The sequence below is a fragment of the Rhododendron vialii genome, chromosome 10a (assembly GCF_030253575.1).
Source record: "Rhododendron vialii isolate Sample 1 chromosome 10a, ASM3025357v1".
NCBI lineage: Eukaryota > Viridiplantae > Streptophyta > Magnoliopsida > Ericales > Ericaceae > Rhododendron > Rhododendron vialii.
Genome location: NC_080566.1, coordinates 29,782,634 through 29,925,863, shown reverse-complemented (window position 1 = coordinate 29,925,863; position 143,230 = coordinate 29,782,634). Strand labels below are relative to the sequence as shown.

The 143,230-nt window shown below is 37.7% G+C and overlaps 6 protein-coding genes and 1 long non-coding RNA gene across 10 annotated transcripts; 4 read left to right on the top strand and 3 right to left on the bottom strand.

Annotated features, from left to right (window-relative positions):
* Nucleotides 1–4,359: 4,359 nt before the first annotated feature.
* Nucleotides 4,360–11,744, bottom strand: LOC131303241 (ribonucleoside-diphosphate reductase large subunit). Its single transcript, XM_058330018.1, has 17 exons — nt 11,054–11,744; nt 9,846–9,907; nt 9,658–9,745; nt 8,621–8,884; nt 8,190–8,430; nt 8,028–8,104; nt 7,751–7,921; nt 7,575–7,667; nt 7,327–7,476; nt 7,162–7,248; nt 6,879–7,043; nt 6,673–6,792; nt 5,865–6,067; nt 5,596–5,745; nt 5,364–5,511; nt 4,885–4,968; nt 4,360–4,793 (listed from the first exon to the last, which is right to left on the bottom strand). The coding sequence occupies exons 1-17, from the start codon at nt 11,279–11,281 to the stop codon at nt 4,698–4,700; spliced, it is 2,427 nt and encodes an 808-aa protein (XP_058186001.1). The 5' UTR covers nt 11,282–11,744; the 3' UTR covers nt 4,360–4,697.
* A 4,563-nt stretch (nt 11,745–16,307) lies between these two features.
* On the bottom strand, nt 16,308–16,667 carry LOC131303105 (uncharacterized). Its single transcript, XM_058329897.1, has one exon. The coding sequence runs from the start codon at nt 16,665–16,667 to the stop codon at nt 16,308–16,310; it is 360 nt and encodes a 119-aa protein (XP_058185880.1).
* A 33,237-nt stretch (nt 16,668–49,904) lies between these two features.
* Nucleotides 49,905–63,507, top strand: LOC131303238 (protein LIKE COV 2-like). The gene is made up of 7 exons (XM_058330017.1): nt 49,905–50,472; nt 54,305–54,357; nt 54,452–54,561; nt 56,515–56,682; nt 59,783–59,880; nt 62,361–62,487; nt 63,195–63,507. Exons 1-7 carry the CDS (start codon nt 50,365–50,367, stop codon nt 63,293–63,295), a joined length of 765 nt encoding a protein of 254 aa, XP_058186000.1. The 5' UTR covers nt 49,905–50,364; the 3' UTR covers nt 63,296–63,507.
* LOC131303239 (uncharacterized) lies at nt 59,073–59,557 on the top strand. Its single transcript, XR_009191925.1, has 2 exons — nt 59,073–59,371; nt 59,411–59,557. It is a non-coding gene; the product is annotated as an uncharacterized LOC131303239 (long non-coding RNA).
* Nucleotides 63,508–76,728: 13,221 nt separating the features above from the next.
* Nucleotides 76,729–94,830, top strand: LOC131303237 (uncharacterized). Of its 3 annotated transcripts, none has more exons than XR_009191924.1 (13): nt 76,729–77,527; nt 80,264–80,357; nt 80,461–80,517; nt 80,929–80,984; nt 82,249–82,474; nt 84,019–84,105; nt 84,210–84,284; nt 84,471–84,554; nt 87,007–87,071; nt 87,157–87,352; nt 87,448–87,536; nt 90,471–90,609; nt 90,701–90,808. XR_009191924.1 is itself a non-coding variant. In XM_058330016.1 (13 exons), exons 1-13 carry the CDS (start codon nt 76,950–76,952, stop codon nt 94,504–94,506), a joined length of 1,749 nt encoding a protein of 582 aa, XP_058185999.1. In that variant the 5' UTR covers nt 76,729–76,949; the 3' UTR covers nt 94,507–94,830. The 3 variants fall into 3 exon arrangements, 2 of the variants coding, with proteins under 2 accessions (XP_058185999.1, XP_058185998.1); XM_058330016.1 differs by lacking the exon at nt 90,471–90,609 and adding an exon at nt 94,465–94,830 and having other exon boundaries at nt 80,279–80,357; nt 90,701–90,815; XM_058330015.1 differs by lacking the exon at nt 90,471–90,609 and adding an exon at nt 94,465–94,830 and having other exon boundaries at nt 90,701–90,815.
* Nucleotides 94,831–106,603: 11,773 nt separating this feature from the next.
* LOC131303473 (uncharacterized) lies at nt 106,604–109,351 on the bottom strand. Of its 2 annotated transcripts, none has more exons than XM_058330351.1 (2): nt 107,250–109,351; nt 106,604–107,014 (listed from the first exon to the last, which is right to left on the bottom strand). In XM_058330351.1, the coding sequence occupies exons 1-2, from the start codon at nt 107,659–107,661 to the stop codon at nt 106,977–106,979; spliced, it is 450 nt and encodes a 149-aa protein (XP_058186334.1). In that variant the 5' UTR covers nt 107,662–109,351; the 3' UTR covers nt 106,604–106,976. The 2 variants fall into 2 exon arrangements, with proteins under 2 accessions (XP_058186334.1, XP_058186333.1); XM_058330350.1 differs by having other exon boundaries at nt 106,604–107,931; nt 108,063–109,351.
* A 3,833-nt stretch (nt 109,352–113,184) lies between these two features.
* LOC131303472 (pentatricopeptide repeat-containing protein At4g19191, mitochondrial) lies at nt 113,185–115,352 on the top strand. The gene has a single exon (XM_058330349.1). The coding sequence runs from the start codon at nt 113,338–113,340 to the stop codon at nt 115,291–115,293; it is 1,956 nt and encodes a 651-aa protein (XP_058186332.1). The 5' UTR covers nt 113,185–113,337; the 3' UTR covers nt 115,294–115,352.
* The last annotated feature ends 27,878 nt before the right edge of the window (nt 115,353–143,230 follow it).

Below are 143,230 nucleotides of genomic sequence, written 5' to 3'. Positions count from 1 at the left end.
TTGTTCATCTCTTAGGGTTCCACCAAGGGTTTGTGTCTCCCTTTTGGGTTTCACCAAAGATTTGTCCCTAGATATCTGTTTGGTGCTTCAAGTAGAGTTACGGGTATAGCCGGCTCTTTGTTTCTCTTTCCGTTTATAGTGAATCATCTTGCTCTTTTCCCCATAGAGTACATTCTTACTTTGTGCTTGAGCGGAACCACGTATATCTTTGTGTTCTTGTTCATCGCTTGTTGATTTGTTATATTCTCAATTCCTTGTTCGGCACAACAAATACCACTCTGCAAAATTCATTCTGTGATTTCAGCCTTACGTTGTCTCTATTTAACCATTTGATTATTTCCTTTTAGTTTTTTGTATCTTGGACAAATATTTATTTGTAAATTTATTTCTCTATTCGTTGTCGTTAAATAATACCACTATGCGAAATTCAATCTGTGATTTCAACTTTACATTATCTATTTAACCATTTGATTAATTATTATTTTTTATTTTTTATTTTTGATCAGTAAAGAAAGGATTTCCATACCATTTGATTATTTCCTTTTAGTTTTTGGTATCTTGGACAAATATTTATTTGTAGATAATTAAATTTAGCATCAGGAATTTGAATTCAGTTTTGTGAACTCAGGTTCACAAAAATGTAGATTTTATGAAGATATTAGATTCGATTCATGTGCATGGGACCGCACCCGGCCCGTTGCGCATTATGTGACTTAGCCAAGTAGTTACATAGAACAAATTTCAGGCTGCAGGGGGAGGGGGTATTGCCAGAGAAACAAATACCAGACTTTTCGAGGTTAATAGATTTCCCCAACGCTAGCCTATAAATATTGAGGATGTCATTAAATTTAGCATCAGGTACTGGAATTCATTCTGTGAACTCAGTTTTGCAAAATGTAGATTTTATGAAGATATTAAATTCTATTCGTGTCCGGTGTAATCCAACCAACAATTGAAACTCGTATCCAATCACACGTACGTGTATAGAATTCAAGTGCGACTTGTTGATTGAATACGCGCATAACCTAGATGTTTACGCTGCACCCGCGTACAATTTAATTCTCTTTTACGAATTGCTCTTCTTATTAGTAGGTTTTAGAAGATATATTTGCATTGGTGTTGAGCCATCCGTACGTTCCCCACCACAAGTCAACCCTATATACGTACGCAACTCAAAGATATTGAGCCACAAGCAATCCCCTAATTACATTTCAACAAATTAATTAATGCTAAACTATATATGTTTTAATTAACTAAACAAGTCATTTGCTTTTGACTTTTCTCCTAAACCCTATCATTATCTTAATCTCTTGTTCCTCATTTGGCCAAGTAGTCCCAACAACCTAACTTTATCCAGTAGAGCCGTTATATTACGACCGTTCTTTAACTTCCTCTGCTTTGATCTTTTAGATTATTCTTGTGCTATAAAGTTGTTTTATTAGTCAGAGTTAGTAAAATAATTCATGAGATGGGCTCGCGCTGAAGGAAAAAAAAAAGTGTCACGTGTTTAAATATGTGCAATAATAATCTACAACCAACGCAATCCATCGACAAAGCTATCAGAAAAATTTGTAGGACTTGAAATCCGCAATAGCAGCTACAAAACCATATTTTTTAAATTAAAAGTGATGTATTATAAGAGAATGATTTGTCTCGGAAAGCAGAAAATAAGTACTTAAAAAATGAGAACTTTAGCGGAATGAGGCCTACGCTCCGCAAATTTAGAGCTTGAATTTTAAGGTTGGAACATCTAATTAACTTTTCGACTCCCAATGATTTTAGGTCATTTTGCAGATAATTTTCTCTGCTCATTATTCAATATTTTTACACCTTCAACTTTTTGTTTTTTGAGCTCAGGTTTTCAAAATGTGAATATTCCTGTTTGCAGTCCCTACAAGTTACAAGAATTTTTGCATGGTTTTGAGCTAGCCTCCCTTCCACACAAGGATTACTCAAAAGTTGACCCAATTTTGAAATTAAGTTGCGCCCAATCCATTAACACTTCATGTAATGCTATAAGGTCTCAAGTTCGATTCTCATTGCCAACAATTTGTGGGGTCATCTCACCACACGCATAAGCATGTGAAACGGCTATGAGAGGGGTCGTAGGGATTAGTCTGAGATGCGCGTAAGCTAGTCCGGACACCCTGCATTACCAAAAAATATATATACTCCTATATGTTTCAATTTTCAAACAAGACATTTGCTTTTGACTTTTTACTTAATCCATCATTACTACTTAATCCATCATTACTTGATACTCTTATTCGTCGTTTGGCCGAGTCTTTAAATAACTGAATTTTGTCAACTAGAGCCATTAGAGGACCGTTTCTTTTCCCCTGTTTTCTCGCAACCAAATACGTTTAAAATCAAAGTACGACTGCTAAAGCAGAGGTTACGTCAACTCCAAGGAATTAGTCCCGTGAGGGCATGACAACGAGTAAAGAAACGTATATTTCTAAATTTGCAGGTTCGACTCATACCGTAGGTAAAAACTTTTGAAGTCCCTAAACGGTTGCATGGTTGTTAACTCCAGCTAGGCCTGCGAACAAACCGAGTCGGGCTTTGTTGTGTTCAAGTTTGGCTTGAGCCCTTAACAAGCCGAGCCGAGCCTGATTCATTTGCCCGACAAGCCTCTATAAACGAGCCAAGTCTACTTTTTTTAGCCGAGCTTTGGAGTGTTATGCTCCACTCATTTACTAAACGAGCTCAAAACTCGAGCTCGGCTCGATTCCTAAATGAGCCAAACCGAGCTATCCTAACGAGCCAAGTCTCGAGTTGTTGGCGAGCAGCTATGTTCGTTTGCATCCCAAACTCTGCTCGAGTAGATGTGCGTAAACTGACCCGAACATCTACTTATAAGACCATTGATTAGGTTTTGTCCTAATTAACCATGTTTCTTTAGATTTTTCAAGTATAAAGTTTATCCATGTATGAATTTTCAAGTATATGTTTCTTTAATTTTCAAGTCTCCAATAAAAAAAGTCGTACGTTTCTTTTTTCTTTTTTACTGTTTTATTATTTGCTTTTTGTAGTCTATCTTGCCATTTCAGTCAAATATTGCCATGCATTGACTGTATTTATAGCAAGAAAATTCTACAAAATTTGTACTTGCTATAGAAGTTTCAATGTTGTTTTTCAATATGTAAGAAAATTGAGACAGCGGATAGATATAGGTCTCAATCTCTAGTGTCATCCCAAATGATTTTAGGGTTTGTAACTCAGGCATGTCCAAGCACGGCAATGGATCCTCTCTAGTCCAAAGGTCTGGGGTGAACGAGACAGCCCATATGTGCACCGTTCATTTGCTGCAATGAATGATTTAGATTTTTTTCAAAACTCTTCCATGTAAGAGTTAACTCTTACCTAGAAGAGTTTTTGAACAAATTTCACCCCGTTAACTTTGACTATATCAATAGACGATCCCGATCTAGACTGTCTCGTTTGGTCCAAAATTTGGAGTGAAGAGGATCCGGACCCTAACTTGTTTAACGTGTGTTAGAGTCAATTGGGAGGGCTTAGGTTATCTGAGAAAATCAACACAGAATTGTTTGACATGGGTTTTCAAGATTGATTATGCATGTTCGCGCGGTGGTATATAGAGAGACATAGTGTTCACAACTAAAAACCAATTCACAGTTGAGAAAGAGAATGGTCAAATTAGGAAGGGAGTTTAGTTTATTTGGTACATGGTCTATAATTACTCGCATAAATTTACTTTTACCTATGAAAATACTACTTCCGTCCCAAAATATTTGTTTGATCTGCAAAACGAAGACCTAAAAATCTAACATTTCTTTGAAGAACATTGAGATCTTTCTCGTGAATAAAAGGAACTCATGGATATCTAGGAGTAAATTGTTGGAAAATTTTAAATCTTTCTTGAAGAAATTGTATTATTTTTCAAGTTATCTTTTTGCCGTCTGGACCAATATTTTGGGATATAATTGGGGTTAGAGACCAGTAGCCCTAATTACATAGGAGTACATGACTTGAAATAATATACCCTGCCCATTTTCAACTAGGGTCGTACAATTCTTGTCTGGGCTTAGACTTGTGTTTGTCAATGTTTGAATTTGTCCAATCCACTTTTCTAAGCTAAACTCGAGTTGTTTTGGGTTGGTCCCGCCCAATTTGCATCCCTACTTGGGCTCAAATGTACTTTACCCATAAGCGAGAAATATACTCCCTCATCCCTATCTTTTTGTCCGGTTATATTGTTCAATTGGCAGTAATTTTTGTACTTACAAAATATAAATCTTTTCTCAGTTGGTAGTATACATGGATTTTGCTCTAACGGATCATCCCTATTGTTCAATTGGTAGTATACATGAGTTATAGTATGGAATGAGAGCCAAATTATCACTCAACGGCACCAAAAAAAAAAATTGATTACAATCAACTCAAAATTACCATGATATTAGAGCAAAATCCATCAATCCTACCAACAGTTCAACCAATACACATGAAACTAAAGATACCAAGTTGAACATATACATTTTTTTGTTGATCCCAATCCGACTTTATATTACAATATTCATCACATTCAAACCCCAAATCTGAGAAAGCTTGGAAAAGTACTTCCATTGCCAACCTCTATTGTAAGAAAGAGGCCCAGGCCCCAGCCATGCCGAATCTGGTTGCCTCTCGATGTCAGAAGGAAATGCAACAAAAGCAACTTTTGGTGACGAACTCTTTCAACTGCCACACGCCATGCACTCATCGCGGTTTGTCAAAGAACATACCATCTGTGACATTTTTGCGCTGTCATCGTCTTCGATCTTGGGTTTTTCCTGCATCGCAAGTAAATGCCGTTTATATCAATCAACTAGGAAAATTTCTTGATCAACTGATGAGGATTAAGGTAATCAATCAGGCTATTACCTTAAGCATAGATGTGTCCACTGTGAACTTGATGGCATCGGCTGCAGCACGTGATCTTAGGTAGTACATCCCAGTTTTCAAACCCTTTTTATCAACGAACAAAAATGAAAACAACGGATCAGAAGATAATGCAGAATATTCCTCTGCTAATCACAAATTAATCCATGCCAAAAATATTGCAAGCATTAATTCCCATAAAGGGCAACTATCCAACTACTGTGTTTTTCTGACCATGGGCATTTGCACAATCAAAAGAGGAATTTTGGAAAGCCAAATATGAAAATCCATATACCCTAAGAAGCCCTTATCTTCAACTTAAAAAGCATCAAAATGACTACCTAACTTTGACCGAGGATATAAGGCAAACTCAATCATCAAAAAATTGGTTTGATGTGCAGACTTTCGATTCTATTAGATATATTCAAATTTAAGGCTCAAAAAATTTTAACCAATTTAAAACTAATCAGACTAGTTCTTACATTGGACCATGCATGAAAGTGCAAGGAAGTAAGTTTTCCAAAATTAGGCTGATCCATGTGTATGTTTAGGCTCTGACTCTGGTCTATATAGCATCCACGATCAACCGCCATATTAACCAATGTCCTCTGTTTGATCTCCCAAACAGTCCTGAAGCAGCAAAACATTTAGTCCAGCAGGAGAATAAACATAAAGACAGAAAAAGAACACCCCACAAAACAGAGAAATTCATACTTATAAATAAATTTCAGATCATCAGGAATTCCTGATATCTGCAGAACGGATCCATCCTCGTGAATTATCTGGTTCTTAACTGTAGGTGACCAAAGTCCCATCTCGGTTAGGTCATGAAGAAGGTGTTTATTCACCACAACAAACTCACCACTGTTAAGAGAAATAGAGAAAATGCATTAGATGGAAAAAGTTTAGAAAAACAAAAAGAAAATCAACCTTAGAACTCAGAAGTAACTTATTCGTTATTACAATATGAAGGCAATACAAACCTCAGAACTCTTCGACTATAGATGTTGGAGGTATACGGTTCAAAGCACTCATTATTTCCTAGAATCTGGCTAGTTGAAGCGGTGGGCATAGGTGCTACAAGAAGTGAATTTCTTACTCCATTCTTTGCTATCATACCCCGAAGATCATCCCAGTCCCATCGACTCGAAGGTTTAACATTCCACATGTCCGGTTGAAGAATTCCCTGAACAGCAGAGTACCATACAAGCATTTATAAGCATTGACGAAACATTTAGGTGACCAAATATATTACTAGTATTCGATTGTAACTTTGAAATATTATGGTAAGACAAAAAAAAAAAAAAATTACAGAAGACTTGGAATAAGAACTATCCAAAGCACTGGCAGTCGCTGGTAGCCTCACATGGAGCTGAGGGTGGTCAATTGAACTTCCTCACACGGCAAATGAAAAAATATAATGTAAAAAGGATTCTTTGGTTTAGTAGCAATCTGGTACACAGAAAAATTTAAAATTGTACACCCTAACAGGGCTTTCTGGATCAAAACCAAAGAAATTGAGATCCGAATCCACTTCATAACTCCAATACCAACTTAATCTTAACCCAGCCCAATTTTGTGGCCAAACGGACTTACCTACAACATTGATAGTTATACAATTCGCCTTTATTAATCTTGCTGATCAAGTGAGAATGAATTTTAGATGCCTACAAGAATTGTCGGTTCTAAAATTCAAAATTTTCAGAACTATAAATTTTTTGTCTGCCCTGATGTAAATTCCTAGAGCCGCCATCGGAGCATTGAGCACTGAAAAAACACTGGAAAGCATACCTTGCTCACAGGACTTCCACTATATGTCTCATAGGGACCTTCTTTTGCAGCCAACTCAGAAGAAGCTTTTAGAGCATGGAAGTATATGGTCTCAAATATATCTTTGTTCAACTTTTGAGCCTACAATCCAAATCCAACAAATCACATACTTGAGTGATCCAAATAGAAACTGAAAAAGAGTAGCACAATGAGAAGTTAGCTTTTACCTCTGGTGAATCAAATGGCATGCCAAGTAATATGAAGGCATCAGCAAGTCCCTGAACTCCAATACCGATGGGCCTGTGTCGAAAATTCGACCTTCTTGCAGTTTCCACCGGGTAGTGGTTGACATCAATTATTTTGTTAAGATTCACAGTGACAATTGCAGTAACCTGCCCAAACCACATAGAAACTAAAGTTCAGGCTTGACTTCGAAATAATGTGTCTTCACAGAACAAAAAGATGGATGTCCAATGACATGGGACAAAAGGCAGATACAATAGAGCAGACCTCAGCTAATTTGTCAAAATCAAAATATCGACTTTTAGACCCTCTGCTGCCAACAATTTTAGATGGATGTGATTCTAATGGAACACCCTGCAATAGTAAAAAGAGTCATGCCAAATAAAAAACAACAAAAACCAAACATATTTATTCCACGTGAACAGTCTATACCTTCTCTCTTACAAATCGTGGTAGGGCAATTGACGCCAGGTTACATACAGCAGTTTCTGATGGACTTGAGTACTCAACTATCTCAGTGCACAAGTTTGATGATTTGATAGTGCCCAGATTCTGCTGATTGCTTTTTCTATTGCAAGAATCCTGAAAAGATAAGAGATCTGTCAGAAAAAAACACAACACTAAGATTCAAACCAGAAAGCAACATGAAAACTGAAAGCTCATTTCCCCTATTAGATCACCTTAAATAGCATGTATGGAGTTCCAGTTTCTATCTGGGATTTCAAAATCTCAAACCAGAGGTTCTGCGCTGGGACAACTTTCTTTGCCTTGCCCTAAATTCATTATATGAGTCCTGTTAAGTAAACTGCTCTGGATACAAGAGCAAAAAAAGTCAAACAAGTAACAAAAAAATTACCTGTCTTTCATATTGAGTGTAAAGGTTCTCAAATTCTTCACCCCAACAATCAGCCAAACCTGGAGCCTCATTTGGACAAAACAAAGACCATTGATCATTACTCTGGACTCTCTGCATAAACAGATCAGGTATCCAGAGAGCATAAAATAGATCCCGTGCTCTGTGCTCTTCCTGCAGTCAGACATTGTACTGTCAGTGATGTTCAGGTGTAAAAGAAATCATAAAAAGTGATTTAAAAGAATTTATCCCATCAAACCCATGAATAAAGCCAATCTACCTTGCCATGGTTTTTCCTCAAATCCAAAAATTCAAATACATCAGCATGCCATGGCTCCAGGTAAACCGCAAAGGCCCCTAAATGCAACAAAAACCGAATTTCAGATGTGATCATGAGGTCATGACAAAAATAAAAACAAAAACAAAACTATGATTAGCATACCCTTCCTCTTGCCACCTCCTTGATCAACATAACGGGCAGTGTCATTAAAAACTCGTAGCATTGGAACTACACCATTTGAAGTACCATTTGTTCCACGGATATAACTCCCTGTTGCACGGATGTTATGGACAGAGACTCCAATTCCTCCAGCAGACTTGCTGATAACAGCACACTCCTTCAAAGTATCATAGATTCCTTCAATACTATCATCTTTCATGCACACCAAGAAGCAGCTACTCAGCTGCCAACAAACATCAGCAGGGCAACTTGAGTGAGGAAAGAGATATAGATGCATAACTACTAGGAATGCCCTAAAATCCTAATATCCACCAACAAATTGGCCAAAAATCTCCTATGTAGCAAATAAGGAAAAGAATTAGATGTTCTGGCATAACAGCAATGGTACATAATAGATTTCACAATTAGCATACTTGGGGCCTTGGTGTCCCGGCATTGAAAAGGGTAGGCGATGCATGAGTGAACCATCTCTGAGACATCAAATGATATGTCTTGATAGCAGAATCAATATCATCTTTATGGATCCCAACAGCAACCCTCATCAACATGTGTTGAGGCCTTTCAACAACTTTTCCTTGGACCTTCAACAGGTAGGATCTCTCAAGGGTTTTGAAACCAAAGTAATCATAGTCAAAGTCACGATCATATATAATCTCACTGTCCAATCGAGCAGCATTCTGTAACAACCAAAAATGTTCATAAGAAATGGATGAACTCGGTATGCATTTGATTTAAAATATAAACATTGGTTTAAGACTTGAGAAGGGAAATGAAAACACAAAATCAATTCTACTTCTTAAAGCCTGAAGGAAAATGAAGCTACCTCCTCACAAATAACTTTTGGAGGAGATGATTAAACATTTATACATTCCAAGACATTCAACATTTAGCTTTTTCTCTTGAGGTTGTAATGACCCAGGACGTTATCTTCTTCAGCAAACCCGATGGGTGAAGTTTGAGAAATCATTTCATCACGTCCTAATATTCATTGATTTTTAAGTAACATTCTGCACACTTAAAGCATTTCCTGCCCTTACTTCTACTTTTAGGGCATCTCCAACCCATTCTCTATTCCTTCAAAATTTTTGTCCATTTCTTCATTTTGGAGTAAAACCCAATTCCAACCCATCCTCCTAGAGGTGTTTTGAAATCAATTCCTCCATTTTGCAGAAAATAGTGCTCAACCCATCCTCCATTTGAGAGGAATCGTACTTTCATCCTCTCTATATTTGATGTCTGCTAGTGCATATGCCATGAAAATAAGACCGTAGCAAGTAAAGGACTACAAACATGTTCTCTAACACAGACTTTTGCACGACCAAGTTTGACAAACATCAGGTAAGGATGAAGTGTTTCACAAATCTTAACATTCAAACTGGAAACTAAGATCTTTATATTCTGTGATATGTCCATACTGAAACTCACAAGCATAAGTGACTCCTGAAAATACCTTCATGATTATTTCATAAACATCATCAGCTATCAAAGAAGAATTCTGTCCGGATCTCTCATTGACATGGTTGTACATATCCTTGATCCTACAATAACCACACAGATCAGGAAAACATTATATATTTTCATCACATTACTTACAATGAAAACCAGGGTTTTCCAACCTGAAAAATTGAAAGCACTTACGTCTCAGAAAATGACTTCTTGGTGTTCTTGTGCAGATTTGAAACAACAATTCTAGCAGCCAACTGAGCCAAAATATGTTCAAACACGTCACAAATTTACCACAAAAATTATTTTATCTCTAACTATCAACTTCCCTCGATTTAAAATAACATTTAGCCTCAAAAAGAATTTTATGTTACCAACCAACATACAGAACAAAGAATACAAGCCGCTAACAAAAAAAAAACTTCTCCACACACGTGCACAACCATAGAACCAGGCCAAAAGTCAAACATAATTGCTAAAGAAAATGAAAAGTACAAGAACATAACCAAACCCGTGTCTGAAATCAGCAGAAGAACATAATGGATTGGACACCGGCTCCATTTGAATATGTTCATTTACTATTAAATTTCTCTCAATACAAAAGGCTCAACTACATGTGACTTATGAAACCAGTAGCAGATGCGCAAGAGGTAAAAGAAACTCATTGTGTTGGGATCCTTGTACAACTAAACTCATTAACATGAGGACATCGAACCACTCCTATTTACAGATCTTTAATCCATCATCACAGTGCTCCCGACACCAAAATCCACAATCCAACAAGTAGACCTAAATTTGACCATGTCCAATTGAAATATGGGAGTCAAATACTTCAACTAAAATCCACATCTACGAATATAATGAACTTGATAGAATAATTAACTGAATCAAAGAACCCAAATAACCAATAAGCGTTGAGAACACAGAGCAAATCCAGAACAAGAAACCATTTATTTGGAAATGGGGCAGACCATGGGGGTGCAAGCGGGGGCTTGGGTCCTCATACACCTCCCAATTATATCATTATTTTACTTCATTTTAGGTTTTGTTTGTAAAAATTATGAAGAGAGGTTCTCTCAAAATTGTGTTCGTAAAAATTTTGAAGAGAGTTTCTCTAAAATTGTGATTTGGTCCTCTGCAATAAGAACCCTACGTCCGCCGCTTACCAAAAAAAAACCCTACGTCCGTCAGTTGTAAACTCCATCACCCATATCCGCATTCACCACCTTCATACGGAATATCTTATTTGTTACTTTGACATCTCCAAAGAACAAAACGCATTTTCGTGAAACAAGATAAAAAAAGGGAGCACAATTAGAAATGAAAAATGACAAAATAAATGAAGGAAAACAAACTAGCCCATAAAACATTAGTAGCGGGAGATGGAAAAAAAAAATACTCACGGAAGCATAATCGGGGTGATTGGCGGTCATTGCGGCAGCAGTTTCGGCGGCCAATTCATCGAGTTGACTGGTGGTGACGCCCTTGTAGACGCCCGCGCACACCTTCTGAGACACGAGGACCGGATCGCAGTGGTCGATGCTGAGCCCGTAACTCAGCTTCTTGAGGCGGGCCGTGATCTTGTCGAAGTGCACGGCTTCCTGGCGCCCATCTCTCTTCACCACATACATTTTCTCGCTAAATCGACGAAACTGGGAGAAGTTCTCAGCGAGGACTTTCGTCGAACAGGTTTAGCGCACTTGAAAAGAGGACAGAAGGAGCAGTTATATATAGAACAAGAAGCGTGCAGGGGAAGAGAGAGAGGGAGAGGAGGTTTGAAATTTGGAATTGGGGTTTTTCCCTCGTTCCGTGTGTTGTTTGGGAGGGTTTGAAGTTTTCCCGCCAATGGTGATGGGTTTTTAGGTTGGAATGGTGGCGCGGGTAACTGTGAAGGGGAGGAGCTGGGTTTGAGGGAGTGGGGACCGCCCTGTTGGTCTTTCTTTTTTGAAAGAGAGAGAGAGTAAAAAAAGTGGTTGGATCATGTGCTGATTCTTGGATTACGGAATGGACAGTTGGACGCAATGAAATGGAATTTTTCTATCATAGTGTGATGTTGGGGCGTTAATGCCTCACTAAATTTCGTCCATTTTAGATGAAAGATGGGTGAAACTCAGCTATTGGATCAAAATCGCACACAAAAATTAAGCTGAAATTATTAAAAACAAGGTGATTTTGTGATTTTTTCTCAAAAAAATGTACTTTCACTTACCATGAAAAATGATTGTACATGCTATATGTTTTATGATCACACTTATTATAAAATATGGCCAATTAATTAGTCTGGTAGCAGGTCAATTAAATTTAGGCAAAAAATAGCTTACTTTTGGGATTTTTTAAAACCACACCATTCTATCCTCTCCAAATTTTTTTCATTTAGCTAAGTTATTGTCTAGTGGCCAATAATAAAAATGGGGTGAACATGTAAACCTAGACTAAATGCTTAATTTGTATATAGAATATTTTTTTGAAAACAATAAATATAAACCGTATAATTGTAATACCTTTTAAATTATATTAAAATATATTTACATAATTTATTTTTAAAAAATTATAAACTTTATGATGCCCATGTGAAAAGGGTATTCATTTATTATTGTTGATACCTTACAAATATATTTTATATTCCGATTATAAACACAAACAACTATATTATTGTAATAATAATATTAAATGAGAAATGTTAAACAAATAAGTAATAAAAATTAAATAGTAATGATCAATCGTTGTAATTGACATTAGACTATTCAATTAGTGCCAGAGTGACGATTAATTGCAATTTAGGATTATTGGATTAAAATCGCGCACAAAAATTAAGCTGGAATTATTAAAAATGAGGTGGTTTTGCGATTTTTCCTCAAAAAAATGTAAATAGCACACGTTCAAACGGATAGAGAGAGAGAGAGAGAGAGAGAGAGAGAGAGAAGAAGAACACCGCACCCGACTGCTTTGATCGAGACACACATATCAAAGAAAACTCTTGATATCTCTCTCTCTCTCTCTCTCTCTCTCTCTCTCTCTCTCTCTCTCTCTCTCTCTCTCTCTCTCTCTCTCTCTCTCTCTCTCTCTCTCTCTCTCTTTGAACGATCTATATATCCTAGGGTTTTGTTTGGAAACCCACACAATCGAGCACGACGACGATTACTCACAACAACGAAGACCCTCGACAAACAAGGTATCTCTTTCTCTCTTATTCGCTTACTCTCTAAGGTGAAACCCAAAAATGATGAAAATTTTGATTTTTTTATTGAATGAGATGAACAAGGACGAAAGTTAGATGTAGGAAAAACGTATAATACAAAAAATTGTAGATCTTGAAAAGTTATGCGACTTTGATATAAAATTTGTTAAAATCCAAGTTTGATAGAATTAGTTATGAATTTTTGAAGTTGCTGTCTCGGTGCAATTTCGAGACAGATTAGCAAAATAATTTCAAGCCCGTTTTTACCGAGTTAGATGATGGAATTGGATTTCGAGTAAAACACGAAAGTTGTAGATAATCAAATTCTAAGCGACTTTCATACAGAAATTGTCATAAATGGGGATTAGGGGAATTTGTTACGATTTTTGGAAGTGACGGCGCTGTACAAAATTTAGACAGCTTACTGTTCTGACTAAAAACTTAAGTTGACCTGTTAATATTCTAAGTGACTTTCGATACAAAATGTCCCGTCAATATTCCATAGAATTGCATATAGGGTAAAACAGTGGAATATGTTTCGAGTGTACTCTAAAAATAAATGATTAGACAAGTAATACATATTTTAACTAAAAATCTCCAAAAAATAATTAAAATGGATTAGACATCCCGAGTTCTCTTTAGATAAAACAAAATTGCTCTTCAAGAAGGGGTTTCTTAAAAATGTCCGCTTATTGCTTGTCGGTACTGACAAAATCAAGAACAATATCCTTTTTTGAACATTATCATGTATAAAATAATGTTTAATTTCAATATGCTTTACTCGAGAATGTTGAATGATATTTTTTTAAAATTGATTGCATTTGTATTATCACATCTAATTGGAATATGATCATAATGTAAATCAAAATCCTCCATTTGTTGTTTGATCCACAATAATTAAGCACAAACAAGTACCGGCAACTATGTATTCAACTTCAACAGTCGATAAAATAACTGAATTTTGCTTTTTACTGAACCATGATACCAATGAGTTTCCAAAAAATTAACAAATACCACTAGTGTTCTTACGATCAGTTTTACTACCGGCATAATCAGCATTAGAAAATGAAATTAAGTTGAAAGAAGTATTTCTAAAATAAAATAACCCTAAATTTTGAGTTCCTGCAACATATCTAAAAATACATTTGACAGCTTCTAAATGTGACTCCTTTGAAGTAGATTGAAAATAGCATATAAGCACACACTAAATATGATATCGGGTCTACTAATAGTAAGATAAAGAAGTGAACCGATTATATTCGATACATTTTTGTTTCTTTTGATTTATCATTTTCATCTTTGTCGAGTTTAGTGGGTGAACTCATTGGAGTCTTCATGATTTTGAAATCTTTCATCTTTTGAAAAGTTCTCTCGTATACTTTGCTTGATTTATAAAAATTCAATCCTTTGATTGCTTGATTTAGAGTCCAAGAAAAAAATTGAGTTCTCTCATCACATTCATTTCAAACTCCCCTTACATGCACTTAGCAAATTCTTTGCATAATTTTTTTATTAGTAGCACCGAAAATGATATCATCAACATAAATTTAAATAGTAAGAATGTCATGATTTTTGGTTTTTATGAAAAAGAGTAGTATCTAATTTTCCTCTAGAAAAACCATTTTCAAGCAAAAATGAGCAAGGTCCATCATACAATGCATGAGTTGCTTGTTTCAAACCATAAAGCGCTTTTGAAAGTTTCAATACATGATTAGGAAATTCATGATTTTCAAAACCAGGAGATTGTGTTACATAAGCTTCTTATGCTATAAAACCGTTAAGAAATACACTTTTCACATCCATTTGAAAATGTTTAAAATCTTTGAAACATGCAAATGCAAGTAGCATTATTATGACTGTGTTCGGGAACCCATTCTGAGATTTTATTTCAGGAAGTTGTTTTTGAATGCTAAAAAAGTGTGGGGCCAGAAGAGCTTTCCAAGGCCGGCAAGGACATACTTGTTTGACTTTAAAATTTGACTGTTGAACCTAGTGGTGTACAGTAACATGGGCCCCACCACTCCCACCCCTCATATTGAATTGGGAGGCTTTTAGTCCTTCAAAAAGTAAACTGTTTTGAGGTTTCCAAATAAAACTAGTAACTGGATTTCCCCAGGTTTTCCCCTGTTACTCGAAAACATTGAAAAAAATCTGAGTCTAATAAAAATTGCCATTTGAAAATTCAATTTCGAAAAATGGATTCCATTGAAAAAAATGCAATATCAATTTCAAGCTTGCCTTCCCACCCTTCTACTCCGGTAGAACAGACATGTGAAAAGGGAAAAATAAGTTTGTTCAGAACAGACATTTTTGAATCCCACAGTTCGATTCTTGAGAGAGGGAGAGAAGTCGCACTATTGGTACCGACGGGGGAAGGTGCTCGGTTGAAACACCACATTTTCGTATGCCCAACGAGGCCCCAATACAAGTGAAAATTGAAATTGATACTTTGTAAAAGTAATTTTGATCCCAATAGTAGAACCTGTCTCAAATTCCATAAGCGTACATCTCAAAACATCAACCATTAATAATTAAAGTTACAACAGACAGCCACAGAGTACATAACAAACCACATTTGGCCAAGTACCAAAATAGGTAAAAGATAACAGTAGCAACAACCACAATGAAACAAAATATCATAGCAAGAATAAGCCACAGCGGAAAGGAAACTCTGGCCGGAGGAGTGTATTCCGATGACGACCCAGCCGCATCATCTAAGGACGAGAGAACAGGAGGTGGGACGATCTGCTCTACTTGGCCGGTGTAAGCCAACCAAGCATTGTATGCCTCATCCCGTGAGGCAAGTTTGTTATGCACAGCACCTGGGAACCGAATAACTAGATCACTACAAGCTGCCCAAGAATCGTAGATGCCTGGATTCCTCCCCACGAACACAACATAGAATTTTTTCCCTCTCATTCCTATATCATTACGACGATAAATATGAATATGAGTACAGTGTGTCAACGAAAGTGCACTACAAGTGTACTAGAAATTGCAGATTTGAAGCCCAGATTAGAACAACAAATGAATGTTTATGTTGAGCCAAAGTGTTGATTTTTGTGCATCATAACATGGACTCAGTATGCAGCAAGTGTGTCAAACAAAATGAAGCAACATGGTACATTATGCAAGCGTCCAAAACCACCAAAGCAGAACTGGGTATATACAGAAGTAGAGCTGGCCACAACTTGCACTAGATTTGCATACAACTTTGGAAAACAAACCCCTGCACCAGTGTAGCTTAATAGGATTCATTGTTCAAGTTTCACAACTGCAATAGCTTAATAGATTTCCCAAATACACAATAAAACAAACCAACATAGATTTGATTTTGGTAACCGTTCCAACATAAACACAAATATAACACAGTTTTTCAACCATAGTACACTAAAAAAGCAGCAGATTCACCATGAATCTAATCACCTCACATAAATTGGAAATAAAATTGTCTCATAGTAAAACTAGTTTAATTAAGATCAATCATCATAAGACTCCCACATCCATTGAGCCAATTCAGTCCGCCTTTGAGCCATCAATTGTGTGTTATGTGGCAACATGTTAAAGGGCTCAACCGGACCCACATTTGCCGCATTCCCTTCCTCGTTCTCTCCACCCTCCCATTGTCCGTCGTCCTCAAAGTCATCACAAAATTCATCCCTCCCCCTGTTCATTATTATCCAATTGTGAATAACACAACATGCTGTTTTAGTTCCAGGTTGACGGGCTTCATTATAACTCGGCATGTGCTTAAGGATGGGGAACCTTGCTTTCAGGACTTCAAAGCATCGCTCTATCACATTCCTCAACGACGAATGCTTGTAATTGAACAACTCCATGGGCGTGTGGAACTCTGTATTATGCCTATTATATTCCTCTCTGTGATAATGTCTTCCGATAAGGAGCTAAATACCCCGGCATGTTTGAATATCCAGCATCCACCAAATAGTACTTATCTAAAATGGCACATGTTAGATTTAATAGGGTGCGATATTGATTGATTATAATTGAAAAGCTAATTACTGTTACGTACTGAGTGGGGGGTGCGGAAAGTTATAGCCTGGGGTCGTTACTACTGATTGGAATACACGTTCATCATGGGCGCTTCCTTCCGAACCAGGCAACACAAAAGTGAACTTCATATCGAAAGAACAAGCAGCCATAACATTCTGTGTTATTGTGGACTTCCTCTCTCAATATGCTACTTGTCTATGTCGGGGTACCCAAGCTTCTATGTGGGTTCCATCTATAGCTCCAACACAATCCTTAACAAAATTCCAAATACAAAATAAGGCCTCATTTGGTCACGGGAATTATTGGCGAAGGAAGTAATTGAAGTATATTTGTTTAACTAACCTGGAACCACGGGTAATATCTACCGTCATTTAATATTTCGGGCGGCGTGACATCAAGGTTAGGTGGTTGAATTATGTGTGGTGCCAAGTTGCAAAGAGCACGACGCATCCACTTGAAGTGGTCGCTAATGGTCGACGTGGATCGTTGGAACCGATCAGCAGCCACTCGATGGCGTTGGGAATGGCCACATATGTATAAGAAAATAGCCAACGACTCCTCTACACAAACACGTTTATGATCCCATTGTAGTTGGCCTCTAGCAACAAGTTCAACCACCAATCCTCTAAATGTATGAGCATCAACACGGAGAATGTCTTTTATGGTTTGAGGGTGTCTTTCCAACAAAAAATTTGTGTATGCTTGACTGGTTAATTCACAGGTCCGTTGTGGCATTTTTTTTTCTTCTTCCATTAAGTCCAAAAATTCGAGATCAAGTAAGTCGTCGTTATCGCTACTAACAGCTTCATCCTCATTATGCCATGGATGAGTGCTGGATGACATGGCTGTAGGCTGGATGTGTACAACAGTTAGATAAATGTAATTCTAAAGCTGAGGGCATGGAGTAAGAATTCAACAAACTAAAGTGTTCCATAACACAAAAATTAGAATTTACAAAAAAAAAAAAATGGCTATCATATATAAAGTTAGATGCACTCCAACTTGTTCACGAGGAAAAGGAAACAACGGGTGACTGTTCAGAAAACAAAATCCTAACATCTCACCCATAGGTATCGCAAAATTCATCTGAACAAAATTCCAAGTATCGCAAGAGATATTACCAGAAAGGTGTGGAATTCAAGCTGCCACGTGCATTACAAATATCTCAACTACTTATCAATTAACCTCAAGCTACTACACAGCCATAAGTTATCAATTACCAGTTTATGTCGACTCAACATTTTAGACAGTACATGCTGACAGAAACTGAATCCCCCGAATGCAAAAAAAGAAAGGTTACCATATCGAACAAGAACTGTCCTCAACATGAAGAGGTAAATAATGTTCAGGACACAAAGGTCTCTTTTGTGCCACAAAGAAACGTAAATCGTATTGTACGAGGTTAAAACATGGTAACATCTGTATTGGAGACAATCATACACCTAAAACTTCATATCCTAAAGTGTGACGAGGACAAACTGGAAACTGTTATAATGAATTCGAGAATTGGAGATTGGAGCACTTACACCTTACAAGGTATAGGTACAACTCGTTGTTATCTACTCCTATGAAAGTGCAAATAGAATGTGATGCTTTAAAATTTTAATTCTAAGTTATATAAGTTCAAAATTATTCTTTATTGTATCAGAATCCCAGTTCGATATTCCAAATACAAAGGTAGATAAATACATAGCAAAAAATCAAAAAAAAAATTCCAGTATCCTTCACGACCGCAAAGGCTGCAACATTTACACCTAAAAGCTAATATGAGAATTACACCTGCATATATTTCTGATCCATAGATATCTCAAATTTGAGACCTGCTAATATGAGAGTTTATGTTCAGCCTAGGTCGTATTTGAGTAATTCGACTAATGGGCAGCCAATGTGTTTCCCCTTTATAGTTTTATTATTTATGCTTCCTATGCTTTCCATTATGTTAATTTCAATCAATTGTACCAAAAATTTAGGTAGTTGAAACTTCAAAGAAACAAATGAGAGTATAGGGACCACTTTAATGTGTCGAGTCTCGGGGCAGCCAAAAGGTTAGCACATACCTGTTTAATTTATTTGTAGGTTACAATTTTATGTTGCTTTTGTGGTAGTAACTTGCAGTATATAGACTTGATGTTGTTGAATTTTAATCTGGTGTAATTCGACTAATCAATTCTAGGTGGGAGATTATGTTTATTTCAAGAGCTTAGTCAAGCTAGTAGAAATCCTTAGGAAAAGATGGCTTACTTGTATGGATCATCTGTTAGTAGGTGGAGTAGATCTCATATTTAATTGGTGTTAGATTCTTGTTCTAGTCCCTATACAATAGGATGAGCATTTGATGAGACCTTAAGGAGGTCTTAAGATTTTTTTTTTCTCAGCAGGTCTCAAGACTGTTGGACATGCCATTAGTACATACATAGCATGGCCTTTATCTTTGGTACGTTGAATCCTCACATTATATGTACTTTGCTCTTAGTACAGAAAACCAAAAGTTTTGTTTTGAAGTAACAGGAAACACAAAGCATATGAAGCAGCTACAAAAGGTGCCTTTACCAGAAAGGAGTGATGAGATTCGAGCTGCCACGTGCATTCCAAATGTCTCAACTACTTATCAATGAACTTTAAGCTACTACACAGGCAAATGGAGTTTGAAGTAGCAGGAAACACAAAGCATATGAAGCACGAAGCATATGATCATGACTCAACATTTGCAAAAATCAACAAACTAAAGAGTCGCATAACATGAAATTAGAAGTTCAACAAAAAAAACAAAAAAAACAATGGCCACTAATGGCCTTCTTACACAACCACCTAATTGTCTAGCCTTCCTAATTGGTCAATCCAGCTGTGAGACCCAACCAATCCTGTTATGCGACTGGTGATTCATGAACCCTTCCCTCCAAGAATGTCCTTCAGGACCTATCATAAGGGCATATGCCTTCTAGTATTGTGTATCCCTAACAATCCCCTGAATGTCATCCAGGGCAACAATGGTTTCTTTTATGGTAAATTGTGGGATTATAGATTGTTGACGGTTGATAGTTAAAGCCTCTTAGTACCCTGCCTTTCTTTCATTAGCAAGTGCAACGCTTTCATAAGCATGTATTTGCCCACCCCTAACTTGTTTCATAACACTCCCACCAATCCCGTCAGATTTTCGCTTTCACGAGTCAGTATACATGCTATCGCCCCCCCGAATGGACTTTGGCGGACCAAACATGGCTCGTTCTTCATCGGAAGTGGCTGCACCATGGGTACCGGGTTGTGCGAAGGCACCGGTCGCCATAAAGTTGTGGAAAAGCTCATCCAACAACTCAAAATGGTCAATGCCTTTATTGTGAAGTTTCTCATACTTACTGTTGGCCTACATGGAATATAAGTAATAGGAAATGTTTGTTAGTATATCGGGGCAAAAGAGGATTTATCTAATATTAGTAACCATTAAATAAAACACTTAGGTTTTGATACCTTAATTATTTCATCCCATACTCCATCAGGAGCTGTGACAGTTTGAAGCTCTGCATCCCAACCCAATCTGGTATGAACTTTTTTTAACTGACAGAATAACCTGTAAGGTGCTTTGAGGCGTTCAAACTTTTATTGCATTTTGGTGATGCTGTACCCGACCCGAGGAACCTGGCGTGTGAATTCTTTGTGGATAGAAGTCCATTGGTGTTGATTGAATGTTTTTGTCTTACGTGTGTTCACACTTTGTTCTTTGCTTGATTCGTCAAGGAGTATTTTGAGAAATATCTCCTCATTGGCATAACTTCACATGTCTACATCAATTTTTGTGGGGTCCATGGTGGCCTAACAGGTGGGACAAATGATTTGCAACGTAAACAACTGCAAAACATATATTACGGGAACAAAATATGCTACCTAGGGCCATACACACAGGGGACTGATCGCGGCCCATTCGGTAGTTGTTGAAGTTTACCAAACGGCCGTCAAATTCAATTATTTATTAACCGAACTACAACTAAAGATTTGCATAGTATAGCGAGAAAGTCCGAGTCGATCCACAGCGAGCTCGAATATAGCTTGTTCGGATTAGATGTAAGGGTTTCCGGCGTTTAGGCGGCCAACTTTTAGTTTTCCTTTGAAAGGTGAGAATTGCCCTTATGAAAATGACTAGAAAAAGAGTTTGAACTAAGAATTAAAAACGGCAAGGCAATGGAGTTACTAACGCCCGTAACTTAGGCCATCCAACAATTCTCAACGAAAACACGGTTGAATCGCACGGCATAGGCTATCAACCGGAAGATTTTGCTAATGAAAATGGTTAGACTTGATAAGAGTTTGAACAACAAGCTTAACACAAGATGTGACATAGCTCCCGGAACCATGTGAGCGAGCACATGATCACCGGAGATTAACAACGCCAAGACTTGTATTCAAACTAAATATCAAGGTCAAGAACTAGAAGTATGGTTTGGAAAGCGAGCAAGTTCTTTGGTTCTTCTGGCAAACACGAGTCGAGACATAGCTCACGGAACCATATGAGCGAGTATATGATCACCGGAGGTTAACATCGACAAGTTTTGTTACATAAAAGGCGAACCACTCACATTTCCAAACCAAACCTCAAGTCTTAAGTTGAGAAAGGCAAGATTAACCAAAGTCACAAGGCGTTATTCACCCCATGGCCAAGCCTAAATGACTACTCACACCTAAGGAAAAGACTAGAAAGCATGCTAGAATTGGAAAACATGTTAAACCGATAGAACCGAAAATAAACTTGATTTATACAAAGATCCAAAGCTTAGCTACAACATTAATACACGACAAATTAAACGAAACCAAATACTTACTTGAGTTCTTGACAAATTAAAGACAAAAGCTTGAAAGCACAACAATGGAGAAAGACTATCCTAAGCTAACTACAAGCTAACTACTCTTTCCTATGAGAGAGGAGAGGGATATTTATACAAAAATCAACTTCCTCTCTCAAAATATCTTAAAAGGATACTACAAGTAGCAAGTTTCCAAATATGGAAGGTTGAAAAACTGTGAAAAGCTGTCAGTAAGCAATCTGTATCCATACAACCAAAACGGTTGTATGGATACCGTGCTGTTACGCCTGTGTTGGAAATGCTCCATAGAGGAGCTGTATGGATACAACCAAAACGGTGTATGGATACGCAGAAATCTGTCCAAAATATAAGGCCACCGTATGGATACAACCAAAACGGTTGTATGGATACCGCCTTGTTAACTGCAGAAATGGCCTCTAGCTTCAAAACTTGGCACCCGACGCTTCTGAACTTCACCCGATGCTTCGTATCTTGCTCATTAGAGAATGTCGGCACTTCGCCACTTGGTCTTGGAAGCTTGGACTCCCTCGAGGCATGTCCATGGTGTTCAAACGCGCCTTATTTATACGAATTACCTGAAATACACAAAAACCTACCTTACGTGCAGTATCAAATAAAAGCTAGATAAATGCAAGTTAAAACAACATAAAATGGGACTAGTCGTACCAAATATCTACAATATTGGGTGCTCATCAGGGACAGAGATTTGTAAATCCTTTACCAATTGAACGTTGTTCTCACCGGTACAAGAGTTGGCTGAAGAAATAGGAGAGGGGGAACTTCGCTTCCTATTCAATGGTTGGCTCCCAGGTGGTTTACCTTCAGAGGGCTTGTCCCCTAAAATGAACAAATGAAACACCAATATTAAATCAATCAAAATTGGATACCTCATCCAACCAATTTACAACAAAGTTAATAAGAAAAATAAGAACTGCAAAAAAAAAACAGCCTATTGAAAAATTTCTGGTGTAATAACAGCCGAAGGGGATTTTTGAAACCCCAAGATTGTGCATTTGGGCGAAGGCCGTAGGAGATCTTTCACATGATTTTGGGACTTTAAAAAAAAAATTCTGGTGCAAGCCGATTGGAAAACAACCTATTGAAAAATTTCTGGTGTAAAATTTTCGGTGTAAATCGATTGAAAACTTTTTAGTTAATCACACATTCCATTGGAGTTCCATTTACTTCAGCTCTGTACGAGTATCGACAATACTACAGAAAAAATAAATATGTAAATATGAAAATTTCTGCGTGTTTTTGAACTTTTTTGTTCCGGCGCTTCACTTAAACCCTCCCACGTAGTAGTGCGGCAGCCGGCCTGCATATAAACATTTTTTTCACAACGCAACAGCCTACGGGGAAGAAAGTGTTTTGAGGAGCAGGGGATCTACAGGGAAGAAAGTGGGAGTGAGGAAAGATAAATTTCTACCAAATGATTTTGGGACTTCACAAAAAAAATAACTCGTGTAAATCGATTGAAGAATTTCTGGTGTAAACCGATTCAAATATTTCTGCTGTAAACTGATTGACAAATTTCTGCCGTAAACTGATTCAAATATGTCTGATTTTGGGATGAAAACAGCCGATTGGAAACCCTAACCTAGGGTTTTCGACCCCATCAAAACAACCAAAATTGGAAAAACTGTTTGATTTTCTGGTGTATTTACCTCTAGATCTTCAAATCTTTGTTGACCGGAGAAGCCATTTGCCACATCTCAAAGAGGAATTCGTCGGGTCTTCCGTGGTGGCTGGATTTGGTGTTGGTTTGGGCTCCCCTTGGAATGCAGTCCACCTCCTCATTTATACAACCAAACCCTTCAAATTAGGTCTTCCAGCTGGTTTGAGAAGATGTTTGAGAAGATGGGTCTTCAATTTTACAGCTACAGACTCGCAGCTTCGAGACCTGGGAAGAGGTGTACGCGTGAGATTCATTCTCTGCGCCAGATTCGTTCTCTGTAGACTTTACAAAATAGGCTTGTGGAGGTTGGGATGAATTAACGTTGGAGACAGAAGGGTTGGGAAGACGTAATTGAAGAGAGAGAGAGAGAGAGAGAGAGAGAGAGAGAGGAAATGCAGAGATTCTTCTCTGTATCCCCAGCTAGAAACAAGAAGCTGTACATGGAGGGGATGACTTTTGCAGAGAGTGATGAGTGGTTGGGAGTAATGAGAAGTGTCCAACTTGCCAAGTCTTTAACCGTCCCTTTTTTCTTTTTTTCTTTTCTAGCTACAGTTTTAGTCAGGGGTCCCACTCATTTTCAAAATAACTCATCCAATCACATATTTTTACATTTTAACTCAAAATTTTCAATTTAAAAACGTAAACCAAATAGAGTGTATAGCTTCTAGTCTAGCAACAGGTGCAAATATCTCATTAAAATCAATGCCTTCTTCTTGATTATAGCCTTGTGCAACTAATCTAGCTTTATTTCTAACAATATTTTCTGATTCATCCAATTTATTTCTATAAACCCATTTAGTACCAATAATAGTATGATCACGAGGTCTAGCATTGTTTAAGTTTGCTATCTGCAATTTGGTTATCAATGTTTGTGTCTGGATTGTGTAATCTGTAGTTTGATTATGCTATTAAGGAGTTTAATTAGCATAAATGTGCTTGTATCTTCTTTCCAACTTCAACTCTCTATTGTTTGGTTATGCTATTGATAGCAAGATGATATATACCTCCCCAAGTGATGGTTAAAGTGTAGATGCTTAAAGAAGTATTGAATGCTTGTCAATACTAGTGAGAAGTCTGTGAATGCATGCTTGTCAATACTAGTGAGAAGTCTGTGAATGCATAAATGCAACCAGTTGATCACGTTGGTACCTGTGATCAGTTTGCTTTTTCTATTGATTTCATCAGATGTGGGGCACAATATCTACTGTTATATATTTTTGGTGCTACAAAGTCATTCGAACAGTCTTTCTACACCACTTGTACTTGATGTCAACTTGGTTCACTTGTTTTTTTTTGTTTTCTTCTTATAACAATGAAGCTATTTCCATAATTGTTCACAGTGAGTTATTGCTTGTTTTGGCTTGTATAGCACATTCACAGCTTTGCACACCAGTAAAACTGTCCCATATCACTTTACTTTCTTCTTTAGGGCTTGAGTCTGTGTCTATATATGCAGTATAGGATTAACCAAAAATAGATACCGTAACTCGAACCATTTCTAAAACTAGTCCATCCATTGTCTATCACCCCATTTTCATTCTCTATTTTTTCCATTTTACTCAAATGGACGAAGGCGAAGAATACGACTATGATATATATATATATATATATATATATATATATATATATATATATATATATATAGACACACACACACACACACACACACATACATACACACACACACTGAAGAAGACCCGTACAATGTGGATTAATACGGTTGGGATCCATACTCTAGCGGAAAAGGATCGACTGATCCCATGGGTAGTCATCGATCAGGTCAGCAGAGGAGAATAGAAGTTGCACTACGCATTATAAACATCCACAATGATGCGTACATGGCAAAGAACCTTGTCGTACCTCTATGTTGACCGGTGCAACATGGGTCGTTGAGTTGAATGTTGGTCACTGTAAACGTATGTACATAAGCCGACCTACGTATGGGCAAGGGTGGTCTATTGACCTCACTAAGGGTGGAAAATCCCAGGGATATACATAATATTAAGGAAATTTTGGTGGTTTTTGCCCCATAAATTTAGATCCTTTGGTTCTTGCCAGAAAAAAAATATAATTGCCCCATATATATATTTTACACGTTGGTTCTTATCCGAAAAGTAATATACTTGTCCCCATGTCTCTTTGCTAACTTCTCTAACCATTCATATCTCTTTTTCGGGTAATTTTGCCAACAATAATACTCTTTTGTGTTAAAAAGAGTATTGAAAATGGGCAAACAAAATGGAAGGAAGAAGTATTTATTAGATTGTTTAATATTTACTATTCACGTTGGTCAATTCTAATTTAGGACTTTGAATTTTGTGTACTAAGTTAAGCTCTATCATTAATCCAACCTAACTACCTCAGCAAACTATGTTCATTGTTTTGCTCACCAAATATGAAAAATCTTTGGGGTTCAATTGTAAGTAAAATGATGTGTAATGAATTAACAAATCGCTTTTTGTTTGCGTATTATAAATAGCTCTTTTTTGTGTAGTATTATATGGAATATTTTTTTCCTTTATCATGTGTTAATACAAAATTATATATGCTATAGATACTTAACCTCAGTAATGATAAATCTTGGGTCTGCCCTTGCATATGTATCAATCATTTCATATGAGCAAGACCAATTTTTTTGCACTATATGACTTGCAAGAGAGTAGGTATAGGGAAGTGGGGGAAAGAATTTTGGTGCAAATGCATATGGCTATCTTTTTATGGATTGTGGGCCAACAAGCCAATAATAATAATGTCCAAGAGCGTTTCCAACATTCGAGGGATATGATATCTAGGCATTTCCATAATGTGCTACATTCCATTAACGCCATGGCTATCGATTGGATTAAACCTTGGCCATGGCCTCGCAAATAAGTGCATCTAAAAATACTAGGGAACAACAGATATTATCCACACTTTGAGGTATTTTTCTGCCTTTTTTTTTTCATATTCCAATTTTTTATGTAATTTTTTCATAAGTTGTATTGTTCAAATTTATGCTTTTATTGATAGACATCAATAGAATTGTGGCTTAATACATAACCCTGTGGCTGAATCTGGAGATGAACCTCTAGAGTTTGATCCATATTGTTGTAACATACACACTTGCAACATCAACGGATGCCAATTTTAAACCAACCAAATTTTGCATTAATACATGATTGTACATTGTAGAATTAATTGCATTGGAGCAATGGATGACACTCACATAAAGACCCATCCTCGTCTCGATCATTTATTACGATGGATTGGTCGAAAGAGATATCCAACACAAAATATTATGGCGGCATGTGATTTTGATATGTGTTTTATTTTTGCTTTAACGGGATAAAAGAAAGGTATGCACGATACAAGAATATTTTATGATTGCTTAAGGAACCCAATAAACAATTTTCCATTTACACGAGGAGGTTAGTCCAACAATTATTGCGTCCCGTATCATAGAATTTTTTAAATTTATTTTCATAGATGGTTTTAACAAAATCAACAATAATTGTAGATGAGTTTCATTTGGTAGACACTAGTTATCCAAATACTCAAGATTTTCTAGCACCATACAAAAGTTCTATATATCATACTCCCGAATGGTGTAATGGAGTCATACCAAGGAATGCATATAAAAAATTCAATAAAATACACTCATCCCTTACGTGCACCATAGAAAGGACCTTTGAAGTATCGAAAGCTCGTTGGCCCTTGGTATGCGACATTCCCCTTGGATACTCAATGAAAATGCAGAAATTCTTGTAACTACAACAATGACCATCCATAATTTCATAAAAAGGAATAACATGCCCAAAATTCATTTTGGCTTCTATGATTGGCGACATAATTTCTTGCCTTCAGATGCTGGCGGGGAAACTATGACACCTAATGATCAACATGGAAATGCGTTACTTGGCGGTGATCAAGACATGAAAAATGTAAGGGCTTCAATTCGAGATTAGATTGTCGCTAAACGTATACGTTAGCTGAGTTCTTTGGTGATGTAATATGTTCTTTTTGGTTTTTAAATTTCTAGATTTAATTTGTGTAATATTTAAGTTGTCTGTTTAGTTTTTCTTTTAGTTTCTATGTTTTTTTTTTTGAACTGATAATAGTCCTAAGTGTTCTTGTTTTTTTGCAATTACTTCGATTTAACTTAATTGTTATTTTAATTGAAAAATCAAAACATTATTTGAGGAAAGTAAGAGCAAAGAATACTTGAAACAATAAAAACATAATTAAAAAATAGTTCGAAACTTTTAATTAATAAAGAATAAAGCAATTTCAAAAGAAAATTTTAAAAAATTGATTAAAATATTATTTATACACCATTATTAATAATTAGGGACAACATAGTAAAAAAATAACCCATAATTCATTTTCATCCCATATCTCTTATACACCACTCTTGCTGCAAAATGCATTATACACATATCATCCAAATACTCTACCATATTCAAAATACATTCTGACCATAATCAAAAAAGCCAAAAAGTTAAAAATAATGCCAAAAAGATTGATTCAAGGGTGGAACTAAAGAGAGGCTGCCATAGGCTGTAGCTCAGGTGTACTAAAAAATATATATATATAGAATTTCAGTTAAGATAATTTTAGCCCAGCCAATCTTGTTTTCAGCCCAAGTCCATCACACCATCCCATTGAAGCGCAACCGGCAGCTCCTAAGCCCTCTTAGTCCTCTATCTCGGTCTTTTCGGTTTGTTCCAACCATTTTTGGATCTCGTTTGGTACCAACAAACTGAGATATTTTGGGATTTTTGAACAGATAATGCAGATCTTTCTCGACTTGAAACATGGAAAGTGCAAATTTTATATTTTTAGACTGATAAATAGCGATTGAACTTCAAAGGGTAAAGACGGTGGGGGGACTTCACCGGTAAAAATGGTGTTTTTCAAAAGAAAAAATAGAGGAAAGAGAAGATGGAAGTGGGAGGTGGGAACGAAGGGGCTGTGATCACTATTCCTATTCTTCTTTCGTATTTTGTACAACCAAAATAAAGTAAAAGGGGTGGTTTGAGTGAGTTTTTATTTTGCCAATCTATACATTTTCATGAAACTATTTGGCAAAGTATACGTATATTGAAATAACTTTTAAAAATAGTGCAAAACGCAATCCTGTGGGCAGCGTGCCTGGAAAAAGGGGCGGATCGATGAGCGCGCATTTTTGACAGACGAGCGCTCAATTCAGAGTCGTCACTTGGGTTTGAAGGTCCAACACCCAAGGAACCGAACTTGAAACACTCGCTGCGCTGTTTATTTGAAAAAGGGTGAAGGCACCAGTCCGTCATAACCATATCTGGGTTCGGAAGTCAGGTTACGAGAGGGGAAGGGTTTTAAGGCACCCCTCTCGCCCAATCTGGAGATCGGTCTCTACTTAGGCATTTGCGAAAACATTTGCGATTCTGTTTGATTAATCAATTCATTAGCCATTTAGGGCGGGAGAACAGTTTAATGGGAATTAAAACTGTAACAGTTTTGCAGGATGTGAATGATAGCATGAATGCAGTTAGTATAGGATAAGAACAGACTACTGTGGGAGTTTAAACAAACTAGGAAGCCCCCTGTTTTGGAGTGATGTGCGTAGGAAGAAACCAGCATGCACTGAACAAGTCATTGCATGTTGTTTACTCCTGCGCGCGCAACTCCAAGATACGCGCGTGCCAGTGAGCTCAAACCCACAGCTCTTATTCTCAAACCCTCTGGGCTCTGGAAAGACTAGTGCACACCCAGGACAAACCAAGCAGTTATAAGCAGTTGATAGGCAGTTTTAAGCAGTTTAAAGGCTGAAAAGCCCTACAAATTAACAAAACACCCCATAAACAGTGTGGGGACAAAATAATGGCCTAAAACCTAGTTACCCATGCAAGGCCAGCCACTAGTCAGGGGCAGACCATCGCTCGATTGTGGCGCTCTGGCGTGCGAGGGATGCGCCCTAGCGCATTTGTCTGAGCCTTTTAACCAGTGTCTGGTTTACATATTTCTGGGTTCTGCTACGTGTCCAGAATGATTCCAGGGGTACTCCATAACAACAGAAATATGTATTGAACTACAACTTACATTTCTAACAAAGGAAAGCAGTAAACTGGTTGTTAACATACTTAACAGTGATCTATATGCAAATATGTAAATAAACACAAAAACAGCAAGACACCCATCCCCACGAGGACCGTCGCTCGCAGACTGGGACAGTCGCGCACGTGAGTGGCTCCATCGCGCGCAGGTTCTTGCATCGACGGTTTTTGAAACCTTGCCAGCTTTAGGATCAGGACTAGTATTGATTACCAGCCTTGGCCCTGCCAGCCCCTATTAGGGATCAGAACAGAAAACAGTAGGTATGCTATACCTAGATTGAGTTTGAAACGTGTTTGAGCTTTGATGTTTGAAGGCTTGATTGATGTGTTTGAAAAGGCGGAGATGGAAGAACAAGCTTTGTTCTTGGATGAGGTGTGAGAATGAAGGATATTGTGTGTAACTCTTCTTCAAATTTTTTAAACCCTTTGAAAGAGTTACAAAGGGGGATATATATAGGAGGAGATGGAGGTAAATCTGGTTGGTGTAAGGAGAGGAGCTCAGCCAGTCCACAAGGCTAGCTGAGGTTACTTGGTGGTTAAGCTTACCAGCCCATAAAGGTGATGGGGACAGGTTGGACTGTTGCGTGCTGGAGTCGGCCTGGCGGGCGATGGTGCGCCCCGGCGCGCGATGGTCAACGGTCAAGCTTTGACTGTTGACCACCACCTAGCAGTTTGACCGTCGCGTGCGGGAGTCAGTCCGTCACACGATGGTGCCCCCCGGCGCAAGATGGTTGCACCCTGGCGCGCGTGTACCACCTACTCACGCGTTGGTCAACGGTCAAGCTTTTACCATTGACCAACACTTGTCAAGTTGATCTACGCGCGCAGACTTCAAATCAGCGCGCGCCAGTAGGATTTTTGGCTATTTTGAAGTGGCTTAGGCTTGGTTAGGTTCAAAAGGGGTGTCAAACACTCAAAGCTCAAACACTTATCATTCCCGAGTGTTCTTGATCTGTTTTATCATTGGGGAATCAAATACCGTAAGTAAACCAATCTGGAAGCCCAGATTGGGGTGTCTACACATCCCATATGCATTATCCATGCTGACATATGCTTATTATCTATGTTGTATCTCGCATATCCAGTATGCGTGATGCATATACATTAAGCGTCATGCATATTGAATGTGCCTGACGCACAACTTATATACTAAAGGGGATAAATATGTTGAGTCATAATTGCAAAGAGGATCCTTTATATATGACAGTTGCATCACGCACATACGATATATGTGACGCATATGGTATATGGGTGATGCAATAATCTTATTCAAATCCAGTCTATCGTTCATGACACAATAACAAATATCCAATATGCATGAAGTGTTCTGCATATGCTTCACGCTTTTGGGCATATATAGTTGATGTACTTATACTTACAGTTTAAACAAAAAAACTCAAAGTTTTGTCAATAAAAATGGTAAAAGCAAAAAAAATAAATCGTAAAAGTGCAATTCACAATTTGGGGAAGCGAAAATCACCACCTTGTTTTTTTAGCTTTTACGCTAGAGAAAACTTTAATTTTTTTTTTTAAACAGAGCCAAATAGAACTAGAAGCTTTGTAGGTGAATTTTTTTTTTAAAAACTCGTCCAATACGGGTTTTGTGTTTAGTAATAAAATTAGTGAAACATAGTTTTTTGCTTTGGAATTACTTCATGGCGGAGCGGCGGAGCCTATTCTTTTTCTAGCAACTACCATGCACAAAAAGATAAGTTGACCTTGTCGAAATTTAAACGACTATTCTAACATTCGCCCAAAGTGATAGGATAATATGTAAAAAGATGTATAGACATCCGAGAAAGGTGTATTGATATTTGTGAAAGTGTATTAATATTCGTGAGATATACATTGATATCCGAACTTGTTTGGAATTACGTGTATATTATCCTCCGCCTAGTGGACGGAGGTTAGCAAAATCGAAATTTAAAAAATATGTAGGACTTCAATTGGCAGACTATGTTATGAAGGGTTAACCACGAAGGTGTATTTAGCAGGCCGCAACTTCCACCCGGAATTCTAAAAGAGGCGCGACCAGATTTGACACATAGTCGGAGATATTGGCTACATGATGGGTTCGGTCGCACGTCTATTGGAGTTCTAGGGTGGAAGTTGCGGCCGTTGAATATGCCTCTGTGATTAACCCTTGATAATGGAGTTTGTCACGGAGGCTTATTCAACGGGCCGCAACTTCCACCCCGGAACTTCAAAAGAGGCACGACTAGATCTGACGTGCAGCCAGTATGTCCGACTATGCGACAGATTTGGCCACACCTCTTTTTAAGTTCCAAGATAGAAGTTGCGGCCAATTGAATATGCTTTCGTGATTAACCCTTGATAATGGAGTTTGTCATGGAGGCATATTCATTCCGACTATGCGACGGATCTGGCCACGCCTCTTTTGGAGTTTCAGGGTGGAAGTTGTGGCCCATTGAATATGCCTCTGTAATTAACCCTTGATAACGAAGTTTGATACGGAAATGTATTCAGCGGGCCATAACTTTAATCCCTGAACTCCACAATTTTCATCATCGGATCCATCGCGTAGTCACTAACACAAATCACTGATGTGATATTTTAATGTACTCGCAAGCGCACGAATCGTACCGAAGTATAGTAATGCAAGAGCGAGGTCGAACCCACAGGAACTTATGATTCTTCTAGGAAAAATAAATAACTTAAACTGATTAAACCCTAACCTAGTTGACAAAAGTTGTGATTGATTTTTTAAACTAAAAGTAAAAAGTAAAAACAATAAACTAAATTATCAAAGACGAGAAAATTAAAGCTACTTTTTAACCAAAGGAGAAAATACTAAGGTTTCGGAATCCACACCCATTAACTAGTATCATTATATATTCATGATCATTAACTTTACCCAAAATTTCTTCATGATAATCTGAAAGCTAATTCTGTTACCATGGAAAATATCATCGTGAAAATTCATAAAAAAGTCTAATGTTTGTTCCTCTCCGCTCGCAAGTATAAAACCAAATCATTAATTGTATCCGCTTTTAACAAATCACAATAAATATCCAGTTTTATAGTTAACAATGAAAATCCAGCGTTCAATGTTAAAGACAATTCCAAATCATGAGAAAAACATGATTGAACTCATATCCAGAATCTATCCCTAACAATTAATTTGGAGTAAGAACAATTTAATCATAATCGAAATCACATATTTGGGTAAAATCAAATCTCATTAATATATAAGTAATAATCGTTAATGGGGCTTCATCCTTAACCCTAGTTAAAGAGTTTAGCCACTCATGAAGTCAAAACACATAATCATATCATAAAAGAACTCCATGAAAGCTTACAAAATTAAAATAGTTATTTTTTTCTTCCCTAGACTTTTCTCTGCCGCTGCTCCTGTATGTGCCGAAGCTGCTGCCTTGCAATCTGCAAAAGCCCAATTCTCTGATTCGTGGTGCCTCTGTTCAAAGCCGAACCCTTTTGTTTGCTTTATATATATAATGTGTCCGAGTAATTCTGTTAATGGAAAGAGAATCATTTTTTTGGTTTTCAAACTTTCCTAATACACTGAGGCCTTGATTTCTTCCCACGTTGCTAGACCTTGGCCTCTTGTAATGCTTACCAAAAAAGTTGTATGGTGACAAATAGGAAATGTACAATAGCAAATTAATTTTCTTGTTTGCTCTTGATCTCGGACCCACCAGTTAAAATAACTCAGCCGGCACCATGAGATTGTTTGAATCCAACGGCCGAAATATAAGTTGTATATCATTTTTTTCTCTGCAAGTTAATAAATCAATATAAGTTTCCAAAAGGAGAATAATAATAACCAATTAAGCATAATTAAGAACTAACATGATATGATATAGGGCTTCTATGTGTCGATATTTTATGCTCATCAATCACTTCAAAAGTAAATACATTTATATGAGAGAGAGAAAGAGGACCATTAATAATATTACATAAGAAACATTCAGCATTTTCATATTGCATTCATCAACAATGACACTTCTACGAGAACTCTCTTTATGTTATTGTCTTTTTTTTGAACGAAATCTTCAATCCATTTCGTTATATACTTCAATGACTCAACATATTACACCATATATATAACAAACATAAAGTATATAGTTGTGCGTCACACACATTCAATATGCATGACGCATATCCTACATGCATCACGCATATTAGATATGCTAGCATAGATAACGCACATCGCATATGCGTGATGCACGTTTTTGCACTATTTTTAAAAATTGTTTCAAAAAACGTATATTTTGCCAAATAGTTTCGTGAAAACATATAGATCGGCAAAAAACTCTAAGCGAGCTGTTGGGTCTCTTGAGACAATAAATATGGAATTATGCAGTATGCATACACACATATACTCCATAGGGTTTTTTTTACCAGAAAATATATGCAAGATATAGTATTTTTTAATTAATAGGGAAAACTACATCTATAGCGTATTACTGGGTAAAATTTTTGGACTGCTGCGCAGCCTCCGGTGAGGCTTTTCTGACATCGGTCCGAAGATCGGAGACGTTCACCGCGTAGAGCTCATCGAGTTCTACATGTGCACCAAAAATCAGCTCGATCAAATATCGTTAAGTGCCTAATCGGAACATATATAACTTTAAAAAAAATGAATCCTAATGGATATGAAACATTGGATCAAAACCACTAATCCATTTTTTTTGCAAGTTATATATGTTCCGATGAGGCATTTAACGATATTTGATCGAGCTGATTTTTGGTGCACATGTAGAACTTGACGAGCTCTATGCGGTGAACGTCTCCGATTGTCGAACCGATGCAGGAAAAGCCTCGCCGAAGGCTGCACAGCACAGTCCTCCGGTCCAAAATTTCTATAGATTAAAAATAGATACTATTTATAGGGATCAATTCGAAACACTACACCGGAATAAAAAAATGGCACGACATTGATGTACTATTTTTTTTTGAATGGCATGACATTGATGTACTCGACATGAGTGCCCGTTACAAAAATCTACGGGTCATTCTTGTCAGCAAAAGAATGTCCTTGCAATTAAGCATCATTGTCACATTGATATCCATCCTCCTAAATAATAAGAATAGGTTTGAGGGATGGTTTTTGGCTTGATTTTTCCAATTAAGTCCCTCAATTGGGCAGCCTCAAGGCTGGAGGCTGAGGGTAATTGGGTCCATTTGCTTGCTTCTATTTTGGTAATTACGTGTGTTTTGGAGGGCAATGGAAAATGTGCCATTTCTGTGGGAGTGCACGTGTTCTTCTCACGTCCAAGTATTCCTCGCCAACTTTACTCTCTATCCCTTCTCGAAGTTCCACACCGCTGCAACATTTCTCTCATCCCCCCCTGTCTCTCTCTCTCTCCGGAAGCTTCAGAGACCATCTACGAATTAGTGATCCAACTGGGCGTATGAATTCGTGCTCCGGTTTCTTGCCCTGTCTCCATAAAGGAAGAAGATCTCATCCCCTCCGTGCGTTGAACTTTGAAGAACGAAGATCGTCAACGCTTTGATCACTGATTCATGGGTAATCTCTCTCGGCCTTTCGACCTCCTGTTCAAAGTGTTTTTTAGGGTTATCTCTCTTAATCACTGAAAGTAATTGATTGTGTAAGCATTTTTTGTGCGATTGAGTTAGCAATGCAAGTGCAGAAAATTTCAAGTTTGTTGTCGCTCAGAATTACTTTCTTCGAGCAACAGAGGTTGATTTACAGAGGCAGGATTTTGAAGGACGACCAAACCCTAGATAGCTAAGGACTACGGTACGGCTTGATTTAATTTTAAAGCATTTTGCCACTATGTGTTTGTTAGGATTTTGTGCTTTTGTTTTTTTTTTTTTTGCTGTTTGTGGTGAATTTGTCCTTTTGTGTATATGATGTGTGTTTTTTTTAAAGGAAGGGAAAATATGGCTTCAATCTACTGGAGATGGCTTTGATTGTGCATAGTTTTGGGGTGTTTTGATGTTCCTAACATTTGGAAGAAAAAGGAGTTTGTGGTTGTGTGCATGTGTTTGGATCTTATATATAAATGCGAGTACATTCTTTCCCTTGCGCTATTCTGGATCGTTGGGTTTTTCTGATCTTCTGGAGATGGTTTTGTATATGGTGTGTAATTTTTTTTTTTGGAGGAAGGAAAAATATGGCTTTCACAACACATGGAGCTCAATATCACACGATAAGACCAAAAAATGGTTTTGAAAATTGATTGGGATATCAAGAGATTAATGATAAAAATTATTGGAAAGTACTGTTTAGGTAAGTAGTAGTATTATTATTGGTCTGTTGTAATAAATGCTAGCAGGAAAGAAAATGTAAAGTTGTATGTGTAATAAATGTATGTAGAAGACTTTGGTCTGTAACGAATATAATTGGTGGCAAACCAATTATATGTTTATATTGTTTGTGTAGGTAATCAGTGATGTAAGCGTCGCCTCCTTACGCCTATAAAAGGAGGGCTTCCCCCATTGTAAAGCACCAAGTTAGAAAGCCAGTCAGTGTTTGCAATAATATTCCAGTCTCTTGTTCTTATAATTCCTTATTGTGTTCTCTCTGCGATCCTAACCTACTTAGTGTTTGTACCCACTTTGTGTCTATAAATTTGGTATCAGAGCCATGTTTTCCATTTTAGCTTAAATCCTCTTCTGGGAACTTCTTTTCCAAAACTACTTCAAATCTTTTCTAAAATAAAAAATTGAAGCGTATGCTCTGTGGTTGCCTTTTAAGGATCCTCCACATCAAAAACTTCATCAACTATTTTGGTTAAAAGAATTTTGTATCAGTGGGTTAAATTACCTTGAGACTTTTGGCTATTGAGTGGTGTGTCTCGGTTTATCTACCCTAGTATACAGAATTTTATTAATCAAAATTGGTTGAAGATTTTAAGTTGAAAAAAAAAAAAAGGTTTTGAAGTACGAGGGAAAGAAGAACCCAGAACTTTAAGAAAAATGAATCATCTTTTTTTCACCCACTCCTCTGCTACGTCATCTTTGGTTCCTTCACGTTCCTCCACCAGTAGAAATTCCTCCACCTCTTCTTCTAACCTTGAGTACTTGCATGAGTTTGAATACTTTCCTGATGATAGTAAGGTTCCTCTTACTGATCTCCCTTTTCTAAATCCCTATAATGCTTTTGTCAGACCACAAACTTCTGTAAAAAAGACCGTCACCCAACTTTTCTCCACAAAACGCCCAACGTCCGTAAAAGTATATGTTCAAGCCTCTAAGTTTGATCAATGCTTCATAGCAGCTACAGAAGCTGAACAACTTTTACCTTTGGAAATCCCGGTTGATTTGCCTCGCCTTTGGCAACAACAAGGATTTACCCATCTTCACTTTGGAGCAATCAGATTGGCTGTCACTTTCCATGGTAGGAAATGTTTACCTGTGACTTCCAGACTTGCGTAGACACCAGGTTTATCCAGTACCAGCATGTATGTATTGCTACAGTCCAAACCGCTTTAAATGCTGGAACTGTGATTTTTACCTTCTACCCCAATTTCAACATGCCATTAGCAGATCCTCATCTGCTATCCGCCTTGAAGATCCAAGTTCAAATTGGTGGTGCCTCCCAAATCTCCTCCACATATGCAGCAACCATTCACTACCAAATGGCCTATCGCCTCCAAAACCATGCCTTTGACATGTCCTTACCGTCCTCCACAGATGAAGCCCTTTTTCTAACTGTTAACACACCTCACCAAGCTTCTTATGTCCATGTACCATGACAGATTTTCCGTCCTGGGCTTCTCAAGCTTCTCCCAGAGTCTTGGGCTACAGCTTATGAAAAAAATCAAAACAAGCCCATACCTGTCCAATCCTCAAATCCAACTTTTATTTCAAAACCTGATGGTACAGTGGAGATTTCTTTTCCAAAAGAAACCTCTGCCTCATCCTCCACCCATCCTGTCATTTTTCCCTCAAGAATTAACATGTTTGTGGATGGTTCTAGGCTTGGCCCTCCAATTAAATATTTTGATCCCAGTGGCCTTCCAGTCTTCTATTTCAAAAATCCAAAAACAGGTCATTGTTATTTTGATGCCTGTGACTGTGATGAGTGTCTAGAAGACAGTCTCCTAGAAGATGATGAGGACTTTGAAGATCTATGTCCATGTTCCATATGTCCTTCGTCACCTCCCACTCCTTGTAAATCTCCACCTCCTCCTCAACCCCCATCTAATGATGGTTCGTCAAGTCAACAGAGTGGATGTTTTATGTTCACCTCATCTTCTTCCTGGACTGAAGCAGATTTTCCTCCTTTGGAATTTCATAATTCCCAAGAAAGGACGACCCATCGGCATAAAATTCCAGACTCTACTACCATTCTCCCTGATGGTAGTACCAAAGCCGTTTCAGCAGCAGAGGCAACAATAAATTGGCAGTCAACAAATTTTCTAGCTCAAAACAAAATTCTTCAGAGAATTGCTAACTCCCAACAAAATTTGGAGAATGTTGTCCATAAGAAGTTATCAACTTTGAACTTCTTATTAGAGATTTGCAGCAGAAAATTCAAAATGTTCACCAAGAATTTCTCCAGATGGCATATGCCAACCAAGCATTTTCAGCAGTTTTTTCTCAAAATGATGCTGAAATGAAGCACCTAAAAAACCAGCTTCACTCACTTCAAGCTCAGCAGTATTCTCAGCAAAAAAGCCCATTTGACATGTTCCCTTCTTCCTCTCAAGAATGTTTTTCTGGGTATCCTCAAATGTCTAAACCCTTACCTATAAATCCTTCTTCAGGATTTCGTGAGTCTAATATCTTTGGGAGCTCATCAGCTTTTCTTCCTCCACCAAAAAGACCATCTCCACCAAAACTTCCTTTCCCAAAGCCCCAGATAAAACCTATCCAGCCTCCAACAATTCCGTCTCCACCATCTACATCTACCTCTACTCCAACTACCTCTACTCCTTCCAAACCATCTGATCCAAATTCAAAGTCACCCCAGTTAATGGTTCAGCCAGCTCCTAACCCTTCCAAAAATCCAATCTCCACTCTTCTACATAGCTTAGCCACTATACGAGAAGCCCCATCTCCTGAACCAACCATTGAGTCTGAATCGGATACTGAATCCATTAACTCGATGCCCATTCCTCATGTTTTCATGATGAATCCAGAAAATACTCCAGAGGAACATGTTGATGATCCTATTATTGAAGAAGGTCCTGAGTTTGATACACCTTCACCTCCAGAAATCCCAACCTTTGATTCCTTCTCACATTCCAATCCATACCCAAGGTTTCTCCTTTGATAACATTCCCCCATCAAAATGGTTAGATAAGCTTTATGAGATTCATGCTTGGTGTACTGCTGCTATGCTCTCTCCCAACGCTACACTAAGTATCATCATTACTAAGTGTACGGCGAAATTCCTTGGCCGTCTTCGTCAATGGTACTTGGCTCTTGGTGAATACAGACAGCTACAGCTCAAACAATTGCCAACCCTTGATCAATTCATCTCAGTCCTGCATACTGAGTTTCTTGGTGATCACAACAACACAAAAGAGTTTGTTCGAGAAGAATATCTCAGCATGAAGTGTTGTTCATTCAAACGAAAAGATCTGGAGATTCATTATGACCGTATGTCTCAGAGATTTTATCTTCTCAACGATATGGATGATGTCAATCTCAAGCAAGCCTTTCTCAATTCCCTTCCTGAACCATTGGGAAATGAGACAACAAGATTACTTCAGACAAAAGGATTGACGTTGAATGCAACATCTCTTGGTGGTATTTACCAGCACTCTTTGATTGCCTTGGAAAAATTGTGCAATCACCAGAAATTCCTCAGACAGGAAAAACTTCTTGGTAAAGCATGTGACCGACCAGACTTATCTATAAAGTGCAAAGACAAGAAATGCACTTGCCGCCCTTCATATCGAAAGTCCAAACACTTTCAAAAAATGGAAGTTCAAGTCTCCTAGCAAGTTTTCAAAGTTTCCAAAATCTGGCAAGTTCTCACGCCGGAAAAAATGGAATTTTTTTAAAAAGAAGAAGTTCAGAGGGCAACGAAAGTCTGATCGTTGCTATATATGCGGAAAGAAAAGGCACTATGCAAAACAGTGTCCAAATAAGGCAGCAAGAGACAAAATGGTGAGCTCTTTGGCTCTCATTGATGATGATCTTGAAGATGCTGATGTTGAATCTTTGTTTTCTATCGACGGTGAAGCAACAGATGAAGCGGTCCTAGCATTTACCTTTGATGATTCAGACGATTCATCAGAATCAGGTGACTCTTCTGATGATCCTGACTCATTCCCCTATGAAGTCCAAACAATTGGGTTCTCCAACATCATGTTGGCTCAACCTTTAGCCAAGGTCAAAATCTTGCTTGGAAAATATGAGAAACCCATACCAGTCATCGCCTTCTTTGATACTGGTGCAGCAGCCTCCATTCTCAAACCAGCAATCCTTCCCAGGTCCTTTTAGCAATCATATTTTAGACCCTTTACAGCAGCCAATGGAGAAACATTTGTCATCACTCTGATAAGTAAGCCTATTTCCATTCAACTTTTCCCAGGATATACCATAAAACACCAAGTCTATGGTTCTGATCTCCCAAGAAAAGATTTATTGTTAGGCTTTGATATTCTCCAAAATCTCAGCAAAGTTTCCTGGCTCAAAAAAGGTTTAAAATACAAAAATTACTTGTTACCCTGGACCACCCAACCAAATCTCTTTTCATAAAAAATTTCTCCTCCATCAAAGAAGCCATAATCCAAACTTCCTGTGCTGAATCCCATTCCCAGTTCCTCACCAAATGCTCTAACCCACTTTGGAAAAATTCAGATTTCTTCATTTCTCTTCCCTTTAAGAAAAATGAAGACATTAATCCCACCAAAGCCACCCATTATGGAATGAACCCAGAACACTACCAGCTTGCTCTTCAAGAACTCCAGCAACTTCAATCAGAAGGTTTGATTGAGCCCACAACCTCTCAGTGGGCATGTGAAGCGTTTTATGTGAACAAAAGAATAGAGCAGATAAGAGGAAAGCTTCGCCTGGTTATCAACTACTAACCTCTTAATCATTTTCTGCAGGATAACAAGTTCCCTCTTCATCGGAGAAGTGTTCTTTTTGCAAACTTGCCTAAAGCTCAAATTTTCTCAAAGTTTGACCTAAAAGTAGGTTTTTGGCAATTGGGCATCCATCCAGATGATCGTCCCAAAACTGGTTTTTGCATTCCAAACCACCAGAAGTGGTGGTCAGTCATGCCTTTTGGATTGAAAACAGCTCCATCTTTATTTTAAAAGGCCATGATTCGGGTATTTGCTCCTATTCTATCCTCAGCCCTTGTCTACATTGATGACATCCTACTTTTTTCTCCAGACATTGAGTCTCATGTTGTCCTACTACAAATTTTTCATTCCCTAGTCCAAACCCATGGTATCATGCTCTCAGAGAAAAAGATGCTTCTTGCCCAACCAGAAATTGATTTTTTAGGGATGCATATCTCTAAAGGTCAATATACCCTCCAACCTCATATAGCCTCCCAATTTGACCATTTTCCAGATGAAAATCTCACAGTCAAACAAGTTCAACAGTTCCTTGGAATTGTTAACTATATGGCTGATTTTATTCCCAACCTTGCCCAATACCGAACTTCTCTCTCAGCTCTACTAAAGAAAATTCCTCTTTCTTGGTCAGCCCTTTGTACCAAAGCTGTAAAAGACCTCAAAACCATAGCCAAAACTCTTCCTCCATTAACCATACCTTCAGATGGAAAGAGAGTCCTTCAGACAGATGCCTCTGATCTATATTGGGGAGCAGTTCTTTTGGAAGAAAATTCAGAACAAAAGCGCAGAATTTGTGGATACAAGAGTGGCGCTTTCTCTCCAGCAGAACTTCATTACCACTCTACCTACAAAGAAATTCTGGCAATTAAAATGAGCATTGAAAAGTTTGAATTTCATCTAATCGGTCATCATTTCCTAATTGAGACTGATATGATGAGTTTCCCCAGCATGCTCAAGTTCAAACAGAAGCACCTCCCAAAAGCACAATTACTCAGATGGGCAAATTGGTTTTCCAATTGGAGTTTTGATGCTGTTCACATAAAAGGAAAAACAAATGTCCTCCCTAATTTTTTGTCAAGGCTCAAAAAAGAAATCAATCAGTTTTCAAAAACAAAACCACATTCCTGTGTTCCTGGTTGCTTTCCCATGATTTTCTGTTTCCATCCAGTCAATTTTCCTGTCCACCTTCAGTGTCATATTTTAGAGTTAACCATTCTTTCTAGGTGTGTTCAAATGTGTCAAAACTTTTAACATCTCTGTATTTTCAAGTATGGTCTTGATGAAGGTCCCATAAAAGGTTTACCTTTCCATCTTGTCTATCCCTTTCTCACCTAGTTTGAAGTGTCTTACCATAATGTCTTTTATTTCAAAAAAGAAGGTTATCTCCTCTTATGGTATTTAGTCGATGTGTATACTACAAGTGTCAGTTTTAATAAATCAGCAGTGTTGGTTTATCTAGCACATGCAGCGTTCAATCAAGTCCAACCTCCAGAAGATTTCTTTTTGAAATTTCTCCTGCTTTTTGGAAGCATACCTTACTGGCAACAGAAGATCAGACAAGTTCCCACAGGTCCAGACGAAGACCTCCAATTTGCTTTTTGGACAACTCGCAACAACAAATGTCTTCCTAATCCTGATTGTTCTATCACTTGGAGAAATGAGTATCACCCTATATTCCTTTCAGCATATCAAGAGTCTCTGAGCATTGAGATCCACAATGGAAATTATCTAGTCATGACTCAAACACTGTGTTCACTCAATGGATTGACACATGCAGATGTTCCCTCATCTCTTGTAACGCCCCGACTTTTCAGAAGCAATATAAAATAAAATCTTAGGAAAATTTGCTAAATAAATATAATTTTTCAAAATAAAGTTTAGCTATTACAGTCATAAGATAAATTTACTGATTCAAAATACATTAATTTCAGAGCTGACTCTAGGCTTTGATACAAATTCGAAACATACTCGATCTTCGTTCTTGATATTCTTTCCATGTTGAACTGCAACATCTTTAAATTCTCTCCATTGAATCCTGCGCCCACTGGCAAATTGATCGCCGAAGCAAACGATTTGCCAGGATACAGATGTATCCGTGAGTGATAAATCACCCAGTAGAATAATCCAACCCAACCACCCCTCTTACTTTACAATTAGCAGGTAACAAGATAATATTGAATTGAAGAAGCCAAACAAATATTCTCCACATAAGCCAGTTCATTACTATCCATAACCTAATGTGAAATCTAAGATCTCTCCGCGAGATCTTTCCTCCCCAACCGCTAGCTATGCCCTGTCCCATGAGCTCACTTTCTTTTGTTGTCGCGGATTGCACTTCAGTTATGTACCTAGCGTGTATCCCTCTCATTACAACAAAAGAAAGCTTATCATACCCGAATCATAACTAGAATTCGCTTATCTTATATACCACTTCACAATCATCACTGGGCTTACTTTGCCAGTATCAATACATCATTCATCATTGGGCTTACTTTGCCAATCATCATTCATCAATCAACACTGGGCTTACTTTGCCAGTTTCAAACCATCACATTCAACTCATCACATCTCAAAATCCCGCCTGCAAGCAATCTAAAAATAAAACTTTCCAACTTATCCATTATCTAGCATCGTCTAGATGAGTTCTATTTCACAACACCACCCCATGTCTCTAGGGTCCAATCTAGCATTCAAATCAAGTATTGATGCAATATACAACAAATCAATAATAATTAAAACAATTAATAAACAATGTAATCATGCAACTTATTATGAACGGGCCGTTGCCCTTAATCTTGTATGGTCACGATGTCAATAATAAAGTAAGAGTTTTTAAAAGAAATTAAAAGGAAAATTTTCTAGGCTTTTATTAATTAATTCTAAGATAATAGATTAATTAAAAATCAATAAAATACATTAATTAGATAAAAATATTAAAATATTTATCATGACCTAAATAAGAGTCCTAAAGATCCTACGCAACCAGTGGAGTGTCAAAAGTTGGGTTCGGAGGGTCACGGGATTATTTTAGATAAAGACGCTAAATAAAGTGGCCGAAAGTGAAGTAAATAGATAATAAATAATTTACAAATTAAAATATATTGAGGTTAACAAAGTTTCATCTTCGGAATATAGAGAATCGAAATAAAATTATTCGGGCATTTATAATAACGTTTATAAGGTCGCAAAGAATTTTTGATCAAAAACACTATAGAAATAACAATAAATAGTAAATTAAATTAAAAAAATATCAATTTAACAAGATTTCATCTTTGAGATGCAAGAAGTCTAGAAAAAATTAGTTTGGGTGTTAAAACGTTGTTTGGAAGGTCGCAAAGATTTTTCGTTAGTAAACTTGATAGATAACTAATAAATAATTCAATAAATAGATAATTAAATAAAAAAAATATGATCTTAACAAGTTATGATCTTTCAGGTGTGAAAAGTCTAGAAAAAATATTTTAGGTGTCAAAAATGATGTTCGGAAGGTCGCAAAGTTGTTTCGAAACATTTAAAACCAACTCAATCTACCAGATAAATTAAACTGATATAATTAATACGTTTTATACTAACATGATATTATATTGTAAGAAAATAATATCATATCAGTAGTTTTTCATAATATTAATATCAGTCAGATTGTAAAATAAATATCAAAAAGGTCATCTTCTTCGTAAATAATTTCAAATAAAGTGTCAAGTTCAAAAATAATATCAAATTGATAAATACGGCAGAAAACGCGCATTGAACTATATTTTTTTCGTTCGGGACATAGGGTTAAGCATATAAACACTTAATATACTTGGAGAAGAGGTTGGATAGAATTATAATACCTTTAATTGGATCGAATTGATTTAAAAACGAATCTTGAATTTTGGGGAAGAAAACTTCGGGTTCTTTGATCGGAAAACTTTGGGATCGGATTGAGGCTTGTTTGGGGATGCTCTGGGTTGTGGGAAGAGTTTGGAACGATCGAATTGGATTTCGGTCGGGTCTTGGTATAAAATCCACGTTTCTCTCTCTTTCTTTCTCTCTCTAAAACTCCATTGATTGGAGCTTGGGTTTCTTTTGTTTTTCTCTTTTTTTTTTCTGGTCGGCGCGTGGGGAATATTGTGGTGTAAATTTCGTGGGTCAATGGGGTGGGGTATTTATAGGAGAATTTTGGTGAAAGAGAATAAGAGTGAATTTAATGGGGTTGGGTTCATGGGATTTGGAATGGACGAATTTGGCTTGGTTTTAGGGTTAGGGAGGAAGTAGAGACTGAGTAGGAGACGGAGAGACGGAAGGAGTTTGTATTTGTGCATGCATGTAATTTGTGTGTAGGAAAATTTTAAAAAGAATACATGTATATATATTACATGTATAATTGTATTTAAAAAAAAATTGCATTAAGGAAAATAATTCTAAATAATATTATATTTAGGAAAAAAATTGGGTCAAAAATTCGGGTCGTTACATCTCTCCTCCATTATGAATTTACAAACTGGAAATTCAATGATACTTATCCGGAAGAATGGCGCCAAAATATTCGCTATCTTTTGACCCAGTATCACTTGACTGAAAAAAATGAAGAAAGTAGTTCAGATGATCCAGAGTGACAATCACGTGCTCATACCAGCTGTCTCTTTTGTGTGGTGTATATTTACTTTTGTGTACTGTAATATAAAGTGTAGTAGTGTTGTCCTCTTTTCCGGAGAGGGTGAAATTATTGAAAAGTACTGTTTAGGTAAGTAGTAGTAGTATTATTGGTCTGTTGTAATAAATGCTAGCAGGAAAGAAAATGTAAAGTTGTATGTGTAATAAATGTATGTAGAAGACTTTGGTCTGTAACGAATATAATTGGTGGCAAACCAATTATATGTTTATACTGTTTGTGTAGGTAATCAGTGATGTAAGCGTCCCCTCCTTACGCCTATAAAAGGAGGGCTTCCCCCATTGTAAAGCACCAAGTTAGAAAGCCAGTCAGTGTTTGCAATAATATTCCAGTCTCTTGTTCTTATAATTTCTTATTGTGTTCTCTCTACGATCCTAACCTACTTAGTGTTTGTACCCACTTCGTGTCTGTAAATTTAGCTAGCTTGTGTTTATCCAAGGGACATTTTTAAGCTGCACCTCAGATGATACTATCATTATTGCTTTTGAAATATAGAAAAGACGATAGTATGTCTTCTAGAGATTAAATGTATATCCTATCAAAAACTACATGAAATTCATTAACTGAATGGGGTTTTTTTTTGTTTCCTGTGATTTTTTAAGTTTTAGGCGGACATGATGAAGATTCTGATTTCATCGAGTTGCTCGAGAGTGAGCTCAGAAGTTCAAAAGGATTTTTAGTAGAGAAAGAGGAATAGTACATCATCGCCAACGTCATGCTGCATTAAGTTTTGGGCCTAGGTACCTATGGTATTGTTTATCTTTATTGCTATAGAAACTATAGAAATTCTAATACTTTTCAGAATCATTAGGAGGCTCTCTTTTCTAACATCCAAAATTTTTGTAGTTGCCAACCGATTTGGACGCAAATAGCCATCAGTCTTCAAGTGAATAAGTCTTGACTTTCCAGATCACCCTTTGCTAGGTGGAACCATCAATTTGGTTAACACAACTCATCAACACTTGCCACATGCATGGCCCAACCGTGGGTTGAATAGCTCATGTGTCCTGTGATGCTCTCGACTAATTTTTAACGGTGTCCAATCGGGGCTCTAAAAGCTCATCACTCTTGCACTGTTTTGTTTTACAGTTACATCATTCGTCGCGGGATTAAATGTCAAATCATCTACATATTCACTCCGTCGTTTTGATGAACTCCAAGAGCCTATGAGTTATGACTACGATTAACTCCAAATCCATTACAGTAGCAGTTGAATATCTACAACTTTAAAGAACACATACTTGCTTTAAAAAATTAAAAACTAGAATGACAAACACGAGGCAACATAGTACCGTGCAATGGAGAGTAATAATTCTTTTTTTTTTGACCACTTTATTCTATTTGAGTAATGATTTAGCAACTAAAGTGATATCCCCTCCCTCCTCTCTTTTTTTTCATTTTGCCATTTCCAATTTTTTAAGGGGACACACATTACTTATGTTTCCTTTGAAAGGTAGATTTGATTCCCAACATTGCCCCTTAATCGCATTGATCAGTTTGTCACACAAGTTTAGTTTATGCATATTTAACTTGACTATCAGGTTTAACTCTGCCACGAAATACATGCACCTGCTGTGTTTTTAATGGTAATCTATTTTTTTACTCTTGTTATCTCATAAGTTCAGTTTGTGTCTATGGCCTTTGTTTCGAGCTTGCATGTTTATTCGCTGCTCTGTTCAGAGCATGCATAATCAGATAACTCCGTCACTATCCACTCCTATTTCAATTTGTGGGAACTCTAGGGCTTCTATCCTCTCCTTTATTTGTGTTTATGGATTTTGGCTACAGATATTTGGGTTTGAGCAGATAGGGTTTTGTGTTTGTGAAATTTTTAGATCAAGGATTCAGATATTCTAAAGGTAATTTTCTGAGTTCTTTTTCCAAGATTTAGGTTGGATTTGAGTTGTGATTCGGGTGAATTTTGTGTCCTGACTTTATTCCAGTAGTATTGGATTCACCTTCAAAAAATAAGGTCTGCGAGTTCTCATATAAATTTACTCTCTTTTATGCAAAATCAATAGTCAATTTTATAGCAAGAATGAGTGGTTGTGTTGAAGGACCAGGAATGGTATAGAATGTTGCTGAGTCATGTGCTATATTGATTAGCTTTGGGCGTGGTTGCCACTTAATTTTCTCAATTCTGCCTTTAATTTCTAAGTGGGTTCCCTACTTTTGACTTTATCTTAGTCTAGCTGATTGCAATCCGTTAGCGTGATGTGGAATAAATGCATGTGATTTCGTTTAGTACGTATTTCATGGTTTTGGACAGTTCAGTCCTTTCAAATTACTATGCAGTGTATGGATATCTGTGGCTGCTCATGTGAATTTAGTCTGTCCTGCATGAAAATAGTAATGAATTGAACAGAAAAAGTTTGTTGTTCAGCTGAAGGATGAGGAATGGGTTACAGTGTTGGATACTGTTTGCAATCTAATTTTTTTCTTCCTTTTTTTGCATTCTTTACATTGTAATATCTAGCTTTGTTGTGAAGCTACCTAATAAGATAGCATGGGATTTACGATAATTGTCCAGAGGCTAAAGCGAGAAAAGACAAGAAGAGGCACCTTGAAGACACTGAATCTTTTCTTCTTAAGAAGAGGAAGGTAATGACAAAACTTTGACAAGAAATACATTGACTAGCATAATTGCCCTTTAACAAGGATATATGAACCTTTTTATAAGTTCTTGCGAAAAAGTTAACATGGACATTGATTTTAGATGGTAATTACCTCTGTAGTTAAACTTATTTGCAGTAATAGCAGCTTAAAGAAGAGATTGAAAGGTCTATGTCACACAATTGGCTTTGCTCTTGCCTAAGTATAACCTGAGGGCCAAGTTTCATGTAGAATGTCTGATGAGTTTGAACAAATTTCTTGCTGTTTTGTGGGCGGTTTCGTCTTTCTAAGGCATTTATTGAGTTTAACTAGCAGAGAAAGAAAAAGGAAGAGGGGCAAGGCGACATATGGTGCAGATACACACCGCTACAGATTCCATTTCTTAATTGAGGGCCTAAGGTGTATTTCTTTTTTATGCTCCAGTTTGGAAGTTGAAATGGGCCATCTGTTTGCCTTGTTTGGTCTATGTTTTGGACATAAACTCTTTCCGACAATTAGATATGGAGTATTTTTTTGTACTCTTAGCGTTCATGATAATACTGAATTTAAATCTTTTGCTCTTCATTGCAATGCCAGCATGCCCAAATTGGTACCTTGGCCAATCAAAAACTTGATGAAGAGGAGCTATCCAAAGAACTTATAATCCAAAGACTTCTTCGGCATATCTATTTAAAAACGTGAACGATATTAAGCCTCATCTCCCCCTCTCCTTTCCTTCGCCTGGTTCACAGAGAGAGAGAGAGAGAGAGAGAGAGAGAGAGAGAGAGAGTTTTGGGGGTTCCTTCCGTTCCTCTGCGCTGCTTGCAGCCACTGGACAAAAGCCAGAGAAACTTCCATAGAAAATGTTTTGCTATGCATAATTTCCTTTCTCAGTACTTTTGGACCATCTATCTATTACTACCACAAACTTTACTGCAATTATGTTACTCCAGCATCTATAAATAGACTACGCAATATATAAATTGTATGTAAATCATCTAATGCCTTTGCTACTTTAATCAATCCGTATAATGTACCTTTATAGCTATTTTCGTGTTCTCTCAATTCCAACTTTACCATTAGAAGCAAGACTAATCTGCCCTAAATCAAAACTTATTCCCTTCAACGAGCATGACATTCAAGCTTTACTGTGTTATGCTTCTTCAGCGTCTGTAAATAGACTACACACTATGTCGCCCGTATGTAAATCATCTAATGCTTTTGCTATTTTGATCAATCTATGTAATATATCTTTCTACCTATTTCCATACTTTTCTATTGCATCTGACTCTAAATTACAAACAAGACATATCTACCCTATATCAAAATTTGTTCCCTTCAACGGGCATGCATTCGTGCCGTGCACGAAGGTGCACCTAGTTTATATATATTCAAGGCCACATTCGATTTTTTGTTGGTGGGGTTGAATTATAGATTCAACTCTCCTTATCCTTAGCTCAATTTTAGCCCAGGGCAGAAATAATTCATGATTCCGATCCTGTAGACTCCCAAACACCAGTGTGTGGATATGCTAGCTAAATAGTTTTTCATTTTGAAACAATTACTTGATGATGCTGTAAAGACTAAAGTACCACAGGCTTTGTTATGATTCGTTTCGAATGAATTCTCCTATTTTAACCAAAAAAGAAGAAGAAATAGGGCACGTTAGGTCACATTATATTTAATTGTGCATGCAATTCTTCTACGACCACAATTACAAATATTTACACAAAAATACATTCACATACACATTAGGACCGGCACATATTGCACCTCTAGCGTGTGCGGAACCCCCAAATAAATAAATGTGAATGCATGTATAAAGTTTCGTGTGCATTCAACAATTACCTTGTTCTGCTAAGTTTTTGGGGATTTTTTGTTGTTGTCTTTATTCAATTTTTTTCGGAGTTTATTAGTTTTGCGCCTAAATTTTTTGGATTATTGATTCGTGTCGTCAAGTTGAATCAGAAAAAATAAAAAATTATGACTTTTACTCAAATATTTTTGAAAATATCAAAGATAAAATCCAAAAAGTACAAAAACCCGATTTTCGGGTCATTTTCTTGAATATTTGGTTAAAAATAATTTTTTTTAACTTTTTCAATTTCTCTCGACGAGACGAATCAATAATTCACGAAAGTTAAGTTAGGCGTAAAACTAAGAAACGCAAAAGAAATTGAATATGAACAAAATAAGAAAAAGTCAAAAAAAAAAAAAACCCTTTAATTAGTGAAGCAATGTCTACGATTATGTTCTGATAATCACATGCGAAAGAGGGAAACTGCACATGGGCATACGCACAACCAGAGGTCAAAATGTTTTTTTCCCCAAATTTTTTTCCCTCGTGACAGAGGTGTGTGTTAGTAACCCGGAAGGGGGTCAACTTTAACCACGTTTTACGCGATACAAAAACAAATCTTTAGATCTACTTACAACTGTAGAAGCAACTCACTCCGAAGGGTCGAACTTCATATTGGTTTTTAGCGCACCAACATTTTCCTTGAGTTGCTTATCGAACAGAAAAAGAAAAATAGTCTACCATTTTACTTGGGTTTCAAGTTTGTATCATTTGTGGATAGACCCATCTTGCCAATCGCAGCATCTCTCCACAGAAACCATTCAAAAATTAAAAACCCTATAGATTTGCAGTCAAGTGTGAGACTGTTTTGGGTTTTAGATTTGGTGTCAAGATCTGGGTTTTGGATTTTAGTCTCCAAAAATGGCGGAAGAGAAGGAATCCACGTCAGTTCCGTTGAGTCAGAGCGTGGCCGATGCAGAAGATCCGGTCAAGTCTCCCCCAAACTCGCCCAATTCTTCCACTCGCAAGGTCAGATTTTCGTTATTTTTTTACTTGCCCATATTTCCTCCAAAAAAATCTGATTTCATTTTATTCGTAATTTTTCATTTGTTGATAATATTATTACTCACGGATCCAGGCTTTGTACTAGGAACTTTGTATATTTATTGGCTGAGACATGCGAGCACTTGAATGTGATTACTGTCGTGCGACTTGTGTAATTGAGTAATTCTTCTAAGTTGGACCTGTTGTTTCGTTAAGAATAGCAAAAGAGAAATGGCTTTGCTCTGGGCCTCTGGCGTTAATTGGGCTCCCCACAAATGGGCGGTGGGATTGGGCTCCCAGGTGCGTGTAAGCTACGTATAAGCCGGCGAAGACACTTGAGTTATCAAAAAGAACAGGAAAAGAGAAAAATAGTTTTGGGTATTCTGTTTTATTTTCGGACATTTTTTTTTCTCACGAACCACGAAGTGTTAATTAAGATAAGGGATTGGGACTATCATTGCAAGAGAGGCTCGGGGATGGTTTTGTTTGTCTGGGTATTCTGTTATGATTTCTTCTCACATCTTTCCCCAAGAACCTCAAAGGGTTAATTAAGGTCATGATAAGGGATTGGGACTGTCATTGGTAGAGGCTTGGGATTGGTTACCCGAGAGACAAGGAATATGTTGAAGGATAATGTACCCTATCCCGTATTAGGTTTTGCTGATATCAAATTAGTATCATTATTCAGCACTTGGTACTTTCTGTACAACTCGAGGATGGGAGCATGAGATGCGTGTGCAAGTCAGATTTAATAATATGCCTAAAAATAACATCATTCTTTACATGCTATTATGTTTCGTTATGTACTTAACAAAGCATAATATAACAACAAAGTAAAGTGGGAAAAGGATGCAACATGATCAAAGAAAGCCCATAGTAGTTTGTAAAAAACTTGTATGCACAGGTAGCTTCACTTTATTATGTTGTAATGCACATTGATGAGTTCTCGAAATCCTTCGTTGGCAATCAGTGGACAATTACGCACTGAATGGTCTTGTTCGTGTTCTTACTCTTTCCAACCGCAAGTGGGGCTACTGCTTAGAATGAAGGGGCAACAACTGAAATACACAAAGGAGTTGGAGAGGCGCAGTGTTTGCGAGAATCACTCCAGGATTTGATAATCTGTGACCCCGAAATTGTTTTTGGTGGGAGTTAGAACTCCTGAAGAAGTTGAAAATGTGGGGTCGGGGGAAAACTACATATTTGGGCAAGACATAACTGCCCATGATAGGTTATTAAGATTGACATTAGTGATTTTTGTGAGGGCAATATTGGATTAGGTGAAAATCTTCACATCTTCAATTTGAGGGTCACATCAACTTGCTTCTACCTCTGTATATTAGCATAGATTTTATCTCCTATCCCACTGAGCACTGTCATGGAATATATGGTGTCCTACCCGCCACAGTATCCCATTCCCATGGTGAAACTGCATAACCAAAAGTAGGATAAACAAGCCCACGAATGACCAATCCAACCCACCTTTTTCCTCGGGCAAGCAAATGTGCCCTGTGACTCTAGCATAGTAACCACTTGGGCGATGATTGAGAAAATGATATATAGTGATATCAAACTTGCAAAATGATGAATAAAGAATGCGTAACTTTTTTTGCTAAAATTTTTGTTTTCCAGACATCATACATAAAACTACCGATAACCTTTGCTATGTCGATGGCTTAAATGGTGCTGAAAGTGACTGTATTTGGAATTAGCGGCAAGATGACTTTTTTGGTTGGCCAGTGGCCCGCTGCATAATAAGGAGCATCTAAGCTATACAAAACAGAAGGAGAAAGTAGGTTTTCAAAATTTGAATTTCTACATGGTATGTTTAATGGCATTCCTGGTACATTTCGAATTTTGTGGTCTACGCGTAATTGCCGTTTTGACAAAAAAGTGCAATGTCAGTATGTCACTGTTGTCTAGTACCAAGAGGCCACTGGTTCAGTAGGTAAAACTCGGCATGCTAACCTTGAGGTTATAGGAGCCACTTTGTGCTATAACGATGCCTACGGTTTTGGTCTTACCAAATCGACCTCTCTCATACCCTCATTAGTGGGGATTAAACTGGGTGTATTTAGTCACTGTTTGTCTGTAAGAATTCTACACCCGTTGTTTTGATATGATGGTTAGAAGCGAGTACATGTAGAGGCAGTGGTGTAGCCAGGAATGAAGACCTTTTGGGGCACTACAGAAACGCCACCTTTAAAGAAAATCTGAAACAAAATGATACGACAATATGTACAACCTTTCTTCGCTAAAAATACTAGTAAAAACCAACATATTCACCAACCCACATAAGAGTTAATAACCTGTCCACAAATACTAACAAAAACTATTGTAGTCAAACAAAAGTTAGGTCTCTGAGTCCCCTCCCTATAGCTCAAGGAACGAAGACACAAAGGTATACCTTCTAACCTATCCCTTTGACCTCTTCTTACCTGGAATGATGTAGACCAGAAGGAATCCCGTCCGTTCGGTGCTAGAAGGTTTTAGAACAAAGGTTATAAGACAATCAAGTGGCCTAATTCGAAAGCTTTGCATGATAGTTTCATTGTCAATGCATATGTTTCATCGGCAGAGGGGATCATTTTGATGGTAGTGGGCGTTACTGATTATTTTGTTTACTAGGTAGTGTAGACTTATTTTATTCCCCTTGTTCTCTATTATTCTATAGGTATATGTATATTATCATTTGTCAGATTCACCTCCCCAGTTCCCCTTGTTTTCTTCCCCACAAGGCCACGAAGCAGTCAAGCAATCAAAATACAATTCATACGAACATAGATTTACAGTATACGAACATAGATTCACAGAAAAGGAAGGAGAAACAACCCTAGTTTTTCTAGTAAAGGGAGGAGAGACAAAACGAAGAAAGAAAAATACCCAACTGTCCGACAATCTCCGGCGATCGGCGTTGCAGCTGGTCCGACGAGCTTCGACGTTAACGATAGGCTCTCTGGTTCTCTGCTCTTGCTGGCGATTTCAGTCGGTTTTGGGAAGAGAGAGAAACAGACGTGGGTCAGTGGGTGGGTGAGTCTTGGAAATTGGAAAGAGGACAAAAAGGTAGGAGCAATTTTTTTTTTAAAGTTAAAAGTCAGAATTTAAAAAAAAAAATCCGGAATGTTGCAGCAGTGGGGGCATGTGCCCCCACTCGTCTCTTCATAAATCTGCCTCTATGTAGAGGCCCAACCCAAGAAGAACCTCATAATGCCTTTGGAATGGTGATAAGCCTAGATCATTCAAGTGTTGGCATAAATCTAACAAAATCTCTAGATAAAGCACACCAATAGAATAAAACGGAGTTGGCTCGAATTCTAGATTGTAAAGTATAGAAGTTGTTGTCTTTTTTTTTTCTTCTGATAAGTTAAGTATAGAAGTTAAAAAGTTGTTATCAAAGCGCTCACATTCTATGAACCAACATCTTTTATGCTAAGATAGTTTTTAAGTTGAGATTGGGTTGAGATCCTTTGTACAATCTTTTAGGTTGTCTATAGTTTCTTGCTCAAGGCTCAGTTAGACCTAGATGTAGTTAAGAGAGTGGGGCAATTAAACTGTTGTGCTCAAGGCACAGAGGCACACAAATAAACATGTGCTTGCTCTTGTGAGCAATACGTAACATTCAGCTGTCAATGAAAAACATTCTACGCTCATATGTGTAGGCCTTATCCTATTCTTGCTAGCAGTAGGGTCAATTTCTCAAGTGTATTTGTTGTTGCAAAGTTTAATTTTAATTATCCATGAAATGCTGTTCATTTTACTTTTTATCGGTTGATGTCAACATTCTCGGTCTTGTTTTTTTCTTCCTTCCATTATTCAGGCTTGCTGTTATGTCCTTCAAAGTTGGGTTTCAAAGAAATTCATGACCGGATGGTAATTAACTTCACTATTGCCAGTGATCACTTGAAGTTTTACTGGCTTCGGTCAATCTTCAAAGCCTGACAATGTGTTCAATATTGAATTGCAGTATCGTTCTCTTCCCTGTTGCAGTTACATTTTTCGTGACCTGGTGGTTTGTTGAGTTTGTTGATGGCTTCTTCAGTCCATTATATGAGCAGCTAGGAATTGACATATTCGGTAAGCTCCAAATTCATCATTAGATCTATTTGTTGCATGCTCCCTGTAGTGATTTGTAGTGATGGTAAATCTGTTACTTTTCATTTGCTGTGCAGCATTGGAGTTGGACATGCATTACAAAGGGTTTAACTTTCCCCTGCTTTTTGGCAAGAGAAATGCCTATATGAGTGAGGAATGTGCAAAAAATGATATAAAATTATAAAGGTGAAAACATAAGGAAGTTAAAATTGCAAATTGCACGGCTTTTTGTAGGAGACACTAAAAGGGACACGGGGGGGGGGGGGGGGGGGGGGGATTAAATAAGAGAAACAAGCTAAAATTACTGTTTCATCTTTGTAAATGGCAATGAGATACGCAGCTGTTGCAAGCGAAGGAGATCATATGTGTTACAGTGTTACTCTTGAATAAACAAAAGCTCTAGTTTCTTTACTCGGCATTTTATGAATTCTGCTGCTTTTGTAGCCCTGTACTGTGGCTTTTCTAGATCACATTGTTCAAAGCCACTTGCTGCTAACTATTGAAATTCCTATTTTGCTACCCAATCAATCAATAAGCAAGTATCGAAGAACAATGCAGAACATAAGATATACGTGGAAAAACCCTAAATGGGCAAAAACCATGGGAAGGAATCAAACACCTAGTGTTTGATTGCTGATATACAAATCCTCAAGCCTTCCGAAATACTTTCAGAAATCCACTGAAAGTTGACTCAAGTAGTTGAATCTAAGTTTGTGTTAACCTCTCGGAGTTGTATTTGATACTCAACGATCCTATGATCTTATTCACACTCCAAGATTCAACCCATAGAACCTCTTCAAGGTTTCTCCTCAGAAAACCGTATAAAACGGACTGAACACGAGTATTTATAGAACCTGTTTTTCAGCAATAGTCGATAGACCGACTTTCGAAAAATTCGCATGAACCAAACAGAATAGGACCTGTCGATGGATTGCAGATCGATTGTTCGGTCAACTGACTTTACAAAAATCCACATCAAGAGTGTTCTAATAGGCGCTTGGCGCTAGTCGGGCGGCAACCCACCACCCGCCTTTGGCTTCTTCTTTTTTTATAAATATTTTTGTTAGAAACATAATCCATCACACTACATTCCATGTACCCATAATGCAAAGTTCAATGTTCAAACTTCAAAGTACAAACCCTGCTCATCCTTTGTGATTCCATGACAAAAAGGGGAGCAGGATTATAATTATCTAATCCTTCGCCTTATTAGAGTTTTGTTTTTCAGCATGACGGATTTAGTTAGGGATAATCTTTTCTTGGTAGTGTATTTTGTCATGGAAGTGCCAAAGGGGGAGCGCGGCTATTTGGAGCTTACAACTACTTTTCAAAAGATCACTCTGGAATGTTGTGAACCTTTATTTCATTCTTCTCCCTTGCTGAAGGCGTTACCCATCAATTCTGCGTGGGTTACACTCTTGCTTAACTACACTGAATTGATGATAATCTGAGGCAAAAAGGCTAGCAAATGGAGTCACCATTCACCAAGTTTGCTGCAGTTCTTAGATAGGCCGACATTGTGAAAACGCTATTAAGTTTTGAATTAGTTCAGTTAAAGCCGGAAGTTCTATTACTTAAGTGCTCACTGGGTTACAGAAAGGAACTAAGGATCTTTCAACAACTGCTATCTTCACTAACATTGTTCTTTCGTTTTGCTTGAATATTTAGCAAAGGGTGTTAGTTATTACAGGGGAAATGCTTGGACAGCTTTTGACAGTTTTGTGCATGCTTTGTTCCCTTTTTAGCTTACTTATATTGGGCTTTAATCCTTCAGGAGATTACCAGGTCTTGCTACAGTAAAAAATTTCCAGTTTCTGGTTCTTGTGCTTGTAATTGAGTTCTTTCATTATTTGTTACGGTCAATTTCATATCTATCGATCTTGGGCTCCTTTTATGTTCATGGTAATGTTTCTTAATAGATATTTTATGATGCAGGACTTGGATTTGTCACATCTTTACTCTTTGTCTTCTTTGTTGGTGTTTTCGTCTCATCGTGGATTGGAGGAACCGTTTTCTGGATTGGAGAATGGATTATAAAACGAATGCCCTTTGTTAGGCATATATATTCTGCTTCCAAACAAATTAGTGCCGCAATTTCTCCAGGTAAGAACAACTTGTATCACCTTTCCTTGGTGTCTGCTTAAGTATCACGTTCTTGAAAAATCTGGAAATCCATAGCTGCATGCATGTTAGGCGTTTTCAATGGATAACTTGTTTTCCCCTGAAAATATGGGTCCAAACTTCGAGGGCATTCTGGTGAAATTTCTGCAAAGTATGGTGAATCTAGCAAATATCTATGTGATTCCTGCTGCATGGTAAAATATGAATATGGATGGAGTTGTCGACAATCATTAAGATCCCATTGTGGAGAGATCCAATTCTGGAGAATATGTGTGGAACGTAATGCATAAACAGAAAAATTCCAAAAAATCAATTCAAGAGGCTCTGATAACATTCTAACAAGCCACAAGTCTATGAGCTTAAGTTGATAGAAATTGATGCTACTTATTTTCCATCAAGTGTGCTATAGAAGTCTAGCGGGGCTCTGCCTATTGCCCTCGTAGGACCACTTTTAATTAGTTATTGTGCAGATACAAGGATCATGTTTACAAAATAATTCTAGAAGAAGATTTTGGGATTTTAGCTTTCAAAATTCTATTGTTGTGTTTGTAAAAAACTTGTATCAATAGATTTCGGGATTCTAGTGATTAAAAGCTGAAGAAGGGTGTAAAATCTGATTCTAGAGAAGCTAGGTTTTGGGGTGTATTTCGAATCAAATTTTAGATTCCAAAGTATTGTGGAAGCTGATTTTCAGCCTTTTGCATCAAACACTGTTGGCTTTTACTGCAACTTAGCCATTATTTCAGAGCTAGAGTAAACAAGTTTGTCTGCTTCTACAAGAATCTAAAATCTATAAGCTAAAGATATAATCTAAAATTCGTTCCCACAGCAAACCCCCCCAATACAGACAGATTCACTGTGATTGTCTGGTACTACATTTTGGAAATCTGGGAGTCGTAAAAATTTCTTGATGGGGGTGGAAAACAAAACAAAACAGGATGGAGATGGAAATAATACAAAAACAGAAAGGAGACCAATTTCTTTTTCAAACAAAGTCTTTCATTTCTGGGATGAGGTTGGTGAGAATCTTCCTTGATCGAAATTTCAGACAACGAATGCAAAATTGGAGCTAGAACCAATGTGATTGCATAAATATACGCAAATGCACCTTGCTCTGAGTATGGGCACTGTGGGGATAGTTTTTAGAGGTGGCACATTGCGAGAAGCCGCCAACAGTAGAAAGGGTAATATTCGGTGGCAGATTATTGGTGGGTCAGCTGGGGAGAAATGTTGCATGAAGAATTTATATTAAACAGAAGGAAGCTTCTTAACAAATGTGCCTGATTATGCCCCTAATTCCATTGCTTACTTAAGCATATGTGATGGTATCATGCATGGCCTATAATCACGCTGAAGTCCATAAAATGACAGAAACTACTCAGTTTGCAATTTTAATTAAGGTTGGTTCTATTTGCAACCCACAATTTTCTCCATACAACCCATTAAAAACTAGGCAAGTTTAAGACAAAAATACCCTAATGTGTAAAGACTAATTTATCCCTACACCTTTTAAACAAAACCCGTCGTCTCATCTTCCTCCGTGGTCATCTCCATCTTCCTCCTCCATGGGGGCATAAGCGTGATGGTGATCGGAACTTGAATCGGAAAACAGAGCCAGAGCAAAATGGGTTCTCATCTACCACGAATCTGAAATCAAATGTGGGAGAGAATGGAACAAAAATTGCAGAGCACTTCACTCCAGTCAATTGAAGAAAAATGAGCGGTTCATCCGATTTACTCCTCAACAGAATTCGTTCCCCTTTAATTCCAATTATAATCTACCCAATATTCAGATTACAAAACAATACCTCTTTGAAAGGGGAGTGAGGTCTCTTACACCAGGAAAACGGAAGGTATCGCCGGTGGTGAGTTAGCATACAGAGATCAATGAGACTGCAGCAAGCCCAACAGAAATTTCAGAAATTAATTTCCGAGAAACACCCAATAACTCAGAAGTTAACTCCCAATTTCAGCCCTATACTTTCGGAACTTAACATCCAAACAAGTTTCGGAACTCAACTTCCGCATTATTTGGATTATTTCGACCTTTAACTTCCGAGATTTTGGCAGCAGTTTTCGGAATTGGATATCCAATTTAAGGTTCCAAATGTAGAACTCGAAGTTGTCTTTGAAGTCGAAGGACTCTGGATTTAAGATCCCTTGCCTGTTCGAGATGGGTTGAGACAGTGTTCTAAATGGCCGCCTAGGCGGCGCCTTGGTGCTCGGCAGTAGTTCGGCGCCATGATTTCCTCCTCGGCGGCTCATTCGGCAGATAGGGAGATTTGGTGGAGCTTGGCGGCTAGGTGGCTAAGGGAGATTTGGTGGAGCTAGGCGGCCGTCTTGGCGGGGCTTGGTGGAGCTTTTTTTTGGTGGAGCTTGATTGCCTTAAAAATATTTTAAAATATATATTTTGGAAAAAAACGCCGAATCACTCATCGGCTGCCCGACTAGTGCCGAGTGCCATTTAGAACATTGGGTTGAGACGATCGGAAAGATATTAGCTCGCAAGTTTTGGGAAGGGTATGTTGGGAAGTTTCAGGTTTTTTTGGCGGTTGCATGGAGTAATTTGTTAAAAGTACAATCATAGGATTGGGTTGTACGTAGAAATGGGTTGTATGGAGAAAATAATGGGTTGCAAATAGAACCACCCTTAATTAATATTAAGTGTTGAGTATTCTTTTATCTTGTCCCCACTCTGTACCTAGTTTAGATGAAGACCCTTGCTAAGATTGTTTCTCATACCACAAATCAGATGTGGCCTTATAGGTTATATACCTGTGTAATGTCATTTTCTTATTACTTATAATTTTTTTCAGTTGCATGTACAATTGAATGTTTTTTAATCTCTCTCTCTCTCTCTCTCTCTCTCTCTCTCATGTGGGGTTAGGTGGGTATGCACCCTTTGACTCGCAAATCTCTACGCATTATTGCACTGTTCCTTCACTTTGAACAATCGTAGTTGAAATTGATCAAAGTTTACTCACTATCGTTTCTGTTTTTGGTAAATGCTAATTGGTTTGTGATTTTTAGATCATCTAAAGTGTCAGTATGATTGTGGAACCATACATATACTCTTTTGCAGACCAAAATACAACTGCATTCAAGGAGGTGGCAATTATTCGTCATCCACGTGTTGGTGAATACGCATTTGGTTTTATCACATCATCTGTCACCCTTCAGGTAGTTTTTGGTAATTATGGAGCATCTCCTTCTTCAGAATACATCTGTAATCAGTTTTCTTTTGGGCACCAAGAGAACTTGTGGAGCATACTTAAAGCAACTGAATTTGGGATGATAATGTAGCCCTAGCTGCCTAGAGAAGACTATATACAACTACGAGGCTCCAATTGTCCAAGCCATAAAGGAGCATTAATGGGCACAAACACTCTCTCTCTCTCTCTCTCTCTCTCTCTCTCTCTCTCTCTCTCTATATATATATATATATATATATATATATATATATATATATATATATTTATGTGTGTGTGTGTGTGTGTGAATATCCTTACACAGTTCTGTCTTTTGCCCTTCTACAATGGTCTCTTTCAACAATTTCTGTCTTTTGTCTTGTATTTGCTAAATTTAAGTTTTATGATTCTACGGTCAGCACAAATAGTTTTTCAGAAAGTTACCTATCAGGAGACAAGTTGAATTACAGTTCCATGAGCTATTCATAATTATTCAACAGGTTACGCTATCCTGCCGCCTTAATTTCCTGGTGCGATAGCCAAATAAACGAAATCTAGGATATCAAGGTTCCACAGAGTTTAATTGGACCTTAAGCATTTTGACAAAAATGGAACTGAAATTGACAACAGTGATGGACCCAAATAATCGTTCCCTTTGGGTCACTGGGAATTCTATCCCCACAAAATTTGGAACAAGCATGGCGCAAGTCTGTTGGGCGAAAAGTAATTCGATCCCCTTTCATCTCCCAGTTAAAGGCAATACATTTTGCTAATATGTCCATTGTCCATGAACAAATTGTAACTCATGTGAACGATATTGATTGTTGAACTATTTGTAACATTACTTGAGAATTTAGAGGCATTAACTCTGGTAGAGAAATTGGAGCACGGCAACCAATGTACTAAATCTTCAGATATTTGTTTTACTAAGTCATGAGATGTGTATAGGAACTGAACGTTTCCATTTACCATGTAAACTCTTCTCTTTTTGTTCTTTCCAGTTTGCCTTTTTAGGTTTAGGTAGGGGGTGGGTGGGATGACAGCTTTAGGTTCTTGAGAACTGTTGGCTTCGGTCTTCAGGTCTCTGATGGAGCTGAAATGTAAAAAATTTCTGGTGTCTGTATCATCTTGATTCTTGACATTTTCATTTCAGTTAGGTTCTCGGGGCTATTTATGGAGCAGCCACATTGGGGAAGGGGTGGAGATTGAGAAGGTTACACCTTCGAAATTTGAGATATTCATTGAATTACATACTATTCAAACCAAACCAAACCGAGTCTTGCATCCCAATCACTTGGGGTTGGCTACATGAATCCGTTTCCTCCATTGAGCTCTGTCAAGGCCTCAAGGGCCACTTGTTCACACAAACCCATTATACTCATATCTTTGCGCACAACATCTAATGTTAATTTAGGTGTACTCCTCCCTGTAGCATTGCTACCTAGAGCTATCATATCCGCTCTCTTAACTACTGCATCTTCTGGTCTACGGTAGACATGCCCAAACCACCTTAGCCTATTTTCCCACAACTTCTCCTCTATAGGTGCTACACCTACTATCTCACGAACTGTTTCATTTCTAATCCTGTCTGGTCTAGTCTTACCACGCATCCACCTCAACATTCTCATTTCCGCTACACTCATCTTGTTCACATGTTTTTTCTTAATAGGCCAACATTCTATCCCATAAAGCATCGCTGGTCTTATGGCAGTTCCATAGAATTTTCCTTTCAATTTTGTGGGTACCCTTTTGTCATATAGTACACCAGTAGCGCTTCTCTACTTGAGCCACCCCATTTGGATCCTATGGGTCACATCATCATCAATCTCTCCATCTCTAATAATTGAGCCTAAATACGTAAAATGATTACTCTTTGGTATCTCTTGGTCTTGGATCATCACTCTTTCTTTATGCGCACTACTGGTACTACTAAACTTGCACACCATATTCTCAGTTTTACTCCTACTTATCCGAAAACCCTTTGACTCTAATGCTTCCCTTCAAATTTCTAGTTTTATATTAACACTTTTAGCGGTTTCATCTACGAGGACAATGTTATCTGCAAACATCATACTCTATGGAATATCTTCTTGAAATTGTCTAGTCAATTCATCCATAACTAAGGCAAAGAGGTACGGGCTCAGGGCTGACCCTTGATGCAATCCTATGGTGATTGGAAAAATTACATACTATTCAGTGCATCCAATTGGATAAGGATTTACTACGATGAGTCTGCAATAAGTTCTGACATTTCCCACATCCAGCGATGAACCATTTTGTTAAATTTCTGAACGATTTTTATTGAGCTCTGTAATTTAAGCAGTTGTAACTTGCAGCTGAAGATGAACGCGTGAGTTCTATTCCAAGTGACCTCCTTGGCTAGTTTTCAACATCGTTTGCACATGATACATCGAGTCCGTAATATTTTCACCAGATTTATTCTGTTTGGTTTCCTTCTGTTTTGGAATGCAGACAGATGATGGAGATGAAGAGTTATGCAGTGTTTTTGTCCCAACAAATCACTTATACATTGGCGATATACTATTGGTCAACTCCAAGGATGTCATCAGACCAAACCTATCTATTCGCGAAGGCATAGGTATATTATCTGTGTTTTGATGTTTGCTGAAATCGTGAATTGTGGCCTTGTGGGAAACTTATCAGTTATAAAAAGTGACTGGTGCATGACATCCTTGATTGCATGCAGCATGCATTGTTTGAATCCCTCATTCCACTCCCACCCTTAATTATCATTGCAAGAATTTGTGCATATTTACGTATTTATGCATCCTTTGGGTAAGACATGCATCTTGTATGTTTACTTGCAACAAAAGTGAGACTTATGACTTCAAAGAGCCGAGATTTCATGTTGCTTGGTTAGAACTCAACCTTTTCCCAGCATTCCTTCAGATTTCAGAGATGAGAGGACTTTTTTACACTTTTCACGAAACTTGACAGTAAGCCTATGGTTTGGTTGGTGTTAACCTAAAATTCAAACATGCGGTATTTTGCCTCTCCATATATTTAGTCGGTGTTAGCCTAAAATTGAAACGTGTGGTATTTTGCCTCTCTCTCTATATTTAGTTTTAATTTCATGTTGCAGAACTTTAATTTGCTTGGTATATCAGGAATCATGCTTAAAGTTAACAGCATGATCAGAAAAACCTGGGTTGTGCGACTTGAACTGTACAGAATGGAGTTTCAAAATCCATTTTCAGCATTCTGAAATCTGAGCTATTTTTGTTCCAACTTTTTCTAAACTTGAGCTTCTGCCATTTCTCACATTATTTTTGTATACCACAACAGAGATCATTGTTTCTGGGGGAATGACAATGCCGCAGAGGATCTCTCCTGCAGACAGAGGTGCGCGGCAGGGTGAAAGAATTCCTCTCAACCGACTAGTTTAACAATATTGGCTTTAAAGGCTTGTTCATGTGTAATCAATGTTGAAGTTTCTATTTACTTGCAATTACTCTCCGTTGATGACCCGAACAGAATTAAGTGTGTTAGTCATAGCTGACGATAGATGTTGCGAAAGTGTTGTAAAATAATGAGTGAATTTGAGCGATGGGTTTGATTTTCCCTCTTAATAGTATCATCACCGGTAATTTTCCTTTTATGATTGGTGCTATCGGTTTTACTTGCACTCGAACCCAAAACCTCTGAGAACTGCTGGTACAGGATCATATTATGGGTCCTTTTAGTTCGCTTTATCACCGATATCCGGATTACACGAGCTTTTCCATGCCTTCGTCAATATGCACTGGAAAAGCTTGAACCACGGTCTTTGCCGTGTGTTTTCTTGGGATACAGTGAAAAATATAAAGGTTATCAATGTCTCTATCTTCCAACAGGTCGTGTTTTCACATCTCGCCATGTTTTTCATGAAAATTTATTTCCATTCAAGAGACCTGCAGATTTATTTGTTACTCAATCTGATGGTGAAGTGGCTACTTTCAATGATTGGGGAGAGACTTCTGAACCTACTGATACTTCCTCTTCATGCGCTTATCCACTTCCTAGTGCACCACCAGAAGCACCGACAGTAGCTGAATATGTTCCTCAACCTGTAGCTCATGATCTTGAGGCAACACTACCCAGAGAGAATAGTTCCACGACCACTGGTCTTTTAGAGGATCTAACTCCTGTTCAAGAACATCTCTCTCCTCCAACCATGGACTTCAGCTCGGGTGTTGTTCCTTTTGAACACGCCACTCTTGCAAACGCAAATTCACAACATGCACCTAATTCTACTGAAGTAGGCTCCAATCCTCATCCCATGATCACTCGCTCTAAAACTGGTATTTTCAAACCCAATCCAAAATATGTGCTCCTCACGACTACTTCCATTCCTAGTGAACCAAAGTGGTTTCGCTCTGCCTTAAAACACTCCGGTTGGTATTCGGCTATGGTTGACGAACTTAAAGCTTTGGAAGCTAATCATACTTGGGATTGGTGCCTCTCGTACCACTGTTATGAATATTGTCGGAAGCTTCGGTCCGATGGTAGTTTAGAACGATTAAAGGCTCGTCTTGTTGCTAAGGGCCGGATATGCTCAAGAAGAGGGCGTGGATTTCGTTGAAACATTCAGTCCTGTCATTAAACTTGCTAGTATTAGACTGGTTCTTACGCTTGCTACTGTTCACAAATGGGTTATCAAACAGCTTCATATTAAAAATGCCTTTTTGCATGGAGATCTTCAAGAATCTGTTTTTATGGAACCACCACCAGGTTTTGTTGATGATACTAAGCCCACTCATGTCTGTCGCCTAAATTGAGCTTTATATGGCCTTAAACAAGCCCCTAGGGCTTGGTTTGACAAATTTAGCTCCTTTTTACTTAGCTTGAGTTTCATATGTAGCATGGCTGATCCCTCTTTATTTACCTGCAAATCTACCCACGGTTTTCTTATCTTACTACTCTATGTAGATGACTTCATTCTCACATGCGATGATCTCAACTTGGTTGATTCTCTTATCGGTATTCTTAGTTAGAAGTTTGCAATGAAAGACTTAGGCCCTCTTCACTACTTTTTGGGTGTTGAAGTTCGGTCTTTCTCTAGTAGTCTTTTCCTTTGTCAAACAAAATATGCCCAAGAATTGCTTCAATGTGTTGCCATGGCCCATGGATGCTTGTACCCCATCTACTACACCTATGTCATCCAAAGCATCATGTTTATCTGATGAGACTTTATATCATGATCCTACTCATTATAGAAGTGTGGCGGGGGCTCTCCAATATTTGACGATGAGTGATGACACATCCGGACATCTCGTACTCTGTTAACACCATATGTCAGCATATGCGCACAAACCTACAATTGCTCATTTTCAAGCTATATATCAAGTGTATCCTTTGCTATGTGAAAAGGACATTGGATTTTGGTCTCCGTAATGTAAGTCAAAGTTCTCTTAATCTCTATGCCTTTTTCGACGCCGATTGGGCCGGTTGTCCAATCACCCGCCGCTCAACTACCGGCTTTTGTACATTTCTTGGATCCAATTGCATCTCTTGGAGTGCAAAAAAACAATCCACCATCACTCGTTCTAGCACGGAAGCAAAATATCGTGCCATGGCCTCCACCGCAGCTGAGTTGATGTGGCTCTCTTATTTGATGCGTGATCTTGGGGTTCCCATGTTTCCGCCACCTACTTTGTTCTGTGATAATATCAGTGCTTTGCACATGTCTATAAATCCTGTCTTTCATGTTCGCACAAAATATATCGAACTAGACTATCACTTTGTTCGGGAAAAGGTCGCTCTTGGTTCTCTCCTTACACGGTTTGTCCCATCCAAAAGCCAACTAGCATATATTTTTACCAAGCCGCTTTCGAAATCTGGGTTTCGCGATTTGAGGACCCAAACTTGGTCTATGGTGTTACCCGCATTCCAGTTTGAGGGAGGGTATTAAAGTAGTGCCAGTACATTATGAGAATGTAAAGTCAAAAAGAGAGGAAATGAATAGTATTAATGAGCCACCAAACCAACTAGCCAGTAGCCACCAACAACTCCCATCAAAAGAGGAAAGGAACGTTGAGCCTCCAACCCAGCAACAACCGAACAACGGCTGGTGCTCTCGTATTAATTAATTGCACATTTGTGTCGATAGAGTAGCTTTTACATTGTCTATATACAATACAAAACAAGACCAGTTGTATCGAAATTTTTTAATCAAGAGCCCTTTTTCAGTTATTTATCTCTACTTCTTTGGACAGAAGCAGAGGTCGAGTTTTTCATGTGCAAACGTCATGTTTATCGATACTTTTTGGAGTGTGGTGTGAGGCAGTTGAGCTCTTGCTGTGGAAAACACCATTCAAAGCCGTCTCCATGACTCCATGGAGGCTCTACTCCCAAGTTAAAGTAGTCAAACGAACGGCTTGCACTCTTCAAAAAATTTGGTCATATCATTGTTGCTTCATCTAAAAACAATTTGAGCTCCCTAAATCTTTCTGAATATTTAAACGGTTCCGTCTAACCACCGCATCTTTGCACCCGTTTAGGAAAGAAAAAACTCTAGATTCCATGCAAAATCTTGTAATGACTCTAATTTTTCCACTAATTTTTTTTTTTGAATAAAAATTTATATTTTGTATTTTTAAACTAACTAGTATCTGTCAATATATATATATTTTTTACCCGTATGTTATGATGATCCAAAAATTTAAATAAGTTAAATTATAATCTTATACAAAAAAATTATTTCCTTATAAAGTTAGTTAGATAATTATAGATTATACTCTATATTAGTTTAAATTGAATTATCAAAATTTCCTTATATGAGTGTGGTGTGCCACATGTACCATAGTATTTTTCCATCACCCCTTTATCAAAAAAAATATCTCGTCTCTCTCCCTCTCCAGCCGTCTCTCTCTCTCTCTCTATCCAATAATTCTTTTCCTTTCTCCCCAAGGAAACCATCCCCCTATTTCTATTTTTTAGGCTAAACTTTTTATCTTTTCCAAATCATTAAATTCGACCTTATCCCCTTCCTCCTTGAACCCCACTCCACCCCACCCCACCTCTATAAATACCTCTCTCCCCTCTCGCAATACAACACTCCTAGTCCACTGCAAAAACAAAAAAAAACAAGAAAAGAGGGATCACACCCTTTCGTTTTTCGTCCATATCAAGTCCCTCTATTTACAGCCTGTTTCCTCCTAGTTTCTGTCATTTTTAGGCCTAAGTTTCTTCACGAAAGTTGTAGAGGGCGTCGAGAGCTTCAATTTCGACCCAAGAATCACCCAAAACAGTCAAGGATTGAAAGAGTTATCGCTGTCCAAAGTTCAGTGAAATTTTCGGATTTCTGTTTCCAGACAGGAAACAAGACTTATGAAAACTCCCACTTTTCTCCTAGTTCGAATGGTTTTCGGGCTTCGACTTCTTCACAAAAGTTGTAGAGCGTTTCAAGATTTTCGCGTTAAACACAAGAATCGTCCAAAACGGCTGGTCAAGTTATTCCAGTCCAAAGTTACTGTTAGAATACCGATCTTTCGTCGTCAAACGAAAACCCACCGAACTCCACCGAATCGTTTTGTCTAGATTAAAGGTATTATAATCCCTCTCCTACCTTCTCTTAAGTATATTGAGTGATTACGTACGAATTTTATGTTCTGGAATGAAAGAAATCGACCCCGACGTTGTGTGGCCGGAACCGGCCATCTTCCTCTGTTTTGCTGATTGTATTCTGTAAACCCACGTAGTGGGATTTGAAAATTTGGTTGAAAATTACCCTTTAGCCCTTTTAGTTTGATATGTGTGTTAAGTTTGGCCCTTATGCATGTATAAGTTGTTAAAATTGACCACTGAAGTTATTAAGTTTGTACTTAGGTCCTGAATGTTAATAATACGGGTTTTATATATTATATAATCAATACCCGGAGGTGATTAACTGTAATGTTCGGCCCCATAGTTGGTATAAAATATATATATATATATATATATATATATATATATATTTATTATGATTGTATTGTTTTAGCTAATATTTTATAGGTAAATAATAATAATGTTTATTAAATAAAGATTTCTTGTAATAATTAACTTATTGGCCATACAAGATTAAGGACAACGGTCCATTCATAAAAAGTTACGTGATTCTCTAGCTTATTGTTTATTTCAATTATCGTTGTAATTATTTGTATATTACTCAAACTCTTGATTTGAATGCTCGATTGGACCCTAGAGACATGGGGTGGTATGCGAAATAGAGTTCATCTAGACGATGCTAGATAATGGATAAACTGGAAAGTTTTTATTTTTAGATTGCCTGTAGGCAGATTTTGAGATTGTGATGAGATTTGCGATGAGAATTAAAACTGGCGGGTGTCCAGTGATGAATTGATACTGGCGGGTGTCCAGTGGTGATTGTGATGTGGTACATAAGATAAGCGAACCCTAGGCATGATTCAGGCATGATAAGCTTTCCCCTTGTTGTAGTTATTGGGATGCACACTCGGTACATAACTTAGGGGTATCTGCGACAACAAAGGGAAGTGATCTCATGGGACCGAGCATGACTAGCGGTTGGGGAGGAAAGATCTCGCGGAGGGATCTTAGATTTCACATTAGAATAATGAATAGTAATAAACTGATGTTTGTGAATCTCTGTTCTACTTTTCGTATCTTTATTATCCTGTTACTTGCTAACTGTAAGGTAAGAGGGGTAGTTGGGTTGGATTATTCTACTGAGTGATTTATCACTCACGGATACGTCTGTATCCTAGTAAATCGATTGCTTCGGCGATCAATTTGCCAGAGGGTGCATGATTCAATGGAGGAGCAGTCGGACACAAGAGGAATACTAGGGACAAAGATCGAGATTGTAATAATTAAACCTTTATTTTGAAAAATTATATTTATATAGAAAAAATTTCGTAAGAAAGTACTCCTTCCGTCCCATATTATTTGGACTTTTTCGATATTTGTGTCAGTTTTCAATCGTTTGTATCTTCCAATATGAATCTCCAACAGTATGCAATATGGATCTTGTTTGATAGTTCTCGATTACATCTATAATACAAAGTTTTCAAAATTATAAAAAATATCATAAATTGGGAGATATAAGAGTTTAAAGAACGGCGCGAATATCGAAAAATACCAAATATTTTGGGACGGAGGAAGTATTTTATTTTGCTCCCGAAAAGCCGGGGCGTTACAAATCTCGCTTGCATTTATGCACTGACTGTACAGACATTCTCAGAGCATCTCCAATCCAATACTTCATTTTTGCTTTCATTTCTTCATTTGAGAGTATCAAAATAATATATTTTTATTGCAAAAGTGATTTTGGAGGAAATCTAACTCCAACCCAATACTCTATTTTTACTTCTATTTCTTTAAAAACTCATCCCAAATCTCAAACTTCCCCACTTTCCCTTCAAAACTCAAATTTTCATTTTTCTAACTTCATTAAAAAAATACTTAATATGGGTCTTATTTTGAAGATATTGTACGTATCTTTTGATTGGTACCAATTTTATAAAGGATTACTGTATCAAAACTAATTTAATGAACAAAATGGGATTTAGCGAGGGTGAATAGTGAAATGGAGGACATCCTCCATTTTTTTCTCCATCCTCCATATTTGGAGTACCAAACTTGATCCTCTCAAATGGAGGAGAAAATAGAGGATGGGTTGGAATGGTATTTCCTCCAAAAATGATCCTCTCAAATGGAGAAATAGAGGAATGGAGGGTGCATTGGAGATGCTCTCAGTGCACCTGTACAGACCTTTTCAGTGGACATTATTGTCCCCCACTCAACCATCAATACTACCCCTCAAAAGTATGATAGGTTTCCAGCAAACATACGATGAACCAACGAGAGAATCTTATTCAATGAGCAACTTATTCACAGAGTTGCTGTAAATAGATTATTTACAGAGCCGTCCAATCTCATTTGTTTGTTTTGACAATCAATAGTTGAGATAAGTTTTTAAATTTTGACGGGTAATAGATATTTCAGAGCGATAATAATTTGTTTTTAATCCGGACCATCCAAAAGTCCGCGATTGGCTCCGTAAAAACTTATCTACGGAACCCTCCGTAAATAAGTTTTTTTTGAACCAATACATCCCTTTTCTTCTTCCTAAATTTTTGCTCTGATTATTCTGGTATTTCAATTTTTTGTGTAATTTTGTTGAAATTTTTATGATTAATTATTTGTCTTGATGAGATTGTCCGGAGTACCCTCATGAATTTGGTTACACAATACTATCCCTGCAACCGCTCTAAAAGTATATTTGCGGGTGCAACGTCGAATACACTATAAACAAACTTGGGTACACCAAATGTACACCAAATTGTGTGCGATTCATTTTGAGGTCTCACACAAATGCTCCGAGCCGTTTAGTTTGTTTAAATGTGTTAATGAATTTATTACAAAATCAACTCAAATAAATATTGGTAAGAGCTGATCAATTCATTTGATTTTAGTAGGGGCAAAAAAATCGAAAGAATTGATATTGCCATTTTTTATATTCCTTCCGCCCAAAAAGAATGTTCATATCGAATATATATATATATATATATATATATATATATTTTGGTAATGTAGGGTGTTCTGAGGCAGCTTACACGCATTGCAGACTAATTCATACAGTTTTTCACATGTTTACGCATAGGATGATGTGGCCCCAAAAAATGATGGTAAAGAGAATTGAACATGAGACCTTGAAAGAGAATAAACCCTTGAGTCCCTAAGCCAAGACCACTTGGCTAATCCCTAGAGGTTTTATATGCAATTTATGTCTGATTTGATAGATCTTACTTAAATATTATTTGATACAAATTTTAAAATTATAAAAATTATTATATATTACAACATTAAATTTTTTTTAAAAATCACCATGTACTTTTAGGCTATGTTTGGAACTTAAGAAAAAGAAAAGAAAATGAGAGGAAAAATTTACTATTCACTAAATTTGAAATTTTTATTTTCTTCTCTCTTTCTCTTCCAACCAAACAATAGAAGGGATTTTTTTTTAATTTTCCTTTCTTTTCCTTAAGTTCCAAACAGAACCTTAGTTTCACTATCTAAAGAGTTTCTAGATGTTGAAAAGAACACAAGTACACTATGTTCGTTTCGGTTCTGTAGACCCAAACTTTTTTTCTTTGCGCACGACCCTTAATAAATTTTTACATCTATTTCTCTATCTCTCTCTCTTCACTCATTACTCCGAAAAACTATCTCAAAATCCAAAACGAACCTCCAACCCTTTTCTTTATTTTACCTAGTAAAAAGTACCCCAAAAAATTACAATTTTTATTTTGCCTATTTACTTTTTCATTTATGTATTCCATCTTTATTCTCTATTCTTGCTCTCTATCCAACTAAATAATTATTTTTTGGGCCAAAATGTAAATAAAAAATGTGAGAGAGAGAGAGAGAGAGAGAGAGAGAGAGAGAGAGAGAGAGTCATTCTCTAGCTACTTGTAGCTAATGAAAATTATAAAAGGATGAACCTGGTAAAGTAAAGAGGCCCTTGGATAACTCAAAATGAATTTTGGGTAGCAACTACAGTCAAGAGGTCTCAAGTTAAGAGTCATCTCCGGCGCATCTTTATTTGTTCGAAATAGAGAATAGAGGTGACATATTGAGAGAAGATTTCATAATTTATCCCTTCTTTTTTTACTTTTTGTATTTTTTTTGGAGAATCTTGATGGGATCTATTGTCCTTTTTAGAGATTTGGTCTCCAAAATGAAAGTGTGGTCTTCATATTTGGAGACCTAAAAGTAAATTTGGTGACCAAATCTCTAAAAAAGACAATGGGTCTCTCCAAAATTCTTCCAAAAAGTACAAAAAGTGAAGACAAAATGAGATAAATTACAAAATCTTCCCTCAATTTATATGTTACATTCATTCTCGAGATGTAGTGATGCTCTCCAACCCAACATCCTCTATTGCTCCATTTGAGAGGATTGAATTAATAATTTTCAATCAAAAATGAATATAGAGAAGTTTACTTTACATATAAACTCCAATCACAAACCTCTATATCTCTATATTCGTCTCTAGTTCAAAAAACTTTCTCACTTTTCCTCCAATCATTATTCAATCTCAATGCAAATCTAATACTTTTTGCATTTTATATTCAAAAAGTAGTTTTAGAGGATCTTCTATTTTTTTTCCCATACTCTATATCAGGAGTATCAAATTTTATCCTAAAAAATAGAAGAGGAAATAGAGGATGGATTGGAATGAGGATTTCCTCAAGAATAAAGAAATAAAGGAAGAAATGAAGGATTAGAGGAAGGATGGGTTTGAACGAGGATTTCCTTTGGAATAAAGAAATAGAGAAAGAAATGAATGGTACTACTGTTAGATTTTTTGGAGGGTTCCAACCTAAAATCAATTGGCAATAGGTGGAGTAGCCTCTAGAATTTATTAACCAAACTTAGGTGGCTTAGATGAGCGATGTGTGATAAGTCTAACAATCCCCCTCACGTGCAGCCTGGATGCACGTGGAGGTGACAAACCAGGAGCTGACCGACTGACTCGGGCGACAGAGATGACAAAGACTTTTCCACGAGAGGTGAGGCCACCCAAGACCTAGCTCTGATACCATATTAGATTTTTTGAATGGTTCCAACCCAAAACCAATTGGCAATATGTAGAGTAGCATCTAGAATATATTACTCAAGTTTGGATGGCTTAGATAGCGATTTAGGATAAGTCTAACAACTACACGCCCTATTTATGAGGTCTTCTTGGATGTACTTCGAACTGTTAGACGTTGTAGGACACGTTAGCCATGCCAAATTTCAGGTTGACGCGCTATTGTTGCTGTGTTTTTTAAACAATTCGTCTCTAAGAAATGGGTTCTCTTTTTTTAACGTAAATGTGTTTGGAGAATATATCAATCGACTCCCAATCGATAAGATTTTTTCCTTTTGATGTTTGCAGTTTTAGATAACATTGACGCTAGTTTTTTTTGGCAAATCATGTCCAAAATCGATGAGACATAGACAAGACATGAGAGACATAAACAAGACATGAGAGATTGGATAACAAAATTAAGCCAAAAAAACGATACATTGACTTGAAGGCGATATAGTGGGTGTTTACAAAAAATTAATTTTGCTCATATTGAGATTCTAGTTTTTTAAAATCTAGAGTGTTTACCAAAAATTCTTGATAATATTTTCTCAGATTCTACAAATTTGAAAACCTAAAAAAGGAATAAAATTTTAAAAATTCTAAAGCTGGGGTTGGGTAGCTTATGAAGTTTTTCGGATAAAATTTTAGGTTTATGTTATATAAAAGTTTATTTTTAGCTTTTAGACTTAAACAGTACTAGTTTTTGCTGTAACTTAATTATAATTTCACAGTTATTGTAAACATGTTTATCTGTTTCTAATAGAATCTAAAATATGTTACAAAATCTGAAGCTAGAATCTAAAATTTATATCTACAGCTATCGCAAACGCACTCATATTGACGCGCACTAGGGCTGCCCCAACAGATCAACCGAACCGTTGAAACCGAAGAAATCCGCCCAAATCGATCCGTCCGTGAACCAAATCAAGGTATGTGACGGATGAAAGTGGATGAAAAAACAACAATCCGCCGTTAGCAGATCGGACCCGCCTAATCCGCCAAAAGTAGAAATTTTAAAAATGTGAGAAAGAGTTAAGCCCTTTACAATAAATTATTGGCCCCACCAAAATAGTACTGTATTAGTAAGTTCAACAGTACTCCATGTACCATGCTGCTTGTTATTGACATAGAAATTTCAACATTATGTCAAATACGATAAATTATTGCTAGTCTTGGGGCAATAAGGAGTGGTATGATGTTTTATTGTGATATTATTTTTTAAATTTTTGGTATTTATAAAAAATAAATTGCATGCGCTTAAATCTACCCGAACCAATTTGACCAAACAACGCTCATAGACGGATAATGGATGAGGTAAGTTTGAATGTGTGTGTTTTGCTATCTGATTTTTGGGTTTCAATGAGCGTTTTAGAGCAGATATGAACATGCTTTATTTTAAGAAATGTTACTTGAGTAATTTAACATTTTTATATATGCAAAGTTTTGGAAGCTTTTTAAATTTTTTTGAAGTGTTTAGGCTATTTCAATCCCGCCCAAAATCGACCAAGCTGAACCGCCTAAACCGCAAACCAAACCGACTGAACCGTGAAACACTCACGAACGGTTGCGGATAGAGAAAATTATAATTTGGCGGATGTAAATCTGCCTAGGAATTGAACTGATCTGTCCAAAACCGAACCACGAACAGCCCTAAGTCGCGCGCAGTGTGCACAATACACAAAATGACCTACCTTCCTATTCCTCTTGTGTGGAAAGCGAAAAAAAAATTAGGAGAGAAGTGTTTGCCATGAATTTGGTCTACTGTAAGAGAAAATTCATGGTGGTTATCCCCTCTCTCTTAGGTAAATGAGAGGCGGGGGCTGCTGTCCCGGGTTTTCGGGTTCACTCCGGTCTCGCTCCGATGATTGGAAACGTTCATTTTGTAGAGCTCGTCGAATAGAATAACTATGCAAAAAATCAGCTTAATTGGATATCATTAAGTACCTGATCGGTACCTTTTTATCTTAAAAAGAATGGATCCGAAACACTGGATCAAATCTACTGTAACCCATGGACTGAGAGTTATATGGGCTCCGATCAGACACTTAATGATATCCAATTAAGCTAATTTTTTGCATAGTTATTCTACTCGACGAACTCTACAAAGTGAACGTTTCCGATTATCTGAGCGAGACCGGAGTGGGCCCGAAACCCGAGACAGCAGCACTCTGCTGCCCCCTTAGGGCGGCAGCATCCCCCCAGGTAAATGACACTATTTTCGCTTGCTTTGATTTGGTTTGGTTGGATTTAAAGTATTAGAAGAATAAATATTTAGTATTATTTTTGTGAAGAATTAACATTTAAGAATGAGTTCTTCTAAATTCAACTTATTTCTTTATTTTGTGTGTTTTGTTCATTATTTTTGAATTTTTTTCAGATTCGCGTGATTTTTTTTTGGATTAATCATCCATCTCGACGAGAGGAGTCTAAAAAGTACAAAATTATGACCAAAAGAAAAAAGAAGTTCACTAAAGACGAAAAAAATATCAAACAGTTATCTTTTAAAGCTTAAGTGCCGTCTTATTTGAATTTTTTCAATATCGGTCCATATTTTTTATAATTTTCTGATTCGTCTTGTCGAGACGAACGATTAACCCCTAAAATTTCATCTAAAAATTAAAAAATTATGAAAAATAAAAAATACCGAAGGCTCCATTTGTTTCGATATAAAAGTGTTGTATAATGTAAAATATTTTCCATGTAAAATGTTTTTACAGAAAACAAACTTCAAATTTTATTTTTCGGTGTTTGGTTAGTACTTTAAAATATTTTCAGAAATTAACAAAATAATGTAGAGAGATCTAGAGGTGGGCTTAAACGGTGGAGAGATATAAGAATATTAGAATTGAATGTGGGTCAGGACTGACGATCGAGGAAACTGAGCAGTTAAAATTGCAGTTAATATTTTACATGTAAAATATTTTTCTCATTTTTTATATAATCAAACACTGAAAAATAGGTAAAACATTTTACCGATAAATATTTTACGCCCAAACAAATGGAGCTTAATAAATTCCAAACTTAGGACCTATTTGATAAAATTAAAAACCGAAACTGAATGCTGAAAAATTAAGTACGGAAAACTGAATTTTTTAAGCTGAAAAGCTATTTGGTAAACATATTAAGTACTGAATTAAAAAAATAATAAATTAATTTTAGTTCCAATTCTCTATTAATTTACTAATGGTCACAATTTACTTATAGTATTGGTAGAATGGTGATTGTGGTGGTATTGGAGTGGTGGCGATAGTGGTGTAGGTGGTGGTGGTGTAATGGTGGCAATGAATGGTAGTGGTGGTGGCAGTGGAGTGATGGTAGTGTAATGGTGGCAATGAGTTGTGTCGGTAGAGTGATAGTTGTGCAATGGTGGCAGGGGTGACCAATGTGGTAGTGGTGGTGGCAGGGTGGTAATGGTGGTGGTGGTGGAGTGATAGGGGTGTGGTGGTGATGGTGGCGGTAATGGTGTAGTTGTGGTGGTGAAGTGGTAGAGGTGGTGGTGTTGGTGGCGGTGGCGAAGTAGTGGTGGTGGTGGAGTGGTTGTAGGAGTGAGAATAGTTGTGGTGGTATGATGATTAAATGCAAGTACACAAAAATTCAGCCAAAATAAAGTAGCTCAAAATTAATTTTTTTCAACTTTTTAGCCTACATTTTAAGTAGTACTTAATTTGTTAAGCAATGTAAAATATCGTTATCAAACCTACTGAATCACTTATTACTTAATTGATTCAGTTTTAAGTGCTGAATTTGGGTTATCAAACAAGCCCTTAATATACTAGTGACTCCGTCCCGAACGCTAAATAAATATTTATTTTTTAAGAAGGTAATTTCAAGCTACAAATAATGGGCTTATTGAAATATAAAAATATGTAATGTGGATCTTGTTTGAAAGATCTTATTTTTAATACGGTGCAGAAAAAATTCAAAAAAATATTTTTTTATTTATATTATTTTTGAGTTTGAAAATGTGAAATAAATACTTATTTTTTAAAAAAGTGTTCTGGGACGCGCTCTAGATTTGAAATATGGCAAAATCTGGGAAAATCCAAAGAGGGCCAAATATGGCAAAATCCAACGAGGGCCATCAAGAGCCGGATTGTGAGGCGCACGCGCGCTTTATTAACCTGATGATGCATAGCCTTTTCAATCAAAAACGAAAAGTAAAATGTCCATCATCTATGAAATTACAAAATTAACCCTACGTGCCTACATATAGAACCACCGGTTTGGCGGTTTCCTTGAAAGCAAGGGTGTATAGTGGAATTTCCACAACATTTCTGGGGAGAAAAACCCCTAGCGAGGTGTTTGTACTTCATCCGTTTCAATCACTACACGTTCAGTTTTCCTTTCTGATTTCTTCTCAAAACCTTCGCTAGGGTTTCGCCAATTCGATCCAGCACCAAATCCAGGGGCTCTGATAAAGCTCAATTGTTCGACCTTACAGAGAGAGAGAGAGTTGAAAAGATATGGACTTCGACGAGTACGATTATCTGGAGAAGACCGTGGAGGAGACCGAGATAGACGGCTCGGCGTCGAAGAAGAGCAGCAAGGACGGCGAAGATAAGACGGAGAGAGGTTCCAGGAGGAGAGAGGACGACAGCGGCGACGAGGATCGGAAGAGCAAGAAATCTCGAGGAGGCGACGGAGAGAGCGGCGGAAAGAGGGACCGGGACCGGGACGAGAGGGAACGGTCGTCGAGGCATAGGAGCAGTAGGGATGGGGATAGGGAGTTGGACAGAGAGAGGGATAGGGATAGGGATAGGGATAGGCATAGGAGTAGTAGAGAGAGAGAAAGGGATAGGGAGAAAGAGAGGGACAGGGGGTCGAGGGAGAGGGAGAAGGAGAGGGATAGAGAGAAGGAGAGAGAGAGGGAGAGGAGGGAGAAAGAGAAGGAGAGGGAGGGGAGAGAGAGGGACAAGGAGAAGGAAAGGGAGAGGGAGAGCTCGAGGTCACGGAGAAGTAGATCGAGGTCGTCGAGGAGGCAAGATAGCGACTGGGAAATTCTGAGAGAGAGGGAACGGGAGCTTGAAATGAGTGAAAGCAGGTGTTTTCTCACTCTTCTCTCTCCACATTGTGTAATTTTGTTTGTTTGTTTGTTTTGCTTGCTTATGTATTTGGTCCATTTTGTGCTTGATATGTTTGTATTGTAGAATCTTTCTTGCATATCTATCGAAAATGACCATGAAGTTAAAATTTTAGCCAAGGAACGATAAACTCACATCCATGTGAAATAAAAGTCGTGACCTATGGAATTTAGTGAATTATGTCGGGATAGACTAACCCCTGCCTTTGAAAGGTTCCGTGAATGGAGTTTGACAAGGTCAAAAGGCTGGCTGAAGTTCGTTTTGCCTTTGAGTTGAAGAGCAAATGCATTTAGCAGATTTAACGATTAATAAGCTGGTGGTTGTGGAATATGGATGCCAATAAGCATTTCAGTTATTTAGTGTTGATTACATTACCTTTTCTTCCCTCCACGTCTTTCATGCACCTCTTGCGTGTTTGCATGTTTTCTGTAATGTTAGTCATTGTGGATCCATTGTGTGGGGAGATTGTGTCTGTATTGATCCCTTTGTAAACACATCGTACATATATTTACATGGTTGATTTGAAAACGACTTTCAAAAGGATTAAGGATTACTCACTAAAAATAATAATCATCCGTTTAAGTGTATAAGTTCTAACTTGAGTTGAAATCGTAGATGGATTGTTTGCACATTCTAATGGGCTAAAACAATGCGGAAAGTTCTTGAAGGCTACACTGAAGTAAGTGGCTTTTTCACAAATTGAGTTTGATGTGGTCTGTTGTTTCTTTTTTGGCATTTAAGGTATGGCATGACTAAATAGAAGATTGTCTTACGAACAGATTTATGATGCTACTTATGAGTTTGTGTTCTTCAATCTCCCGATATAATTGCTGAAGTCAATTTGAGAGAGGTCTGAAGCGGTACTAAGTAGAGGTGGAGGGCCCCATCTTGTGATCAATTTTTTAATCATCTCATAGTTGTACAATTGGTAGTCCCAAGTTTTGTATAACATGTGACATTTGGTTGAAGAATTTATATGGGCTTTAGGGTGACTCTTGGAAATGCTTTTCATAATGCTTTGCTGTGTTTTCCATAGCAGAGATGACAATGCTTTGACCTCATATTATAAGTGCTCTCTCTGAACTCCTGTTACTTGAGTTTATGGTACTTCTCTTTATGTACAATTATGGCTCAAATCTGAAAGCGATTGGATTGAAATGATATATATCAATGGCAATTGATTGGATGTTTTACTACAGCTTTTCTGAACCTCAATGCAACCCACAGAGTAGAATTCTTTTCCAGAATTTCTAGAGTAGAATATCGAAACTGGAGTACACTGAGGCTCTTTAAGCAATTCTTAAGTCACCCCAATTAAGTACAGAAGTGAACACTTGTACCTTCTGAACTTCCATATGGAGTTTTCCCTCAAAACTAAGGGGAAAAAGTAGGTTTGGCGTCTTCTACGTAATTTTTCCCTAAATGCCCAAAGAGCTATTAAACAACCTTCTAAATATATTTTCAATATGGAAATCTCTATTTGGTTGAACAAACTTATTAGATGATTATATGATTTGTTCAAAGTTTTGGGAGCAAAAATTGCATTTTGGGATCAAAGGAGATGAGCCTTTCCCTCTTTCCCAAAACCCATCTTTATCATTTCACCAATATATTACCAATAATATATATCGTCTACATACATTTACGTATACTTACGTGTATGTATCATCCATCTTTCCTTCGTTAAAAATTAGGACTATGCGTATGACAAAATCCGAAACCACTATTTCTAATTATAAAGCCATGAATCATGTCCCCAATTGCCGTCCTATTAACCATGTCCCAAAGTGTCAGATGACCTTCCTGCTATGCTAATCTATTGCCGAAACCTTCAATTTATATTTGAACTAAACTTGACTTCTTGCCCCAATTTGATTCCTGCTCAAATTGGTGATTGAACTGAAAATACTGTGTAGTTAGTAATTACCAAAGATGGGGTTTTAGGAATGACGGGATAGACCAACATCCTTTGATCCCAAATTTCAATTTTGCTGAATATAATCATACTAACCTCATAAGTTTGTTCAATCTAAATAACATTCAATATTGAAACTCTATTTACAAGAATCTTATGTATAGCCTCCTGGGGTATTGTAGGCATTTGACTTGACAGAAATACTAACAGTTACATTTTACATGATAGTTAAGCAGTGCGGGTGTCCACTTTTGTTAGTCGAGGGATGTCTTAAAAAATATCTCATAGTACTGGAGTCTAAGTGTAATTTGCCTTTTCCTTAATGCCTTTTGCTTGAAGGTTTGTTTGAAACTTGGGGAAAAGAAGGGCAGGAAAGGGGAAATTTAAGAAATTTCTCTTCTCTTGTCTGGTTTGAGAAGAAAGAGAGAAAAATAATAAAACATCGTATTAAGCACAGTAAATTTTTCTCTGCCCTTTCCTTCTTAATTATTTTCTCTTCCGTTACTTTGCCTCTCCACGTGTTCCAAATAGACTGCAAGTCTACATTAAAACCGACTCTGAAGTTCTTTCCAGAGTGTAAGCCCAAAAACGAAAGCCTTGTTAAACGCTTAACTGGCCAGCCAATTGTCTATATATTATTTGTTCTTAACTTCTTATGTTTTCACTTGGCTTGTTAGTTCTTATTGCCTGTTTGTGTTACCTCTACAAAAGGTCATACAAATCAATGTATCGAAATGCTTTTAGCCTTTTACAGTATGATATCTTCTTATCATGTTTAAAGTCATTTTGGTGACAGGAGATTTAAAGAAAAGAAAGAAGTGGTGGAGCCTGAAGCTGATCCAGAAAGGGACCAAAGAACTGTTTTTGCATACCAGGTAGCAGATATTCTTCAGTCTTCATAATTCATTTACTTCACATGATTGTCTTTACTCTTGCTTTTACTAATTCACTTTACTGGCATGGATGCATTGTTGGCAGATGCCTCTGAAGGCAACCGAGAGAGATGTTTACGAGTTCTTTTCCAAGGCTGGCAAGGTTAGTGGACTGACGGTAGTCATGCTCTGTAGACTGACAAAATGATTTTGTTTCAACATTTAATAAGTAATATTGCCTTACATCATGCATGTCTTCATGTCTAGGACCCCTTCATGTTATTGGTATTTGGAACACCACTTCCAACATTTATGCATGTTGTATATATCTCCTAGCCACAGTGAATGCTCCTCTGCATTCAGTTGTGATGAGTGGTATAATGAAATTCTTGTGTAAGCATTGTGTTATTAAACTAATGATATGATGACGCCCCCACTCCCCCTAGTTGGTGTTGTAGTGCGTAAAAAAATGTAAAAATTGGTGATTTAATTTTTGTTTTTGTTTTTGTTTTTGGATTTGGTTGAAGTTTTGTTTTGTTTTTGTATTTACACCAGTTGATTTTTTTATCTCCAGGTGAGGGATGTTCGACTCATCATGGACCGAAATTCAAGACGGTCAAAAGGAGTTGGGTATGACTTTATGCTTGCAAGTATCATACCTAGGCGCAATAGATGGAATGTAGCTGCTGCTTTTTTTTTCAAAATTAAGTTTAACTGTATTCTTAAATTCACTAGCAATGCGATAAAGAAATCTTGATGGGGGATGATGGGGTTACCTTGCACTCATGTTTAAACAATTCATGCTGCGTTCTCAAGGTAGATGACATGGATCTGAGTTTCTTTTTTCCTGTTTTATGCTATGTCTGTTCTCAGTCAATGAGAGAACCAGATTACTTATACTCTCCTCTTATAGCAATTTTTTTCTTCCCTGCTCTGCCCTCATTAGATTTAGTTAATTATATCAGTTGTAATAATTCTTTAAAGTTGGACTTCGCGCAGGTCGGGGGAGTATGTCTTCACCCATGAACCCATGACTTGTCTTTGTTCTGGCATGTGGCATCATATAGCTTGTGGTTGTGGGACTTATATTTTATGTACTATTGTACATGTGATGGTGTGAGCCTTGACATGGATCATCTACCAGTCACATTTCTGCTGGCAGTTTCTTAATGTTACAACCCCTTGTTTCGTTCATTGTTTAAGTGCGTTTGTTGCCTGTTATGACAGGCTATATCAAAGGAAAAAAAGTCGGCTTTATCATATTTTCCAGGTTTACCTTCATTGTTGCATCTTAGTGGGGCTGGAAGATTTGATGGCATATTCAATCTTTGTCTGGTTGAAGGGAAATTCCTAGAGAATGCATCTTGTTAGGTCAATTTAAGGGCATTTTTTTGTCGCTGTTGATGAAGAATTTGGCCAGGCTCTTCCCCTGCCCTATGCCCTATGTGGACTCAATCTTCAGAGATGCTTCTATGTCCCAACTGTCCTTGTTAACTTTTTTTGCAGGCTCTTTAATTGTCGGCAATCTGTACAAAATGCTGACTGCTGACATGCTTATCAATTAAGAAGAAAAAGTTACCTTTCGAAGTGGCCTAACGCCGATTTCCAAGTGGAACCCTCCTGTTTTGTCCATCTATTCTGTGCGAATAATCTACATCTAGTTGTACTTTTTATCATCCTGACATGTAGTATTCCCAATTTGCATTTTGCCATGATGAACTGATGTTGTCTTTTTTGGTTGAGGTTTAGAGACATCAGAAGAAACTCAGCTTGGGATATAGCACTTAATTGTCCTTGTTTTTTTCACCTCCTTAGGAAAATGCCTTGTAAGTTTTTGTTTGTTTTACCTTGTATGCATTGGCAAGCTTATTGTGAGCCATCTGTGACACTGCAGGTATATCGAATTTTATGATGCGATGTCAGTCCCAATGGCTATAGCTCTTTCTGGCCACTTACTTCTTGGACAACCTGTGATGGTGAAACCATCAGAGGCTGAAAAGAACCTTGTTCAAACTAATGCTTCAGGTGGCAGTTCAGCTGTGGGCCCGTATGGTGCAGGCGATAGAAAACTGTATGTGGGGAATCTTCACTTCAACATGACAGAATTTCAGCTTAAACAGGTAATATGGTTATGTTATTGATTACGTGTTGAAGAAGGTGAAGGAATTGCAGGAAGGAGAATATTTTCTGGAATCAAAAGTCACGCAGAATAAACCTAAAAATGGAAGAAAAAGAGTGAGTTGCGTGCTCAGAGAAAATACTCTACAATGATGCTCTGCACATTTGGTGCTCTAACCTTGATAGAATGTACATCTAGTCGTCTACCCTACCTTGCTTTACCCTAGTTTCAAGGTGAGAGTTCTCATTGAAATTGGATCCCCACTTGGAAAAGCACTTGCCTTTCTTTGGTTCTTAGTGACATCCTGAAAATGTCCAGGACTCCAGGTCGATATCTGCCTTTCATATGGAAACCGATTACTAATCCAAGTCCAAAATGGTTGGAGGACTCTTCTGACTAAACAAAAACATTTGTTATTGTCTTCAAAGTTGTTTCTTCTCTCCTTTTCTTTTTGGCCTTTCAAAAAAAAAGTTGTTTCTTTTTGTCTTGCAATCGAACTAGTTCTTTTTAGTTTACTAGTCATGGAAACAAGTTTTCCATGCCTCATGCCGATTTGATGTTGTAGGAGTATGTATGCAAATGACTTACGATGAAGAACTGTAACGGCGTGACCCGCATACTAGAAACATTTCGTTTTCTTAGAAACTCTCAACAGGATCTGCATGCTCGATATGACAGTTCACTAACAAATAAACTTTGTTTACTAAGTCAAATATACAATGAATCTTGGTAGATACAGGCAGCATACCTTTTGACAATAACTTTGTTTACCAAGTTAAATTCCGTAGATGAGTATAGAGAAGGATCTTAGGGTGGGGTGCTAATCTTGTCCCCTCTTTGGCTTCGATAGCTTATATGCCTGCTTTCAACTTTGATTAGGGTTAAATGAGTGCTACATCGTTCTCTTGGCAAAGGAAACCTTGTTTGGGGGCTTTGAGCTGATAATGGTGTTAAGGACTTAATTAGATATTGGTGGTGACGTTTGTGATGTTGGCAGCGTAGGTTAATTAGTGTTGGTTGATGTTTGGAGAGCAACCAATTTCCTCCTCAAAGCTGGTAGAAATTGGGTACTCAATAGGAAAGCAGAGACGACAATTTCTTCAAGAAGCCTCTTTGCGGAATCTACTATTGATTAATCGAGCATGCATTAAACTCTAAAGGTTGTGATTGTGTGGGTGAGTTCTTGGATAATTGGGTTCTGGCAATGTTTGTAGTGCAGCAGCAAAATATTTGGCAAGTTGAAATTGCTTTCCTAGGTTCTTGAGTGAGGGTATCACTTAGCTAAGCTATTGTTCTTTGATCTTCCTCTGGTTTTTGGGGTGGGGGGTGAAGGGGTGGTCTTGTTGGGTCAATTGCTACCTTCTCCTTGCACTTGGCTCTTTCGTATCTTCCACCAGTGAAGGATTACAGTCATGTCTCCTATTGATTCTCTCCCTTCCTTGTGCACTTGATTCATGAATAGGTTTATCATTGCTTATCTAATAATTCGGTATCCTAAATGGCTGCTTTGCTAACAATTGGGCTTTATTTGTCGGGACTTGTCAGATTTTTGAAGCTTTTGGGCCTGTGGAGATTGTGCAACTGCCTACCGACCCTGAGACGGGACACTGTAAAGGTTTCGGATTCATTCAGGTTAGTGTTAAATTGATACTGCATCAAGAACTATGATTATCGGTTATGTAAGTTTATTTATTAATGTTTTTGACAAGATCTAATACTTCACCATTCTCTTGTAGTTTGCTCAACTTGAACACGCGAAGGCAGCTCAAAGTTTGAATGGAAAATTGGAGATTGCAGGTCGAATTATCAAGGTACATCTACTCTTTTTTCACTCTTCTTTAAATTAGGTAGTCTTCCTTCTTTTTGATGTGGTAGGTTTCTTCTTATCAGAATATGACTTGTAAAAAAAAATGAATCCACTGTTTGTCCTTTCTTTTTAATTTGAAAGGATATCTTAATGAGGACAAAATCTCGACATTTTCGACATTCATATGCAGGTTTCCTCGGTAACCGATCATATTGGAGTGCAAGATACAGGAGCCAAAGCAGCTGACTTTGATGATGATGATGGAGGAGGTTTGGTGAGTTATATTCATCATTTCACCCTAAGAAATTGAGTCTTGTAGCGTGAGAAAGATGTCATTGATAAGTGTGTACCTGAGAGCTAGTGTACCCTAAGCAGGAGTTTTCCTCCTGAAATTTGCTTCCATATTTCACCTTTCATTTCCGCTAATTCCATCACACTCGCTTTTATAACAATACATTCAATAAGTTGATTGGGCAAATTAATGATAAACAAGAGTTTTCACGTAAATTAGTAACTACAATTTAGTCCATTGTAAGACGTCCTTAGGCTAGGATGCTTGTTGACACCATTCTGCCTTGTGATCATCTCAAAAAGCAGCTGCCAAAAGCCTGCTGTATGGATTCTTATCTTTTTGTTATGTATGTACACCACAGAAGATTATAGTTGCCTGTCAATTGAATAAAAAAAATGTTGGTACTATTAGATGGTGATGGAGCCAGAGTCTCGATTTCTACTATTCGAAAAGCCCAACAATAAGTAGTCCAAAATAGTGACTAATGATCGATCTGTATTATATTATTATTATTAGCGCTCCAGAATGGAAGTCAATTTGCAACCATTCTGGTCCTCCTTTATCTAGAATTTCGTTTGTAAGATTGATATCATTGACTACTGATCGATATTCCGCGACTATTTTGGAATACATTCATATGTGTACCATACTACCATGTTATATGATATCTTCTTATTACATCTTTGTTAGCTAGAAAATGCCATTCATGACTATTTTTATCTTCGGAGACTCGGTTGTGATTATTTATACCAGCTGAACTCTTGTCATGAGGCTCATAACCATTTTACTGACAGTGTTCATGCCTCTTTCATCATTATTGAAAAAACAATTATATGGAGTAGGTTAATGGGTCCTGCACGATGCACTAGTATTCACTGGTATTTTCTTGTTTTTGTACGAATGCTTAGGCCCTATGCGTGCTGTGTATGTCTTCCTTCCGTGCTAATGAGTTTCACGGGTTCTAAACAAATTCTCTTGCACATTAGTCGGATTTTTCATTGTTTATAAAAGCATGATAATTATTTCCCTCTCTCCCCCATAGTCTAAGAAAATTAAAAAAAAAAAAAAAAACTATGAAAGAGGAATTTTGTATAATTTTATATTATTTTCAAAACTCAAGGGTTACAAGCGTAATTATCCTATATATATATATATATATATATATATATATATTAATATACTACTACTGCTACATCTCGAGTCAGCCGTAAATTACTTTACGATCAGAATTCCTCTGCGTCTCTCTTTCTCAGTCTCAGCCCTATATGACAAACACTACCTCTCCAGCAATCGAAGCCTCTAGATCTGGCAGCTCCGGCGATGACTGACAGCTGTTCGTCTCTCTCCCCCTCTCTCTCTCTACAGTTACTGTTTGACTCTCTCTCTCCCAATTTGCTGACTTGCCAAGGAATTGCGACTCGCCGACTACTCGCTACTCGCCGATTAGTCAGCTACTAATTACCGATAAGTTGGCCGGCTGACTAATCTCACCGACTAGCCCTAAAATGCCTCGGCCAGGTGCCGACTAGCGATTACTCACCTAGTGAAACACTGAGTTATTCTCTGGACTTATTTATAGAATTATCTGATGTCTTAGCTCTAAGAAGCATGGACAAGTCTTTACTGGCCTCGTTTGTCTGCAACATGTTTTCGTCATGGACACAGCACTCCCTAGACATGGGTCAGACATGTTAAAATATGTGTCTGGCCTTTTTAGTATATTTTTTTTAACTCAAATGCATAGCAGATACTCTAGGACATGACGTGGATATACCCTTGGGACATGCTAAGGATATATTAGGAGGTTAAAATGTAATTTTGAAAACTTGATCCGGAGTGAACTTCCACAGATGTATAGTTAATGCATACTAATGTAGGAGTGGTGATTTGTATCTTCATTGAATTGATCTTAAACTCTTAATATGATTGATAATGTTTTGACTTTTATATTAATCCATAAGATGCATCTATAACAGAAATATAATTGATGTGTCCCCAACGTGTCCGTGTCTTAATTTTTGAAGAAATAACGTGTCCGTGTCATGTCTGTATTCTGTGTCCGTGTATGTGCTTCTTGGTTTTAGCTCTATGCAAGTAGTAACTGTATAACCATCAGTCCGCCATGTACCATTCCAACCAAACCAAACCAAACCAAACCAAACCGAGCCTTACGTCCCAATCACTTGGGGTCGGCTAATGCACCATTCCAACCAAATAAAATAAATTCTCCCTCCACCTCCCCATTCCCCCCAATAAAAAAGTTAAAAAACTAACCACCACACCACCCGCCCAAACCATTAGGAAAAAACATATATGTTTTCTGAGTTGTGGAGGAAAAAAGTAAATTTATGACTACAGGCATTCAAATATTCACTTTTCTTATGCAATATGTTTTACGGTTACGACTACACTGACGTCTTATTCATTTTTACAGTCTCTGAATGCTCAATCAAGGGCTTTGCTTATGCAGAAGCTGGACCGCAGCGGTATTGCCACAAGGTATGTGTAGTACCTCAGTCTATCTTTTGGGTTTACTGCTATACATGGCATGGAGAATTAGACTCAGAAGTTTATTCTTTTGCAGCGTTGTGGGGTCTCTTGGAGTTCCAATGCTTAATGGTGCTGCTTCAAATCAACAAGCCGTCGCCTTGCCTTTCAATGGGCAAACTGTAGTTGCTGCCCCAGCTCTTCCTGCACTAGTGACATCTGTGGCCTTGGAGCCTATTGGGAAGCCCAGCGAGTGTTTACTTTTGAAGAATATGTTTGATCCAACAATAGAAGTGTGTAATCTAGTTGTTTGATATATTTTCTTACAACTTATACTTGTGGGCTACCTGTTGTATGGATAGTACTTATCCTTGATACTTTTTTACAGGCAGATCTGGAGTTCGATCTGGACATCAAAGAGGACGTGGAGGAAGAATGTTCGAATTATGGTAGAGTAAAGCATATCTATGTTGACAAGTAAGTCTGATGATTTAGTTCATTGTTGCATTACGCGTTATCAGTAGCTTACAATGTTTTACACAAAAATTTGGTTATCTGTTCTCATGTGTATATTGCCTCGAGGCTCAATTTGGATGACAGGAATCTTGAGGAGGAATGGGGATATGATGCTATACCTCCATGATTCCTACGTTTGGAACAGATGAGAACAGGAATGTGATTTCTGATTGACATATTCGACCAGGAATCACATTCCTGAACTAAGTGGGAATCTTTTTTTTTTTTGATAAGTAACGGAGTAATTAATTATATTAGAGATAAGGCATCAAGGGAATGCCACCCGTATACAAAAGAAGGCAACAGAATAAAAAGGCCCTATACATTGCCACCGGAATGAAAAAGCTCAAACCAATCTAAAAATTGGTCAAGGGAAGGAAAACAATCTCCCTTGTCCCAACTGTACAAGCTATTCACCAAGAAAGATTTTATCCTAGCTAGAGGTTTTTCCACCCCATCAAAAACTCTCGAATTTCTCTCGCACCATAAGTCAAACAAAGCGGGATCATGGGCCACCAACTCTTCCTTCTCCTACCCATACTAACACACCTTCCATGACATTTCTCGACACAATCCATTGTATTCCAAACCAAGAAAGCACCAAAATCCAAAGCTCCCACCCCACCGGACAATGAACAAGCAGATGATGAACCGTCTCCACATCCCGTTTACACAAACAACACCAATTGACAATGATTTTCCGCCTTCTAATCGAATTGTCAATCATAAGTATTTTGCCTGGGGCTGCACATCACACAAAAAACTCACCTTCAACGGTGTCTTAGTATTCCAAATCGCACGCCACGGAAAAGAAGAATCGCTACCTCCACTAAGTGCTTGATAAAAGGATTTCACCCAGAAGGATCCTGATTTAGATAAAACCCAGCGCAGCTCATAACCCCCTTCTCTTATCCCTTGGATACTATATACAGTAGATAGCAAGACCATCAAATCATCCTCCTCCCAATCGTGCACATCCCTGCGAAGACGAATATCCCATACTATCACTCCCTCGTATAGGTGAAAACACGCAGAAACGGGTACATTCCTGTCACGAGCCAACAAATAAATACTCGGAAAAGCATTCCGAAAGCTCACATCTCCGCACCGCACATGCTCCTAGAACTTCACCCTTCTCCCATCTCCAACCGCCAAATGAATATTCTTTGCAAAAACATCCCACCCATTCATGATACCTTTCTAGAGCCCCACCCCATAAAGCAAGCTAGTGTTAAGAGAGGACCAATCTCCCCATCCGCATCCATACTTAGCTACCACTACCTTTCTCCACCATCTTTCCCTTTCACATGCAAATCTCCACAACCACTTACGTAAGTGGGAATCATCCCACCCTCCCCGTAGAAATTAGATTCTTGGCTCAATCCATAAACAAGAAAACATTGACTCTAATATATGTTGCAAAATAAATGGTTTGTTGACATAATTACCGGATTAATTCAAATATTGGAATGCAATTAATTCATGTATCGAATTGCTAGGAATTTAATTCCTTGTAATCAATTGCCTGTTCCTACCCAAAATTACGGGCATCACAGCTAAAGGTCTTGTTTCAGCATGAATGTCAGGATCTCGGCCTCCTTTTTTTTTGGTTTGTTTGCAGGAGGGTTCTTGTGCAAGCTACTTGGAGATATTGAGTAGATGTTAATAGTCAAATAATAGATAAATAAATCAATGAATATTGTGGACTTCATGGCTGTGAGAAAATATAATGTCAAGATATTTTGTTCCCTTCCCAATGTTTGGGAGTAAGTATATCTACATTTAGGTGCTTTTATATGAGAATTATTGTCGGAGGTTTGTTTAAAATTTTGAAATAAGAGCGACTAATTATAAGTTCTTGGATAGGTAATAAAGAGCAGCTAATTATCGACATGATATTGCAGTAGGTGTTGAATAGCTTTGAGACCCTACAATGTCGATTCACATATACCATGAAGAAAGGATAAAAATTGTGCGTAATAATGACTGCAAGAAATATGTGGTTTGACAGTGTGCCTACTTTCACGACAGAAAGCGAGAACAAGTTCACTAGTGAGGATTGCATCGTCGATATCTCTAATGCAATCTCTTTTCTACTGCTATCTCTATTACTGAAATCCTTCTACAACTATATACTGTAATAGATAGGTCCCAAACCATGTGCCCTCTACCTTTCGGCCTCAACCCTCCGCCTTCGTAAAAGGCCCGAGTTGCCCTACATAGTCTCTTCGAGAGTAAAGTCCAATACATCTCACAAACAGGTGTGCATGTGTACCTTACTCACATACATTGCCATATGTCCCTAATTTCTATCAACACCCCCGTGCACTGCTGCCAAACAGGCTACTTATAAGACCCATCTTCATCTCTCTTCCTCCCTCAGCAACCTGGTCATCGTCTTCACCAGATTCTCACAGCCGGAAATTTTATTGCCTTGAGATCCATAGAGGAAACTAATAATACATTACAGAGAATGATGGACCTACCCTCTCTTTCAGCCCTGCTGAGATGGAAATGTTAGGTTTGTGTGCGGTCAAGAAAGTGGGAAAGGTGAGAGGTATTACTTATTAGAGGTAATGATGGTGGTTGAGGGATTCCGGTAGTGGTGGTGGTGCCACCAACAGTGGTTAATAATCTTTCTTAAGGAAGTAGTTATGAGATTTCTTAACTCATCTTTTTAGATTTGTGGGTGAAACCCTGATAATCTCGTGGTTGAAAATATCCACACGTTTCACCTGGCACTTGACTTCAATCTCAATCTCTCTCTATGAAGTCCGAACTATCTTTTGTTTTGTTATTTCTTTTATCTTATATCTAGAATTTTGGTTTATAGAGGTGTTAGAGATTTTTTATCCAAGCAAATCGACAGGATTTTTGATTCAAGCAAATCAACAGGGTACACCCTCAGGGCCTCAACTCTTGCCTTGATTAAAGTGATGTAACTTGAACTACGTCCTCTATTTTGACCAAAAAAGAATTACATCCTCTACTTCCAATATGTAGTGCAAATTATGTACAGATGCACTGCTATGGGGTAATATGTCCATAAAACCTCTTATTTCCTGAGCCAATGAAATTGAAATGTTGTTTCAAAAGTAGTAAATCCAGGTTTATCAAACTTACAGGAGCAGTGCTGGTAATGTGTATTTGCGGTTCGAAACTGTTGAAGCCGCAGCAGGTGCCCAACGAGCAATGCATAATAGATGGTTTGCACGCCGGTTGATCTCAGCTGTGTTTTTGGTATGTATTTTGATCTTTACAAGGCTCCTCTTTCTCCATTTTGGAATCTTCCCCTGTATTATGAAATCTGTTGTTGGAACATGTACGTTGGTTTTTTAGGTCCATCCATCTCAGTAAGAATGTTAAGCATGACTCTAGTTACATTGAGTGCAACTGTTAAAAAACCCGACATGGTGTCGCCATCGAATTATGACTTGGTGGGGCACCCCCATCACCCCTTAACTATTCATGAAATGGTCCCTACCGCTATATGAGATTTCCCCATTGGATGGTAACACTGTCATGTGGTATTCCCTTTTTGTCGTGTGGTATCCCTTTTTGTCGTGTGGGTGAGGTTGGGTGGAGACTATGAAGCACGAGTGCTCTAAAAACGTGTCTTAGATGGTACGGATATACCTCAGATTGGGCAAAATACGCATCCTGTACAGTGTATGCCAAAAAAAATATTGGGTATGTATCTGGGTACGGCATCGATACGCGCCATGTGTACGGGATGGATACTTCGTGGGTATGACTCCGCTATGCTTTTATTTAATGTTCTAGATGCTTGATATGAAAAACTAATGCTTTGTTTTCGTCCTGACAATTTCTAGTTCTTTTTTTAATTTATTCTTTTGATTTTATGATTTTTTCCCCTTCCAATCTTAAAGTACTATATTTTCTTATTTGCAAAAGAATCCATTTGAAGGACCCACAAGCAAAAAAGAAAAAGAACTGAGTATGGGAGGTTTAAGTTTAATAGACATCCGCAAAGGAAGAAGACCATGTTTGTTTTAAGAGTTTAAGTTGTGAATATTTAAAAAAAAGAAAGAACGAGGGTTGATTATGTAGATAACAATAAAACATATTAAGAAGGATTCCTGAACTACCAAATTCAAACAGAGAAGATGACATCTGGTATACAGTTAACGGCAACTGGCATTTGTTTGAACTTATCAGAGAATAGATCAAACCATGCCTAAGAGAGTAGATGGTCGCTAGAGGCTATGTAGCATGGATATGAATACGGATACGGGGGCACAAGATTTCTGAAAAATGTGGAGTGGACACGTTCACGGCAAAAATAAATAAATAAATGGTACTTATTTTAAACCAGTTGAAGCATAGTTATTTAAAGAAGCATGAAGCATCAATCTGTATGGACAAGGATTGTATACACTTTTGACCCATTTTTTTTTGAAGTATTTCACATTTACCCTCAAAATATTAGGAAATTTGCACATTTAACCCTTGTTGTGTTCCCGCGTGTCCAATATGTATTTTGCCGTGTCCTCAGTGTGACCCGGCGTGTTGGATACATACACTGATGCGGCTGGCTAGAGGTTTTGACTTTACCTAGATCAAGATGAAGTACTCTTAACTTCGCTGCTATTCTTCTTTGAGAGAGATATAAAACACGATATTCAAGTATTACATATACAAATTAAAGATGTCCCTCAGCTGTGCGGCCTTACCCATGCCATGAATTTTTAGGTTTTTCCATATCATTGTATACCCATATTGTACCGTTCCATGCTGTACCTGTACTGGTTCATTTAGGGTGGAGTTTCAGTTGATTTTGAATTTCATGGAATCCAGATTTCTAGTGAAAACGTGTGGCGGGAAATCTTTTATCCACTTCTTGTCTTGTAATTTCTGTTTCAGCTGGTTGGACATGATCATTTGCCGAGCAATGTTCTAAAAGTCGCTAAGCGCTAGTCGGGCGGTCGGCCACCTTTGAGCGATTAATCAGATTAATCGGCGAGTAACCGGTGCATATTAATTAGTAATTGGCGATTAATCGTTAGTTGAACCTAATCAGATAAGCCCCACCAGCGATTAATTCCTTGTCTTAGAACACTGTTGCCGAGTTGCTCGAACTGTTATTGATCTCTTTCGTAGCAAATTTTGGTTCCTTAGAATGTGTTTTCCCAGACCAGACATCTATGGCCCTAGATGTGTCTTGGGTCTCTGTTAAACATAAATTATTCTCTCCCAATGCAAAGATCAAATTAGCTGTTCCAGGTGCTTCTTTTACATTTTTTAAGTGTGGTACTCTTACTTCTTTTACATTTTTAAGTGACCAACTCATTGTAAGTTGCATGTTTCCACGTTTGGTGACTTCTGTAGAAGCTATTTACTTCGTAGGGAAGTCCACTAATGCTGTATCCAATAGCGCTTTTGGTCAGGTAGGCTAGAGGGTACTATGTTGATGAGTTTTTGAGCTAGAACTGCTAGATTACTACTAGGAGTGCCAATGTTTTTCCATCAGGTCAAATTCTAGATTTGTGCTGTTATTTGGCCAGCTGATGGAATCTCTTCTACATAGATGGGATGATGTGTAATTGAGAATAAATTCTACACGTAGGGTCCGTGTAGAATGAAGTGTCTGGAAAGCCAATGAAAACAGGACAACACACAATTCACTCCACACGTGGAGTTACCAATCCTTGGAAAATGATTATTTCGAACCCTATGGAGCAGAAGCTTGCTTATGAGAGCCCTAGAGACAAAATTTAATTATGACCCTTTAGAATAAAATGACCAAAAAAATAAGATCTTCGCACCGGTTTAAACGGATTGAAAATTAGAGCACTTAATTTTTTAACAATGTTTATATATATTAAAAATTTAGTTAAAAAATTAAGTGCTCCAATTCTCAATCTGTTTGAATCGGTGTGGAGATCTATTTTTCTGATCATTTTGTCCTAAAAGAGTCATAATTAAATTTTGTTTCTAGGATAAATTTCTTCTCTTTGTTTGGCCCTATGGAGCAGAAACTTGATTATAAGAGCCCTAAAGACAAATTTTGATCTTTCAGAATAAAATGATCAGAAAAATAAGATCTTCGCACCGATTCAAATGGATTGAAAATTGGAGCACTTAATTTTTTTTAACCATATTTTTTAATATATAAACAGTCTCAAAAAAATTAAGTGTTCTAATTTTTAATCCGTTCGAATTAGTGCGAAGATGATTATGAAAAAAAAAAAAATCAGTGCGAAGATCTTATTTTTCTGGTCATTTTATTCTAAAGGGTAATGATTAAATTTTGTCTCTAGGGCTATAATAATCAAGTTTTTACTCCATAGGGTCCCAAATAATCATTTTCCAACATTAGTTGCACGTGTGGAGTGAATTGCTTAGTTGTCCTATTTTCATTGTCTTGCCGGACACTTCATTTTACACGGTGTAGAATTTATTCTCTTTGTAATTTTATATTCTAGGAGGGTTATTTTTGTAAAGTTTCGGTTTAGGGTTTTCAGAAGTCTTTATATAGGGCTTACGTTGTTTCACTTGAGAGGGAATTCAAAATGTAGAGCTTGCGGGTTTGCTAGATCATCCCCCCTCCTCTATCTGTCTGCTTGTGGATTCAAACTGCCTAGGTATTGCTTGTGGATTCAAACTGCCTAAGTGTTCTACAGTCTTCCCTTGTGGTTTCAAGGCCCCGGGTTTTCTCCCCCTTGTCCTTTTCTCCTCCCTTCAATCTTGTACAGTATGTAGTGTGAGTGCTTAATGAAATATAAGAACTGCAATTGTATTCTTTTGCTTGAAATTCCAGGTAACATCATTTAGGCTATAGCTTCTCTTTTCTTGTGAATTCTTGTTTTGTTTGCAATGCTTGTCTCTGCAATAACGGGCTGTTATGAAAATGTTGTTTTTGTTGCAGCAACCCTATGAATACGATGCCAAGTTTAAAGGTGCAGCATGAGAGTTCTGAAGGTCAAATGGTCTCTGAATTTCTGGATGTGTCATGATTGCGCTGTGATTATATATATATATTTTTTATGTTCAGACGAGACATTTTAATCTCCTCGAATTGCATCACATATAAAGATAAAAGATCTGTCTCTCCCCTTCGTTGGGTTGGTTTCCATAGTACTTGATACTAAATTCTGTGTAATTTTGAAAAGTTGTAACTTAGTTAATTCTCCTGATCCTATTTTCTTGGTTTGTGATTTGGTTCGGTGTAGTCGACAACTTTAGTTGATTCTTCTGTTTTGGTTCATTAATAAGATGCTGTTCTTTTTAGGTATTGGATTTAGTAAGATTCTTATCCTCTTTTGGATCTTCCTTGCATTTAGCTCGGCAATAGTATCCGATTGCGATTCTGCTTGTTGAACCACCGATGGCACCTTTCTCCCTTTATTCTTGCCTCTCTTTTTTACTCCTGTCTTCAGTTTTGTTTAGGTTTGATGCGTTCGTAGTTATAAGCATTTTCTTTGTTAAAACCATTTTTTGTTTTCTTGTTTTGTACTTTTAGAGGCTTTTTCACTTAAACTTGCTTAACACTGAAAAATGAAGGCGGATGATAAGCTGGCCTGAAATGTGGATCTGTGCTGGTTCATTTCCTGTCTTACTCCATTCTGGAATAATTAAAATTAGGATTCAAAATTTGGTTTTCGGGACATTAGAGTAAGTAATACTCTCTCTGTCCCAAAATAAGTGTTTGATCTGCAAAATTAGGCCTTTAAAAAGATACATTTTTTCGTTCAAAAATTCTAATTTTTTTCACAACTTTAAAGAATTCATTGATATCTATTGATTTGTGAAAAAAAAAAATTTTAAGCAAAAAATGCATCTTTTTAAAGGTTTAGGTTTGTGAGTAGAACATTTATTTAGGGACAGATGGAGTAACCGTAAAATGTCAAACACACGTACAACTAATAAGAGAGCTTTTGCTCACGTCAGGTGGTTGATGTAGTTGCTTGTACCAACCTACTGACTTGAAGACTCCGGGCATCACTCACTCAATGGCTATGCCTCTTCTCATGCTCGCCGTAAAGCCCACGATTTTAGACATAAATATTGATAACTTTTCATAAATGATATACTCGCAATATATTCAGCAATATTATCCAAAAGAGTATTTCTTGCCAACCTTCTCATCATGGTTCCGGATATTACAACTTGAAGCACTACGGCCCAATACTTCGTAAATACAAAAGTTAAAAGGATTAATAGGAGTTTACAACGATTCGAAGTCAAAAGTATGTAAATGAAGTTACATTACACCTTCAAAAAATTTGATAAGTGTCTTCACTTTCTCTATTTTTAAAAGAATACACTTGTATGCATGCACACCACTCCATGCTACTGCTCCAGATTTATACTTGAAAAATGAAGGGTTGAGCAATACTAGCTCAATAGAGAATGAATAACATGAGCTAAAATTATGGTAGTGTGAAACAAAACGTGAAGAGTAGATCTTCCATCATCGATTAGGGAAGTAAAAATATAATGATCATGCACCGAGATTCTAGTCTAACCATGAGGACTTACTATCCCTACGATTTACTCACTACTACCATGGCATCTTTATCCGAGTAACTAATCCGACATCTTCATATTAGACATCCGAGACTCGATATTGTCCAAGAGCTGGAAAATGCAGCTTGGAGAGAAGAATGGGAAGAAATACAAGCGGACCATTTTGATGGGTACTCACTTTTCGCACTGTTTTTGGAGCCAGAACCGACTGAGGACGAAGATGATTGGGAATGGGAAGCAGAACCCGCTGTATGGCACCGGATGAATGATGAGGACCCCTTGGATGATACAATTCTGTGCCTCCTATTTCAAGAAGAAGAAATGCAGCAAGGTCCCAATCTGTTGAATCCTCGAATACTCTTTGCACAGTTCCATGAAGAGACGATCGACACTATAGCAGGAGACCTGGATGTCTTCCTTTGTCTAATCTAGTCTTTTCCAGCGTCTCGTTGAGAAGTTCCATCTCCAAAGAATTCCACAGGTTTTCTTCTTCCAAGGAGTCCCAGAAATTGACACTTTTGATCAGGCCTTCATCGACCATTGCTTTGTTGATCGTCAACTCCTCTCCGTTGACCCAAATGCTGACCTTCTGTTACCGATAGCTCTAATTGCTGCAGGAATCTCATCATGACCCCCTACAAAGCATCTAGTTGACTTTAAGTCTGCATAGACGCTCCTCCTCCGTTTTTCCTTATAAATAGAGGTGGTTAGAGCCATACACACACACAAGGAGAGACAAGATACACTCCCCTCCTCTTGAAAACTTTCTCTCAACATTGAATCTCCTTTCTCTCTCTAGAATATATACATTTTGGATTTCCTTCATATATACTTGAAGAAAAATCTGAAATGTCTTATATTTGAAGAGAAAAGTCTCACTTTCACCCCAAGAACCTCTATTTCCTCAATACTCTACCATAAAAGAAGCTCTTTCATTGGTCCACAACCCAAAACAATCACCAAATCGTTCAAACCGAAGCTCAAAGTATTGATCAGACACTCGAAAGGTAGTAAACTACCTACCTACACTTTTGGTTTCTGTTCATCTGAGAAAACCAGGAGCCCAAAGTGGGGATGCAAGCAGGCCAATACAATTGCGGGCTCTTGTTACAAAAAAATGTGATCACATGTGCTTTGCGCTGGGCATTCACTTCCCAGCGCAAAGCACCGGTTCCTGGGCTCACTGGTTGCTTTGTGCAGGGCATTCACTCCCCAGCACAAAGTACTCGTTCTTGGGCTTGCTGATCATTCCAAATATCAGCAAAGTCCAGGAGCTTTTATGTCTATTTCAAGTGTTCATTGCTCATTTTCAATAATTTTTAGCACCGTCTTTTGTTACTTCATCTAGAAACACCTCAAAATACTTTCAAAAAGCTAATATCCATGCATTGTACCAATTAATCCACTGTTTAGATAAAAAGAAAATATTTTCAGAAACCAACCTGAATAAGTGCTTTGTGCTGGGAACAAGAACCCCAACGCAAAGGAGTTGTCTCCACTTCCTACAGTTATGACTTTTCTGTTTTGTTCCATTTCTGTATAGACTGGAAGTTCATCCTGTCTTTCTCATTGTCAAGACCATCCAGCATGTTCACTTTCCAATGCATAATGGATCGAAGGCTCTGAGGATAAACGCCGAAATTAAGCTCACTTCCAAACCAAACTGCATGAGTCCATTCACACCCAAACATGTGCTCAGTAGCAAATCTGACGCACCTACGATACTTGTGGCAAATTGGACATTCCTGAAAGTCTACGATGAAGATTATGATTATCCTTTGTGGCTGAGAGATTATGCCACACCATCCAACAACAATGTCTAGGCAATGTTCGGTTTGGGTCTAGAGACCCAAACCTTCTCTCTGCGCACGGTCTCCTCAAAAACTTTTCTCCCTAATTATTACTCTCATTTTTCTTTCTATCTCTCTCCTCCCAAATCCAAAATCCCGAACCAAACAAGGTCTAAGGTATGTGGTGCTATTAATCATGTCACGAAATCATGTTAATTTAGAATTGCTTGATGCTTGTTGTACTCTACAGGAAGTAAATTCCACCTTCGAGGTTCTAATTGCTTTTGAAGATCGTGCTGATGAGCTAGTGTGGCACTTCTCCTCCAAGGGGAAATACCTAGTGAAATCTTGTTATAGTGTGGATTGGAACTTGATTCATGATGCTTGTTGTACTCTACAGGGTGTTTTGTTAACGCCTCTAACGATATCGAACGAAGCTTATTTTTTCAAAGACCTTAAACGACATATTTTTGAACAAAATGAGCGGCTCCGATCATTTTTGTACGACCCGAGACGGGAGAAAAAGGGCTCCGTGCACAACTGCTGTGCACAGCTCCTGAAAATGTCCACATTTGGCGACACTGTTTGCATCGACAAAAGATAAATTATTTTGGGCGGGCTTTACCTTTTATTTCGTGCCTGTTTGGAAAGTTTTAGCGGTAGAGGTTATGTATCGGCGTATGTTGAAGTTTAAAATTTTGTGTCACAAGTCTCTTTGCCTAATAGAGTTCCAGCCTCCAGGGTATAACATCGACTTTGCCCCACCTCTCTCTCTCCAATGTTGAACACTACAGGTTCAGGCGTTCGACCACCGATCCTCGTTCCTGTTCGACCATTACTGAAGCAATCATCCATCTCCACCAACTACTGGTTGCTTGTGGCTGCCTCCTTCGTAAACACGGCCAAGGTACCCTAAATTTCTACTATCTCCCTCTTTCTAGCCCTAGCCCTAATCTTTTGTAGTCAAAACCTAAATGGCTAAATCTGCTCTCTCGTAAATCTTATTCCTCAATTTTTTTTTGTTAAAAATGAAAACTGAACCTTATTTGTTTAATTTTTGTTTTGTATTGTTTTGGGATTGGTGTACGGTTGTTGAGGCGTTCAACCATGCTCAGCTCAGCTGAAATCGCTCATGACCACTGCTTTGCCCCAATCTAAGGCTGTTGTGCCCATTCTAGGTACAATAAATCCCAAAAGGTTCTCATCAGGTTAGTCCTCTTTACCTCTCTGTTCGTAGTAATTTTAAACCCTCAATCTCTTCTAAACTGGCCAATTTTATAAGCCAGAATCCATCCATTTGGTGGCTTGATGCTTTGTGTCCGTTCATGGTAAGTTACGATTAATGCATTCTGGGCAAAATCATGATGCTATTTGAGATTCCTCGAGATTTTATATATACTTGAGTTCAGAATTGTTTGCTGTAAGTCAGTACACTTAGGTATACATACTATTCTTTGCCCTTCCCTTTCTTTTCCCTTAATAAGAAGGGGCCTAGGTGTTTGCAAAAGAAAGTTTTTAAAGGGGAGTATCTGTAACGACCCGCTCCATCTTTGTACAATATTGTCCGCTTTAGACGCCCAAAGCCCATAGACTTCCCAGTAGGTCACCCATCCCTGGACTACTCCAGGATGAGCACGCTTAACTGTGAAGTTCCTATGCGCTTTGGCCGGCCCTCACGGCTTTAAAAGGCCTTGTACAAGTAGGAGGGATCTTTCCTTATAAACCATGACTTGCCTCCTCCCGTCCGGACGGAGCCTGCTTCCTGCAGTACCGCCGGCCACCGGAAAGCGAGGTGTCACAGTATCTGTAGGGAAAATTTTATAATGTTTAACCCAATCATCCAATGAACAAGAAAAAATGGAAAAAAAGCTTCACAGATTCAGATCCAACTATATCCACAACCAATTTGTCTTTTTAATTAAATGGTTTGAACCTGCGGGTATCCACAATGCTTTCCCTTTATGGGTGCAAAGAAGTGATCTGGTTGTAGTGCCATGCCTTGTATTGAAAAGAGCACACAAGGCCAAGCGTTGAGGGAATGAGAATGGCTGCTCGAAGTAGAGTTTAATCCCCTTGAAATATTGATGAACTTTGCTAGCTTAGGAGATTTGTAAGCACTGATCTATGGGATAACTTTTCCATACTTTCCAATCCTTACATCTGTTTCTTGATGATATTTGCTTTTATAAGCAAAAGTAACTATAACTTTTTTACTTAAATCTAATAGGACTTCTTTTCAGGCCATATGGGGATTCACAGTATTCTTTCAAAGGGCTAACATCTTTCAAATTTAAAGCACTCACATCTCTCTTCTCATTTGCATGTAAAATCAATTGGGCAGATTCATGAATGTTACTTTGTTTTAGGAATTTAACTTTTTGTTGTTATATATATACAGTCAGTCTCCCATGAGGGGCTCCTTATTTTAGTTAAAATGCGGACCTCCTCAATTCTCCTATTTTGCGATTGAATTTCGATGATTCGAGCCGCTCAATGTGTTCAGAACGTGATTTTAAGAATACTTGCGCAACATTGGCAAAAAAAATAACCGGGAAAGGATTGATTTGAGTAGTTTTTATTTGAACCGGTTGACATATATACACACACAAAATTTCATGTAAGGGCACCCTTACCTTGTTAAGGTAAGGACCTCTCCTTTCCCGGTCGAATTTTGATGATCCAAGCCGCTCAATGTGTTTAGAACGTGATTTTAAGGGTACTCGCGAAAAATCGGCAAAAAAATGATCGGAAAGGGCTTCATCCGAGCAATTTTTGTTTATTTTTTATTGAACGGTTCATATAAAAACTGATCGGATGAAGCCCTTCCCGGTCCTTTTTTTTTTTGCTGATTTCTGACGGGTACCCTTAAAATCACGTTCTGAACACATTGAGCGGCTCGGATAATTGAAATTCGATCGGAAAATGAGAGAAAATGGGAGGTCCGCAACTTAATACGGTAAGGGCGCCCTTACTTGAAGGAAACTCTCTCTCTCTCTCTCTCTGTATATATATATATATATATATATATATATATATATATATATATACAGTTCGTCTCACCACCTCATTTTAATAAAATGCAGACCTCCCATTCCCAATCGAATTTCAATGATCCGAGTTGCTTAATGTGTTCAAAACGTGATTTTAAGGGTACCCGCGAGAAATCAGTAAAAAAAAAGATCGGGAATGGCTTCATCCGAGCAGTTTTTGTTTGTTTTTTTATCACACGGTTCAAATAAAAACTGCTCAAATCAATCCCTTCCCGGTTATTTTTTTTGCCGATTTCTCGCAAGTATCTTTAAAATCACGTTCTGAACACATTGAGCGGCTCGGATCATTGAAATTCGATTGGAAAATAGGAGAAATGAAGAGGTCCGCATTTTAACTAAAATAAGGACCCTCTCATGAGAGACTGACTCTGTGTGTGTGTGTCTATATATATATATTGAAGGTGTTTTGCAGCATTTGAATTGGGCTCTCATGAATAGGGCTCTCATGGTCTGATTGTCACTTTTTCTATACTTAAACAGAAATCCTAGCCGTACCGACCCATTTCATACCGAAACCGTACCGACTGCCGCTCCGGGCTATCTCCGGCCACCGGACGGCCGATCCGAGCCGTTCAAAAATTCTAAAAAAAAAAACCGAGGGGACCCGCGCGAGAATAAACGGCATCCGATGTGTGTAGGGTGGTTAGATCGAGTACCCTATTTTTCGTGTATACTCATGTATATATGTATACGCGAAAAATAGGGTACTCGATCTAACCACCCTACACAGATTGGATGCCGTTTATTCCCGCGAGGGCCCCTCGGTTTTTTATTTTAGAATTTTTGGACGGCTCGGATCGGCCGTCCGGTGGCCGGAGACGGCCCGGAGCGGCCGTCGGTACAGTTTCGGTATGGAATGGGTCGGTACGGCTAGCACTTCTCTACTTAAAATGGACCAATCTTTGTTGTTTCTTTAACCGGTATACATAATCTTTGTTTCTGCATATTTGTTTGAGATTTTAAGTTCCAGAACACAAACATTGGCCTAATTGGAGCTGGTAGAAGGTCCAGGCTAGTTTCCCTCTTTCTCCGGTGGTTTTTTGTTAACTGCATGTGTATTGATGCTTGGGGCGAATGTTATTATGAAATTGGAGAAATAATTTGGGTTGCCTTTAGCATAAGATTGGGAGTTGGAATTGAGAAATTACTTCATTCATAATCTGTTATGAACTCGTCCCAAAGATGCTTGAATTGTGCTGGTAAATATTATACAAGCATGGTTATCACTTCAGTTTTATCATCCAAATAGTATTGGCTTCTGTCCGACTGTACATGCAAATATTGAAGTATAGGATGAAAGGATGTTCCTCGACACCGCATTACCAATTATTTCAAACATGTCCTCATCGAATCTGTCGTCACCAATGCCAAGCACTAAATCTGCTCGTTTACCATTCTCAGCCATTGATGTGAATATCTTTTCTGCAACCAGGCCTTTGGTTGCTACCTGGAAAAGCAAACTAACACATTTTAGAGCTCTCAGGCCCACTACTGGTTGTGAACAGTTAGATGTTAATGGAAGTGAAAATTAGTAACAACCCGTATTCAAAGCAACAAAAATAGAGCAATTGAGATGTGTATGAACACTTAATAGAAAGGAATGGAAAGGCTCAGCTTCGCTCACTCGGAATCCAGCAACCTTTCGAAGAAAAATATTCCTGTTTATTCTCTAAGATATCTTTAATCATATGCTACATTTCATCTTATTATTCAAATAAGAGTATCTCCAATGGTTGATATGCTATTTGACTAGTTATTGCGTAATATATCACTGAGTTGTTCCAAATTGCTATATCATCGCAACATTGTTCCATGGTGTGATGCTATTTCAGTCTATTCCTTTCATGACAAGACGCATTAAAATGTTACTTTTGTGGCCCTAAGAAGCACAGGCACTTTAAAGAAGGATACATGTTGGATACCGACACCTCTCGGACACTTGTCCGACACTCTTTTTGCAATGCATCGTACACGTCTTAGGTGTCTATGACTAAAAATTTCGCATAGAATTGACACTTAAAAACTTGCTAACGTGCTATAATCAAGTTCCAGAATTCTACATCCCTATCTATCCTATAAATTTGAAGTTCAGTCGAAATTTGTAGAGAAATGGAAAAGGTACATTAAAGAAATATTAGGAAGAGGATTTAGCATTGTCTAGCAGTGTCGATGCCCTTCTTTTTTAATGATTTCTTGAGTACCGTGTCCATAAATTCTTCATAACTTCTTGTACCTTATATATGATTTCATGTGCGGCAAATTTTTTTTTTTTGTGGTAGATACATTGCTATATGTCTCAACAAATAGAAGACAGTATTCTCCATGTGTCTACATATCTCAATGAATACAAGACAGTATTCTCCACGTGTCCGTGTCCTCCTTTTTACAGAAATAGAGTATCTGCCTGTCCATGTCGTATCCTTGTCCCGTGACTGTATCCATGCTTTTTAGGTGTGGCCCGTCAGGAGAGAGATAGAGGGAAATAGTCTTGCTAAGATTTACCTATTGGTTAACCTTGAGCTTTACGTGGCACCAAGTTTACCTAGTGGTAAAAAAAGCATCCCAACTATAATCTTGACTTATTGCTTAAATCGTGCAGACCCAAGTGTCAACAGTGATTTGCGATTCTAGGCAATTGAAGAAGTTGGCTTGGCTGTAATAAGCTCGAGCATAGAAACTCTAAAGAACATTTATTTTGAAAATGTTGACACTGGAAGTGACTTGAGCTCATCTGGAAATCTGAGCACTTGGCTGGTTACTCCTTTTTCTGAGGTGGAAAAATTGGAGAAAAGAAGCCCTGTTCTCCCAAGACTGCCTATCAAGAAGGATATTGCAATTATCATGTATACAAGAGGTTATACAGGTCTACTAAAGGTATGATCTAACTGTTAGTTCACGTTCTTTTTTAAATGCTGTGCACATATGTTGTCCCTCTGTTCTACCACTGCCAGAAGCGTATAATTTTATGGTGGTGATGGTAACCTTGTAGCCACTGCTGCTGCGGTTATGACAGTGATTCCAAACCTGGGAAGCAATGATGTTTACTTGGCATACTTGCCTCTGGCTCATGTTTTTCCATCCCACATAATGCCATGGGTAGTCAGAGTAAAAATGAAGAGTGTATAGGGTGTTAATTAACCCTAACACACAAAGACTTTATTTATATTATGAGATACTCATTACAATGACTCAATTAGCCAATGTGGGACTAACATAAGCCTGCCAATATTCTAACACTCCCCCTCAAGCTGGAGAGTAAATATCACAAAATCTCAGCTTGTTACATAAGAATTCTAAACGAGGTTTAAACAGTGATTTGGTAAAAATATTCGCGATCTGAGCTCCTGTGAACACAAAGGGCGTAACCAATACACCATTGTCAACCTTCTCTCGAACAATGTGACAATCTACCTTAATATGTTTGGTTCTCTCATGAAACACCGGGTTCGAGGAAATATGTATTGCTGCCTGATTGTCACAATACATAGGAATGGGTAACTGCACCTGAAAACCTGCTCCTCAAGAAAGGATCTCAACCAAACAGTCTCACATGTGGTATGAGCCATAACACGGTACTCTGCCTCTGCACTAGACCTTGCAACAACAGTTTGCTTATTACTTTTTCAAGTAACTAGGTTGCCACCAATAAACGTACAGTAACCAGTTGTTGAACGTCTGTCAGAAGGTGAACCTGCCCAATTTGCATCCGTAAATGCCTCAACACGAAAATGACCATTAGAACGGTAAAACAAACCGCGTACAAGATGAGTCTTAAGGTACTTAACAATGCGAATACAAGCTTCCCACTGTGGAAGACGAGGAGCAGACATAAATTGATTCACCACACTAACAGCAAATGAGATATCCGGACGTGTATTGGTAAGATAATTCAACTTACCAACCAATCGACGATACCGGTCTGGATGAGGAAATACCTCCCCCTGATCAATGCAGAGTTTCACATTAGGATCCATTGGAGTCTCCACAGGTTTAGCTCCCAATAAACCTGTCTCCTCCAGAATATCCAACACATATTTCCTCTGGGACAGACTGATCCCATCCTTGGACCTCGCTACCTCAATGCCCAAGAAATATCGCAGCTTACCCAAGTCTTTAGTGTGGAACTGACTATGTAAGAATTGTTTCAACGCATCAATTCCTTTTTGATCATCTCCAGTAATAATAATGTCGTCTACATAAACAATGAGCAATACTTTTCCTCGAGTCGACATAAGGGAGAATACAGAGTGGTCTGACTGACTTCGACACATGCCAAATCTCATAACTACATCAGTAAACTTGCTAAACCATGTCTAGGAGATTGCTTAAGTCCATAGAGTGCTTTGCGAAGACGACATACCTTATGATGCTCCCCCTGAGCAATGAACCCAGGTGGTTGCTCCATGTAGACTTTCTCCTGGAGATCGCCATGGAGAAAGGCATTTTTGACGTCAACCTGGAACAACGGCCAACCAAGATTGGCAACAAGAGAAATAAGAATGCGCACAGAAACAAGCTTGGCAACGGGAGAGAACGTTTCTGAATAATCAACACCATAAGTCTGGGTGTACCCTTTGGCAACCAGACGAGCTTTGTGGCGCTCAACAGTACCATCAGGAAGGTACTTAATAGTATAGACCTAACGACAGCTGACAGAAGTTTGACCAGCAGGAAGAGTAACCAACTCCCACGTGCCGTTATTATGAAGAGCAGACATTTCATCCTCCATAGCTGTCCGCCACTCAGACCGTGATAATGCCTCCTGAACAGTGTTAGGAACAAAAATAGAGGAGACAGAAGTAGTGAAAGCATGGAGAGATGGAGAAAGATGATCATATGAGATAACCCAAGAAAGAGAATGAGAAGTGTGAGAACAATTAGAAAAACCATATTTTACCGGCGGGTGGCGATTCTCACGAGTCGGATAGCGAGGAGCAGGCGGATCTGGTGACGGGGGGGAAGACGGAGGTGCTGGCGAAGATGGTTCGGCAGGCTGGGAGGGTGCTGTAGGTGGAGGTTGGGGCGGTGTCAAGGCGTGGGAACGCAGAACATAAACTTGCAAAGGGTTAGGTAGAACAGTACTAGTTGGAACAGCCATAGGTAACACAGACTCTAGGGTAAAGGTGATCAATGGTAGTAACAGGATCCGAGTAATATGGCAAGGACTCATTGAATGTGACATCAACATAGACAAAGTGATGACGTAAAGTAGGAGAGTAACATCGATACCCTTTCTGGGTGTGTGAGTATCCCAGAAAAATACACCGAAAAGACCGAGGATCAAGTTTACTCCTATCAGGGTCAAAAGCATGGACATAACAGGTTCACCTAAAAATGCGAGGGGGTAATGAATGGAGATGCCGATCGGGAAATAAGACCGTATGAGGAACCTGACCACCTAGGACCGTAGAGGGCATGCGGTTGACTAAGTAATAGGCAGTGAGGATAGCATCACTCCAATATGACTTAAGAACCTGCATTTGAAATAATAAGGCACACATAACCTCAGACAAGTGCGGAATCTTGCGCTTAGCAACTCCTTTTTTTGTGGAGTCCGAGAACACGATGATTGGTGAATAATGCCATGATCAGCAAAAAATTGAGACAGTGTACTGTGAAAATATTCACGGGCATTATCTGAACGAAATATCTTAATGCATGTATCAAACTGATTCTTAATCTCCATGTAAAAGGATTTAAAAACAGATTTCAATTCAATTCGCTCTTTCATTAGATAAAGATATGTGACACGAGAAAAATCATCCACAAAGATAACATAATATGGAAAACCAAAAATACTGGGCACATGAATAGGCCCCCAAATGTCTGAATGAACTAACTGAAAAGGACGCGACGCACGACGCTCAACCCTAGGATAAAAACTAACTCGACGGTGTTTACTAAACTCATAAACTTCACAAACCAATTTATTAATAGAACGACACAAGGGCACAAGACGCTTCAAACTCTGAAGAGATGGATGACCAAGACGACAGTGCTGTTGATATGGAGACTCCAATGTCTGAAGGGCAACGGGTTGAGACGCTGTCAAGTAATATAGGCCACTTCGTTCAATGCTCCCACCAATCCTCCTCCCCGTCGTGAGATCCTGAAAAACACAGCCATGAGGAAGAAATGTAACAGAACAATTTAAAGATTTTGTAAGACGGCTCACAGACATAAGATTAAACGGGAAACGAGGAACATGTAAGACAGAGGTCAAAGTAAGAGAGGAGGAGACAGGAACAAACCCAAACCAATAACAACAGTGGTAGATCCATCAGCTAAGGTAACATAAGATGATCTACCAACTAACTGTCGATTACAAAGGAAAGCAGGTGTACCAGTCATATGATCTGTAGCTCCTGAGTCAATAACCCAAGGAGTGGAAGAAGAGGAGGCAACATAAGCAATAGATGGACCGGTCTGAGCAAGTGTAGCAGTGGAAGATCCTGTTGCAGTCTGAAATGACAATAAGCGTCGGTACTCATCAGTTGAAACAACCACACTATCAGCAGAAGATTGAGTAAACTGTCCAGTATCCTCAGAGACAGTGGCCTGATGAGCCTGAGGGAAGCCATAGAACTCATAACATGTGTCCACCCAACGATTGGTCCCCCCACAATAAGTACACAACCGAGCACCACGGCCACGACCTCGGCCTCCCTCTGTCATACGGCCACCACGACTAAATGTACAATCACCTCGACCACCAATAATAGTGTCTGTACGGCCACCGGAACCACGACCATTCATCCCAAAATTGCGACCACGACCTCGAAACCCAGAATCACGGCCACGGCTGACAGAGAACACAGAGCTATCAGAAACAACGGAAGTCAAAGCAGAACGGTCAGGAGCCGGTGTACCAGAAATAGACGATGACTGCCAGAGATGACTGAATACCTCGCTGAGAGGAGGTAAGTCACGGTTCCCCAAAATCTGATTACCCACAGGTTTGAAAGTGGATGATGCACTAGATAAGAAACGAGTAACCCTTATGCGCTCAAGCTGGCGCCGTATAACCTGAATATCAGCAGAAAGTGGCTCACAGATATCCAACTCATTGCAAATACGCTAGAACTTAGCATAATAATCCTCAAAAGAATCATCACCCTGAAATATATTAAAGAAAGACTGATAAAGATCATACGTACGACGGAGATTGTCGACACCTGAATACAACTCTTTTGCCTGTGTCCACACTTCTCTAGCTGTATCACAAAACATTAGCGTACTAACAACCTGTTCCGTCACACTATTCCATAATTCTGAACGAATACGGGCATCAATAGGTTTCTAGGCCCTATATATGGGTGCATGTGCAGTAGGGGGCTCACCTGTCAAATAAGAGTCCTCCGACTGACCCATATAATACATCTTAACAGCCTTAGCCCAAAGAATATAATTGCCTCCATTTAATGATGTGGAGGTAATAGAGTGCCGCTCACGAGACCGAGAGCCACTAAAAAGACTACCGATACCAGTAGAACCAAAACTAGAAGCAGTACCAACAACTGTAGATAGAGGACCCGATTGAGAACCAGAACCGATTTTCTCGTTAGACTTTTTTTTTTAAACACTTAAGAGGCAGAAACACAATAATCACCAACTAATCGACAACGACCAACGACGAGCAAACAGTAACGACCACCAAAAAAACAATTAACAACAACCAATTACCAACCACTAACATCATCGATGCAGACCCAACAGGAGAATCATAGACATGAGATCGATAAACAAATAGCAACAAAAAAAATCATAGGCCTTGCAATATAATAACATGAGTAAGTAAGAAGCATTACGGATTGGAAAACCACGAGGAGACCTAGAAATCAGTAGATACCGACTAGAAAACCATGGAGAAGCCGCGAGACCAGCCGATAGCGACTGCAAACAGTACACCAGTGGGTTTTGACTGCATTAGGACAAGACCCAGTAAATTTCGAGATCTCCAGGAGAAGATCCGACAGTTTCGGAGGCAACCCAGTGAATTTCGGATGCAAACAGAGGTCGCCGGAGTCAGGCGAGTGTTGTTGGTCGCTGGGTTATGGCTGGATCAGGCATAAAGGTGAGATTTATGGTTGGGCTTTGGTGGCTAACAAAGTTTTTGGATCACTGTTCACAGGTCGCGACACTGTTCATGGCTGCTACAGTAGTCGGAATTTTTTTTTTTTTTTTTTGGGAATCTGGTTAGGGTTTGGATGATGGATGATTTGGTTAGGGGTTCGGCTGTGATGATGTTGGATGGGTGGCGAACAATTGTTACGGTGGCAGGCTAAGGTTAGGATCAAGCTTTGATACCATGTAGTCATAGTAAAAAGGAAGAGTGTATAGGGTGTTAATTAACCCTAATACACACAGACTTTATTTATATTATGAGATACTCATTACAATGACTCAATTAGCCAATGTGAGACTAACATAAGCCTGACAATATTCTAACAGGATACTTGCCTCTGGCTCATGTTTTTCCATCCCACATAATGCCATGGGACGCATCAGTGATAAACAATATGATGTATTCATATATTATATAAGTGGTGAAACTCAGAGTCATAGATATAGTACTTGTACTCTGTATGCTAGATTTTTTTGGGATGAGCTGATATATTGATCTTTACATGTTGAAAATTTGACTTAGAAGTTGCAATTATGTCTCAATGTCGGCTATGAAAGTTGAAATTGGAATATAAATGTTGAAATAGATGACCACAGTACTGAAAGTAGAGCTAAAATAGTCTACGTAAGTGCTGAAACTCAGCTTGTAGATGCTGAAATACACTTTGTGTGGGAAATCAGATTTAGAAGCTTAAGTTAAGCAGGAATTGGGATCTAATATGCTGAAATACATGTCTGAAATTGATATATTACTGAAAATACTTGTTCATCCAATATGCTGAAACTCAGCTTGTAGATGCTGAAATACACTTTTTGTGTGAGAAATCAGATTTAGAAGCTTAAGTTAAGCAGGAATTGGGATCTAATATGCTGAAATACATGTCTGAAATTGAAATATTACTGAAAATACTTATTCATCCAATATTTATACGGATATTTTTGTCTTAGCAGGTTCCACCTTAATCTCGGGCAAGAAGCATGTACAAGGCCCAACATGGGGGAAGATTGTGGATAAAGATAAGGTAGCTGCTCTTCGATAACAAGTGGCTAATAGAAATACAACCATGGTTGATCACTATATCATTTGCTACACAATCTCAAGAAGTACCAGATCAAGAGTTAGTTGCTCTTCAACAATGAGTGGCTAATACATATAAAGCCATGGCTGATCAAGCTATAAAACATTCCAAAGCATGATGCTAATGATGGCTATCAAATCGATAATAGATCCGGCCACTATTCTGGGGTTAATTCCAAGTAACCAAAATGGGGAGGACACATATCTTGGAGACCAAGATGACACCTCTATTAGTTAAAATGGAGGTCAAAGTATGCTCGTTTTTGATGTTTTGATATTGTTTGCAAATAACTACTTATTGGATTATATATGTAAGATATCGGGACAAACATGACCTTTGATGTATGAGTTTTTGAATTAGTTGGATGGGATGCATGTATAACAGGTTCGATAATTGTGACATTTATGAATGAGTTTGAATGGGATAAATGCCAATAAACGGTTATTGGGAGATAAATATGATTTTGAATGAAAATTATAGTATTTTGGTTGAATTTTTTTGCAAACCATACTTTTGGCGATACTCATGTATGTCGGCAATAGCATTATGAATCGGCGACACATTATCATGTCGGCAAAAGTGTAGAATTCTTTTAATTTTGATCCACTTTTGCCGATGAGGTAACATTTGCCGACAAATATTGACAACGCAAGTATGCATAGCGGAATCTATGGTTTTTTCCGATGCACAATATTTCACGTCAGCGAAAACCTTTCCCAACATACTAATGCTGACAGCTTGCTGACGCAAATGCATCAGCAAAACCTATACCGACGCTATATGACTTTTCCCGACGTGTTTGTGTATCGCTAAAACATGATTTTTGTTGTAGTGAGGACATGAGCAACCACCAAGAAAAGATGGGGGGAGAGAGCGTCTCCTTGTCTAAGGCCCCTCGATGGAATCGTTGACGCATTTTTTCCATTCATGCAAACAGAGAAGGAAACTGTGGACACTAGCTCTATAACCCAGCTCACCCACTTGTGAAATAAAGCCCATTTTGAGCAGTACTACCTTAGGGTAATATATTTTAATTAAATTTAATTAGTTGAACGAATTTACCTATCTATACCAACTCCAATTTACATTCTCTATTTTTATCTCTAAAATAGAGTACAATTTCTCCTTAAATCCTCTTTTTTGCAAAGTTTTACTTCAATATGATTAATACTAGAGTTGTTTTACGCAATGGGGAGCCCGCTGTGACTTAGGGTGGCTGTGCCAGGAACATAGGTATCTTTCGGAGCCCAAAAATGTGATATCCAATTACTATGTAGAGCTTGACCCGTAGAACAAGAATCAAGTCAATTGAATATCAGTAACTTAGTGAATGAACCTCATTCTTTGGCAATTGCAAATAAGAAGTTATATTACCAAGTTACCAATATCCGACTGACTTGATAATTTACTGGTTTGTTTTTTCTGTCAAGCTCTACATCTTATCTTTCACACATTAAAATGTCTCGTAAAGATGCCTGATTAAACTCCCATATTATTAAGAGCAAATGGAGGTAGTTCTCCATTTGGGGGAGTGTCTACTAATAGGGAGAGTGAAAATTATTAAAGTGAAATATTCATCTCTTCAATTTGGTTTTCATATCTTCATTTTGAAGAATTATCTTCTTTCAATCGTATTCAATCGGATTCTTCAAAATGAAGAACCACTTTGAGTGTCCAAGGTATGGAGAATCATACAACAAATTAAAAACGTTCTTCATTTTATTTTCGCACTTTAAAATGTAATATGGAGTAACAATTTGTCATTTATCACACAATTAGGATATTCGAAAATATATTCAGAAGACCTACAAAATGAGACCAATTGTGATCAATATATTTTGGTAATATTAAAAATACCAAAATTAATTTTGGAGGAAAGGTTAAGGTCTGGAAAAAAACGAATAGATTTTTGAAAAGTAAATTGAGTACATGTGAATCATTGTACCTTTTGTCAAAAATATTTTAGAGTTGAATATAAATTACTTTTTGAGTTAAATATAATGTTTTGAGTCTTTCAAAAGAAGTTTGAAGACTTAAGAAATTTTTTGAAGAGTTAGGTCAGAGATGTTCTAAAAAATAATAGTAGTACTAGAGTTTTGACTCTAATTTGAATTTTATGGAAATGGGTTGAAAATCCCTAATTGATAAGGGTTTTGAATAGTATCTTGTTCTTATTTTGGATTGGACCAGACAGTTCAGATTCCAACCGCCTATTTTGATAATTAATAAAAGTAAATAATAATTGATTGTCTGTGACTAGGGGTGAGAAAAAAAACCAGTCAAACCGCAAATCCAATCAAAGCTAGTCCTTCAAACTCCTACGGATGAGCACCTAAATAAGTCTTCTATTTAGGATGCCTATTTAATTTCCTCTTTACTTTTTAAAAGTGTGGTTTGGTCTCAGCCTAGAAAATAAAAATTTGAATTACTTAAATGGTTTGGTTTGGGACTTTATTCTCGTAGTTCTGGTTTCAAATCGATTCCAACTGTCATGTTACATTACACTTAGTTGACATTTTATTTAGGAACACTAGAAAATACTACTCAACGATGAAATACTTTCATCATTGATACATTTTGTTAGTGACTTACAGTGGGATTGAATCCATTTTAGTATAATCGTATTTTCACTTAGGATTTTGATATTCGCGCTCTACTTTGTTCATAAAGTTACTAGTCACTTTGTTTATGAAGTTACCCAAGCAAGATACATGTCTAAAATATTACAAATTAAATATCATATAACTTGACATCCTAACAGCCCTGACCGATCATTCTAAAAATACACTCACTAACAATATTTAGATTGTACATTCAATTTATATTTGATATGAAACCGAGTCCTCCGTTGTAGTTGAATGTACGTTAACCATGCAACCGTAACACAATAATGACAATTAAATCCGTTGAATTTTTTATGTTTGTTGATTAAGTCACCTACATAAATTTTTGTCTCGATCGGGTTTAGGAAGCTCCATCATCGGCATGCAGATTGAATAATAGAATGATATTTTTCATTAAATTAAGTGTCTAGCTATAAGTCATCAACTTCATTCTTGGTACGAATGACCTAATTGATATTATGTAAATTGTAAAAGATAGACAATTTCGATTAAAAAAAAAAGCCTTCATTAAAAAATGGAGCACCAAAATCAGTTCCATTGGCTTATGTCGTCTAATTGTGGCTTACTCAACTGAACCACAATCCTTATCAACACAATGCATCATCATGGTAAAATCAAACTTGGCTCCATTTCTCAACCATTTTCCAAATCTCTCCACCATTTCCCTTTGGAACTCCAGCATAAGAGACGCAGCAAACCAAGGCCACCCCCACAAAGCCCTTCTCCTCTTCCGCCAAATGAAGCAAACCCATTTACAACCCAACAACTTGACCTTTCCCTTCGTTGCAAAAGCTTGCGCCAAGCTCTCCGACCTCATTTACTCCCAAATAATTCACACCCATATCGCCAAATCGCCGTTCCAGTCCGATATCTATGTGCAGACTGCGCTGGTTGATATGTACGTGAAATGTGGCCGCTTAGATTATGCCCACAACCTGTTTGAGAAAATGCCTGATAGGGATTTAACAGCTTGGAATGTTATGCTTGTGGGTTTTGCTCATCTGGGTCTTATTGATAAGGTTGCCATTCTTTTGTATCAAATGAGACTTGATGGGATTTTCCCGGACTCGGTTACTATAATCGGACTTACTCAATTGGGTTCTGGTTTGGAGGATCTCAAGTTGGTAAATGCAATTCATTGTTTTGGGATTCGTATAGGGGTAGATGGGGATGTTTCGGTTGCTAACACTTGGGTTTCTGCCTATGCTAAGTGTGGCGATTTGGGTATGGCAGAGATGGTATTTGGTGGGATTGATTTGGGTTTGAGGACAGTTATTTCTTGGAATTCTATGCTCTCAGGATATGCCTATTGTGAAGAATCGGTTAAGGTGGCTGGCTTGTATAAACTGATGCTTTTCGATGGAATTAGGCCAGATGCAAGCACCATTCTTAGTTTGCTTTGTTCATGTGTGAGAACTGATGCATTATATCATGGTAAAGTGATTCATTGTCATGGAGTTCGATTAGGCTGTGTTTTCAATGTTTCAGTGCTTAATACCCTCATTTCAATGTACTCCAAGTGCGGAGATATTGAATCTGCTCGTTGTGTATTTGATAGTGTGAGACATAGAAATTGTGTTTCTTGGAATGCAATTATAGGTGGGTATGCCGAGAAAGGTGATTTGGACGAGGCATTGGCTCTCTTTCGCTGTATGGAAGCAACTGGTCTGAAACCTGATATTGTTACTCTGCTGTATATGATCTCGTGTTGTGGCCAAACAGGATCACTTGAGGTTGGAAGATGGATCAACAACTACACCATTTCAAACAGTCAAATAGACAATGTAACAGTGTGCAATGCGTTGATAGAAATGTATGCGAAATGTGGAAGTATAAGAGACGCTTGGGAACTCTTTTGTACGATGCAAGAAAAAACCGTTGTCTCTTGGACAAGTATGATTTCAGGTTGCGCTCTAAATGGAGAATTTAAAGAAGCTTTGGACCTTTTCTATCTGATGTTGGAGTTGGGTCTGAAACCGAACCACATTACATTCCTTGCTGTGCTTCAAGCATGCAATCACGCAGGTTTACTTGAGAAAGGGTGGGAATGTTTTGATTTGATGACCAAAGTACACAGAATAAATCCTGGATTAGATCATTATTCATGCATGGTTGATCTTCTTGGGCGAAAAGGAAAGCTAGAAGAAGCGTTGAAGTTTATTGAGAAGATGCCGTTCAAACCTGATGCTGGTATTTGGGGTGCATTGCTTAGTGCTTGTAAAAATCACCACAATGTAGAGATAGGCGAGTACGCGACTTATCGCCTTCTTGAACTGGAATCTGAGGCCGCAGCTCCATATGTAGAAATGGCTAATTTATACGCGTCGGTTGGAAGGTGGGATAGAGTTGCTGGAATTCGGAAACTGATGAAGGCGAATCAAGTGACGAAATCTGCAGGGCAAAGCCTCGTCCAGGTGAATGGGAAGATTCGTAAATTTACGGTTGAAGATAGAAGTCATACAGAGGGCCAGCTGATATACGATATGTTGGATGCCTTAGCTTTGCCGTTGAAAGAGGAAAAATATTCATCAGTTGTAGAGGAACTTACAGATAATCAATAAAATTGAAGTTAAGCGAGAATCTACCCGGAAAAAAGGGTAGATCTGCATTGAAAACTATGCTTACCCCATTTGCTTGATTATTTAGTTCACTTTGAAATAAAGAGTATGTAAAAGAAGAGAGGGGGATACAAGAGGACATGATAAATTCTTACACCACACCTGGGTACCTTTGCTTCTGACTCGCTGAAAAGTCGGGCTTGCATCGGTTCATTCAATTTCATGTTCAGATGAACCCGTCTTCACTCGACTGTGATGGAGAAGAGAAAGAGACAATGGTTTTCTCGCTTTTGAGACCAGACCAGATTCATTTTCTGGTGAGGGGAGGAGAGGCGGTTGATCGACAAACTATTTCAATAGAATCTCTCAAATTAACCTCAATACCCTCAACCAAGTTAATTGCATATGCTTCTTTCTTTCCCGCGAATAAATGCATTCCAAAAAAAAAATTCTGCATTTTCTTCATGCATGCTTGGTGCAATGGTGGAAATACTTTCCCTGATGAATGAAAAATGAGTTCATATTGTCAAGAGACATTTTCCACATATTCTAGTAATATATAGTTGATATATTTAACACCACAATATTACTGAATGATTCTAAAAGTTCTTCAAAATTTTAATATTTGCCTTTTATCATTGCCAAGCGCGATCATATTAAAATCGAATATCATGAAATTTTAGATATTTGACCCTATTATTCATTATTGTCGGCTCCACTCTTGAGCGCTCAATAGCTGGTTATTTTGCCAACCTTATTTTAACCGACTACAATCACCACACATAGCCGGCCCTGAACTATAAAGCTAGAGGTGGCTTTAGTCTCCCGAAAATTTACAAACTTTAGGGTCCCCTCCTAGTTTAGTACTCTTTCTAGTCCAACATTAAAGGGTTCGGTCTTAGATTTTCGCTTTGGGCCCCCGAAAAGTCAAAGTCAGCCCTCACCTTCACCATTTCAGCAGTGCAAATTAATACTCTTTGGCAAAAGCTAGAGCACAAGTATAAACCTTACGCGGCCAAGACAATAGAGGAACAAACAGGGTGATGTATTGTGAGAGAATGACATATCACATAAAACTAAAAAAAATACTTAAAAATAAGAACCGTAGCGGAATGGGGCCTGAAAAAACCAACTCATTTTTGGGAGTGTAGCATCATTCAACCGCATACGAGAGGGGATGCTTCTTCTCGAAGAAGAGCGCTTCAGCCTTCACGTGTGCCTCTCATCCATTAATTTTCTATAAATTACTATTTCTATGCTTAATTACGGTCTATTCTTATAATTAGTTTTGAGCAATGCAAACAATATTGCCTCTATACATTGCATATATAATATGACACGTGGACCCCCGCTTTTTTTTTTTTGGAATTGATGTCGGGCGGAGCCAAGATTAGGATCCCAGGGGGCCCGGCTTAATGGATATATATTTTTTATCGAAACGAATACTTGATATATCACAAGGATTTTGCTTTCCAATACATTATATTTGTACATTAAAATGATTCTAGCCTAATGAAGTTAAAGTATACTAATCATTTTATTTTTTCTTAGGCTACTTCAACTGTCACGTATTTATTTTTTATTCGTGAAATAAATTGAGAAATGAGAATGTCGCAAAATAACCGATTTTTTTCAAATCAAACCATAAATTATTAAGATTATAAGTAGATATACACAAATAATTACGAATAATATTCAAAATCAAGTATATACAAAATAAAAATTTTAAAAGTCGGAAGCTCGGGGGTTGGAGCCGGGATAAGACTAACCCACCTAGGGTCGGCAGTAGAGAACTAATATTCACGGGAAACAGTGAGAAGCAGCTAGTAGGAGGGACTACCGGACCCATGAGCCTATCCACATAAACTTTCACCTCCTAACTTGTTGGCTTAACCCCCAAGAATTGAACTAGGCTTTGTTGGGTTGAGGTGGAGAACGTAAATTTAAGAGATCTAAAAATTGTATATTGTAGAGATGAGTAGTTTTAGGAAAACAAAGAAAATAAAAACTCCATAACACCACAGGTTTTGATAGCACTATAATATGCTGGTGATTTCACAAGAAAGCCATAACATATGATTCAAGTGCCAACCTCCCAACATACACTCTCTCTCTCTCTCACACACACACACACACAAACTTTCTCTCTCTCTCTCTAGAGATCCCTCCCTCTCACACACACATGTAGATATACGTATGCATTTACGATAATAACAGTGTGGCAAACATTCAAACATGCAAACATTCAACGATATTCATTCATTCAATCAAAATAAACAAACCAACTTATAATCAAAAGATCTGATCTAACAATCAAACCAACATTAATAAAATTTCTTTTGCTGAACAAAAAAAAAAAAAAAAAAAAAGAATCAAACCAACATGTCATTACCTAGAAACCATTTACGCGTTCAAGTCCTATAGTCAATCAACAAGAACAAATAACGAAAGCATGCAATGCCGCAGTCCTAATTAAACTCCTAAATCGCCCCTAAAAAGAGAGTTTATTCAATACTTATTACTACTGCTGGAATCTAGATCCTATTGAAAAAACCAATTAGGCTTTTTATGATCAGATGCTATATTGTTCTTGCCATTTACGATGTCACTAGTACTCACCGGTTCCGTGGCCTTGTATATATCGCGAAGAGATCGGTACTTCTGCTTCTTCGGCCTTGCAAAGCTCTTGGCTTCTTTTCTCGCCTCCGTGGATAAAGTCACCTCGCCTACGCTCTGATCATCCTCGGAATCCCGTACTTTCATGACTCTCTTCATCACCTTCTTCTTCTTCTCGAAATCTGCTGCTTTCTCCATCTTCATCTTCATCGCCTTGCTGTTGTTGTTGCGCGTCTTGGAATATCTCTTCATCATCATCATCTTCTTGCAATCTGGCGCTTTGTTTCTCCTTATCGTTTTCTTCTTGTTATTTTCGTTCTCGGAATCAGGTACCTTCTCTCCCTTCATCATCATCTTCTTCTCCCAATCCGGTTCTTTCTCTGTCTTCATCGTCTCCTTCTCGTTGCTGTTGTTGTCGTTGTTCTCGTGTTCTTCTCCGCTTAATTGCATGAGCTTCTCAGCGGCTGTGGCCGCTTCCGAGTCCTTCAACTCCTTCGGGTTCTGGGGCTCACTTTTACGTGCGGACGGTGGTGGTGATGCTTCCGCCATTGAATTCCTTGTTAATCTTCGATCTCTCTCTTCTCTGGGTTTCAGCGGTTTTTGGTTTATGGGGTTTTTTTTTTTGTTTGAGGCGTAGAGCGCATTTTAAGGTACTTATCGTGTGAGTTTGAGGGATAATTATTCAATATTTCGGGAGTATCATGTGGTATTGCTGCATGGTACTGCCAACAAATAAAAAATTATCATCATACAATAATGTGAGTCATTCATTGTCTTTCAACCACCAAATGAAAATGAATAACAATGTTCCTACCGCTAAATTTGTCATACCGTAAATGGTTGAAAGTGCCATGCAAGCAACGCAATGTGGTACTCCGCGCACGAGTACTAATTACTCGAGTTTGAGAGAAAATAATGAAAAATTCTACGACCTCACCCCAATGCGTAATATACTCACCTGAGTGCACTACTAGTGTATATGGAGCCCACATATCAATTTGAGTATGTTTTGTATTCGAGATTAAATTATTTCTACCGGCAGTGGAAGTTTTCCACTATCCATCATTGTGAGCCTTATCGTGCGTTTATTTTTATAATATGAACCATTTATCTTGTATAACCTACAGAGTAGTATATTCACGCAAAAAATTAGTTTGATCCAACATCAATAAGTATATGAAAATCTAAATTTGAGTTTATAAAATAGGGGGTTTGATTTAGTCAAGTTAAACTGTCCATAACCATCCATTTTATAAACCAAAACTGAAATTCTGATACACCTATCGATATTCGATTAAGCTAATTTTTTGAATGAATGTATTATTCTGCGGGCCTTGATGGAGCCCTAATGACGGTACTGGAAAACGCATAATTTTCACCGCCGACATAAATAATTTAATCTCTATGTATTTAAATGTGTATTTTGATGTGGTTGTGCAATGATCGGAGAACTACCTTGAGTGTTGTTGGTGCCAAGCAGATTTGGCAGAATTATCACTATTAGGACGTTGGATGAGTCAACTATAAAACTATTGACTTGTATATTTATTTGATTTTGGCCTTAAATCCAATGCCTACAACGCGGTTTTGGAAATCTATATTTGGAAGATGTGTTGTCTTGGACCTTCTCAACGCACGCTATATCTTCTTTTTTGTTTTTTTCCGTGGTCAAACGGAATTTGATAAAACGATTACAAAGCAGAGTACCACATAAGGATTACACACATAATAGATAGTTTTACAAAAATTAGGGGACCTAAGAACTAGTCTAGCACCTACTTGATGTTCAGGCTATCTCTCAAGACAAATTATGGGTAAAAATTTCAGAGCCGAGCGGGTATCACGTGGTGCTCGCTCACACATCCAAGCCGTCTATTACGTGTATGAACGGCTCAGATTTGGAGAGAGAAAAAGTGTTGGGGTGAGAGGAGAGAGTGGATTTCAATCCGCTGGACAGCTCGGACGCGTCGAGCGGGTACCATGTAGGATATACCTAGGGGTGTCAAATTGGCGCGTTTGGGCCAAATTGGGTAAGTTGTAAGTGGGTTGGGTCTCTAATGGGTCATTGACCCATTAGTTATGAGGTCAATGACCTATACTCGACCCGACCCATATATTTAAAATTAAACCCGACCCACCCATTAGCCCAATTACATATATATTAAATTTCAAACTTTTGTAACTTATTAATTTGTCTCCTTGAGAAGAATCGGAAAAGTAAAAAATTATGATCGAAACTCATAATTTTTTCAAAAAGACAAAGAATAAGTACTCCCTCCGTCCCTTTTTTTGTGTCCAGTATTCCATTTTGAGCTGTCCCTTAATAAGTGTCAATTTTGTAAAGTTGGGGAGGTAAAAGTTGGTGTATTGTCTATTTTGTCCCTAAAAGTATATTTTATTTTGAAAAGTTAGTGAGTAAAAGTGTAATGATGATGGGTAAGTAGGGAAAGTGGAGGAAAAAGTTGATGTGAAAGGTGTAATGATGATATTTTTTTAATAAGTTAGAGTTATGAAGCAGAACACTTAAAAAGGGACGGATGGAGTAACTTTTTTTGTCTTATTGACTTATTTTTATCTTTATTCAAAAAATTATAAGTTTCGAACAAATTTTTTTACTTTCAGATTCATCTCATTGAAACGAATCAACAAATCACAAAAGTTTGACGCAAAACAAAAAAATGCAAAAAATATTTGAAAAAGGACAAAAAAAATAAGTCACTTAACTTTTTAATCCAAACCTTATACGAGACTAAAACCCGCAATTTCACCAATCCATTCGCATAATCAATGGATGAGATGTGTTTTCAATTTTGATTAGTCAAAAATAATTGTTACCAGTCACAATTGATTTAGAAAATTCAACAATTTGTACAATATGTTCTCTTATTGGATATTGCAATATATATATATATATATATATATATATATATATATATATATATATATATATATATATAGAGTTAGGTTCCGGTGAGGGATCCCTCATTTTAATAAAATGAGGGACTCTCCTTCCCGGTTGAATTTCGATGATCCGAGCCGCTCAAAGTAATCAAAACGTGATTTTAAGGGTCCCTGTGAGAAATCAGCAAAAAAAATGACCGGGAAGGGCTTCATCCGAGCAGTTTTCATTGAACGGTCAAAAAAAACTGCTCGGATGACGCCCTTCCCGGTCTTTTTTTTTGCTGATTTCTCGCGGAGACCCTTAAAATTACGTTCTGCACACATTGAACGGTTCGGATTTTCAAAATTTGATCGGGAGGAAATGAAAGTCCCCTCATTTTATAACAAAATGAGGGATCCCTCACTTGAAAATTCCTCTATATATATATAATATATTATATATTATAATAATATATTATAAACACCCACCATATTACTTAAGGAAATCTAAATGGATTAGGCTAGCTCCTTTCCATTTGCTTCAAAAATTAAGGGACTGGAAATTGCACAATCGCGGGCCTGTTTTTTTGGCTCTTTCCATCCTCAACCTATTTAATGATAGAAATCATTTATTTATTAAACTTAATCGAAAACATTATCGCGCAGCAAAAACCATGTTGATTGGGTAGAATTTTACGTTGCAAAATAGAAAAAAATAAGTTTGAAAACTCGAAGTTGGAAACTATAATTTTGCAATAGACCTACTTTTGAAAAACATATCAAACGGCATCTGATGGATATAATTCTTGGCTTTGGCTGATGTTCTCAAAGTCATCCACCCAGAGAACACTTTCGGTCATAAAATGGGCACAGAAAGAGCCACAAACGGGCCGGACAGGAAAGCCAATGCCTTTTGAGGGATTGAAGATGAAAACTCCTCCAATTTAAAACAATTTGTGTTGTAGACTTAAAGAAAAGGTTTGGTTTAACTTATTTAATTGAGTCATACTTAAAAAAAAAAATGAGAGCGACAGTAATAAAAAAAAAAAATTGGTCAATGAGCTGTCACTAAAAGTAAGTTGCTAAAAAATTGGGAAAAAAATTGAAATAGTCCCTGTAGTTAAGTATTTGTGTCAATTGGTTCCTGTAGTTGTAATTGGGCTCGATTTTACACTCTGTACCTTTCATTTTGTTTCAATTTGGTCCTAATTACTAACTTCCGTTAATCCGCCGTTAGTCCTTTAAATAATAAGAATCATATGACCCCCTTTTTGGTTAAAATAGACTACGTTTGACTAAATAAGCCAATTGGCTTATTTTTTTTATCCTTATTGAATTTTTTTTCTGTATTTGTTAGTTTTTTCGTCAATTTTTTTGAGGTTATTGTATCGTCATGACGAGAGAAATCTAAAAAATAAAAATTATAATCGAAATCCATTTTTTTGAATAAAGATCAAAAAATTGGCTTATTGACTTATTTTTCCTCTTTATTCAAAAAAATTAGGTTTCGAACGTAATTTTTTACTTTTTAGATTCCTCTCGTTTATGACAATGCAATAATTTATCCAAACAAAATTGACGAAAAACTAACAAATACGAAAAAAATTTGAAATAAGAACAAAAAAATAAGCCAATTGGGCTTATTTAGCTAGAATATGGTTACTCATTCTCCTCTTGCCCTTAATATACGTCTGAACCTAAACACAGCTCATTCTTCCATTCTCACATTGATAAGGAGGCACTTGGGAAGAAATTTGGTTAATTAATTTTCTACTAAAAAGTTGCCATCCGAATTCAGCATTTTCATGATCAGCCATGAGGCATCATAACCACTGATATTATATTAACAATGTTCACTGAAAACGCACATAGAACCATGTCCAAAAGTCACAACATGATATAGATTCAAAAGTCACAACATGATAAATATCTATGTCCAAAAGTCAGAATATTATATAAACTCAGTTCCGAATTTACCATGTCATAACCTAATACATAGACATAACAAACCACTCAACTAGGTTACAATAAACCTAACTTAACAGCCCAAGCGGTTACAAAAAATAATGCCCTGTCATTCCATTCATTTTCCGACACTTGGCCCATGCACTGATTCCTGACTAGGAATGTTGAAAAATAAACCTAAACCAATTTTTTTGTTTTTATTAAAAAAATTGAATTTCTTTAATAATTTTTTACTTTTTAGATTGTTCTCGTCATGACGATGCAATAACCCCCAAAAAATTGACGAAAAATTAACAAATACAAAAAAAAAATTGAATAAGGACAAAAATAAGGAAGTTGGCTTATTTAGCCGAACGGGTCTGTTTTAACCCCAAAAAAGGGGGCCATATGATTTTGCAATTTAAAGGACTAACGGCGGACTAACGGAAGTTAGTAATTAGACCGAATTGAAACAAAATGAAAAGTACAGAGTGTAAATCAAGCCAATTATAACTACAGTGACCAAATTGACACGAACACTTAACTACAAGAACTGTTACAGTTTTTTAGTAACAACTTTTTACCTGTAAAAGTTGTCACTAAAAATTTTTAGCAACACACTTTTAATGACAACTCAGTGACAACTTTTTTGTCACTTTCGCTCATTTTTTTTTGTAGTGAGTTTTTTATTTTATTTTATCTCCTACCCCTAAACTATACACATTTTCCTTATTTAGTTCATAAACTACCAATTTGACGATTTCATCCACTCAACTATCATACCGTTACCTACTTAATCCAATAGATAACGGAAATTAAAAATTTGGACGGACAATGTAACGTAAGACTCTGTTTGGGACCATGTAGAGTAGATACTTGATTATGAGAACTCTAGAGATAAAATTTAATTATGATCCTTTAGGATAAAATGATCAAGAAAATAAGACCTTTGCACTGGGTCAAACAGATTAAAAATTGGAGCACTTACTTTTTTAACTATATTTTTAATATATAAACCTTCTAAAAAAATTAAATACTCCAATTTTCAATCCAATTTGGCCCGGTGCGAAGATATTATTTTTTTGATCATATTATCTTAAAGAGTCATAATTAACTTTTATCTCTAGGACTCTCTCATAATTAAGTATCTATTTTTTATTTGAGACCCTTTAGAGAAGATACTTGATTATGAGAGTTTTAAAGACAAAAATTAATTATGATATTTTAGAATAAAATGATCAAAACAATAAGATCTTCGTACCGATTCACACGGATTGAAAATTAAAGGACTTAATTTTTAATCATTTTTTTATGTAAATAGTTAAATTCTATATAAGGTGCTCAGTCTTTTAAAAAAAATATGTATGTGTCAGTTTTTATAAAATGCCACATAAGATCCTGGTTTATGAACCTTGTGAAAAAAAATTAAATGCTTCAATTTTCTATCTGTGTAAACTGGTGCGAAGATTTTATTTTTCTGTTCATTTTATTCTAAAGGATCATAATTAATTTTATCTCTAAAACTTTCATAATCAAATATCTGCGTTACAGGGTCTCAAACAGAACCTTACGTGGCATTTTCTATCCAAGTTCCTAGTGTCTGTTATTTATTGGACTAAGTAGGCAACGATATGATAGGTGAAGGGATGAAAACGTCAAATTGATAGTTTAGGAACTAAGGCCATCCACAGTGGTATAATGAAAAAAAGTTAAATAAAAAATTGACACGTCAGATTTTGATTATTCACTTAAGAGATTGTTAAGCTTAACAATATTGAGCTTCACAATGGTCACTTCTAATCTATAACTAAAATAAGGGTCCATTACAATTTCACTTTCTCTCCCCCTCTGTTTTTTGTTATTCACTTCCCTCCATTTACGTTTTTTTTTGCAAAAATATATCGATTCTCTCTCTTAGTTATGGAAAAAATGATTATGAATTTTTTTGGAAAAAAAATAGAAATGGGAAAGAAGAGAGAAATACTTTAATCCGACGATGATGGGTTGAATTATAGATGATCGAGATATGATCTTCACTTTTTAAGGGAAAGAAAGAGAAATAGTTTGTGGGTGAAGTGAAGAAAATATATAGTAGGCGAAGAAGAGAAGAAAAAAATACCAATTGAAACACGCGTGTATACAAATTTTGGAATTAGTTAACTTATGTAGTGTGGAGTCCACAAATTTTTATTATTGAAAAAATGTTGCTAGTTTTGATTATCCAAAACCCAAAATTTGATTATTTCTAAGAATGTTGGTAAAATTGATTATACCATTATGAGCCATTTTTTGCACAAACATTGTTAATTTTAAAAACAATTGACTTTTAATTATACCACTGTGGATGGCCTAAGCAGAGAAAAGATACATAGTTTAGTAGATAAAAGAAAAAAACTCTATTTGATTTGAACAATTTTTTTTCTTTTCCCTGAACTTTTGTTACTTTCGGAATATATTTTGAAATTTTATATATTCATAAATGATTGGAAACTAGCAAAATCATCAGTGACAAAAAGCTGGCAAAGTTTTTTATTAGAAAAAACGAAGATAAAAGAAATTAAATATGTTTGACGTACGTTTGTCTTTCTTGAAAAATTTTCAAGTTCGATCTATGTACTTTTATATTTCTGATTTCTCTTTCCCAGACGAATGGGAAGAACAAATATTTTTTTATAAAAATTATTTTTAACATAAACTATTTTTTCAAAAGATTTACGTGAAATGAAGGGAAAAAGTTTGGAGAAAATTCAGGAAAGGAAGCAATGATCTCATTGGTTTTGATTATGAGCAAAAAATAATCAATCTGAAACTTGACATTGTTAACTTTAATAACTTCTAAATGGATAATCAAAATTTAATTTAACATATTTTAATTATTCACTTTTTGCTTATTCCAGAACGGATGCTCTTATGAATGACTTGGTTGAGTATGGGTTAAGTTGTAAATGGTTCATAACCCATTAAGGACCCAAACCAGGTATAACGTGTGTGTTGAGGAACATAAATCTCAAAGGTTTTGTACCCCACGTTATTATCTCGTCTCGTCTCTTCTCTTCTCTTCTCTTGTTGTACTTGGCTTTTTTTTTTTGTACTTGCATCAGTTCCCGTACGGTGAGCGCGCGCGCTCTCTCTCTCTCTCTCTCTCTCTCTCAATTATCGGCCCTCTTTGTTTCCAATTATTATTATTTTATTTGGACCCATAAAGGATTTTTTTTTTTTTGATCCACGACCCATAAAGGATGGAAGGAAGGAATTTTGGTTGTGCAAGGAGTAGTTCTGTAGGAAGATCAGATCGGGGCTTTGAATAATTCTGGGCAATTGAAGGAGTTTCACTACGTACGGACGGACTTGTTTTCAAGGAGTTTTAATGCTATTCAGCAGCTTTATAGTAATCGGCTAGATCTGATTGATCTTCTTTTTTTCTACGTTCGTCTTCCTTTAATTCTTGCATCACAAATTCTCTAATTTATGATGCTGCTGCTGCTGCTGCTGGCTTCTTTACTTGGAATCTCTCTCTGCTGATTTCAACTGGATTTTTCATCTGTAAGGGTTAACCTTTTTCTTCCCTGTAATTTCTACCTTTACGAATTAGCAAACGATAGTATATTGCAATGACTGACTGGTTAAAAACACAACTTAGTAAAGATTCAGAATTCTGTGGGAAACATGGGTTTAGTTTTGTACATGTATTTGAGTCGTGTTAAGGTCAATGTATATTTATTTATTCACTACTAGTCCTCCTAGATAACACAAATTGAACACGACACATCTGAACGCCCACCACCCATCCGTCCTTGACATAGACGAAATTCGACGTTTGGGACTCTCTGGACACCATATCAGTAGCTTCTTTCTTGCGTTGGGTAAGATTTGTTTTCTTAAACCGCTCACGTGGGCCTTTGACACCCCATAAAAAAGGAACTCTTTTCAACCAATTTTCTTAGAATTTGGTCGGGATTTGGGTTTAAGTTGAAAAGACGTTCACTACATGGCTAGGTAACACAAGTCCTAGATAACACAAGTTGACCGTGACACATCTCAACGACTTCCCCCGCTCAATACAGTTTTAAAGCTGTTATAGCTCTCATCCTTGACATTTTGTTTTTTTGATCAGCAGCTCCTATCCTTGACTTAGATGACATTCGACGTACGGGATTCTTTGTACACTATATTAGTTTCTTTCTTTTGTGCGAGTAAAGTTTGTTTTCTTAACCCGCTCTCGTGGGGACCTTCCCAACCAAAAGGAACTAGTTTCAACCAATTTTTTAAGAATTTGGTCGTGGGGTGTAAGGTGAAAAGACATTCACTGTCGTGGCTTGGATGCCCTACCCTATTATGCGTTTGTGTAGTTTTGATTTGTTTTGTATATGCTACCCCTACATGCTGTATAGATTGTTTTATAGTACTATTTATTTGGTATAGTAAGACTTGTGATTACAATTATCAATGACGAAGAGAAGCACGCGCAGGATAACAATGGCATATGCATCATTTGGTTCCTTTTATAAAGGTTTGTAGGCTTTGCTAATTAGTTGGACTGTTGGCAAGCATATGTCACTTATTTCATCATTCTCAACACACTTCACAAGAACTTTTACACAACAAATAAAAAGCAATAATAGCGATGGGATTTTTTGCCAAAACTCTAGCAACTCGTGGTGTGATCTATCAACTTTGAAAACAATCAGGACACATTTGGCGCCATTCAAAACATTCAGGCCACTTTTACGACAACGCTTCATGTAATGAGTTCTTAAATGGGTTGCAGTTGCAGTGTTGGTTGCGATAGTATGTCGAGGAGGTTTATGACATGAGTTTGTGATTTCCCTTCTTTGCTGCGTAACTGCAAAAGTGAGTTGATCTACAATATGTTGAATATCGTTCAAATTATACATTATAAGATTTTTCAAAAATATTGAATTGTTGTTTCTCGAACCGTTAATCCTATGGGAATGTCACAACAAAAATATAGATGGAATCTAACAAACAAATAGACATAAACCTAAAATTTATCTCATCCATGCCTCTTATGTATCCAGGGTTGGCCCGAAACATAGGCATAGGCCCACTAGGTAATCGCCTAGGGCCTTCCATTTTGGGGCTAATTATTGGACCCCAAAATTTTTTTTTTTTAAATATAATGTATGCCACATATTTTGCAAACCGTGGAGTGTAGCTTGGTGGTTAAGATCTGCGCCCTTATATATCAAGGTCGTGTGTTCGCCTTGTGGAGGCCCCAACTTTTTGTGTTTATTTTGTTGAAGCTGTGCAAAAATCATTCAAATGATGGTGACTGGATTCAAACCCACGATCTAAGGGTACCAAAAACACGCTCACAACAGCGAGCCAACAAATCCCATTGTGAACTTTTTATACATTTTGAACAATTAAAATATATATAGGAAAACTTTAGAGGCCTTGTTTTCAACCCTTGCTTGAGCCTCCAAAATCTCAGGATCGGGCTTGTATGTATCAAATTTTTTTATTTATTTTTATATATTTCCATCTCATGTCCTACTTGCATCGTGCCTCTTCAGTGTCGCTTTTTATTTTATGGGGATGTTTACTTGCTATAGTTGATTCATATACTCAAGTAAAACTACAACTTGAACAGTCACTACAAGAGAACATACCCGTGTTAATGCGATAAGGGGGGCCCTTCATAAATATCATTCCGCACTATAAGTATAAGCCTAAGAAGCATGGACACAGGCATTATTCTGCCATTTTTTAGGGTTCATGGATACTAGTGTGTATAAGCAAAACACACGGTACTTAACTAGAACACGCATCACGTTTCTAGTTTTCATATTTTACTTCTAATATCCTCTTGGTTTTGATTCTCTCAATGTTACTTCTACATAATTAATATGTTATATGTATTGAGCTTTTACTGGTATTTTTGCTTATTTAGGCACAATGTCCCTTGAGTGCTTGATGTGGATTCCACATCTTTGGGATAAGCTAATTTGTTCGCTTATTAATGTTCGAAAGGATGGTTTTTCCATGCAAGATCTTCCCGAGGAAATCTTTATTGACATCCTTAGTAGACTCTCTGGAAATTGTGTTGGAATGTCGAAGGGTATGCAAGCAATGGTTGGCATTAACTTCAACACCTAATTTTGTTGAAATGCATCTTAAGAGAGCTGCTCCAGTTCTTTTTGTGCAATGTATTGACCATGTTGAGAAGATGGACATGTTTATTTTTGATGAAGGAGCTAAAGCAAATCAGATGATCAAGAAAATGGGGGCCGAATTTATATGCACTTGGAAGCATCGCATGTGCCAATTCTTTTTGGGTCGTGGAACGGGTTGCTTTTGTTTCGTCCGAACTTTCTTAGTAGTTTGTCTATAGTCTGCAATCCTCTTACGGGGGAGAAAGTAACTATAAGGGCTCCGGTTGATCCAGTTATAGTATGTGGGGTTTTCTTCCATCCGCTTACGAAGGATTACAAGCTGCTTTTTGTGCACCAAAAGCAGTTTTTCGCACCCCTGGAGGGTGTTGCTTTTGAGTACTTTTTATACAACTCCTTCCATTACTTAGATTTACAGGCACCTAAATATGTCAACAAGAACTTCATGGTGAGCAGCATGAATGCCAAAGCTTCTCTCCTACAAAAAATATATCAAGATCCACAGAACCCAATGAGTACACAACATTGACCTCCCATTTTCACATGCGTCCAGATTTAGGTTACTCAAAGCATTTTTTCCCTGCAAAATGAGTAAAGGAACCTCCATTTTCTTATCTCGAATCTGTGGGGTCAAACTGGTATGCCTTCAATTTTAACCACATTGCATTTTTTTACTCCACGTTGCATTTGAATAGTCTTCAAAACATAGTGCAAAGAAAATTGAAGCAATTGTTCATCATGCAAAACAAAGGAAAAAAATGAAACATAATATATCCAGAGAATTGAGTGTCATTCCATTACGCTACATATCTCAATGTCTAGGTTCATTGTGCTACTAATAATACTTTTAAGTAATTGGATATGGCACCAATACCAAAGCAAAAAGATCAAAATGAATAATCATGTAAGAGAAACACGTTAAACCGATGAGAATTATTCATCAATGGATGGAGGTGAGGAACCAAAAAATGAACACTGCTATTGACTGCTATTAATTGCGAAAAATATCATTACTGCTGCAGTTCCTCACGTGCACACTGCTGTGTATTAAATTGCATTTTCCTTTTATTAATCAACACAAATGAATACGCAAAGTAGTATAAAAGAGTACAGGAGAAAGAAAAAGGCATGAAATGAACAAACATATTTAGAGTTTTGAACTCAAGTAATAGTTAGCTCAAAATCTTACGGGAAAAGAGAAGTACTAATAAGCCATTGCAAAGAAAACTGAATCATGCATAGCCCTATTTGAATAATATATTCGTACCTCTTCCAACAAACAAAAGCTCGATCAATGAAGCTTTGCTAGTAAACCAATAAAGCTTCAAAGAAATAATTAGGACCCAATTAGAACTAACTATAAGAAGATACTCAAAGTAGAACCAATAAGCCAATGTGCTTGTTTATATCAGCTAACTATCTTTCACCAATTTGATTCCTCTGCAGTGACCAAAAGTTCTAAACCACATAATTAGAGATACTTCCGAAAATCCTACCCGAGAATCAAGAAAATAAAATACGAAACTTGCAACAATAAAATATTCTTCGATTTTGAAATTTCATTGGTTTGATCCAAGGAAATAGCCTGGATTGATAACTTACACAGTAGTTTCAAGTACATATTGATGCACCCTCATACCGTGAGCCACAAAATAAGTTATTGAACAGATAACTGAATTATGTATAATCCTATCGGAACAAAACATGTGCCTCCTCTGACCAAGAAAAGTCTAATGATGCTTTTCCAGTAAACCCAATGAAGCTTCAAAGAATTAAACTATGACTACATCAGAATTAAGTATGGATAGAAATAGAAATCTGAAGTAGAACAAATACGTAAATATGCTTGTTTAGATCATATAACAATATTTCTCGTGTTTGATTTCTTCGAAGCGACAAACAATTCTGCACCACACAATGATCGATCCTACAGAATCTTACCTGACAATCAAAACAAATACATGGCGAAACTTGTGCGGCTACAACATTCTTCAATTTTGAACATTGCAGGGATTTCTCCAAAGAAATTAGCCTAGATTGATAACTTCCATAATAGTTTGAAGTTGGCAATGGTCCCTAATGCCGCAGACCAGAAGGCCATTGCATTACCATGCCTATGTAAAATAGAAATCAAGCATCAATACACTAAGAGATACCACACATTGGATATTGGTAAACTTGACAAAAGTTTTTGGTTCCCCATCCATTGATTAGGAAGAAATAGGAGCAGAATCCATTAACATCCTACTCAAAAGTTTCAACTTATGGCCTTACCACAAAGACATCCATACTTTACGGTAACTTGTGGTCTAATCCTCATAGAGGCAATACATTGAACACCTAACAGTAGTATGTCCATGAATCATAGAAGTGCCTCTGTAGAAGAAGATTCCTCGATCATTTCGATAAATTGATACTTTACTATCATCTGATATAGTTCGTATCCTACCTGATATTTTGGGGTCAAAATTGCCGGAATACACAAATTGGAAAACGCAAAAGAGAGCCAATGAGTGTTGGTTATTGGTGATGCCAGGAGAGATGTCAATCAGGGGCACACTTCCACACCCTCACCAGAATAAGACTGATTGTCGAAGGCTAGTGTTATGGTACATCTTCGGCGGATGTTTTGTGAAGGAAAATTTGACGACAACGTTCCATGGTCTCATGTTCTGGGCAATTAGAGAGAGGGAGTGAAGTTACCAGGAGAATAGACGTAGAAGGAGAAATAATGTGTACCGCGTGGAAGCTGAAGCTATAGCATGAAGAGATTCTAGGCGGTGGGCAACGACGGACGTTGAGATTCTGGTCGTCGGAGGGATCTTCAATCGAATTGAGTCTAGAGGGGTTGCCGTGTGAGAGACGTGCGCACTGCTTCAATTTAATTTAAAGGTCTGGCAGATGAGAGTTGCCGTTGGTTCGTTTTTTGGAAAAGTGCGTCATTAGGAAACAACACAAAGCAAAAACGGTGCAAAGAGCTTTCAAGTGGGGTTAATTTCCATTGGGGGTGGTCAGTTATTTCAAGTTTTTTGAAGGGGTATTTTTGAAAGGCAAAAAGTAGGAAATACCTTCGTGCTTTTAAAAGTAGTAGTATAGATGACAACAATTAGAGTCACTACTGTTCAAATCTCATTTCTAGAATCATACATTTTGTTAACATCTCATTGCAGAATGCATGCGAGAACCACAAACAGAACAACAAACTTTTTTTTGTTGATGTATTGTTAACGCTCATACATCATTAGGGTAGACATATATTCCAAGAACTATGTTAAAAAACAGTGTGCTTGGTACTTTATTGGTTAGACATTTCGTGAACATCTGGTGAACAAACGATGGACAAAGAAAATTCACCGATTAACTCAGCAATAAACTAATGGTAAACTTTAAATCAGAGGGAGAGCAAATAACATGAATAAGATGTATTGTTGCGAATCTACTCAAAATTAAACCACGGGTAAATTAAAAGACAACAATACCGACATTCTTTGTGCTGTGTTACGAGAAGTTGGAATTTGTTGGTCAACCAGCCGGTCGTGCGACGTGCTTGACAATGAGGTGACTTGTTGCCTGAAAATGCAGAGGAGGGGTGGGAGATGGAATAGTTGCTAAGTGGAATGCCCTTGGTCTAAACAGATTATTCAATTCAACTCTGAGTCCCATCGAGAGGAACACGATGCTCACGGGAGAAGAGGTTTTTGCTATCGAAAAAGATGCGTTCCAGAAGGACAACAGAATGTGGCAGTTGCAACCAAAACTGCAGTTGCTATTAGTTTTTTTTTGTTTGTCTGTGTTTTTTTGGGTTGCGGCGGTTGCCGAATAGTTAAGGTTTTACTTTGGCAAAAGACACGTGCTCTTCTTGGGACAAGGAGATGCATCTGTTCCGGAAAGAGGCGGTCCTTTGGTGTCCCTTCGCTTGCGTGGGAAATTGAGAGATGCGTGGCTTTAGATACGTTTGTGATTTGTTAGACTTAGCATCCGACAATTTTAAAGTGTCCCGCACTTTTAAAGCAGGAATAGATGAACAAGGGTATTATTGGAAATGAAAAAAATAGAAAACACCTTCGTACTTTTAAAAGAAGTAGTACTAGTATAGATTTGGGAGGCCAGTGTTGGAGAAAACTTGATGAATTTCCTTATGAACCGATTGTTTTATTTCCCCCGACAATACTTAATGGAGCACTACATTGGATAGTTAACCCTTATTGGGTATGTGTAAATGGTGACATTACCTCTTACAACAATCTTGTCATGTTGTTTAACATGGACGCCGAAGAATTTCGTCATATGCCTCATCCAGGAGTGGAATGTCCACTGTGGGAGGTGCGTAAAAATGCGCGACTCTTTGATTTGCAAGGGAAATTAGCTTCCTGTGATGTGAATAGTTCACGTGTCTATGTGTGGGCATTGGAGGATTATAAAAATTGGATTTGGGTGAAAAGATACTCGGTCAACCTTCATTTGGACGTGAAACGCTACCCATTCGATATTACTCACATTAATCCAAGTTATTCGAACTCATTAATAACCCTTGTGGGCATCCAAAACGATGAGTTGTTGTTTGACTGGAATTCAAGAGGTGTGTATTCAGATACAACTTGCTTCAGAAGACTATCAAACAAATTAATGGAGCAGGGATGAAGCAAACGCCCCTGTTGCCGTTTGGTGCTTCCATGCGTTGTATCATGTCATATACTAAGACTTTCGTCACACCAATTGGTTTTAAGTTACCGGAATCCAAAGTTTGAAATATTCTGTGGTTCTCTTTTCTTTTTCATTGTAAAAGGATGACAGGATTTCAGAGTCTTCTTATTTGGTTTTTTAACAGTTTGTATCGTTTATGCATGCACAACAACATTATTGTGTGTCCACGTGTTCCTCTCTAATTTTGGGTGTTAGTTCCTTTGTGGGCAAAAGGTAGGAATCACCAATGAGGAGGACACAAAACGTTCGGGTGAGATGCAATGGAGTATTGTTTTTAGCATGGGGGATTGTTGTCTTCTTTTTATTCATGAATAGGGAAGTTTGGTATAATGTGGAGGTTTGGATATTTTTACCAAAAAAAGAATGTGGACGTTTGGATATTGGAAACCCATTGTGATGTAGGTTTGTTAATGGACCGGATTGAATTCGAATCAATAAGACTTGAATCTGATCTGAATCTGAACTTCATAAATTCAATAGTGTAATCTAAATCCGTAAAATTGGATATCCGATCCGTTTTTTACTTCCATTTTTTTTTTTAAAAGGCAAAAAATATAATTTTTTTAAAAAACCTGAATAGTTTTATTGAAAGAACACCATTATCTAAATCAAAGATCACAAATTCGAACATTGAAGATTTACAGTGGACTTTGGATTGGTGTTGTGCACCTTCGGTTATTGGATCGTGTATCCAACGGCTTGGATCTCATCTCGGCAACTAACGATTGAGAGCCGTTAGGATACCCAACGAACTAATCGGTGATAAGAGGAAGAAAAAACATCCCAAGAAAATTCCAAACGAGTTCATCTGAGTTCTACAGAAGCAAAACATACGAAAAATCCTTAACCCTAGGAATGGGATTTTGGTCTGGAAAAAAAAGGGGAAGGAGGTAGTCGGAGCACGACTTCTTTGGTCTCTATTGGGTTGGACCTTGTAGACACCCTATTTTGGGCTTCCCAGATTAGTTTATTTACGGTATTTGATTTTCCGATGATGATTCAGATCAAGAACATCCCGAGAATGTTAGTGTGTTTGAGTTTTGAGTGGTTAAACTCCCTTTTGAACCCCTCAATCCAAAATCAAAAAGCCTCAGCCTGCACACGCCGGTGTACAACTGGCATACACTTGTCAAATTGCCATGTGTCAGTCGTCAAACATTGACTCGCTTACGCAGGTTATGCACTGGCGTACGCCGGTCAAACCTAGTCCCATCACCTTTATTCAGCCATGATCACAAGACTTTTGGGGCACCTCAGGACTCTGTAAATCCGTCTGAAAGTCGATCTCGGGAAAGTCAATCTCGGGGCAGGGGATGTTCACTACCCCCTCTCACAAGCCACCCATCACTTGTCACATGCATTTAATGCAAGGCAATCCCCCACTCCAAGCCAACCAGCCCTAAACCCAGCTGGTTAAACCCCTCTCCACTCCTATAAATACCCCCTCTCTTCATCCTTGCAAAGGGGTTCACCAACTTGCAAGTTCTATTTTCAAGTTACCAAGTTTTAAGTCTTTAGTTTGAAGTTCAAACCATAAGCTTCTTGTTCATCTTCTTTCTTACTCAAAGGAAGACATTTACATAGCAATACACCACTCATCAAATCATATACATCCTCCATTCATCCTTCAAGTCACTACTCAAGCTCAAACACCTTTCAAACTCACAAATCAAAGGTATAAACCTAGGAAATACTCTATGTTCTAATCCTGAGGGGGGCTGGCAGGGTCAAGGCTGGTAATCAATACCAGTCCTAGCCCTAAAGCTGACAAAGTTTCAAAGCTGTTCGTGGCTAGAACTGATGCACGCTAGTCCCATGTTCGCGTACGCCAGTCATGGTTATATGTGCAGTACTGGCGTGGGGATCAGTGTCTAGTTATTTTCTATTTTACATTCCATATATCACTGCGAAGTATGTTAAAAACCAGTTTACTATTTTCTATAGTTAAAGTTGCTAATTTTGTTTTCTCAACATTCGTTTTTGCTGCTTTGGAATGCCTCTGGGGTCTTTCTGAACATATCTCAAAATCCAGAAAGTACAAAGCCAAGCACTGGACAAGAGGTTAGAACTGGCGTACGGTAGTCTCCTACCTGCGTGCGTCAGTCCATCCTAATCTAGTGGCTGACCCTTGCATGGCAACTAGGCCTTAGCCTCTGCTTTGTTTCCCCACACTGTTTATGGGGTGTATTATTCTTTTTGTGGCTTCGTAGCCCATTTAAACTATCTATAACTGTATATTTCCTGTCTTTTAAACTGATTGATTTATCCTGGGTGTGCATTGGTCATTTTTCAGAGCCCAAAGGGTTGAAAATAAGAACTGTGGGCTTAGACTTACTGGCGCACGCTAGTCAGGAAGTAGCGTACGCAGGTGAGATTAGCATGCGGTGACTTAGTCAGTGCATACTATTTCCTTCCTACATACATCACTTTGGTTAATGTCTTCCAGTCTGTTTAACGCTCCCACAGGATTCTGTTTTCAATCTATATTAATTGTTTCAATAAGCAAGCACGCCATTTTATCACGTTCTGCCAACATGTTATAGTTTTAATCCCCCTTAAACTGTTTTTCCACCCTAACTGGCTAAAAAAAATGATTAATGAGAGATAAAAGCAAATGTTTTACGAATGCCCGAGTAGAGACCGATCTCCGGATTGGGCGAGAGGGGTGCCTTAAAACCCTTCTTCTCTCATAACTTGGCTCTCAAACGTCATATATCAAAGGTGACGACGGGCCGGTCTACGCCTTTTCAAATCAAAACGTAGCAAGCGTTTCAAGTTCGGTTCCTTGGGTGGTTTACCGCAAAACCCGAGTGACGACTCTAAATTGAAGCGTTTCGCCGCGCTTTCCAAAAAAGGCGCCCCCGGTTTTATAAACAAGATTTTAGGGGTGTGTGGCATGTGCCCACAGACCTGAGAATGGGGTCTACGAAGGCCAATGTGCAGCTGCAGTGGTGGTGGCGAGAGGTAGCGGAGGAGGAGGTAGAGAGACAAGGAGAGGATGAGGGTGGAAGCGATGATGAGTATAGTGGCGGTGGCGAGCGAGATAGCGGAGGAGGAGGTAGAGAGACGAGGAGAGGATGAGGGCGGAAGCGATGATGAGTATAGCAATGATAGCGGAAGAAAACGATAATGAAGGCCGCTGGTTTTTGCCGCCTTCATAGATGTGGCATTGTTGTCGCTGCCGTGGCAAGGAGAGGTGGTGGCGCATCCCACCGAGAGAGTATACGAGGCATCAAATTTAAGCGTTGGTGCGCACGTGAGAATGGAGACGCACCTCCCTCTCTTTGTCGTCCTCGTATTTTGAAACTGAAAATCATTCGAATCTTTTTTGGAAATAGGATTTTTTTAAGGCTTATCAATTTAATTTTTCCTTATAAAATAGGCTCAATTTCAATTTCGTCCAAACAAAATTTTTGATTTCAATTTTACCCTTCTAATTTTTCAAAAATTTCAATGTTACCCTTTCTATCAATCTTGGACGGCAAAAGCCAAAGTGACAAACGGCGTGGGTGATCTGGCAAAGGGTTGTGAGACCTTTTTTACACGTCTTTCCCCACCTCACCTGCAAAACTAAATTCCTAAGCCCCTTAAAAACTAAATCCCCAAAATCATTTTCTCCTAAAACCCACCGAATAGCACCTTCCCAAAACAATAGCCTCTTGGCTCGTTATCGCAATATTTCCACACCCGAAATCTCTCTTCGGTTGATTCACAGTATTATATTTTTCCCTCTGATACCCATAATTTCCTACATGAGAAGTATTTTCTTCTCTTCTCATTTCTCTCCCCTGTTTGTTTACTCATTGGTAATTCAACAAGTTTGAAAAATTCTTCGTCTTCGTGGAAAACCAACATGCAAAGACTCCATACCCAATACAATTTCTTATTTTTGTAAACACTTTGCCCCTAAACATCCTCCAATTGAACCCCAGTTTGGATCAAAAGAAAGGATTTAATTAACGAGGCTTCGATTCCCCTCCTTTCCCCTATTTCCGACGAGAAAATCTGACACTCAATTTTCCCACCCAAGAAATCAATACTCCCATGTGGGACCCATCAAAAGCGAGACTTTTACGCACCAAGGTTTCTGATTTATGCCCTGTGTGAGAATTTTATACTGATTGAGTACGGACGACGTCGTTGGCGGGGCGGAGTGGAGTAGCGGAGGGTGGTGATGAGGTGGCACCATGTTTTGGAGACAGGTTTCTATCTCCTGCAAGATAGCAATGGGCGGCGGCGGACAGGGTTTTCGGAGACCTAAAGTTATAATGAAAATGAGGCCTTTTACGAGTTTTGAAGACAAACACAAAATAAACAAATCACTTTTTCCAAAACAAAATAGCACTGATCAATAAGAAAAAATCTCAAATAACCGATCATTTCAGTATTTCAAAAGCATCATCTAAATATCAATAGTCCAAAAAAATTACCGAACTTGCAATATTTTAGAGGCATCACTTAAATATCACCTTTCTTGCAGTTTTGGAGCAAAAGTAATAATTAATAATGTCTTCACAATCAATCTTATCACCATGTCATGTTCAATGGATAAGAGGGATAATCCATTCAACCTTTCTTGTGACATAGTTTGAGCGAAGGTAATTCTTAATTCGCTTCAACTTTGAAAAACTTCTCTCTCCAGAAGCAACCGTAAAGGGAATAGTCAATAATATTCTATAAGTGACCCACACATTTGGATAATAATCCTCAATCAATTTCAAATGATTGAGCACGTCAATTGATTTCCTTATCTCTTTCAGTAAACCTTCCTTGAAGACTTTCAATTCCGAAAACTACTCATTTCCATCAATATCTGAAGTTCCTTCATGTTTCAAAGCATCTTCTAGCTTGGTGCAATGCATCTTCAAACATTCATTGGTTGTAGAATTTAACTTGTTCACATCAAACAAAAAACCCCAAGTTTCCTCATATTTCTTAAATTGTTCAAGTCGGCTTGTAAGTGAAGAAACAGCTTGATTCATAATTTACAAAAAGTAGTTCACTCTAAAGGATTCTTCAGCAGAAAAGGTCACCTCTTCACTCACACTCTCATCAAATTGTTTCTTTCAGCGCATAACAAGCTTCTCGTGAATACGTACGGGCTCTACTCCCATTTTTGATGCAATTTCCTTAGCTTCATCTATGACCTCTGCCAAACCACTTGCTCTATATTTCTCAAGAAAAGTAATAAGCCCTTTCAATTGATCAATGGCAACATCTATATTCATGTCTTCTTTTTGCAAGGTCTTGCTTACACACTTAACTGCAAACAACATTGTATGCCAAATAACCATGCGAACTAAGAATCCAAAATCTTCAATTTCATGTCTTACCTAAGCCTTCGACTTCACTCTTTGCACCAGCATCGTCACGACAATCGACATCGGCCAATTCAAGTAAAGTATCTTTGATCCCTGAAGCTTGGTATCTTATTGCTCTAACACTATCAACACGACTTTCCCAATGCGTTTGTGATAATGACTTCATAGTGTGACCTCCAACATTCTCCATCAAAATTTTTCACCGCTTGGGAGAAGACGAAAACAAACAATAGATACATTGTACAACTCCAAAAAAAGATTTAGCTTTGTTACAAGAGTTGGCCATATCATAGAGCACGAGGTTAAGACTTTGGCAACCACATGGTGTGTAAAATATTCTAGGATTTTTGTACAAAAGCCTTTTCTGGACACCTTTGTGTTTTCCTTTCATATTGGAGCTGTTGTCATAGCCTTGTCCTCTTATATCATCAATATCAAGTTGAAGAGTGGCCTACACTTTTTCAAGTTCAACAGAAAAGTCCAGATCTCGTTGTATATTCCACCTTCAAAAATTCTAAGAAGAATTCCTCCACTTTTGGTGTACTTGCTAAAACATCCACACATCGTATTACAAGAGATATTTGTTCTTCGTGACTTATATCTGGAGTACAATCAAGTATCACAGCAAAATATTTTGCGTCTTTGATTTTACGAAGCATTGAACTTTTGACCTCATCAGCAAGCATTTGCATTATTTCATTCTATATTTTGTGACTAAGATAATGGTAATGAATCTCACCATTCTGAATTCGCCAAAAGTGCGCTTGCATGATTGGATCATATATGGCCACCATTTCCATTATGCTTAGAAAAATCTCATTCCTCTCTTGATATATTTTCTCATTGTCTCCACGAAATGCTAAGTTCAATTTAGCAAGTGTTTCACAGCTTCAATTGTCCTTACTAGTACCCCTTTCTGATGCTCTTTCTCTTTCTTGATTTGATCTTGCACACACTGGTTGATTGTCTCATTCTTCTTGAATCTCCTTTCCAATTCGATCCATTTGCTCATAGAAGCAATATGCTCATTACTAGCATCATGATTTTTAAGCCTTTGACCAATATTTCTCCAATTTCTCAAGCCATTAGTAGCCAACAATGTTTTGTTTTCACCTTGCACAAACAATTTACAACAAAAGCAAAATTCTTTGTCGAAAGCACTCTAATATACAAAGCCACCTCCCATCTTGCTTCTCTCCATTTGACAAACAATGAAAATAGTGAAAGGGAGTAAAATGCCTACCCTCCATATCCTTGGGAAAATAATCTCCATCCCTTCTTACCGGACCTCTTTCTACTATAAAGTCAATGAAATTTTGATCAATTTTGTCCCAATTTCTTGGATCATCAATGTTTGTAGGTTCACATTCAACACCTATGTCTTCTTGAACCTCAACATCCATATCTTCATGGTCACCCTCATCTATGCATTCATTTGGTTCCTTTGCAGCGGCATCCGTATTATCCTCCAAATTTTCATGTTCTTCATTCCCCATATCTTCCCATTCTTCTTCATTCTCTAAATCTTCAACCACATCATGAGCTCTCTTTTTGTTTTTTGCTACTGAAAAACTTATCAAGTGAACCCGCTTGAGATTGAATTAATGTATCTATTCTTTGCTTTCTTTTTCTTTTTTGATGTCCGGACATAAACTTTCTGGGCATCATAATTAAAAATCTGCAAATCCCCAACATAATCTAATAATTAAGACTATAAAATTATTAATTAAAGAGAGTCTCACTTCTCATAACCTATATTTAATCACAGACTTCAAGATTTAAGGCTTTAAGCAATATAGAATTACTTTCAAACTTCAAGCAATATAATTTATTAAACAAAACAAATATACGATTCAGACAATCAGACGAGTCTCCGATTCTCCGAAGCTAAAAAAGAAGAGAGACTTACGAGTCACGAGTGGAAAATGGAAATCTGCAGTTGGAATGTTGGATCAAACCAAAGAACTCATAATCCAAGATGACCGTTGTTCGTTCAGATCGTTCTTCACTGGTGGGTGTGGACCGGTGGTGATGACGTCGACGTGCTATGGTGATGTGAGCTCAATCAATTAATTTAGGGAAAAATGAAAACCCTTGTCGTTTCTTTCAATTTCAGAGGCCCTCTGATTTCAGTTCGTTTTCGGTAAAAAGCATGAGAGAGTTTGGTTTTGTTTCTTCGAAAATGGACCATCTAGTTCTCTTATTTACAAAAGTGCCACCAAGTTTTTCTTTGGGCCCAACTGTCATTATATATGCGTGGGCCTTTTTTATAACTTGGAATAGGTCATTTTTTGGGTATAGTACAGTACTATATAGGACCCTTAGACATTTTGAGACCCTAAAAATTTGTATATTTTGGTGGCCTAAAGCCATGTCACCTTGGGCTTTGTGGTGGAGGACGGCATCAATGAGGTCCGGACACAGGTATTCAAAGATCGTAGTTTCTCTCTCCTCCTCCTCCTCCATCATCGCAAGTTTGCAACAAGCCAATTGGATTGAGCAAGAGAGAGAGAGAATATTGGGTATATTCAGGTCATTTTTATATAGTGTGCGTAGGAGCAGTTGGGGTAGAAGAGATTTGGTGGGTTTTACAAATGGGGGAAAATGAATTGGGGGCGAAGACACGTGGGTCCTTGTAAAGAGGGTACCACAATTTCCAAACCGTTTGCCACTTAGGCATTTGCTGTTCAAGATTGACGGGAAGGATAACATTGAAATCATTGAGAAATTAGAAGTGTAAAATTAAAATAAAATTTTTTGTAAGGACGAAATCGAAACCGAACCTATTTTGTAAGGACCAAATAAATAGATAAGCCTTTTTTTAAAAAAAAAATCGGATCAAATTGTTATCAAATTTAATCCGACACAATCCGATCTGTATTCTGATTATCGAATTTGGATTATCGGAGACTGTTTTGATGATATGTTTGTTGTAAGGATGGAATTCGCTCAGTTGTTTCTTCAGTGCTAATTTCCCGAGGTTGTGAAATAATTGGTCCAAAGTTACTTCCTACCTTAGGATGGAATTCGCTCAGTTGGGTCAAAGTAGCTTTCGTAGTTGTTTGTTTCGGGGTAGTTTCTTTTTTCAACTTGATTTTGTTTTGAGTTTTGGTTCACTAATCGATGCAATTGGTTTGATTGTGGGGTACATATGGTCAACCAAATTAATGCACTTGAATGGTTAGATGTAGGGGAGAAATACTTGAGAATCTTATTACTGAACATAAGAAAAGGTTGGCTTAGAGTAATATTTTCTCTGTTCTCATTCTTTTGTTTTTTGTTTAAAGTAAAAATAAAAAATTAATTATAATTTTTAATTAATAATAATATTTAATATTCAATACTTGTTTGATAGGTCTCGGTCTCAATGAGCTCTTTTAATAAAGTTTTTAAAAAAATTACCTAAAAAAATTATTAATTATAATATATAATTAATTGAAAAGCGACACAAACTTTCAAAAAGAACAAAAGAATTGGAACAAAAAGAGTATAGGATGTGGGCCCCACTACCACAGATTCAAACAATCTTTTTGATCCAACTGAAATTTCATTCAATACTATGGTTATGATTATGATGCTCCCAAGCGATTCGAGAGTATGATGCAACATCTACAAAAGTAACAACATAAGGAAAGGAGAATAAATTATATACACCGGTTGTATAAACATTTATTTTCTTCAAATCAATTATATTGCGTCACGTCGTCGAAACAATGGTCTCAATTAGAACATGGCGACGTGGCACGTTATTTTTGATCTTGAAATCTCCTTCTTAAAAATTAAGTACTTAAAATGTGTTCCGGAATGGGGCCTAAAGTCACAGTTGGCCAACAAGACTCTCAAATACATGTACTTGTATTTATCTAATTTCACACGCGAATAATGATTCAGTTACGCATGCTAGTGGATGGAACAATTATTCTATAATTACACCTGTGAACACACTCACTCTCATAAGTTTGTTCCACACACGTGTGAGTGTACGTGTTTAAATGGGTGTGTTATGAAGGTAAGGTCTCTCATCGAGGGATCTGATTTGGCCACCCCTCCTGGCAGGCAAAGAAAGAAAGGCAGGTTCAGGCGATTGATGAAACAAATCTTTCCTTCCCTTTCTCTTTTTTTATTTGAAGGCGGACAAGAGGGTAATTTCACTTACCAAACTCACCTAGACAATTGTTGACTAAGGAGAGATAGAGTGAACCCTTTAAACACACACACACAAACCCAAATTCCCGATGTGGGAGCCAGCCCAACTAACCCAGGCCCAAGAGCCTCGTCGCAAAATGCATCACACCTTCTTTTATGACAAAGCAATTGAATGAAACAGTGCAGGAACCCAAA

Excerpts from the sequence above, each read along its gene's own strand:
- LOC131303238 (XM_058330017.1), top strand. The coding sequence starts at position 50,365 with ATGGCGGAAGAGAAGGAATCCACGTCAGTTCCGTTGAGTCAGAGCGTG. Across the intron at positions 54,562-56,514 it reads GCTAGGAATTGACATATTCG|GACTTGGATTTGTCACATCT; the intron begins GTAAGCTCCAAA and ends TTTATGATGCAG. Across the intron at positions 59,881-62,360 it reads CATCATCTGTCACCCTTCAG|ACAGATGATGGAGATGAAGA; the intron begins GTAGTTTTTGGT and ends TTTGGAATGCAG.
- LOC131303472 (XM_058330349.1), top strand. The coding sequence starts at position 113,338 with ATGGTAAAATCAAACTTGGCTCCATTTCTCAACCATTTTCCAAATCTC.
- LOC131303473 (XM_058330350.1), bottom strand. The coding sequence starts at position 107,661 with ATGAATGGTCGTGGTTCCGGTGGCCGTACAGACACTATTATTGGTGGT.
- LOC131303241 (XM_058330018.1), bottom strand. The coding sequence starts at position 11,281 with ATGTATGTGGTGAAGAGAGATGGGCGCCAGGAAGCCGTGCACTTCGAC. Across the intron at positions 7,668-7,750 it reads ACACTCAATATGAAAGACAG|GGCAAGGCAAAGAAAGTTGT; the intron begins GTAATTTTTTTG and ends TAATGAATTTAG. Across the intron at positions 7,044-7,161 it reads ATTTTGACAAATTAGCTGAG|GTTACTGCAATTGTCACTGT; the intron begins GTCTGCTCTATT and ends TGGTTTGGGCAG.
- LOC131303237 (XM_058330015.1), top strand. The coding sequence starts at position 76,950 with ATGGACTTCGACGAGTACGATTATCTGGAGAAGACCGTGGAGGAGACC. Across the intron at positions 80,518-80,928 it reads TCTTTTCCAAGGCTGGCAAG|GTGAGGGATGTTCGACTCAT; the intron begins GTTAGTGGACTG and ends TTTTATCTCCAG. Across the intron at positions 87,537-90,700 it reads AAGCATATCTATGTTGACAA|GAGCAGTGCTGGTAATGTGT; the intron begins GTAAGTCTGATG and ends TCAAACTTACAG.
- LOC131303105 (XM_058329897.1), bottom strand. The coding sequence starts at position 16,667 with ATGGAGTTGTTCAATTACAAGCATTCGTCGTTGAGGAATGTGATAGAG.